Source organism: Triturus cristatus, chromosome 8, assembly GCF_964204655.1.
Source record: "Triturus cristatus chromosome 8, aTriCri1.1, whole genome shotgun sequence".
Classification (NCBI taxonomy): domain Eukaryota; kingdom Metazoa; phylum Chordata; class Amphibia; order Caudata; family Salamandridae; genus Triturus; species Triturus cristatus.
Genome location: NC_140591.1, coordinates 1,468,410,233 through 1,468,554,411, shown reverse-complemented (window position 1 = coordinate 1,468,554,411; position 144,179 = coordinate 1,468,410,233).

Below are 144,179 nucleotides of genomic sequence, written 5' to 3'. Positions count from 1 at the left end.
ATGCGTTTTAATGGTATGCGTTGTAATGGTATGCGTTGTAATGGTAGTTTTTAAAAATGCGTTGTAATGGCATATGTTGTAAAATCATGCGATATAATGGTAGTTGCGATGTAAAAACCGCATTGTAAAAGCATGCGTTGTAATTGTTTGGGTTGTAACATCATATATTCGGCGTGGCCTATGTAATTAAAGGTGTGTCCTAAAAAATGTAGTGTGAAATCCTGTTTATTTATTTATAGAGTTTTGTACAGCGTTAACTTGATCCAAAGGTATCAGAGCACTGTACATAGATGGCAAAGTCACAGTTATGTGAGTTAAACATGGGGTAAATACAAATATGTAGTAGGCACAATATATAGCCACAATATACACTAAAGTATAAGATAAAGAGTAGCAGTTGCATGAGTTACAAGTGGAATAAATGTATAGTCACAGTATTTACAGGAAGTATACGGGAAACGGTAGCAATAGCTCGAGTTACAGATGGAGTAAATGCAGTTATATGGGGTAGGCACAGATAAATGCAACAGACTATATAGGACGTATACGGTGGACATTAGGAAAAGTGGTCTGTAAGGTTCAGCGCTAGGGTGTGTCGACTTGGTAAACAGAGTATGTAACATTGTGCATAGGAGTATACGATAAACAGTAGCAGTTGCACAAGTTACATATAGAGTAGGCGTAGAATGTGCAAAAGAGCATACAGGCCTAAATACTTAGCCCAATGTATACACAAGGAGTATACGGTAAACAGTAACAGTTGCAAGAGTTGCATAAGGAGTATATGTCTTTACATGGGGCAAGCTCAGATACATAGCAACAGAGTAAGTAAGAGGTATACGATGGACAGTAGGAGATGTGGGATATATAGGTTTGAGGTAGTTATGGTAGAGTGTGTCACCTTAGGAAAGAGTGAATGCAGCAGCGTACATGGCAACAGAGTACAGACACATGGTAACAGAGTATATAGAATGTATACGGTGGACAGTAGGAAAAGAGGTCCATATGGTTCTGAGGTAGGTAACCTAGGGTGTGTTGACTTAAGAAACAGTGTATGCAACATTGGCATAGGAGGTATACGATAAACAATAGCAGTTCAACAAGTTACATATAGCGTAGGCATAGAATGTGCAAAAGAGCATATGGGCACAAATATATAGCCGCAGAATACACAAGGAGTATACAGTAAACAGTAGCAGTTGCACAAATTACATAAGAAATATATGTTGTTACATGGGCTGAGCTCAGATACATGGCAACAGAGCAAGTAATAGGTATACGGTGGACAGTAGCAAATGTGTGCTGTGTAGGTTTGGGGTAGTTAAGGTGGGGTATGACAACTTAGTAAACAGTGAAGGCAACAGTGAACACAAGAGGTATATGATAGACAGTAGCAGTTGCATGAGTTACAAGTGGAGTAGGCGTAGAATGAGCAGAAAAAGTGTTAACATAGGATGAGCAAATGAACACTCATAGTCATTAATGTAACTCAAAATTGCACTGAAGTTATGAAAAGGTCACCAACAAGCAATCTGAAACCTTGGCAGCTATGGATGGGGCCGCACGGGTCCAATATGCCACACTCCATCAAGGGATAGAGTGAGGCCGCATATAGACCCAGACAGCAACCATGAGTCTCAGCAGCCGGATCCTGCCCGCAACAGTCCTGCAGGCGAGGCTCGTAGAGAGCAGGCAGAGGTGTCGAGACTGGACTTACTTCTATCCAAGATGTAGTCCAGTGTGTAAGTAGTTTGTGGCAGTCAACAGTGTGCCGCACGACGGCATTGGAGTAGGGAGACTAGAGCATTAGGATTCCCATGGCACCACCTGATTAGTATTTTGGTGCCTTTCTGTGTGCTTTCATCAAAGATATATCACACAGTATCGGACATGCTCCTAAAAAAAGGCAAACCTATTTCCAAATTTTTTTACAGATCCCCAGCACTCGTCCGAACAATAACATTTAGATCAGAAAGAGTACAGAAATAAGCACAGAGTATCTCGAACACAAGTAATGTTTCTTGTTCTTTATTTCCTGTGTGTCTCCATGCTAAAAGATATCTTAACACAGTGGCAGCCGACACGTGTTTCGTCGCACAAGGGTAATATCCCACGACTTTTTCACATCAATGTATCCCCTTACAACATCTGGAGATCATGAGCCAAAGGCAAAAAGTCTGAGAGGCCAATATGCGAAGAAAGAGAATATGAGAGAATAGATAGAAAATGTCTCAAATGGGACTAAAAAGCCCTGAGTAGAGATGGAGAATAAAAAAGGGGAGAAATGTGTCCACACATGACAAGTGATGAACGTGAATTCCAATTGGACTGAGATTATAATCAATATATGTGATTGAACAGAAGGAAAAAAAGGGGGGATTTAGAGAACGGGGGTGAGTGGAGCAACTGAAAGACTTATGTAAAAGATCGGATTAGTGTGAATTTCATTGCTAGAGAACCTGCCATGCATCAGTGTAGATAGGAAGTGTCATACATATGCAAAAACGCACGTGTTCACCCTAAGTGACCCAGATCGTAATTAGCTGGTAAGAATGGTTAAAATAAATACCTCTGTCTTTTTAATAAAGGCTTCTGAAAAAAAAATCACAAGACAAGAATAATGAGTCCCAGAACCTAAACTCATAATGCTCGAAATACAAAAAAGGGGGAGGGGGAGTTCAATACCTACATAGATCGTGGTTTTAATTCCGTCCCACGGGGGATTAAAATCATCTCAATCCTAGTCGTATGGTGTTCAGAGGTCCAGATGCGGAACAATATCACGAATAACGGATCTGGGAGAAAAAATATATCAGAACTAAATGACTAACGCTAGATATGCCAACTTCCACTATGACAAAGATCAAGAAAAGGGCTATCAATGCGTAAAACTAATATATCAAAAGAAAGCGGGCCGAAGGATCTACCACTCAGTAAGCCTCCCAAAGTGTTATTGTTATTTCCAGATAAAAATGCTACGTCTAAGATGGGCACACAGAAGCAACAGTGGAAACGTGCGTCTATTAACATATATTAATGTGTGCGGTTTTAAAAAATACAACTAACGGTTTGTGATCTGACACCTGAATCAATATAAAAATATCCATAGCTATGAACACTTCATGAATAAAGCAAGTCGGCAGGAAAGCATTCCGAATACGCGTTCTCTGATTAGCATAAAACCCACTTGCGTATAGTCCCAAAACTATCAATACCAAAACTTAAATGTAGGCTGATGACCAAAGGCTAAATCTAGAATTGATTGTAGTGCCTTCAGTAATGTTGTGATCATAATTGAACACATCTAAAATAAGTAAACAGAAAACCCAAAGCAGCATTACTCCGAAAGTGTCCAACTCTCATAAAGACAAAAACGAGCGCGTTTAAAATGACCAATCTATATCAGAGAGTAAGGAGCTCCCATATCGCGCTTATTGTGATCGTATTCAAATGAAACTTCAAATGAGTGAAATAGAGAATCCAAAGCAGCATTACTTTGAAAGTATCAAACTTTCATGAACAACAGAAAACGAGCGCGTTTAAAATGACAGACTATATCAATGAGTATAAAGCTCCCATATCACGCTTACCCCGTGTGTGGTGATGGAGTGTCGTAGAAACAACGGACAGTCTACGTCTTCGAAGCCGAGTACGGTACAGCTTGTGCTGTTCACTAAATGGTGCTTATGAAGTGACCAATTCCTTTCAGAAGCGTCATATCCGGGAGACCGGATGGGCAATAAACGAAGGACTTAAAAGTAAAAGACTGTTACGGCGGCCATCTTAAAAGGGGGCTTCTATATAATATATGAAAAAATTCCCTTAATGAAGGTCTGTCTTGGTAGCAAGCTGTTTGTGAGGGCATGCAAATAGATTGAGGTGATCAGATCCACTGGCTAAGGCCAATTAAAAATTTGCAAACATTCGTGACAAGAATTTTCAATTCTATTAAGGACAAGGAGGCGAGGATTATGCTTTCTCATTTCTTTATTAGAAATGCCCAGCAGCCAATCAGAACCGTTTGTGAAACGAAAAAACTACAGTACCCATGAGCACCAGGGTACCACGTGACCAACCATAGAGTCTCTCATATAAAAGATACAATAGGAGAAAGTACGTCCTCTTTCTTTGGTGAGGAACAGTTCACAGGAAAACATGAAGTCCAATGGAAAACGAAGAATGCCAGGTAACAGAGTCCATCAGCCACAGCCGGTGATCATCCTGACGCTAGAAACACAGCAAATGCCGAACAGAGGAGGCAGCAGACCATCCAAGCGGAGTAAGCAGGATAAACAGCAGAGTCACTATTTCGGGTCAGAACCTGAAAAGAAAGTACAGCCGTAATACTCATCCGATAAAGAGAGTGAAGGCAATAAAAGGGAAGGGTAAACAGAGAGAAAATCAATGCATTGTCATAAATCAAATGCAACTGTGACAATGAGAAACATGAGAATCAAACATGACTTTGGGTGGGATAATCCTCGCCTCCTTGTCCTTAATAGAATTGAAAATTCTTGTCACGAATGTTTGCAAATTTTTAATTCTATGTCAGGACAGGAGGCTCCGATTATGCTTGTTCAAAGCTGATCCACCACCACAGAAGCAATATGTTCGATAGGCTTGTAATAAAAGGTCTTGAACATAGAATCAGAAGACCAATCTGCGGTTTTCATGATGTCCAGTAATGAAACACCCATCGAGAACGCTTTAGAGGCCATAGCCCCGCGAGCCGAATGAGCACCAAAAATGGAAACATCAATTCCAGCCTCAGACAAGAGCCATCTAACCCAGCGAGCTAAAGTAGCAGGAGTAACAGGACGAAAAGGTTTCTGCAAGGCAATAAGTAGTTGACCCTGTGTATCAGAATGTAAAGGGGCAGTACATACCTCGTAATCCTTGACACATTGAACAACGCAAAGGTTGGGGTAATGAGGAAAAGAAGGATAGGTAACCGAAGAGGTAGCAGTCTTGGTGCGTTTAGAAATTAGAAAAGTGACACCCTCAGGTGTAAATCTGCGACCTGCTAAGTCTAACGCACGCACATCAGAAACTCGTTTGCAAGAAACGAGACATAACAGCATAGTCAATTTAGCAGAGAGCTGCTTGCGAGAAAGTAATGAATTAGAAGGCCAAGCCTCCAAAAATCTCAAAACAATGGAGACATCCCAAAGCGAGACATATTTAGGGCACGGAGGATTCGCCAAACGAATGCCCTTAAGCAATTTGGAAATTAAGGGATGTTCACCCGCCGGTTTGCCATTGATGGGAACGTGAGCGGCAGAGATAGCGGAACGGAAGTTGTTGACCGTACGATAAGCCAAACCAGAGGAAGCGAGAGAAGCTAGAAAATTAATAATCAGAGCCACATCTGCTGAAGCGGGATCAACTTCCCGCTGAACACACCAGTCACACCAACGTTTCCATGAGGCTCTATATCGTTTGTGAGTACTGGGAGACCAGGCATCACTGATGAATTTGGAAGCGTCGCATGAAAGGCCTGGGAGCGACCAGCGATCCCCGAAACTCGGCACGCCAACAGAAGGAGATTGCCGGATAGAACCAGGGGATGCGGATCGCCTAGGGGATCCAACAACAGATTCCACTTCTGGGGAAGAAGGAACGGGACCGCACAACACATCTCCAGAAGATCTGGGAACCATGCTTGAGCTCTCCACAGCGGAGCAATGAGAATTAGCTCTGTTTGAAAACGTTTCGAGTAGGCCAGAACCCTGGGAATCATCATGAACGGGGGAAAGGCGTAACACAGAGTGGACGGCCAAGTCTGAAGAAATGCATCTGTGGCCAGGGCTTTCGGATCCGGCCTCCAGCTGAAGAATAGAGGGAGTTGAGTATTTAGGCGAGACGCAAACAGATCCAGGTGACATTGACCCCAAGTCCGACGGAGAATGCGAAAAATGCGCGGGTGAAGGCGCCAATCGCTGAAGTCGCGAAGATGGCGAGAGTTCCAGTCCGCAATCTGATTGCGGCAACCGGGAAGATATTCGGCAATAACTGTGATCTTCTGTTGAAGACAGAAGTGCCAAAAATCCTTGGCGATCTCCGCCAAAATCTTGGATCGTGTTCCCCCCAACTTGTTGACATACCGGACCGCTGAAACGTTGTCCATGCGGAGAAGGATACAACAATTGGTCTGATGAGGGGAGAAGCACCGAATCGCAAAGGAACCCGCTAGAAGTTCTAGGCAATTGATGTGAAGAGACAGTTCCTGGGGGGACCAGCGACCCCCGGTGGAGATGGGACCGCACCGGGCTCCCCAACCCCAAAGACTGGCATCGGATTCTATCACCAGATCCGGAGCGGAGCCGAACAGGGCTCGTCCATTCCAGGCCTCCATGTGGTCTAACCACCATTGCATCTCGCTCTTCGCATCCTCGGAAAGAGGAATCAGATCTGAATAACGAAGACCTTTTTGGAGATGACGAATCTTCAACCTCTGAAGTGCTCTGTAGTGCAGAGGACCTGGGAATATCGCCTGAATGGAGGACGCCAATAGACCGACAACACGTGCTAACGATTTCAACGACACAGTCTGTCTGGAAAGAACAGACCTCAATTCCCTCTTGATGTACCGAATCTTTTGGTGTGGTAATAAAAGTTGACAGGATAGGGAATTCACTTGGAAACCCAGAAACTCGATTACCTGAGTAGGGTTCAAGATAGACTTCTGCGGATTGACTAGAAAACCCAGGGATTGTAAAAGGTCGATAGACCATTCCAGGTGTGTTAATACTGTGAGGGGGTTGTCCGCCATGAGAAGAATGTCGTCGAGATATATTATTAGGCGGACACCCCGAGCACGCAGACATTCCACTACGGGCCTCAGAAGTTTCGTGAAGCACCAGGGTGCTGACGAGAGGCCGAAAGGGAGAACCGTGTATTCGTACCAAATCTCCTGCCAACTGAATTGAAGAAAACGACGATGAGGCTCGTAAATGGGAATCGAAAGATACGCATCCTTGAGGTCGAGCCGAACCATCCAGTCCCCTTCGCGAAGAAGATCGCGCAAAAGATGGATCCCTTCCATTTTGAAGTGTCTGTAAACGACACTTCCGTTGAAATCCTTCAAGTTGAGGACCAGACGATTGCCACCCCCTTTTTTCTGAACCAAGAAAACATTGCTGATGAACCCTTGTGGGTGGGGAACAGTTGAAATAATTGCCCCTTTGGCGAGAAGGGATTCTATCTCTGCCGAGATAAACTGTCGGTCCTGAAGAGAAAAATGTAGAGGAGTTGGGGGGAGGGATTGATGTTGGGTCTGATAGAATTCTATTTTGAAACCCTGAACAGTTTGCAGAACCCAAGCATCGTTGGAGATTTGACGCCAGTTCTGGAGAAAAAAACGTATTCTGCCCCCCAGAACCACCTCGGAAAAAGGAATCAAACTCACCTGAGGTGTTAGAGTCTTGATAAGCACCTTGGTTGCCACCGGAACGGCCTTTCCGGAATTGACCTCTCCCTTTGCGGGAAGGATAGAAGTTTGAGCGGGAGTTGTAGCCGGAGTCCTGACCACCGCCTCTCTGGGACTGATAACCCCTCTGGGAGGGGTTATGGGAGCCACGGCCGAACGAGCGTCCCCTATTTCGTCCGGCCCTGGCAAAAACCGGACGAAGTGCACGCTTGATGGAAGCTTGAGCCTTATCCAAACCGCTGAAGGTTGCAACAAACTTAGTGAGTTCCTTAAGAAACGGTTGGCCGAATAAAAGACCTTGTGCCACCGGACCAGATTCGGAAGTAGAGAGTTCCGCCAATTTGGGATCAATTTTTAGAAGAATAGAGCGGCGGCGCTCACTTGAAATTGCACAATTTGCATTGCCTAACTGGCAAATAGCCCTCTGAGCCCATTCTATGAGGTCATCCGGATCCACAAGGGAGGCAGCTTCCTTGGCCTGAAAGCCAAGATCAAGAATCTTGGTGAGGGGTCCAAATAAATCCAGCATTTTATCCTGACAGGAACGCCAGGATCTGTCTAGACCCTTTTTTGGATCCTTTGCAAATTTTTTCAAATAGGAAAGCATTGTGGGGTCGATTTCAGGAGTGTCTGCCAGGTGATCTGCAAGATCCGGGCGAGGGCACTCGGAGCGGAGGCGAGCCCTAACATCCTTTTCAAAGGGTTGACGGATGTGCGCCTGGACATATTCCGCTACCGCAGGAGAAGGAAGCCATGAAGACGAATGGGGGTGATAAAGCTCCGATGGTTCAAAGGTTAGGACCTGAGGGTGAGTAGGAGCGTCCACGTAGTGCTCCTTGCGAGCCTTCTTGCGTGGTGGAGGAACATCCTGGTCAGAAGAGGAAGAAGGAGGACCTTCAGTGTCAGTCTGGCAGCCTGCAGAGGTAGAAGCGCCTACCAATGGAATGGAGGAAGCCTTTTCTGAGGCTAGAGATTTAGCCAAACGTTTAAAATCCGACCTATGCGGATTTACTGGGGACTTAGAAGAACGAGAAGAAGGCAACCAACCCTGTTGCTTGGCATATTGCGTCAAATGACGCTTCAGAGGATTAATAGCGTGGACCAGGGCTTTATTAACGGAGTGCTGAACTCCTTGGTCCAAAGCCTCTACTAAATCCTGCTCTAGGAAACTAGAGCCCTCATCCTCAAAGGAGTAATCATCTTCATCAAAATACTCCTCCATTTTACCTTTCTTCACAGTAAAGTGAAATTAATGCCCACAAAATGACACTCCAATGTCAATATATATCACTATGCCAAAGGCACAATTCAGGGGGAGTGAAAAACCCCACAGCAAGCCACTTATAAGGACAGAAAAAACCTGACCAAAAAATAAATAAATTAATTGTGGAGGGAGGGCTTGCTGACAGTCACTCTAGGCAGTGCCTATGCGTTATTGTACAGCCCCAAGCCTTAAAACAGCAAAGGGCGTCGATGGGGCTGAAGATAAACTGAGGCAGTGGGCAGCGGTGTGAAGAACAACCGATTCTGTCAAGGTCCGTGTGAAAACACGATTTGTAAACAAGCAAAATGGCCGCCGCGCATGCGCGGTAACGGCCGCCTCAGATTCAGTTGAAAACAGAGAAGCACGCGCGCTAGCGCGAGCTTCTCAGCCCCTTAACTCCCACTCCACCAAAACAAGGACACCGACGCTCGAACGAGCGTCACGACCTGGGGAGGTGAGACCACGCTCCCTGAAAGTGCACCGCGCGACAAGCGGAGACAGATAAACCGCGTGAGACAGCGCGCAACAAAGTATCCAAGCAATAAACAATGATTAGCAAGCGAGCGCGTCAAAGCGGTATCGCACAGAGAATAATGCAACAAAGTATCAAGAGTAATGTGAAAAAGGCACTTAACTGGCTGCGGAGCAGCAAAGAAAGAGGACGTACTTTCTCCTATTGTATCTTTTATATGAGAGACTCTATGGTTGGTCACGTGGTACCCTGGTGCTCATGGGTACTGTAGTTTTTTCGTTTCACAAACGGTTCTGATTGGCTGCTGGGCATTTCTAATAAAGAAATGAGAAAGCATAATCGGAGCCTCCTGTCCTGACATAGAATTAGTGTGTGCATGCCTGTTATGTATGTACAGTCATAGTGTGAAACAGCAAAAAGAGTGCTCTGCTTAGTTTACACGGTCATTAAAGGCATATGCTCCATCTCTCCCAATTTTTGTAAGAGAAAGGTGAATATATAAATGAAAGATACATGAATACATTTTCTACATAGGCTATGCAGTATGCAACAAGAAAACCAGGCATAGTGTCTTATTGGCCAAATGGTAATCAGTACAATTCTAGCACAAATATGTTGGTTAACACAATAAAAATGACAGTCATTCAAAATTCTTAGCAGATGTACATGGAGAGTGGCTGCACCATATCTGCTATTTACCCAAGAAGTAATGTATTTCTTGGTCAATGTTTAGCCCTATGTCAGTGCTACGTAAGCGTAGTATCCACATCGCCTCTCTTTTGCGTAGGGCTAGTTCTCTATTACCACCCCTTGGATGTCGTTGTGTTTGTTCAATGCCAAAGAATTCAAAGGATTTGTGGGTCAGTTGGGCAGGGCACTGATTGATGTGTGATGATATAGGATACCTTACATCTCCTTGTTTGACAGCTCGTATGTGTTCATTTATTCTTTTCCTAAGTGTTCTTATTGTGCTGCCTACGTATTTTCTCTTACATTTGCACTCTATGATATAAACAACATACTTCGTCAGGCAGTTGATGTTAGTCTTTATATCATAGGTTCTGTTTCCTGGTCCATCGAAATGGGTCTTTTTCTTGCACGCCCATTTACAGGCTGCACAGTGTCCGCATCCATAGAAGCCTCTAGTGCGTTCTGTGAGCCAATCGTCACTTCTCTCCTCCCTTGGGTAGCTAGGACTCAGTATGTTTCTGAGGGATTTTCCCCGTCTGGTTGTGATGTTGGGTCTGTTAGTTATGTGTTTGCTAAGAGACTTTATAGTGTGGGTGTTTGGTAGCTTTTGCTATGATCACAATGGAGTCTTGTTACCCTATGAAGAATCATGATGATAAGTTTTGCTTGATTTTTGATAAACAGTGTGCTGTTCATTCTTAGTGATGTTTTTTCTTTTGGTGGTTGGTATACTATGTGCACACTTGGGTGTTTCACTCAGTATTTCTCGTTTTTTGATTCCTTTCTTTTTGGTGGAGGTATAATTTAAGATATTATTTAGAGATATGATGGATGGTAATTGGACTACACGTTTGTTTATTACAGCCCTGATGAAGTCTTTATGGAAATTGTAACCATAGACGAAACACGTGTTGGCTGTATGGCTGTATGATCCAAGAATTGAATTTTTGTTCCAACAAGTCCTTGATGGAAAAGCGACAGATATAGAAAATAAAGACTTGGAATGAATATCGGATATCTTCTACCTTCAATGAACTGATGCTTTGAAATATTTTTGCTACTCAGACTTATATTTGTTGTCATTTGCTCAGGGAAATAACTTCTAATTTGCTAAGAGACTTGTCAGCCCTCAGTAAATGCCAGTGTCTGGACTCTGCAGTAATATACTGGACCAGTTGTTATAACCTGTCACCATCCTCAGTTTGTTGTCCAAAGTAATTGGATTGGTACGCTCTTTAAGGGTATCAGTTCTTTTGATTCTGCTTATTCTCTGATCTGCTTTTTTAAGAGTGTTGCTGTCATAACCCCTATGTTGTAATCTAGTCATGACTCCTTTTTTGCATTCGTTGTTCTCAGGTTCAAAGCTGCAGTTGTGTCTAACTCTGACCAGTTCGCCAAAGGGGATAGATTTAATCTGGTGTGAGGGATGGGCACTGGAGGCATGGAGGAGGGCATTGCAAGCTGTTTGTTTTCGATAGAGTCTGCTGTGGATAAGGTTATCCCTGATGTAAAATTGTATATCCAAGAAGGGAATCTCACTCCTGCTGTGTTGGAATGTGAAGGCGATGTTGCAATCGTTACAGTTCAGGTGTTGAATAAAACCCATCAGTTTGTCAGAAGAGCCAGTCCAGATCATGAAGCAATCGTCAATATACCTGCCCCAAACTCCAACTTGTAGCAACGTGACACAAAGCGATGCAAAGCAATGCAGAATTGAATTTGCTTCGACAAAAGGGCACTTTTACAGTGCAAAACACTTTTTTTCTCTGGGTAGTAAAAGCCATGCACTGGTCCGTAGTGTGAAATCCTTTGCTCCATTTCAGAATTCTGAAAACCTTATAATATTTGGTATTGGTCTTTAAAGAATAACAAGTGTTAACCCTATAATCCTCTTTGGATGTAGAATAGAATCATGGAAAACACATGATAGAGACCGAAAAAATGAAGTAAGGTAGTTTGAAGGTAGGTGTTTGTCTTTGTACATCTGTTTCACTATGAGTGTGAGTTTTTCTGGGGCAAAGCTGCCATGATTCCTGTCTTGCGCAAGTCACTGCTTCTCATTGTGTTTCAGATCAGTGGTTTAACTATCCAGGGGCAGCTCCTCCGTTAAGGTGGAGGAGCGTTGCCCTACTAAAAAAAATGCCCACTGGGCTAGAAAAATAAAATGGTAATTAATTACCATTTTATTTTTCACAACTCCAAGCTGAGCGTCAGGACAGGGGGCGGGGCTTTCTGCTGCTGCCAGTCAGGAAGCAGCAGAAAGCAGAGAAGGGCAGGCAGGGCACTTAGGTTTAAAGTGCGCATGTCGTTTTGGCTGGCCGTCTTGGGCCGGCCAGCAAGACATGAGCAGTTTAAACCTCTGTAACTCAACTGTCTTAGCTGGGTGAGAGACAGCAAAGGTCTCCAGTGCCCTCAGCAGCGGTGAGAGAGTCTGCTCCCTCCAATCCTGGCGCTGCGTTCATGCTGCATGAAAGCAGCGCCATGATTGGTTACAGCAGCTTCCTGGTCCCGCATTGGAGCCTGGAGAACAGAAGACCTGAGTGAGGAGGACCGGGATTGAAGGTAAGTAACTTTGGTTTTATCTCTCCACCTCACCATCCTCCTTACATGCCAGCTGCCACTGTAACTGTCACCAGTGCAGCTAATGCAATGGTACTGGGGCCCTGTATTGTGAGGGGCCCAAGGCTGTGAAGAGCCCTCTGCTCCCACATTATGGAAATATTTACCACCCAGCAGGAGAATACGGGGTACAAACTTGCATTAATCAGTGGTTAATTTGTAAAAGAATGAGTGCCGGTGCTCAAAGCTCTGCTTAGAAGCGAACTTCCTTCCTATCTGAGAATCATAGCCAATGCTTAGTTTTAAACACTACGTCCCTCCCATCCCATTATTCCTACCTTGTATTTGCCGCATAATTGTTCTGTGATCTGCTGTAATCTGGTACTGGACTTTGCCCTGCACTGGGACCAACAGCCCTTTTGATACACGATTGCCTCAGTTGTACCAATTGTAATGCACTACTATCTAAAAAAAAAAAAAGACATGCAGGAGTAAAATATTATACGGTTATTTATGGGCAACTCATCCCTATCGTGTGTCGTGACCCTGTTGTGTCCTATTGTGTCTAGAGCACGTCCCTATCGTATCTCGTGCCTGATGTGTTCTAGTGTGTTTAGAAGTCATCCCTATCCTGTCTAGAGCTCTGCAAACTAACACACTGCAGCCTATCAAATAGGAAAAAGCGAAATCCGAAAGGGATTCTTAATAGGATAATTCACTGATGGAATTATGAGGGTAGAGAAAGAGTTAGATCCAATTAAGAGTATAAATCGCTTTACAAAGAGCGGATGATCCCTTTACTTATAGCTCGCAGCCAATCCCGGAGTCTAATGTATGTGACACTGATAGACAAGTGTATTCACCGCAGCACCAGACTGCATCACGACAGTGATTCTGGCGTAACGTGAACAGCAGACGTCAGATGGCGCACAGACGTTGTCCGTTCCATTGCATGCCGAGACGTAGCCGAACGAGTTCAGTGTAGACGGCGCGCGCGTACGCACTGCCAGCTGGAATGAAAATATAGCCAATGCTTGTTGTTGTTCTAGGGCAGCCTGTTCATAGAGGCGCGCTGGTAGGTGGCTTTGTGAGCAGACCTGCGGTACACACAGGTTGTTAGTTCACAGATCTCCTAAGAGGGCTCCCTTCCCATTGGCGGTTCTGTAGTAGCCCCATCCTCCCAAACCTAGAACTTACAAGCACCCTAAAAAGAGACGTTCATCGTATATACCCTGTTCATCACATATGCATCATTTCACAACAGTAGCGATCCTTGAAGAGTTGCGCATGTTTCTAAAAAAAAATACACAGTCTGTGCTCGCCAGCACAACTCATCTATTCCTGCTCTAAGTGACGTAGGTTTTTTTCAAGAAAGCTGTTCATCTCCTTAGACAAAACACGTGTCATTCATTATTTTCTACAAATGCTTCAGCTAATGCGGGGGAGAGAGTCATCACGGGCCCAGTACAAGGCACTTAAAAAAACACAAATGAAGCAAATGGTTGGAAACGCATCTTTCGGAATGAAGCCAGAAACCGCCATCTGGAGAAAGTACAGTAAGTAGGACACAGAGCCGCGCAATGATATGCCGGCTTCAATTTGCTTGATAATGAACAGAATAGGATTAGACCTCACTCCTGCAGCCTCCATGGATGGAATTATGAGTCGAAAAGCGTTTTACCTTAAAGGAACCATTTCAAGTCGTCTGTATACTGACAGGTGCATTGCATGTTTGTACCATTTTGAAAGCAAGGGAGTAGCCAGATAAGTAAAATACCCCCCACTTCGAATTAAAGCTCTTATGGCACCAAACAAACAAAGCAAGTCATCACGACCCTCCTCAGAAGTGCTCTCTAGTCTCTTCCATTCATGCACCTATCCAGTCATCCTTCCATCCACCTGCTGATATCTACAATTTCATGTTTACATTCTTTATGCATTCAATCTTTCATCCATCCTTCAGTCCACTCATCCATCTCCAGACCTTTGCATCCATCTCCAGCTCATTCATCCATCTACCCTTTCACTCATCCATTCATCCATCCATCCAGCCATCCTTCTACGCTCTCACTACATCCATCCGTGATCTCCATTCACCCATCCTTCCTTTCACTCATCCATCGATCCACCTTTTCACTCAGCCATCCAATCGTCCACCCTTTCACCATCCTTTCACCCAACCACTCATTCATCCATTCATTTACCCTTTCACTCATCCATCCATCCATTCACTCATCCATCCATCTATGCTTTTGCTGGAGCAGAGTTTTCTGTTAGAAAATTCTGGGGCTTTTGAAGCTCTGGCATGTCTATGCGTCTTATTAATTAATTAATAATTAACAACTAATTATTTGTCTTGTTCAGGTGCGTTATACTAATCAACCTGTTTGTCCTAATACAAGAGAAGGTTACACGAGGGTTAGCATGTGTGTGCTGTTTTTGTATTTACAATAACGTGCAAATCTTTCATGCTTAAACGTTGCTGTGTGCTATTTATTTTGAGCACAAAACGCTGTCTGAATTAATGCTTTATATGTCGCAAAGCTAGATAAATGCATACACATAAGGGTGTTAGTGGGGTTAACACTGTCTAAACATTATGATGTAGTAATCTTTATTTTGTCTCTTTAATTAAAGATGGTCTATTGTGGCCTATGGAGGCCTTCATGAAATAACTGAGAATAATTTGAAGCCTGGCTGAGCTGTGGTGCCGGCAAAATCTGTGATGTGACAAGGGAGACCCCTGCTGGAGTTCAGTTAACAGAAAAACTGACGGTAGTCCTTATATGGAAATTTCCGGGAGGACATCAGCAAGCTTGGAGGATCTCCAAAAGAAATGTTCGTCCTTGGTGAACAATAGAGCCTTAGAAAGAACTCTGTGAAAAAGCTGGTTTGCCGAGGGAAGTGAACTTTAACAGTTACAAAACTTGATTCCTTTTCCGAGGATTGCGTATTAAGACTTTTCTTGAGCGGAGATTTCAGGATGTTGCAGAGTTACATCCCTTCCTTCTCGTTCTGCTCAGTGATACAGTTTTACTTGTCAAATTCATGTGTGTTTTCATTGTATTTTGCATTATAAAATGTTAGCTTAGGGAGGGCTCTCCACACTTTCTTTCGTCGCCTTGCTGCGTGAACTTGCGTTGCTGAGGACTGATGCTAAGGACCTTATCCTGAAAAGACTTTTATGAGAGACTGGTCCTAACCCGTTCTGACACTAGTTAGAATAGGTAACTATGAGAAATGATTTATTCTGATTTACTCTGACTAATTTTAGATAAAGCAATATAACTTTTAAACATGGTGTTGGTTGTTTCTTTTCTTGTTGTTTATTGAATACTTTATGATTATTGTTTATAGATTGTTTATATTATGTTAGGCAACCACTAAACTGGTCCTATCGCCTAGATATAGATGCAGGGTGCTTTAGGAGTTTTCTTCCCACAGGTTTGCTGCTGGTAGAGTATTGGAGCGTATGTTAGTGAAATGGGCCCTAGCGTATGATGAATGAATGTGCGTGTAACTGTGAAATTACTCTATCTGTGGTAGTGGGCATATTTCTGATACCCTGATCTGTATCAATTTCTCTGGTAGCAGAGGATGGTTTAGATGGTTGTCTTGATCTGATAAGATAAGATTGCTTGTAAATTAGCTTATTGATTATTGATCTATTTTGATGTTTTTGGTATATGTACTAATACTAAATGTTGGAATCGTAATGTTGAGTTATATGTAGTGCTTCTGGAACTTGGAAGCTGTGGAAGCAGTTCCGTAGTAGGGCAGAGGAAGGTGTATATGCTGCTCTCGGGAAAGACGGGATTGTAAGGAATTACGTGTGACAATAGAAGTTGCGCGTTCACATTGTCTGGGTTCGGAATCAGTGACATTGTTGTATGTTACTATTAGAAAACATTTCTGGTATATAAGGAGTGTGTATCATAGTGAAGGTTATCTGTGAAACTCTGGTCTTAAGTCCCAGGGATCCGTAAGGATTGCCGTTAAAGCTTATTGCGGGAGGAGTAATAGGTATTCTCTGAGCTTGTTTGCAGAACTGGGCGGAGGTAAGCTGCTTAGTTGTTGTGAGTTATAATTCTGTACAGAGGCAGATTGTGCGCTGTTCTCAAGAAGCAGGATTTTGTGTGCATGTACTATATTTTTCTCGTATGAATGTGCGTGAATGCATATACATTTATTGATTGTAAGACTCTTTTGGATACGTCCTAGAGGAAACAGTTATGAGATGTATGTAAAATTGTTGACTCTTGAGAAATAGACTCTCTTTTTACTATTCTGTGGTTAGTGAAGCAGACAATGGAGATGTTTTCATGTTGTAACTAATGGATTTTGTAGAAATTTTGACACACGAGGTCTACTGAGAGTTTTTGTAAAGGAGGGGTAGACGAGTGACAGAGACAGGAGACAGAGACTGCAGCGGTTGCTGACGTCAGAAGGTTCGCGCACTGATTGGATAGTGACTCAGAATAGGGTTCGCGCTAGGATTGGTGCGTTAGTGTGAGTCGCGCAGGGATTGGAAGAGCTGCTTAGTGACGTAGACGCTCCAGGACTGGTGCGTTAGCGAGAATTGAGTCTTCAACCTAGAAAAGTAGAGAGTTTAATAAGTGCTTGTTAAGATGTATTATCAAGAAGAGAAAAAGAAAAAGACGTTCTTTGGAAAGGTTAAGAAGTGGTTTAGCAAGGATAAAGAGGTTAAGACAAGAGAGGGTGAGTTGCTACCTCCAGCGAAAACACCTGCATCCTTCATGGTTGCGAAATATGGATTACATACCTGTATATGGTTGCAGAATTGGGTTGGCTATACTAAAGAAGATGGTGTTTTAGCATTCCCAGAACATGGTTCATTTAATCTGGCCGTGTTGAGAAATTTACGGGAAAAGATGGCACATCTGGACCCGAAGCCGAGACCTACACAGTTCGAGGCTTTAGTGGAATGGGAAGAAGAAGTATTAAATCGAGAAAGACAGAGAACTGGAGGTCAGTACAGGTACATGTTTGGGAGGAGACATGATCGTGAGACACATCAAGATAGAATGAAAAGATGGCGTGATGCTACCATGTCAGATGGATTATATCCTATGAGAACAGTTGAAGCTTCGGCTCCTTCAGAAGAAGGGGTTTCTGAGACAGATAGGAGAAGATATGGAGAGTTTGAAGATGAGGTCTTGAATGATATGATGTACAAGAGACCACCTCCATATAGATCAGAATCGGAAGAGAGTACACCAGTTGTTTCTCCGATAAGAGATACAGTTGAGAAAGAAAAAATGACATCTGAATCAAGAAATAATAGTTCTTTCAGAGAGGAAAATGCCAGGAATGCCAGACAATTAGCAAAGACGACAACAGAACTGACTGAGAAAATTAGAGAGTTAACGATGAATATGGAAGCTGTTACAGTGCCTGTTACTATAGGTCCGGTAATTCCTATGTTTGATGGACAGAGAGTAAGTGAAAATGGGCTGGTAGTTCCATATATTGCAAATAATTCAGCTGGTCCTTCAGGAGATTCAGTTAAAGGAACAGGGAGAAATGACCTGAGACAAACAAGACATGAGACGGGTAATGAATTCATGAATGTTAGTGATTCTAGTAGTTTAGGGATGCCAATTTTAGAGCCGCAGAGAAAAATAGTTTCAGCGAGAAAAACTGCGGAAATAACAGTTGACGACCTAAATGACTGGATGAAAGTACTTCAGAAAAAGGATAAAGATTCACAAGTTGTTGATGTGGTTAAATTACGTATAGAATTAGAAGAGCTTGTGACAGGAACGGTTCCAACAGAAATCCTGAAAAGTCATCATGATGGTGAATTATTGTTCATGTGTAAGAGCATAACATGGAGGGCAAGAAGTACACATGATAGACTGAGAGCGATAGCAAATGAGCAAGGAGTTGACATTGATAAAGTAAAGGCTTTACAGAAAACGTACAGGATGGATTTCACAGAGAAGGACATAGAGAATTTGAATAATTCTGGTAGAACAGGACAGATTAAAGAAATGGTGGCATTATTGCGTAGATGGGGTGATGTGGAAAAGTGGAAGGATAGGTGGTATAAGAAAAGGGATGAATCTGAAGATAGAACAACTTACTCAGCATTTCCAGTGAGAGAAAAAGAGAAACCAGTGGAGCAGTTTCCTATGAGAGAAATACCTGGAGGAGGATATGTACATGTTCCATGGACCAGACAGGATATTTTATCATTTACGAATGATTTCCCTCGATTGAGAGAAAAGCCCGTCGAGTGGTATAGGCAGGTAGATAGGTTTGTGAAATTGTCAAAAGTGCTGTGGGTTGACCTGAATAGTCTGTTTGATATAATTGTTCCAGCAGACTTGTGGACTGAGTGTAAAATAGTTGTGAGTTGGCCTAGTGAGGAATATCCAAGAGATCCGAGAACAGGGGCACCAGATCCAGAAGTGATGAGGAAGTACGATCAGGTGATGGTATACCTGAAGAGTAAAGTTCCTCCAAAAGAGACAGACTGGGTTAAAATAGATCGAACACAACAGGAAGCAAAAGAATCAGTTCATGCTTTTTACGAAAGGCTGATACTGGCTTTTAAACAATTCAGTGGAGATGAACACCTGGGTGACAAGGATTTGAGTCATTTTGTATACAGATTTGTATATGGTCTTAGACCTGAAATTGGTGAGAGAATTCGTGAACACACAGTGGATTGGCAGAGTAAAAAAGTAGATGAGATTCTGAGACATGCAAAATATTTCAGTGATGAAATTGAAGCAAAACAAAGAAAGCTAAAAGAAAAAGCAATGTGGGCACAGGTGAAAGTTGCAGAAAGACAAGAAGCACAGTTAGTGGAACAGGCAAATAATCCAGGAAATAATACAGGAAATAGACCAAGATTTGCAGGTAAAGGAAGGGGAAGTCTTGAGGAAGCAAAGAAAAAGTTCCCGTGTCACAACTGTGGCCAACTGGGACACTGGAGGTCGGAATGTCCTAATCCACCATTAAATGAGGGTAAATCCTTAAATCAACAGGTGCAGAATGAAGGGAATAACCAGCAGCAACAGCAACAACAGCAGAAAGTTGTGAGACAGCAGCAGAGTCAAGAGCCAAAACCACCTTTACCGCAGAATAGAGGGGTACAAAAGTACAGTCAGGATTCGGGATTCTTCAATGATGAGCAGGTAAACAAACCAAGACGTACTAACAAGGTACAACAGTACTTGTTAAAGAGTGAAGGGAGTGAGTCTGAAGGTGATTATTGACGGTGCCGAGGAGAGGAAGAAGAGTGCATACTTGGTGCAACTCTAGAAATAGACCAGGCAGGACCATTTGTGGATGGGAAAATAAATGAAGAGAGTGTTACTTTTTTAGTAGACACAGGTGCGACAAGATCAACTGTCAGGTCAACAGATGTTAGAAATCTTCCTCTCTCGGATGAAGCAATCCAAGTAGTTGGTGTAGCCAATACACAAATCAGAACACGTCTTACTGAACCAGTGAAAGTACAGATAGGGAAATTTTCAGACATGCACAGATTTATTGTCTGTGACACAAGCCCAGTGAACCTGTTAGGTAGGGATTTATTATGCAAGATGAACTGCACAATTTTCTGTACACCAGATGGAATAGCTTTTGAGACACCAGATGATGATGTTTTCTACCGGATGACTCTAGAAAATAGAGAAAATGAATTAATTGGTACATTTCCAGTGTTCAATCCGGAGGATCTGCCTCAAGTGCTGAGAGACACAGTGAAAAGAGCAGTTTGGGATTTTACAGGAGAGGATGTGGGATTGATGAATAATGTAGATCCAGTGAAAATTGCAGTGAAAGAGGGAATTGCATATCCTAACATTCCTCAGTACAAAATGACACCAGAGATAATTGAAGGGATAACTCCTATAATTGAGAAAATGATTCAGCAAGGAGTCCTAAGAGAACTACTGAGTAGTCCATGTAATTCACCGATAATGGGACTGAAAAAGCCTAATGGCAAGTTCAGGATTGTACAGGACCTGAGAAAAGTTAATCAGATTGTGGTGGCATGTTGTCCCATCGTGCCAAATCCATCAGTGATTCTGTATCAAATTCCACATGATGCTGAATGGTATACAGTGATTGATTTGTGTCATGCATTCTTTTCAATTCCATTGCATCATGACAGCCAGCCAATTTTTGCATTTAGGTTTGGCCAGCGTATTTTAGCATGGTGTCGTATCCCACAGGGGTATACGGAGAGTCCTTCGATATTCAATCAGTTATTGAAAAGATCGTTGGAAAGTCTGATCATGCCTGAAAGCTCAGTGCTAGTGCAATACATTGATGATCTGCTTGTGGCATCAAAGACACGTGAAGCTTGTGAAGTGGATACCATAGCTTTACTGAATCATCTGGCAGATGGAGGGTTAAAGGTATCCCCGGCGAAATTACAATTTTGAAAGAAAGAGGTGCATTATCTTGGACATAATATTGAGAAAGGTCTGAGAAAAGTGACTACTGACAGGATCAAAATAATCAGAGAAATGAAAGCTCCAAAATCCCAGAGAGAAGTGAGAATGTTCCTGGGTATGGTGGGATATTGTCGTCAGTGGATAATTAATTTTTCCCTGATAGCAAAGCCATTGATTAAATTGACAAAAAGTGACATGACAGATCCATTGGATCTAGATGCCGAACAATTGGCAGCATTTGAAGAGCTCAAAACAAAAATGTGTGAAGCTCCAGCTCTGGGTATGCCAGACTATGAAAAAGAGTTTGAACTGTACTGCAGTGAGAGAAATGGATGTGCACTTTCAGTGTTAATCCAGAAACATGGACAATTGAGAAGGCCTATTGCGTACTTCTCATCGACACTTGATCCTGTAGCTGTGGGTTTACCAGGTTGTCTAAAATCTGTGGCTGCAACATGCAGAAGCCTGGAACAGAGTGAGGGGATCATAATGGGGTATCCTGTAAGGGTATTCGTACCTCACAATGTGGCGATTCTTTTGACAAGAAGCAGAACTCAGCATATGTCAAATAGTCGGTTGACTAAGTATGAGAAAGTGATTTTGGGAGCATCAAATGTAACTCTTGAAAGATGTACGAATGTGAATCCAGCGACACTTTTGCCGGATATTGAGAATGTGGGTATAAAGATGGAAGATGATCATGATTGTTTGGATGTGCTTGAGTACTGTACGAAACCAAGACCAGATATCAAGGGTGTTCCCTTGCCTGAGAATGATCATGTGCTGTTTGTGGATGGATCATGCCTGAGAAATGATAATGGTGTGCTATGTGCAGCATATGCAGTGTGCAAAGTTTCAGAGGTTATGGAAGCATCGCCATTGAAAGGAGTAAAATCTGTGCAAGTTGCTGAATTAGTGGCATTGACGAGAGCTTGTGAGATTGGGAAAGATTTGAGAACAACTGTGTTGACTGATAGTCAGTATGGGTTTGGAGTGGTGCATGATTTTGGCCAACTGTGGCTACAAAGAGGTTTCTTGACATCGGGTGGAACTCCGATAAAGAATGCTGAGCTGATTGGAAAATTGCTTGAGGCGATACAGCTGCCTAAGGAGTTAGCAGTTGTAAAATGTGCAGCACATGTTTCAGGAGAGGATTTTATCACTGTTGGCAATAGATATGCTAACGATGTGGCACAGTATTGTGCGAAGCTAAATCAGTCAATTAACAGGGAAAGAGAAAAAAAAGAAATGTCTTTCCCTTCTGTGATGTTTACTAATGTCCTAGAAACGTGGGATGAAGTGAAACAGTTACAGGATGAGGCAGGAGAAGAAGAGAAACGAGATTGGGTTAAGGCAGGATGTGCTCCAAGAGAAACAGACCATGTTTGGGTCTACAGAGATGGCAGACCAGTGATGCCAAACTCAATTTTGTCGTCAATGGCAAGGATGTATCATGGCCAGGGACATCTGGGGAGGGACGCGATGATTAGGTCCTTTAAACAGACCTGGTACAATGCAAAGTTTAGGACAATTGCGGAAAGCATCTGTCAAAGGTGTTTAATTTGTCAGCAGTTTAACACTGGGAAAAAGACAGTGGTGAGTTTAGGGACAATTGGCAGAGAAGGAGGTCCTTTCACAAGGATGAAAATTGATTTCATTGAAATGCCCCAAGTGAACAGACTGAGGTATGTCCTAGTGGTAGTCTGTTTGTTTTCAAGGTGGGTGGAAGCTTACCCGACAAGGAGGAATGATGGATTAACAGTGGCAAAATTACTGTTGAGGGAGTTGATTCCTAGGTTTGGGTTTCCAGTTACAGTTGAATCTGACAGAGGTAGACACTTTCAAAATGAACTCATTGGTTTGATTTGTGAAGCATTAAAAATACAGCAGAAGCTACATTGTGCCTACCGACCAGAGGCTTCTGGTGTGGTTGAGCAGATTAATGGCACAATAAAAAACAGAATTGGAAAGATGTGCTTAGCCACTGGCATGAAATGGCCAGATGTTCTGCCTCTAGTCTTGATGACTATGAGATCTACTCCAGACAGAACTACAGGATTGAGTCCGCATGAAATCATTATGGGACGTGCAATGCGCCATGCATTTGTGCCTGTGAATAAGTTGATGACAATAACTGATGACATGATTTTGGATTACTGTAAAGGCCTGGCTGACGCAGTTCATTCTGTGTTTCACCAGGTTGGAGAAGAAGCTACCACACTTGAGAAGAAGCAAGCCCATGATCTGAGTCCAGGTGACTGGGTAAGGATTAAGGTGCACAGAAGAAGAAATTGCTTGATTCCAAGGTGGGGAAGGCCAAGACAAGTTATTCTGACTACAACGACTGCAGTAAAGTGTGCTGGAGTGAGACACTGGGTACATGCAAGTCATACTCTGAGAATTCCAAGTCCGAGAGAAGGAACTGGTGAAGAGTATTATGAAGAGTCAGATTCCAGTGATGGTGAAGATCCTGAAGATACAGAATCAGTGAGAAAAGAAGCAGAGAGAGCTTCAGGAGATTCACTGCGAGTATCAGAAGGAAGATCAGATTCTGATTCTATGAAAGAGCCTGAAGTTTCGAATAGCAGTGGAGGAAAAAGAAAAGAAAAGAGAAAACACATTGAGACAACTCCTGAATCAGAAGAGGAGGAGATTGAAGAGCCACTTGAGATTATTCTTGAAGAAACAGGGTCAGAAGAAGATAGAGAGGGACAGATTGCGGAAGACCCCCGAGGAGGTGTAGGGAACATTGATGAGGAGCTAGGTAAAGGGACAAATAGACAGCAAGAAGATTGCGTGTTGGAGACCCGAGGAGGGACAGAAGTAGGGAAGTCTCAAATAGTGGTGAAAGAATCTGTGAAAGAAAAGAAAACTGCTAAAAAACGAAAGCAAAAGGCAATTGAAACAGAATCGGATGATGAGAATGAACAAACAGAAGGTCGAGTTCTGAGAAAGAGAACTTCGATTGGAGAAAGGAGTGTTAAAGAAAAGCCGAAAAAGGTTGTGAAAGGAGATCGTTGGCCTAACAACAGAGTGAAAAGACTGAGATACAAGATAATAAAAGCAAATACATCGGAAGCTGAACAAGTGAATGAGGTATCCAGTCAAACTTCAAAGGCTGAAGAAGAAGAATCAAAGAGAACAAAAGAACCAGTAGAAATAAAAAGAGTTAAGAGACCCAACCAAAAGTACAGATCACCGGAATGGTCTTATGTGACACTGTCTGAAGAAGGAAAAGAAGAAACAGTGACTCAAGATAATCCGGAAGTGGTCTTGAGAAAAGTGGTTGAGGAAGATACTGGTGAAATTCTGAAAGTACTCTTGACTGACATTGGAGAAGAGTCGAGTACTGAGGATTCCGATGTTGGAGATCTGATACAATTTGATGTTGAAGAAATTGGAGTGAAAAATGATGAGTATCCAAACTGAGTAAAAAGGATTCACTTGGACTAAGTGAACGGAAGGATCTTTGAAGAAGCTGAAGAGTTTGGAACAAACGTTGGAGATTTGAAGTTCTAATTACTGTAGTGGAGTAGAAGTTAAAGCAGAATGGCTAACATAGAAAATAACCCAAATAGATGTGCCTTCTTTAGAAGGTGGTGCAAGATGTGCTGCTGTTGTACTGGAATATTAATGCTTCTATGGGGTGTTTTAGTTTTATTAGTTACATTTAAGGTTGAATTTGGGATGGATACAGAAAACATGACTAATATAGAGAAGAATTCCCAAAAAGTAGTTCCAATTAGAAATAGTTACATACACAAGGATAGGTCAATTAATAATTTTTCTAGTAATGTTTTTTCTAAACTGTTATATGAATATGTGAAGACAATGGAAGTGAGGGATTGCTATGTCTGCATGCAATTACCTGCATCTGTTTCAGAAGGTGTTACTTATCACCATTTACCAGCGACATATGGTATTTCTTGTAGTATTTTAAGTAGTGTTTTCTATTTGTTAGGGAAAATAGATTATAACATGTCTAACAGAGATAGTATTTTTGGGCACTTGCCAATGAATAAAGAGCTGAATCTAGCTAAAGAAGCTAACACTTTTGGTGAGATTTTTATTGAAGAAAAAGGACTAACATTAGATTACATTTTTAAGAATAATTTAACTTGCAGTTTGAAAGAAGAGGAGAAAGCTTTCCTGGATATGGTAGAGGAAAGGAGAGTGAACATGCATGAGAAAGCAGGGAAATATGAAGTGAGTGAGACAATTTGGGACATTGAAATGGGAAAAGAGTTGAGAAATGGGGCTAGTCCAACTTTAGCTCTAGATGCACCGCAGAAGGGTAAACTATGCATTACCAGAAGGAAATCCCAATATGATACATACTTTGTAGGGACTAGTGAGTGCCATGATACATACTTCGTTGCGACTGGTTGGGGTTTCAGAGGTGGAGAAGATACTATTTTTCCAGGAGTGTACTATGTGTGTGGGAACAAGGCTTATTACAAGTTGCCTGACCATTGGTATGGCACATGTTATGTGGGTTTGGTTTTTCCTAAGATTTTTCATACAGATAAAATAAGTGATGTAGAAGATATTAACCTATTAAAACGTTTTAAGAGAGAAACTTGGTCTGAAATTGTGGGTGATATTTTTGGGGTTTTGATTCCAGCAGTGGGAATTTCTTTAAATGCTTATGGAATTCGGAAATTGTCCACAGTGGTTGATCGTTTATCGACAAATACCGCAGGAGGATTTCTTTTGGTAAATACGGAGTTAAGTGCCGTACGTGCCATGTCTATGCAAAATCGACTTGCCCTTGATATTCTTTTGGCTAAGGAGGGTGGAGTTTGTGGAATTTTGAAAGTTCAACATTGTTGCACTTACATTCCTGATGAAAGTAGAGACCTGAAGGTCTATATCAAAAATATTACTGATTTGCATGAAGATTTAGTACCACTTGAAACTGGGAGTTTATGGACTAAACTAGCTAATAAGATGATAGCTGTTAAGGATTTTATTGCAAAAATAGGTAGTACTATCGTAGGTAGAATATTGTTTCCCTTGTCTTGTATAATTGTTGCTTTGCTGATACTGAGATTAGTGTGTGTGTGTTATAAAAACAGGAGAGGGAAAGAGAAAATTTTAAAAAATAAGAATTCGAAAAATTCGAAAAGAGAACCAGAAGAGATTGAATTAGAAGAATTGAGGGAGAGTGTTTATTTAGAGACTAAGAGAGATGATGAAAGAGTGACTGGTGTTTAATGTTGTGTAGGGGGAAAAGACATTTCTGATTTCTCCTAAAATGGGACTAAATTTTCACTAATTTTTTTTTTTTTTTTTTGGGTTTATTTGGTGATAAAATCACCAAAGGGGGGATTGCTGGAGCAGAGTTTTCTGTTAGAAAATTCTGGGGCTTTTGAAGCTCTGGCATGTCTATGCGTCTTATTAATTAATTAATAATTAACAACTAATTATTTGTCTTGTTCAGGTGCGTTATACTAATCAACCTGTTTGTCCTAATACAAGAGAAGGTTACACGAGGGTTAGCATGTGTGTGCTGTTTTTGTATTTACAATAACGTGCAAATCTTTCATGCTTAAACGTTGCTGTGTGCTATTTATTTTGAGCACAAAACGCTGTCTGAATTAATGCTTTATATGTCGCAAAGCTAGATAAATGCATACACATAAGGGTGTTAGTGGGGTTAACACTGTCTAAACATTATGATGTAGTAATCTTTATTTTGTCTCTTTAATTAAAGATGGTCTATTGTGGCCTATGGAGGCCTTCATGAAATAACTGAGAATAATTTGAAGCCTGGCTGAGCTGTGGTGCCGGCAAAATCTGTGATGTGACAAGGGAGACCCCTGCTGGAGTTCAGTTAACAGAAAAACTGACGGTAGTCCTTATATGGAAATTTCCGGGAGGACATCAGCAAGCTTGGAGGATCTCCAAAAGAAATGTTCGTCCTTGGTGAACAATAGAGCCTTAGAAAGAACTCTGTGAAAAAGCTGGTTTGCCGAGGGAAGTGAACTTTAACAGTTACAAAACTTGATTCCTTTTCCGAGGATTGCGTATTAAGACTTTTCTTGAGCGGAGATTTCAGGATGTTGCAGAGTTACATCCCTTCCTTCTCGTTCTGCTCAGTGATACAGTTTTACTTGTCAAATTCATGTGTGTTTTCATTGTATTTTGCATTATAAAATGTTAGCTTAGGGAGGGCTCTCCACACTTTCTTTCGTCGCCTTGCTGCGTGAACTTGCGTTGCTGAGGACTGATGCTAAGGACCTTATCCTGAAAAGACTTTTATGAGAGACTGGTCCTAACCCGTTCTGACACTAGTTAGAATAGGTAACTATGAGAAATGATTTATTCTGATTTACTCTGACTAATTTTAGATAAAGCAATATAACTTTTAAACATGGTGTTGGTTGTTTCTTTTCTTGTTGTTTATTGAATACTTTATGATTATTGTTTATAGATTGTTTATATTATGTTAGGCAACCACTAAACTGGTCCTATCGCCTAGATATAGATGCAGGGTGCTTTAGGAGTTTTCTTCCCACAGGTTTGCTGCTGGTAGAGTATTGGAGCGTATGTTAGTGAAATGGGCCCTAGCGTATGATGAATGAATGTGCGTGTAACTGTGAAATTACTCTATCTGTGGTAGTGGGCATATTTCTGATACCCTGATCTGTATCAATTTCACTAATCCATCCATCCACCCTCCTTTTTACTCACCCATCCATTATTTCACTCATCCATCCATCCCTCCACCCTTTAATTCTTCCAACCACTCTCCATTTCACTCATCCATCTGCACTTTAATTAATCCATCCGTTCAATCATCCATCCATCCTTTTGCTCATACACCCACCCTTTCACTCCATCCATCCACCCTTTCACGCCATCCATCTGTCCACCCTCTCTTTCGCTCATCCCATCAATCAATCCATCAGCCCTCGCTTTTACTCAGCCATCCATCCATCCTTTCACTCACTCATCCATCCACCCTTTCACTCATCCATTTATTCATCCATCAATTCATTCCCCCTCCCTTTCACTCATCAATCCATTCTTTCACTCATCCATCCTTTAAGTCATTCATCCATCCATCTACCCATCAACCATCCTTTCACTCATCCATCCATCCTTTCACTCACACATCTATCTTTTCACTCATCCGCTCCCCTTTGTCTGCCAAGTTGCAAACAGAAGAGGCCTATCAAGAACTCTACCCTGCCACAGCTTCCAAAGTTGGGGATTCACGATGCTCCAGCATGTACCCTTTCACCCAACCATCCTTCCTTTTGCTCATCCATCTATCCACCCTTACACTCTACCCATCCATCCATCCGCCCTTTCATGAATCCATCCTTTCTCGTCATCCATCCACCCTTTCACTCATCCATCCATTCACCCTTTCCTCCATTCACATCCCTTTTATTCATTCCTCCATTTCTTTACTTAGCCTTCCACCCTTTCATCCAATCATTCATCCAGCCTCGCTTTCAATCATCCATGCATTCACCCTTTCATCCATCCGCCCACCCCCCTTTTATTCATTCATCCAATCTTTCACTTATCCATCCATCCATCCTTCTAACCCCCTTTCACTGACACACCTATACATCAGTCATTTAAATCACTCAACCACGCATCCATATTTCACGTTAATTAGAGCCTTTTTCCTGCCGAACTGCAGACAGAAGAGGCCTATCACGAACTCCACCCCGCTTTAAAAGCAGGGAGTTTACAACGCCCCTGATCCATACATTCTTTCACTCAGCCATCATCCTTTGACGCATCCTTCCACCCAACCCAACATCCATTCATTTACCCTTTCATTCATCCATCCATCCATTCTCTCATCCATCCATCCATGCTTTCCCTCATCCGTCTGTCCATCCAGCCACCCTCCCTTTCACTCATCCATCCATTCTTTTACTCATCCATCCATCCACCCTTTAATTCTTCCACCCTCCCTCACTTTCACTCCTCCATCTACCCTTTAATTCATCCATCCATTCAATCATTTATCCATACTTTCACTTATCCATCCATCCTTTTGCTCATCCAGCCACCCTTTCACTCCACCCTTTCTCCCCACCCTTTCACGCCATTCATCTGTCCATCCTCCCTTTCACTCATCCCATCCATTAATCCATCGACCCTCTCTTTTAATCATCCAGCCATGCTTTCACTCACTCATCTATCCACCCTCTCACTCAGCCATTCATCCATCCATCCACCCTCCCTTCCACGTATCCATCCATTCTTTCACTACTCCATCCATCCTTTCATCCATCCACCCACCCTTCAATAATGCATCCATTCTTTCACTTATCTATCCTTTCATCCATCCTTCAAGTCATTCATCCATCTATCTACCTATCAACTATCCTTTCACTTACCCATCCATCCATCCTTTCACTCACACATCCATCCTTTCACTCACTCACTCCCCTTTGTCTGCCAAGTTGTAGACAGAAGAGGCCTATCAAGAGCTGCACTCCACCATAACTTCCAAAGTTGGGGGTTCATGACGCCCTAGGATGCACCCTTTCAGCCATCTATCCATCCATCCATCCATTCATCCATCCATCCTTCCTTTTGCTCAATCATCTATCCACCCTTACACTCCACCCACATTTATCTATCCCTCTACCCTTTCACCAATCCATCCATCCTTTCACATCATCCACCCTTTCACTCATCCATCCATTCACCCTTCCATCCATCCATCCACCCCCTTTCATTCATCCATCCTTTTACATAGCCACCCACCCTTTAATCCATCAATTCACCCACCCTCCCTTTCATTCATCCTTGCATTCACCCTTTCAACCATCTGTCCACCCCTTTTCATTCATTCATCCATTCTTTCACTTATCCATCCAGCCACACTTTTATCCATCCATCATTCTAATCCCCTAACACTTACACACCTATACATCGGTCATTTCACTCACTCAACCAACCACCCACCCTTTCACGTTAGAGACAGACAGAAGAGGCCCATCATGAACTCCACCCCTGCTTTAGCTACTAAAGCAGGTCGGTGGAGAGGGGTTCACAACGCCTCTGTTTAAACGTAAAATTAAAGATGTTAAGTTTCATTTTACCGTACCAACATGCTACGGCTCTCATTACGAAGTTGCCGGATTTAGGTGGAGGGGGGCAGGGCAATGTGCTTCTGGGACGTATCAGTGCACCTTAATACAGCAATAACAAGGTTTTGTCCTGTGGAATGGGAAATAACCACACAGGCCCAGGAATAATGGTTCTTTTCAACGTGGTTAGCCACAATACTGGAGTACAATCAGGTCAGATTTACCACCTGACATGGGTTGTCCTTAAATCTGAGCAAGGGCTGCAGTGGTCAGCAGGGCCAAGGACTGTGGGGCCAGATAGGCACCTGGGGTCAGGGCAGTCCTTTCTCCTTCATGGTGGAGCATGCAATGTTTTGCATGGAGTTGGCAGGGGCCAGTCCACAATGACACCAAGGGCTAGCTGGCTGGCCTCCTGTGTGAGCTACAGAGACACAACAACCTCCAGAGAACCTGCAATGTACCTGCCTGCAGCTGCTGGTCCCTACTGGAGAGATGTCCTAGCCCCCAAGTGGTGCCGCTTCCAGTCCTGGACCCTTGGTGTGGTGCTAAAGTAGCCTCCTCCTCCCTATCCATTAAAGCTGGGACTTGGAAACTTTTTCACCAAAAACTGTTCTGAGAACCAACAGAAGACCGAGACCTATCTGACCAAGCCAATCTGACGAAGGTGCATCACCGGTGGGATTGACTTTGCTGCAGCTGTCGCCAGTGGCAAAACAAATCAATGTGTCCTTGTGTCATGTAACTGTAGCCCATGTAAAGCGCTCCAATACCTTTGGGTCGGATTTGAACTATAGAAAACTACAAAAAAATACAAAGAAGATGCTTCCCTCCTTCATTACTTACCAAGGCTGAATACAAAGTGACACTACACACTATATACTATATACAGAACACAAATGAAGACTGTCCTCAGTACACTGCCCAGCTACAAGGTGGCAGCATTATTACAGTGACCAAGACATACTGCCCATTAAAACACCTGTCTTGGTGAGGCAAGAACTGTTCGGACGATTAATGTCGAGCCAGCAGTACAGAAAAGCCCACTTCTTTCCTCTCCTATTCTTGGATGCACTTAGAACATGCTTAGAACATGCCCCAGCTAAAAGGTGAGCAGGGGCGGGGGTTTCTCCATGGATTTGGCAGGTACCTGTCCCAACTGCCGTCGACTTCTCCCCCATATCACGGACCACCCTGCTACTTGTCCTAATGACAGGCTAGGAGGGACTAAAAAGCTAGTAGATCCACCCCCCTTGAGATGTGTATTATTGAATGCTAGATCACTGATTAAACACAGCACAGAGTGCACACTGCTTATTGAGAAACACAATATAAAACTGGCTTTTACAACGGAGTTCTGGTTGGATAAAGCCTCAGAACCCAATCTGGCCAAAGCAACTCCCCCAGGATTTCACTGCTGCACGCAAGACAGACCACACAGGAGGCGGGGGGATTAGCGGTCATACATCATGACTCTCTGGAGCCTACCTTCCATACAGTGTCCAACACGTCGTGCGAGGCTCTCTCATTCAGTCTCCTCACCTCACACCATAGTACATTCAAGGGGATTCTCCTTTATCGACCCCAGGCCCTAGTAGGAACTCTACTAGAGGAAGGATTATGCTCTGACTCCTTTACGGTGCAGGGGGGACTACAATTTCCATCTGGAAGCCCACACGGACCCTGACACCATTACATTGGGTCATGTGAAGGGCGCTGGAGAGCTTAAGCAGTTGGTAGAAGACCCAACCCATGTTATAGGGCATACGCTAGATGGGATTTACTCTAATAACCCCAACCTGGTGTGTACCGCGGTACTTCCATTGTCGTGGACCGATCACAGCGCCATTCAATTCGAACTGAGGGAGCCTGAAGGCCACCGACTCAGACCAGAGCCCACAAAAAAGATAGAAAAAAGAGCCTGGAAAGATGTAAATTGTGCAGAGGTAGGAGAGATACTCAAGGGAACCATTTGCCCTCTTCCCTCAAGAGTGGACAAGGCTACCTTTACCTATACGAAATGGATAGACACAGCTTGTAATAAATTAGCCCCTGTGAAATTATGGACCCCTAAACAGGCCCAACCTTCAGCTCCCTGGTATTCAGAAGAATTAAGAAATCAAAAACAGGCCTGCAAGCAATTAGAATGGGCTTGGAGAAGAGGCTACAATAGCACTGATAAAGAGACATACAAGCATAGTCTTACAACATATAAGGAATTATTGCTGAACACCAAAAAAGCGCTTTTTGCGGAACAAATCTCCCAAGCAAAATCTGCCCCAAAGAACTTTTTAAAACTATTATTAAACTCGCCACTCCTAACATCCCTAAAAGCCCAAGTAACCCAGAACTTTGTGAAAATCTGGCCGCCTTTTTTTCAGCAGAAGGTGGAATCTATTTTTTCCTCATTCACACTTAGCCAAAAGGGGGAAAGGCAATGCCTCCCATAGGGGATTGTACTAGACCCAAAGCTATACCCGCACTAGACACTTTTTCATTACTAGAGACACAAGACTCTATTAAACTTCTGGCCTCCATTCGATCAGGGTCTCCCCTGGACACATGTCCGGCGTTTGTGATAAAAAAAATCCAGAGGTCATAGGGACAGCCCTTACACCCCTGTTGAATGCCATATTTACATAGGGCCAATTTCCGAGAAACTGGAAAAAGGCCTCTATTCTTCCCTTGCTTAAAAAACAGACCCTCGACCCCAAGGACCCGAACAACTATAGAGCAATCTCACGGCTCCCATTACCCGCAAAAATGATTGAAAAAGCCATGAATGCCCGGCTCAGTGCTTTCCTTTAAACCAATAATATACTTGATCCAGCTCAACATGGGTTTAGAACGGAACATAACATGGAGCTGGCCCTGATTAAATCTACAGAGGAAGGGAAAGAGGCTTTGGATTGCGGAGGCAAAGCAATAATGATTATGCTGGATCTGTCAGCGGCTTTTGATATGGTCCATCGTAAAGTTTTGATGAACTGGTTGTCGGAAGCCAGGATACAAGGTAATGCCTGGAATCTCCTGCAATTCTTCCTCTCTGACAGAACCCAAACGGTGGATCTAGACAATAACAGGTCCAACTCATTTTCCCTCCCATGTGGGGTGCCACAGGGCTCGTCTCTCTGCCCAACGCTTTTTAATGTTTACGTGGCAACATTGGCGGCCTTGATAAGATCATTTGGTTTCCAACTTACCCCCTATTCGGATGACACGCAAATAGTGTTGTCTCTTAGGGATGGGGAAGAAAAGGAAACAGGGATAAGATTTCTCGACTGTATGAAAGCCATCTCGGGATGGATGTCCTCTAATTGCCTGAAACTTAATTAGAGCAAAACAGAGTTCATCCTGTCTGGGAATAACCTGCACCTATGGATGCCAGACTGATGGCCGGAAGATTTGGGAACCTGCCCTGCACCGACTAGGAAAGCAAAGAACCTGGGAGCGATAGTGGACAAAAGGCTTACCTTTGGGGAACACATAAGTGGGGTAGTCTCTGCATGTTTCCTGGCTCTCAGAATCATAAGGAAAATAAAGTGCTTTCTTCCTGAAGACAGTCTTAGAACAGTGGTCACTGCACTCATCATGTCACGGCTAGACTATTGTAATAGTCTTTACCTGAACGTTAAAAAAATCACCTCAACAGGCTTCAAATCATGCAGGATGTAGCGGCACGACTGCTGACAGGGATACCGAAATTTGTCTTGGTTAAGAAAGAAGTAAAACAACTTCACTGGCTCCCTGTAAAACAAAGTACGCATTTTAAAGTCTTTAAGGCCCTTAAGGGAGCTGGACCGGACTATTTAAGACGAAAATTTCAGTGGTATATCCCCAGAAGGACCCTTCGGTCCACAGGAGCAAAACAAGTGATAGTTCCCCTGGTCAAAAAAGCTAGGTGGGGAGATGGGAGCTTTATCGCTTGCACCTCCAAGGCCTGGAATGACCTTCCATTCCACCTGAGGAATTCAACAGACCTTTTCTTCAGGAAGGGGCTGAAAACTTGGCTATTTACTTTATATTCTCTCCCAGCCTCGACAGCCGTTTAGGAAATGCTCAGCACCAGGACCCCCTGGGGTAACCATTGCACTTAAGAAGTTTAATTAACATAACATAGCATAACATGGTTGTGGGCAGTGGCAGCTGATGACTTATGAAAGTGGTGAGCCATCAAAGTTGGGTATTACTTTTATGTAGCGAGTGAAGCATGCAAGCTTAATGGACAAACTTGTGGTCTGGGTGGGGAGTTCCGCTACCCGAGAATTGTTTTTAAAAATTTGCAAATTGTGTATTTGAAAGCAAATTAATTTAGTGAGAAAGCAAGGTTTATAAAGCAGTGGAAATGATTAGTCTTGAAATAGTAAACACATTAAAAACTGCCACATATCTTACTGCATTAATATGTTCAATAGTTACTGTAATGTGCAAATTGTATAGCGTGACAACTTCAGGCCCATTAAGTGTGTGCTTGCTCAGTATCTTGTACTGCATGCAGCACCAAATTTGGAAGAAAATGCTCTAACCAGGCTTCGGGAAAAACCCACAGCTGCCGGCTGCAATCAGTCACATAGAAGTATGTGCGGACAGGTTTTTAAGTGGATGTAAAAAGTGTATGTTCTCTGAAAAGAAACATGTAAAATAAATTTCTGTGATTCCCATAGAGTGCCACCCGAACTGTATTTTGGCTTCTCTTTGAGATGTTATTGCATCCAGATATATATAACACAACAACTGACATACATCTAAAACCTGACAGTATTATTAGCTTTGTCAGTGGTTGTTTGCTGGTTAAGACAAATAAGTAACAACAATGATTTTTCATAACCAATCAATATTGGAAATGTTTGAATTCAGAAAGTTTGAGACTGTGCATTAAATATTATTGAGGTCTGTAGAAGGAGTATTGGCCTTCAGTTATGTGCGCTTTATGTTAGATATTTAAGCCCTTTTTCTCTGCACATCTTCAACCTCATCTCTTTCTTCTTCAGCACCCTCTTTTCACTCTCCCACGATTGCACTTCCTCACATCTTCCTTACTTTATCACCCCCGAACATACACTGCACTCACTCACATTTAAGCACTTTATTATTTTTTACTTTAGCCTTGTAAATATTTTGACATCTGTGACCCACGTACACACATTTACACAGAATTTCAATTGCAAATGTAATACATGACAATTGTTCTGTGTGCTCTGCAGAGAGGCCAACCCACAGACAGATACTTTGTTTTGCTTGCTTCAACCTCAGCACCAGAGCTCTCAATCAAAGCCCCTCATAAAGACTTGACACGACTTAAAGTATGCACTAAACAAGAGTATTAAGATGCAAAAAGATACAGTAACACATGATGATGATATAGATAACACTCTTGGGGAATGCAAGATTAGGTAAAACATGAAATGAAAGAGGAACTAAATCGCTGACACGCATTTCTTTATTCTTTAAAAAAATCATTGCTTGTAAATCAATCCATGTTTTTGGCTTTAATGTTAAGGGCATGAAGATAGGGCCAGTTGTAGTGCGATAATACTAATACCACTTAGAAAGTGCCGGGTTACACCTATTGGTGTGTCCCCTCGCTGGAAACCACTATCAGGCCTGCTCAGGGGTTCCCATAGGGACCCCCAGCCCCCAAATTTGTGGGCGGGGTCGTGCCGGTGGGCGAATCCGTCTGAATTTGTTTTAAAAACGAAGTGCGGTCTCCCACGCTTCTTTTTTAAAGCCCCGGGTGGGCCAAGTCCCGGGGGCAGTTTATTTATGTAGTGGGGGCCCGCCACCTCCCCGGGGCTATATGAATTATATGCGAGAGGGCAAGCGGCCCTCCCGCAGCCCCAGGCACCGCCACCCCCGGGGCTTTTCTTAAATATTCGTGCAGGCACATGGCCCCCCCTGCTGCCCCAGGGACCGCCACCTCCCCGTGGCTTGTATTTAAAAAAAAAAAAAAACCTGTGTGGGGGGCTCGAGCCCCCCCCCACACACACCCAGGGGACCGCCACCTCCCCGAGGCACTAAAAATATTAAATGTGGGGTTCCGTTACAGACCACCACCTCCCGGGGCTTCAGACACGTTGGGAGGGGGGCAGCGCAGCGCCCCTCCTGGAGCCTTTGATAGCCCCCGGGACCGCCACCCCCCAGGGCCGGCTCCTGCAGTGTCCCAGGGTGCCCACTCCTGGGACACTGCTGTTTGCTACGACAGGGCAGGAGCCGTGCCGCTCCCGCCCTGTCATAGCAAACACTGCTTTGGATTTTGGAAGCAAGAGCAGGTTTACTGCTCTCGCTTCTAAAATCCAGAGCAGATTGCTTTTCCACAAGCGGAGCTGCAAGTTAACAGTTCCCCGTGTGGGAAAGCAATGCCGGCTCCTGCAGGAGGCGGGGAGCCGGCGGGACCGTGTGGGAATTGGGGCTCCCCCATGGTCCCCAAGAGAGAGGCCAGGCCGTGGGGGATGGGGTCCCCGAGGCCATAATTTGCCTGAGGAGGGGGGCCACGCAGCCCCCCTCTCAACAAAAAAATAATAAATAAACAGGGTGGTCAGGCCCCGGGGGATGGGTTCTCCGGGGCCATAATTGGCCTCTGGAAGGAGGCCACGGGGCCCCCTCCAATCTTTTTTTTAAAAGGGGTTAGGCTCTGGGGGATGGGGTCCGCAGGGTCCCAAAAAAAGAAAAAGAAGGGGGGCCCGCCCCCTCCGAGCAACACTCTACAAACGCGCCCGTGGCGCATTTCAAGTTGGAGAATTAATTCCCCTTCAATCCTAAGGGTTCCTGGCGGCCAACTAGCCCTCCAGGTACTTCCAGTAAGCGCCACAGAGCTGCGTTGCAGAGAGGTGGTTTGAGGCCACGCCCCTTTTTACACCTCTCTGCAACGCAGCTCTGTGGCGCTTACTGGAGGTACCTGGCGGGCTAGTTGGACCCCAGGAATCCTCAGGATTCAAGGGGACTTAATCCCCCAACTCAAAATGTGCCACAGGGCGTGTTTGCACACTTGTCACATCAGGCCCCGCCCCCTCCCAGCACCACTGTTCAAACGCGCCCGTGGCGCAATTTAAATTGGGGGATTAATTCCCCTTTAAACCTGAGGGTCCCTGGGGGCCAACTAGCCCACCAGGTACCTCCAGTAAGCACCAGGGAGCTGCGTTGCAGAGAGGTGGTCCAAGGCCACGCTCCCTTTTTACACCACTCTGCAGCGCAGCTCTGTGGCGCTTACCGGAGGTAGCTGGGGGGCTACTTGGCCCACAAGGACCCTCAGGACTCAAGGGGATTTAATCCCCCAATTTACAAAGCACCAGGGGGCGCGTTTGCACAGTGGTGCAGGGAGGGGGCGTGGCCTGATGTGACAAGCGTGCAAACGTGCCCTGTGTCGCGTTTTAAGTTGGGGGATTAAGGCCCCTGGAATCCTGATGCTTACTGGAGGTAGCTCGTGGGCTAGTTGGCCCTCAGGGACCCTCTGGAATCAAGGGGATTTAATCCCCCAATTTACAACGTACGAGGGGGCGCGTTTGAACAGTGGTGCTGGGAGGGGGCGTGCCCTGCTGTGACAAGTGTGCAAACACGCCCTATGGCGCATTTTAAGTTGGGGGATTAAGTCCCCTTGAATCCTGAGGGTCCCTGGGGGCTAACTAGCCCACCAGGTACCTCCAGTAAGCGCTAGGAAGCTGCGTTGCAGAGAGGTGGTCCAAGACCACGCCCCATTTTTACACCACTCTGCAACGCAGCTCTGTGGTGCTTAATGGAGGTAGCTAGTGGGTTAGTTGGCCCCCTGGGACCCTCAGGACCAGTGGCGGCTGGTGACTTTTGAAAGTGGTGAGGCGTAAAAGTTCACAAGCAAGCGTAGTGAGTGAGCCTGACTGTCACAACAAGGGTTCCAGGGATTCTCCCCGGGGAAAATTTTGTAAAAGGTGTGGGCAAATGGTGCATTTTCAAGCAAATTTTAGAAAGCAAGAAGGGTCATAAAGCAATTGTGAAACTGTAGTTATGACATCAATAAAAATACTTCATATGATAATGTCGCTGGTAACTGCTTATTCTGTATAATCAGAGAACTGCTATGTTAAGTCACAGGCCTGTTCACGAGAACACAGTGCATGATTTCTTTTTCAAATTGCCACTAGTGAGGCACAGGGTTGGAAAGCACTGGAGAGGGAAGGTTAGGGCTCTGGAGCTGGCATGATATTGGCAGCTGTGCTTCCCTGTGCCTCACCCACACCAAGGTCCATTTTACCATCCAGTTTCCAACCTCACTAAACATAAACAACACAAAACAACAGCACAATCCTGCCTAGGTAAGCACTTGGTACAGTGCACACATAAATAAACTGAAAACCGAACATTCACTCAAAAAGATAGACAAAAGGCTTGCTTGCTGCTGAACCGTGTTGTCATAATCATGTGCACATTTTCTTTTCCTGTCCTGAGGTTCGCCCCAAATAAATTAAGTGAGCGATTGTCATGAAATTAGAACTCCAAAATGGTGAGCAGGAGGTAGAACTGGCCTGTACCTGCCTGTGCCTGCCTTTAGGGTGCCCGATTCTGCCCCAGTACCTGCCTTTACACGTGACCCATCCTGCCCTGTCTACCGGGATGCAGACTTCCGGCAGAAGTTCCCTTTGCTGACGGCGGTCACACCCTTAGCAGCTGAGCTGATCTATTACAGCCTATAAGTCAGTAAGTTAGGCCCGGGGTTCCTTTAAGTCCAGCATAGGACTCCAAGCTTTCAATGCAGCACATTTAATATCTGCAATAAATAGATGGGTTTTCATCCGGGCCCTGGGGGCTGGAGGCTATAGATGAGCAATGATTGGTTAAGGCCACAGGGTGCTGGGGATATGAGTCTGCCAGTGCCCAGGACGGTAACACCGCCTACCGCGAGCCGTTGAGTAATGCACAAGATCATAAAATAAACCAAATAGCCCTCCTTTGAAGGAGGAAACGTGTGTACGGGCAGCATTTAATTTCGAAAGAAAGTACTTTTAAATATACAGTTGCACTAAATATTACACAATTCAGTTTGCTATACAAGTTGCAGTCCATGGGTGCACCTTTTCTTTGAGGTGCAACAAATAAATAAACCAAATAGCCCTCCTTTGAAGAAGGAAACGTGTTTACGGAAAGCATTTAATTTGCTTTGCTCTCAGCCGCGGTCGGTAGTAGGAGTAACTGCAGGGCGGTGACGTGGGGAGGGGGAGGGGCAGGGTGGGGGGGTACTAAATAAATTAATAAAACGAATTTCGTTGCGTGCACTGCATCGCATTTGGGGATGCAGTGCACGCAACGAAATTCGTTTTTATTAATTTATATGTTAACTTACCTGTAAACCTCCGTAATCCGTAGTTTACTACCCCCCACCCTGCCCCTCCCCCTCCCCACGTCACCGCCCTGCAGTTACTCCTACTGCCGACCGCGGCTGTTTGCTCTTCTCTTCGAAAAACATCTTGCGCCCCACATACTCATCTGGCTTTTGTGCGGCTCAAACCTATTCAGACTACCTCTCCTGGGGCAGCACTAGGCCTGCTGTGCAAAGCACTGAACCACGCGCCGCTGGTACATACTGCAAGACGCTGCTGCTGTCTCAATCCATGAAGCGCTACTGTCCAACAAACTGAGCAAAGCACTTTTGTCCACCACGAACTAAAGACTTCTGTCCAACACTATTTGCTATACACTGGTGTCTGACTCCAAAATCATAAATCAGGTGCTGCTCTCCAACATCATGAACAAATTCGGTCCAACACCGTGAGCTATGCACTGGGGTCCAAAAACAAACCGCTAACACCATGAATAAGGTGACCATAATTTGAGAACCAAAAACAGTGAAGTAGACATAGAAGTAGGGTTAAACGTTAGTGAGATTCTATACATACCAGAAGCCCGCTCAGAGGCTTTGCTGCAGAGATCAGAGGAGACTGCAGTAAAGTACACCGGACCAAATCGTTACACACACATGTAATACATACTGTCTTAAAGTAAATGTTGCAGAGAGTATTTTATACTTTTAAAATGTCAGTCAGACTGAACTTTCTTTCTGCAGCTTCTATATTGTTCTAACGCATAGTACCCCCAGGGGCACCCCGCTTTCCCCCCTCCCCCAAATTAGGTTACCCAAAGAAGACACAAGAAACAGTTGTAAGTGGGTAACAAATGCTGCAGGTTTATTACATAATTCCAGGATATGTAATAGGTGGGTTATTTTACGGGCGATCCAAGGGCAGGCGGCCAACTACTTCACCTGCCCGCCTGATGAGCCGGGCAGCACGGGAACGACCCACAAGTGCTGCCCCCCAAGTGATTCTTTTACGATCACGTGCCGTTGAAATTCTACTTACACCCCCCCTCTCGGGGCGGAGCGTCGCATAGCAAGCCCCCGGTTGTTCAGGCCCACAACCGCCCGCAGGCCTAGCGGGGCGCCGACCGGCTTCCGGGACCTCTCTGGAGGCTCCTCGTTTTGGCTCAGGCACCACGTGGTGCCGCGCAGAGGTACCCTTTGTACCGGCCTGCTTCCAGATCGCCCTGTAACTCCGCCTGCAACGAAAAAGGAGAACATTACAACGCTCAGAAAAAACCCCCACCCAACCACGCCTACGCCGGGTAAGCGGTAGGGAGGGAAAAAGGCGAGGTGGGCGACAAAGAGGTCGCCAGTGAGGGTGGGGGAAGGCTAAATAGCCTCCCCCTCACACCTGGGCCCGGAAGTGACGCGCATTGCGCGTCACTTCCGGCCCTGACACGGAGGGGGGGCACCAGTCTGAGTCCCTGCCCCCCCCCCCCAAAGGAGAGAGTGGGGAGGGGTGACCGGGGCCCCGGGGACACTAAGGCGCCGACGGCCGAGTGGCCCCCTGCGGGGGCCGCGGTCAGCGGCATAGTACCCCCAGGGGCACCCCGCTTTCCCCCCTCCCCCAAATTAGGTTACCCAAAGAAGACACAAGAAACAGTTGTAAGTGGGTAACAAATGCTGCAGGTTTATTACATAATTTCAGGATATGTAATAGGTGGGTTATCTTACGGGCGATCCAAGGGCAGGCGGCCAACTACTTCACCTGCCCGCCTGATGAGCCGGGCAGCACGGGAACGACCCACAAGTGCTGCCCCCCAAGTGATTCTTTTACGATCACGTGCCGTTGAAATTCTACTCACACCCCCCCTCTCGGGGCGGAGCGTCGCATAGCAAGCCCCTGGTTGTTCAGGCCCACAACCGCCCGCAGGCCTAGCGGGGCGCCGACCGGCTTCCGGGACCTCTCTGGAGGCTCCTCGTTTTGGCTCAGGCACCACGTGGTGCCGCGCAGAGGTACCCTTTGTACCGGCCTGCTTCCAGATCGCCCTGTAACTCCGCCACAGCCCTGGAGGCGGCTAACCGTCGCAGCCAGGGCCCCCCACCAACCCGCTATAGTCTTACCTGCACCTCTCCTATCTAGGGCTTCCTGCAACTAGCTGGAAGGGAACCATCCCTGCAGACAGAAGAGTTTGACATTCTGCCACCTCATGACAGTTTGACAGTGCTCGCGGGACTCAAACCCTGTGAGATCCCTTATAACCACAGGCCCAAGACTTACCAGTGAGCTATAGCTCCTGGAGTTGTAGATGGCCCCATCTATGTCCCCAATCCCTAGACGCTATCCTAATCGGATAGGGTCTGTTGAAATAGAGGGGCCTGTGAAGATGTGCGATAACTATTCGCCCCCCAGCGGGAAGGTTACACCTATTCACAATCCTGGGCCTGCCCGCTTTGACTATTATGACGAGAAGGGTTACTTAACATTTGTACAGTCCCCTCAGATAGTTAACCTGGGGCACGGGAGTGCACCTAACTGCCAGCGCGTGACCATGGGCAAGGGGCGACTCTTGCCCCTGCCCACCATCCCTTATACCTTATAGGAATTATGCCCCCACAGATCCCTCAGTGATGATCCCTTAGGCATACCAGCTTCGGGAATCTGTTTGGCTTAAGCAGTGCGCGCTGTCATAATGTCCCCTTGTGTTTGCCCCGCTGACACCCCAGGTATTGGGACAGCAGCACCCATAGCGCGGTAAAAGTGTCCGTAAACCAGGATCCCAGTCTCCTGCAGCTGCCGTACGCGACCAGTGATTCCGGTGGGGAGTGCCACCAACCGCAATGGTCCTCCAAGCATTATGGAAAGCCCATTTTTACCTGGGCCTCTCTCCAATTGATGGTGATTACACCCAGCTGAAGGCCAGAGGCCCGCCTAAGGAGCCTATTCACTTGTTTTGCTACCCGGCTCCCTTGTGGGAGGGCCACAGAGTTAGGGCAACGCGTGTGCTCCCAGGGCACGGTGCTGCTGGAAAGCAGATATCTGATACTCACACGCTGGTACCTTATCTGTTGCTGAATGCCCTACTGCAGGAAGTTTCCCAAGAACCGTAGACTTCGCGGTCCCACCTAACTTGATCCCATCACCTGGGGGGAACCCAGTGGTGGCAGGACCTGCATGGTAACTCCATCCCGGCGTAGCTATCGCTTATTTGTGCCGCCGAAGCAGGCAATGCCCCCTTAGTCTCAAGTTCTACCCCTAGAGGATAACCTTGGGAGCAGACAAGTCTGTGGGAACCAACCGGAAACTTTGGTGCAAATACCGGCTCTATTCTGAACGTAGCGAATGCTGCACGGTCAATAATGCCCTGATGCCCTGGGGCTCTACGTGGTCTTTACCAAACTTTGAACGACCGCACACTTGCTATATAACAACCATACCACCCACCAGCCGGGTGGAAGGTCTTCATTGAAGCAACCCGAAATCTGTCTTTGGTTGCAGGGGAATGCCCCCCAAAGTACATCTGGACCTATTCCTATATGGTTCCTTCAGCTACTCCTCCTGCAGGCCTAACTCTTGGTTATGGTGCCCAGCTCAGTGTTCTGCAGGCCAATCGGCTTAACCATGAACTATCGGTCGATTTGAGACAGAGGTAAACCACGGGTTGCAATCCGCTCGCGAGCGGCGCACCCGCAACCACTTGGACAATCACGCCGGTAACCTTGTGCCGTGATTTAGGCCCTAGTGATGCGCTATGTGGTGACCACTTATTCTTTTGCCGCTATGTCAGTGCGTCCCCGAATTCAATGCGATTGGGGCGCTGAGCTGCACCCATATCTAACCCATCTAGTGGCTCAATCCAGACTTCCTTTAGCATTAGATAATAACTACCATTCTATCTCGGTTGCGTTGCCCTGCCCGACTAGGCACCCACCCGGGTGTCTAGGTTACAGTTAGATATGTGTGAGTTCCCCATATCAGTGACCGTTGAAGGCGGCCCACATAAGCATGTTGGCGGGGCCAAGTTGCGGGCTTAAGCATACCTCTTTTAGACTGTCGGCAGCGACCCGTGTTTAACTATTACTAACATGGCAATGACAGTTCTACGTTAGGACTATCCCCACACTGGTCCGCCCTGCCCAAGGACTGATGCACCTGGGAGGGCGAGGCCGTAAGCAATGGGGGTGGGTAACGAGACAACAACAATGACAAGCGACCCAAGCCCCCTTTCAGAAAAAGGTTGGAGACGAGCGACACGTGGTCACGTGTGGTCAGGATCGGACTGCGCGACCCTTACTGTAATTAGCACTTATATGTCGCGCGAACTCGACCCGAAGGTAATGGCGCGCTGTTCATGAGCACCGTATATACATACATCATCAGGCACGTGGATAATAATTATCTGGCCAGAGTCACCGCGTGACCCGCCCGAAGGTGTTGGGAGTGCAGAACATGAGCCCCGTATTTACATACCTTATTCGGGCACGGTCGATTAGTGATTAGCTCAAACCGTACTGCGCACCAAATAATTAGAGCGCCGGACACAAGCACCGACCAAATAACCCGTTCAGGTGCAGGAGGAGTCGTAATGCCCGGGATCGCCTAATGCGCGCGAATGTGGGCACGAGCAACTTCTTGTGAGTAATACATGTACCTGTATCATGTGTCTGCATCATAGGAAGCCAGCCACCACATGTTGCCTATTTATCTAGCGCGCGCTCGACCGGAAGGTATTGGTGCAAATTTTGTGAACAATGCCTGCACTTGTATCAAGTATCTGCCTTATAGGAAGCCAGCACATACATGTTGCATATTTGTGTCGCGCAAACTCGACGCCAAAGGTATTGAAGCGCTGTATATGAGCACCGTACTTACACAAGCCGGCACGGGGAGAATAGGGGATTCGTACCATATAACACGATCGCCGTGCCCGGCCACACGAGCACCGCACCAGATTAACCCTTGAGGAGCGGGGGGGATTAGTAATACCCGTAATCGCGTGATGTGGACATTGCATGTCTTGGTATCATGTGTCCGCCTTATAGGAAGCCTGCAATTACATGATGAATAGTTATATCGCGCGAACTTGACCGGAAGGCATTGGAGCACTTTAACATGAGCACCGTATTTATATTACCTCTTCAGGCAGGGGGTGTTTACGACATTCATACCATATTACCCGCTCCCCGACCGAACCGCGCGAGTACCGCACCAGATTCTCCATTGAGGTGCGGGGGGGTTTATTAATGCCCGTAATCGCGTATGTGAAAATTGCATGCACTTGTATTATTTATCTGCCTTATAGGAAGCCAGCAATACATGTTGCATAATTATATAGCGCAAGCTGAAGGTGTTGGAGCGCCTTACCTGAGCACCTTATTTACATTACACATTCAAGCACGGGGAGCTTACAAGATTCGTATCATACTAAACGATCCCCGTGCCAGGTCCATTGCGCCTGCCGCACGCAGCCCACTGCATGCCCCCCCACCCTCAACGGCAGCGTAGCCGACGGGAGGGGGGGCGATAACCTTAACCAGGGAGCGCCACATGTGTTGCACCTCCCGCGATCAGCGGGGACCCAGGCAGCTCCCAGCCGTGCAGTGCTGGTGTTTTGGGGCCGTGAACCCACGCTAGTCTCCTACGTGCTCGAGTATATGGGAGCAAAATCTTGCGAGCAATGCATGCACTGGTATCATGGATCTGCCTATATAGGCAGCCCGCAATTACATGTTGCATATTTATATAGCGCGAGATCGACCTGAAGGTATTGGAGCGCTTTACATGAGTGCCCTATTTACGTTACACATCCAGGCACTGGGCGCTTAATTCAAAATACAATATTACGTGATCGAGTGTACCAGATAACACGAGCACCGCACCCGATTATCCAGTGAGGTGCGGGGGGTATAGTAATGGCCGAATGCGGACGCAACCCCGCGGGCCGGAACTGGTTACCCTAAACCAACAGCCAACTCACAGGTTACAACGCCTACCCCTTGCCCCCGCTCGCCCCATCCGCGTGGAATACCGAAATTCCTTCAAACCTGTACTGTGCGCGAAAAACCCTAAAGCGCCGGGCACTAGCACCGCCCATTCCGGAGCAGGGGGTGTCATACTGGCCGAATTCACCGAGGATGGGGCGCACCACGAATGCAGATGGAGCTGGAGCTCCCCACCGTGTCACACAATTGCCTGCATTGTCACCATCTGTACATTAATCATTCAGGGACGGGGTAACAGGTGCTAGACGCGCCACTATGCTCAACTAGTAATTATTTGCTTTGGTAATCATCACGCGAGGTCGCCCGAGTGTATGGGACACCTTACCAGGGGAAAATAAGTGATTTGCCCCTGATCACAGGATGTGGACGCAGCCACGAAGCTCCCACCTGCGTTCGCGCCCCCTGGGCGGCCGCGCTGCCACCAGTCCGCAATCCACGTTGTGGTTAGTTAGTGACTGCAACGAAGGCGATCCACTTTTAATATTGGGAGCATGCGGGCACCGATCCCGCTACCTGCCGCCTGCTAAGCAGATGTTCTGCCATTGGAGCTACAGTCCCTACACCCGGTGCCAACTCGACTCCCAGGGATAATTAAATGATTTGCCCACGAACACAGGAAGGTGATGCGCCAAATTCTCGTGCCCGACGGCAGCCAGCCACTACAGGCTACCTGATTATACAGCGCGAGACCGACCTGGAGGTGTTGGAGCGCTTTAAATGAGCGCCGTATTCAAAACACGCATTCCGACACTGGGGGCTTAGTCCGCTATCTCCCGCTCGAATGTCCCCGATCCTAATTACCGTTTAAATGACACATCGGGGCACGTGAATAGTCCCCGATCTCGCGAGCCCCGCCCCCGTGTGTAGCATAGCATGCCGCCTGTTATATTTACATAGCGCGACCCCGACCCACAGTTATTGTAGCGCTTTAACATAGCCCGTATTCACATTACACATTCAGGCACGGTGCGCGGTGCGGTTGAGAGAGTTGCCCGAATCACCGGACGCAGACTTATATAGCGCAAACCCGACCCGAAGTTATTGGGGCGTTTTAACATAGCCGTGTTCACATTACACATTCAGGCACGGTGCGGTTGAGACAGTTGCCCAGAATCACAGGATGCGGACGCGTGCTCGAACCCAAGGTTTCCTGCACCAGAGGTGGCAGTGAAGCCGCCGGACCCCGCCCACTCCCGACTTTGCACCTCGGAACCTGCGCAGCCCATCGGTACAGAGGCGTAAGCCCTCCATGCTCATACAACCGTGCCTGGTCCGGTACTTCCCATGACCCTACACAGGAAGACTGGCCAGCCAAAGCAGAGACTTGCATTATATCTAATGCTCTGCCGGCAGAGCTACATCGAGCATAGCGGGCCGCCGGTTGGAATATCGAGCCGGGCGCGGTTCCCCCGGACCAGGGCGCCGGGTGCACGACCCAGTGGTCAGCCGCCGGAGCCCTGAAAGCACCCCAAACATACATCCATCAACCCAGGACTCCGAGGTTCGACCCCGGTTCCAGAAGCTCCAGAGACGGGCGCGGGTCCCCACGGACCAGCCGTGAGCACCAGGTGAGGCGGGGTGTATTGGAGCGCCTTACATAGCACCCCCTCCGCAAGGCGCATTGCCCGCTCAGAGAAGGTCGCACTACCCCTCCCCAGATGGTAAACCCCGCACAATCACGCCATAAAGCCACTGCCCCAGCCGAAGCCGGTCACGCGGCCCCGCATCTAAGGGGGGGACGGCAAGTGGAACGCGACACTCACGCTGGAGACAGACCCGAGCGCCGAAGGGGGGGAGCTAACTGTCCGACCCAAACCCGCGTGGGCCTCCGTGACGCACCCCCCAGTGCCACCGTACGCCAGAGGGGGGCTTGCAGTCACCAGCATGCAGTCACCGGCCTCGCGGGGGCTTTAGAGTCGTCACACGGGGCCGGACCGAGGAGATTACGTGGGTCTAAATTATGTAGCAATTTCAGGGTGGAGAGTGCGGGCATCGACCCCGCTACCTCTCGCGCTCTAGACAAGTGCTGGTACTAATCAGCGCCGCAAATCGGCAGCACTGCAAACGCAGCCTAAGCAAACTATCGCCCAGAGTCAAGGTGCTGGGTTGATCGACAATGCAGCGTATGCGAACCCCCCCTCAGGGCCTATCTCGAGGCGCAGGGAGGGCGAAGAATCGAAACTCCCCCCCCCCCCACCTCGGACCCTAGGTTGATGCGCGAGGGGGAAGACGATTAGCCCGGGCTTGCCAGGAAGCGCGTGGAGGGTGAATGATTGCAGAAGCTTGCGCCCCCGGTTAAATATTAGGAACGGGGGGGGGGGTGCGGGCAGTGATCCCGCTACGATTCCGCCACTGCACTGCTCATAGCCGCCCACTCAAGACGCCAATCGTGACTCCATCTTGCGCCCCCTCCGCCCGTGGCTATCCGTGCCACAAGGCCCCGTCACCTGGTACTGCCCAGGGACAGGGCCGGGGCGGAGTGGGAACAGCAAGACTCACCGTGGATCCGGACGAGACGACGACCGATGCGGCGTGGATCCGGGGGACACAGCAACGAGACGAGACACGACCGATGCTGCGTGGCGATCCCAAAAGGCGAGGTGGGCGACAAAGAGGTCGCCAGTGAGGGTGGGGGAAGGCTAAATAGCCTCCCCCTCACACCTGGGCCCGGAAGTGACGCGCATTGCGCGTCACTTCCGGCCCTGACACGGAGGGGGGGCACCAGTCTGAGTCCCTGCCCCCCCCCCCCCCCTGAAGGAGAGAGTGGGGAGGGGCGACCGGGGCCCCGGGGCCACTAAGGCGCCGACCGCCGAGTGGCCCCCTGTGGGGGCCGCGGTCAGCGGCAAATCACTTACCGGTGCTTTGTGTCAGGGCAGACATTATCAGTTCGTTTTATATAATTACTTAGCTCCACAATAACGGTTCTAGCTCCGGAGGAAAAACGCTGCTCTTTGAGGCACGATCGGTGCGACGCTGCTGTGTGGGGTTAGTGATTCCATGCCACACGTGATTGGAGAGTGTGGGGGTGTGACTTCCCTGATTGACATGCAGCCTCGGAACTTCAGGGATGAAGCCTGAAACGCCCAAGGCTGACTTTAGGAGCGATGTCATTTGGGGAGGCCCTTCACCACTGGAAGTCAGGGCTTTGATGAGCTGATGACCTCACAGGCCCCAGGGCTGAGGGATCATCGGCCCAGCAAAATGTAGCTGAAGAGGCTGGCGCAAGCGCACTGGTGATTCGAATTTGCCTGGCTGACACTGAGCTGTGACCGCTGCCTGACGCACACTCTGAGTGAGGATCACTTTAATAGATACTCAGCAGGCAGTCTAGTATCGGCATCTGTTTTATAGTAACTACAATCAAATTAAAATAGAGGCAGAAACCACAAAGGGCGCCGCCCCTACGCCCTAAGTAAAGAACCGCCACTGCTCAGGACTCAAGGGGACTTTATCCCCCAATTTACAACGCACCAGGGGGTGCATTTACACAGTGCTGCAGAGAGGGGGCGTGGCCTGCAGTGACAAGTGTGCAAACGTGCCCTGTGGCGCATTTTATGTTGGAGGATTAACTCCCTTTGAATCCTGAGGGTCCCTGGGGGCCAATTAGCCCACCAGGTATGTCCAGTAAGCGCCACAGAGTTGTGTTGCAGAGAGGTGCAAAAAGGGGTGTGGCTTCGGACCACCTCTCTGCAACCCAACTCTGTGGCGCTTACTGAAGGTACCTGGTGGGCTAGTTGGCCCCCAGGGCCCCTCAGGATTCAAGGGAAATTAATTCCCCTACTTAAAACCCCCACGGGGCGCATTTGCGCAGTGGTGAAGGGAGGGGATGGGCCTGGCACTTATAAATTCACCCTGAGCGCTACCCATGCAGTCCAGCCATCGCCCTGTCACTACCCATGCACTCCTCCAATCACCCAGCCAGCACCATGTACTTATCCAATCACTACGCCAAAACCCAAGCACTTATAAATTCACTATGCACTCTCCTTGCAGTACTCTAATCATCCAGTCAGTACCCATGTACTTATGCAATGGTCCAGACTCTAACACATGCACTGCTACAATCCCCTGAGCACTACCCATGCAGACCTCTAACCACCTACACACTACTGATTCACTCCTCCAATTAACCAGGTAGTATCCATGCACTCCAGCAATCCTTCTGTCACTACCCATGCACTCCTCCAATCACCCATCCAGCATCATGTACTTATCCAATCACTCCGCCAAAACCCAAGCAGTTATAAAATCACCCTGCACTGTCCTTGCAGCACTCTAATCATTCAGTCACTACCCATGTACTCATGCAATGACCCAGGCACTAACACATGCACTGCTACAATCCCCTGAGCACTACCCATGCAGTCCAGCCATCTCTCTGTCACTGTCTATGCACTCCTACAATCACCCAGTCAGCACCATGTACTTATCCAATCACTCTGCCAAAATCCAAGCACATATAAATTCACCATGCTCTCTCCTTGCAGTACCCTCATCATCCAGTCAATACCCATGAACTTATCCAATCACTCCGCCAAAACCCAAGAACCTATACATTCACCATACACTCTCTTTGCAACACTCTAATCATCCTGTCACTACCCATGCACTCATGCAATGACCTCTGAGCTCTGCGCATGCAGTCCAGCTAGCGCCCTGTCCCTACCTGTGCACTCCTCCAGTCACCCAGCCAGCACCATGTACTTATGCAATGGCCCAGGCACTAACACAGGCACTGCTACAATCCCCTGAGCACTTCCCATGCAGACCTCTAACCACCTACACACTACTGATTCACTCCTCCAATTACCCAGGTAGTACCCATGCACTCTAGAAATCCCATTGTCACAACCCATGCACTCCTCCAATCACCCATCCAGGACTATGTACTTATCCAATCACTCCGCCAAAACCCAAGCACTTATAAAATCACCATGCACTCTCCTTGAGGCACTCTAATCATCCAGTCACTACTCATGTACTCATGCAATGACCCAGGCACTAACTCATGGCAAATACAGAGGAGGTCATGCTAATCACAGGGGTACCCCAACGCACAGTGTTCCGTAGTGTATGTAGGTGTTTTCATGGTATTCTAAGTGTCTTTTAGCATAGCACTGGCTCTAGGCCTGGTTAGTCAGTTACCACCAGTACCCGTCGGAAAAATGTTGGGGACACAGGAGGACTTTCTGCTCCTCTGTTGGTTCTTTCTGCACATCTCTTGCTTCTTCCTGTGTCTTTCTGGACTTCTGTTCTCTCTTTCTGCATTTGTCTAGCTTCTTTCTGCACTTTTCTTCCTATTTCTTCACATGTCCTACCTTTGTAGGCATAGCTGGATATTAGCATGTAAAAAACCTTTGAAATTCCCTGAAAAAACCATAGGTTTCAGGGACGTTATAGTGAGAAATTAGCATTTAAAAAACTTTTGAAATTCATTGAAAAAACCATAGGTTTCAGGGACGTTACAGGTAGAAATTAGCATTTAAAAAACCTTAGAAGTTCACTGAAAAAAAAACAGGTTTCTGGGACGTTCTAGTTAGTTGGACATTTCACATGAGTGACTGTATGGGTGAATGGATGTGTGTGTAGACCTAGGAATTAGTGAGTGGGTATGTACTAACTGGTATTGGTGTGTCTATGGTTTCGAAAATGGTAGTCTTTATTTTAGAGTGGGTATATTAGGGTATGATCACATGGATGGTGTCATCAGTGATGTAATTTGAGATGTCATTAGTGATGTCATCAGTGATGTCACTGACCATGTCATGAATGAAGTAATATCTGACGTCATCAGCAGTGCATTGCGGGGGCGCGAGTTATAGTTAGCTGAACTAACTATAACGGCCGAATTTCTTTGGTTTTGTATGAGTGAAATGTCCAACTAACTATAATGTCCCTGAAACCTGGGTTTTTTTCAGTGAATTTCTAGGATTTTTTAAATGCTAATTTCTAACTATAACATCCCTGAAACCTATGTTTTTTTCAGTGAATATATGTGTGTGTGTATATATATATATATATATATATATATATATATATATATATATATATATATATATATATATATATATATCAGAAATCCCTACAGAGATTCTCACACGCACATTTACATCCATACAGATACTTTCACACCCACTCACATGCCCATACAGAGACTTTCACACCCACTCACACCCATTCTTACACCTATACATACACTGTAACAACACCCATTCACAAACCTATGCAGAGACTCTCACACACACACATACATCCATACAGAGACTTTTACACCAATTTGTCCAAATTGTAGATCTGATTGTATGTTTACGTTGCAAATAGTACAGAGAAGTGGCAAATAAATTATATTGACATTTTAACGATGCCAAGCAGATGGATCAAAAATAGAAACTGAAATTTCAAACTTTAACACAGGACAAATTTCAGTTTCTGGAAGAATGTACACAACACTGGCTATCATCTTTCATGAAGGACTTCGTATAATTTCAGGACACTACACTGTGTACTTAAAAACTATAAGTGGATGGACGGAATGCAACGAAGTAAGCTCATATTTAAACAAAAACTGACTTTCAAACTTTCAAATTCATATCTCGGTTTACTGTTAAAAATGTATTATGTAGTTTTTCGTCTTCATGGATCATTTCTGTTTAAGGTATCATTCGACCTACCAGGGGTGATGTCCAAAATTCAAATACTAACTAATACGAACTAAATTATAAAGAAATATATAAGAAGTTCAACAAAACATTTTTCAAAGTAACAACTGTGTAATCAAGTAATGAAACAGTTATGAAATTAAGTAATTAAAATACAAAATATAGCAAAAAATAAAACTGAACGAATGCTAAATAAATATAGATTTGTTTTATCAGGAACTGATTCTGAAATGTAAATATCATTGTAATACTTTTTCTGAAACAAAATAAATCAAAAATAACATAAACAAAACAAACGAAAGAGTGACGTAATAGTCAAAGAGTAACGTTTAAACTACCATAGAAAAATATTAAAATAAGAAAGGTACAACCAACATTATAGTTGACAGTAAAATTAAAAAAACATTAGAATGATAATGCAAAAAGTACAAAGGTTATTGGGAAGTTAGTAGTAGCTAATAGGATTTGATAAAAATCAGAAATTCCTTGAAAAACAATAAAGGTAACATGTACGTTTGTATTTGGAAAAACAATTTTTAAAAAGTGGATACAAATTTGGATAAAGAGATAAAAAAAACTGTAGAATTGGAGTTTAGCAGTCAAACATAACAAGGATGTTGTACTTAAAGAAGACATAATTTGAAAACAGTTATCAAATCGATAAAAAAAAAAAATTGGCAAAGTCAATAGGTCTCGGCAATCCAAGAGCTATAGGCGTTGAAAATGTTAATGCTTTTATGTATGGCTCTGGTCTGGTTTTCTTTATGTACACAATTCATTAACATTGCCAAGGACTATAGCTCCTGGATTGGCGAAACGTATGGGATCAGCGATTGGCATACTCCTTCCTGATGTGAGCTGGATGGAACCTAACTGTATCTTTGTGGGAGGTTTTAATTTCCTGTCAGGCTTTTTTCTGACTGAAATGTCTCAGCAAGACTGCCTTGGTCATGTCTGCAATTAACTGAGCTGGAAGCATCAGTGGAGTGTTGATACAGCCAATCTGCGCAGTGGAGAGGCTTCAGTTTGAGAATGAAAATGATTACAAGTTTGCTGCTGGGATACGGTGCACTATGCTTCATCAACTCCATGTGAAATACTCCACTGAAATATTGTTCCTAGTGTTGTGACCTGTAAAGGTGTGGGTACAGGATCTCTTATAATCTTCTTTTCCAGTTTGGAGTTTATATAAGGCTATTGTAATTTTAGAAACACAGAAAAAACATCCCCAAGCCTCCAAGTAGATGTGCATGCGAATATGCATTTGCAGGGGGCAAATGCAGTAGCAACCAAGTGGACCCATGTCAGAGGTGGGAGAGTTAGTCCTGGGTTTTTAGACCTTGCATTCTGGGACTTGTAGTTCCACGTTTAACAATTTTGTGATATGCTCGAAAACCAAAACATGAAAAGTGATGCAGGTTTAAAAGCTAGAACTTGCTCACAGTATCACACCTGACATGGGGCCATCTGACAGAGTACATTATTCATTCTTTGGCATGGCTGAGAACCTTGTTAAGACTGAATCAGTAAATCTACCATTCTTCTTTGGGTCTCTGGAGATGAACGACAGGTAAAGATTGTATACATAAATTAACACACACCTAGGGGCATATTAACAAGGGGATTGCGCCACAGGAACGTAAATTTTATCGACGTTCCGGTTGCGCAATGCTCTGGTCAATATTTACAAAATGTTGTTAAGCCACTTTGGGTGGCTTAATGCCGCTTTGTAAATATTGTACACTTTCACACAGTAATCTGCATGATAGAGGCATGCAATGGGTGTTGCTGTGGGCATTCCACCGCAACTCCCATTACTTTTTGACGCTGCCCCAGATTTACAGGGATAGGTAAATCTGAGGCAGCGCCAAAAACTGATGCCATGCAAAAGCAGGCATTAGATTGGTGCAACGAGGAGAAAATATTATTTTTGCTCTTTCTATGTGTGCTTCGTTCTGCAGAAAGGTGTCCCTTCCTGCACATCAACAATCATCCCTGCAACACAGACACCCTTGCACTATGGCGCTGTGTCTGTGTTGGCGCTAGACAGCTTGTTTTAGTGCCAGCAATAGGGAAAAAAACATGGGTGCAACGTATTCTTGTAAATACGGCGCATCCCTACATTTTGGAAATGACACATCGCGGTGCTGCTAAATTGTGTGCAGTATCGTGTTGCACCTTCCTTGCACATATCCCCCTATAGTTGAAAAAAAATGCTAAATAGCTGTAGACACTCAGACATTCAAAGAGGCTTATTGATTGCAATCACCATACTCATGACATACAGCTGAAGAACACGTTGAAAATTACAAATACTTTCATCTGGGTAAAAGGTATGTCAGAGTTCATGTGGATATGTACACATACTGCAGGTACACTGGGCTAAAATGAGACAGTAAAAGTAATGCCCGGTTACTCACTGGTGATCTTCATTTCTCGGAGTACTGGTCTTCATGTTCCACTCCTTAACAATGAGCAGCTTGTCTACTCCACAGAAACCTTATACCTAGCGCAGTTTAAACACTTCCCCCAATATGGCGCTACCTGTCCGATATGCATGAACGGGGAAGCATGTCACCAAAATAATCTGAGAAGACCAAAGAAATCTAGAGAAGAAAAAACACAAAACAATCACCAGAAACAATAGGGAGGAAGGGACGGGCTCAGGAATGGAACAGGAAGAGAAAGAAGGGGAAACAATCAACCAGTCAGCAAGGTAAGGAAAAACCTGAATGCCCCGGGAATGAAGAATACCCACCAGAGGGGCCAAGAGCTTTGTGAAAACCCTTGGCGCTGATGAAAGGCTGAAAGGAATCACCTGTAACTGAAAGTGATGGGCGCCACCGCAAAGCGCAGAAACCTCTCATCTACTGGATGGATGGGAGCTTGGCACGTAGGCGTCCATCAGGTTAAGGGAGGCAAGGATGCACCCCTGGTGCACCAGTTGAAGGATAGACTGCGAAGTCACCATCTTGAAAGGGCGATGAGGAATGTAAAGATCTACTCCCTTCAGATCCAACACAAGGCACAAGTCCATTGTATCCTTCTTGGAGACCAGAAAGATGATGGAATAACAACCCAGCCCCCTTTCCAGGGATGGAACCTCCACTATTGCAGCCTTCTCCATGAGAAGCTGAATGCCTATCAGCAATTTCGCCTGCAACAGAGGATGATGCAGCGGAGGAGTCTCCCGGAACACTGGAGTGGGCCAAGATGAAAACTCGATCTGATAACCAGAGGTTACCATCCGAACCACCCAGGCATCGGAAAGACCCAGCCAGCAATGACAAAAGAAGTGAAGGCGACTCCAACCGGGAAAGGCGGAGAGTCACTACTTTGGAGAAGGAGTGGAGGCAGAACCACTGCACTGGAACCGGGACTTGTCACCTCCAGGGGCCCCCCAGCCATGCCCCTGCCACGAAATGGCTGCTAACCACCACTGGCTGAAGGAAAGGCAAAAGCACGATGATAACCAAACCCACGACCCGAAAAGGAGGTCAAAAGAGAGCCACAAGCTTTCGATTCTTAGCCAACTGCTTGACCAATTCTTCCAGCTGGAGCCTAAACACTTTGGAACCCTCAAACGGCAATTTGAGCAGGACAGACTTCTGAGAGGACTCCGCCTTCCAAGTCTACATCCAGATATGCGGACGTGCAGCAATGGAATCCCGGAAGCAGCTGCCACTGCACATACATTATCAAAGGAAATGACTGAAATGTATTGCAACTGGAGTTCCATGAGAGCCAACAGAGAGGAGGCATCTTCCCCCTCATTCAATCGTAGAGCCAGACTCTGGAAATATTTTTAACAGGGACTGGACCATATAGTTGGAATAGGTCGTAGCCCGAACAGAAAAGTTGGAAGCGGCGTAGGACCACTTCACAGAACCCTCCACCTTCTTATCGGCTGGTTCGGAAGGAAGGGCATCATCTAAGAGAACCATGCTCTGGGAGGAAAGTCCAGCCATTAAATTATCAACCATGACTGATTGAGGGAACTCCACAAAAAAACCATCCAAAGATAACGTTTACCCTAAAAGTGAGGAAAAACCGACTTGTCAACATCCCTCCATTCATGGGTCAGCACTTTGCAAACAGCACCATGCAAAGGCATAGTATCAGGATTGTTGATGATACTGTTGGAAAAAATCATCCTCCAGGCCATCAATCACAGGAGGAGGAAACCACAAATTGCTCCTGACATGGCTAAACAAGTCAGAGAGCTCAACTCCCTGAACAAAGCGACCCCTCACAACATCCTCCTCCTCAGGGTTCACCGCATCAGGCAAGGGAACAGGGCGAGGCACATTTGCAGGAGGACTGTCCGCCTTACGTGCCCTGAAAGCCACCTCCACAGCCTCATTGATAAGGAGGCGGATGGCATCCACCATAGGTACAGCAGAGCAAGAAACATCTTGCTCCACGTCAGCACACAGAACTGTAATGATGTTCAATAATCACTCGAGGCACGTTGTACAGACACCGCTATGTTTATTTATTGATAGTCTAGAATCGTACCGAGGAGCGCCGGCCGGCACTCTCTCCCTGTGGCTGCTTAGCGCGCTAATGCCGCGCGCACACCCCGGCGCCAACATGGCCGCCTACGTCACGTCAACGTGACGTGACCACAACTAGACCGCTACATATCTCCCCCTTTTACCAACCCGAAATAAAGTCACTTACAGTTCGCAGGTTAGTTCAAAGTCTCGGAACCTGGAAGGCCTTACAACTTGCCTTCCACTCCTGGTCACCTTACCAATGTTCCCTCGAGCCCCTTGGCTCTGCGTTTCCTCGATTTCTGTTCCTCCACTCATCGCTCCTCCGCTGTTCATATTGCCACTTGGCCTGTCCATCTCTACCACTGGGGTCTCACCCCTTAACACGCCTTCTTGCTCCTCTCCTGCACCTGCTTCTCCCATTTGTTCACTTCCGCCCCTCTTGTTCTCTTCATCCAGGTCTTCCCTGTCTTCACCTTCCGGATCCCACTGTTCCCATCTCAATATCTTGTTGCACCGGGCCATGCGGTCCTGCGACCACACGTTCCCATCACTGAGCAGGGCCGCTCGATCATAGACTTCCTTAACCTGCATCGGCTTGCTGTACTTGCTGTCTCCCTTCCTTTGTAGGGTCGCCAGCTTTACTCTCACCCATTCTCCTCTCTCTAAATGAGTGTCCTTCACATTCCTCCTCTTGTTATAGTTGTTGGTGTAGGTGGCTTGTGCTCTCTCCAGATTTGCTCTTACTACCGCCGGGGACCATTCGCTGGTCACCACCTTCTCCTTCCAGATTCTGTTGTCGTGCGTGAAGGGTTCACGACCTCTCAATATTTGAAACGGGCTGTACCCCGTGCTTGTGGGCGTTATTCTGTAGGCCCATACCATGTTCTCCAACGCTTTCTTCCAGTCTTTATTACAGGTGATGGCCGCTTATATAGCCCCCATCACCACTCTGTTAAATCGTTCCACCAGGCCGTTGCCTGCCGGATGGTATATGGCCGTGTGCTTTACAGAGATGCCATTTCTACCCATGAATTGTTTCCATCTTTCCGACGTGAACTGTGGTCCATTGTCGCTTAAGATGGACTTGGGAATTCCTTCTCGGGTGAATGTTTCCGATAGAAACTCCAGGATGTTCTCCGTGTCCATGGATTCGCTCACCTTTATTTCTGGCCATTTGGAATAACGGTCGATGAGGACACACACGTATTTCTGTATGCCCTGGTCGTCCAGCACCGGTCCTAGAATGTCTATTGACAACTCTTCCCACGGGTTTGAGGGAGTGTCGAATTTCCCAAGGGCTGGACGTAGTGGTCTCAATGTTTTGTCGGCCCCTTGACATTGGGGACACTCTCTGACATGTCTCTCTGCTCTTACGTCCATACCTGGCCACCAGTAGTTCTGTTTCGATCTGGCCTTGAGTTTTCCTATGCCAAGGTGGCCTTCGTGTAATAAGTCCAGCAGCTTGTTGATGAGCTTCGTGGGGGGGATTACTCTGTCTCCCCGGTAGATGAATATGCCCTTATCTCCTACGGTCAGTTCTTCCTTCACTTCATAAAATGGTTTGAGGTTGGGTTTCACCTTTTTCTTGTCAGGCCACCCTTGTGTGATGAGCGCTTTTGCTTCCACCAGGTCAGAATCTTCTTCATAGGCTTCAGTCCACTCTTGTATGCTGATTATCTTCTCTTGGTCCTCTACGAGGGCTACCATCTCTCCTCTGTCCGCTGGGTCCTCTTCTCCCGGCTCCATGGCCGCCGCTCGACTCAAGTAGTCCGCCACTCGGTTCTTGTTTCCAGGGATGTACTCCACATCATATCTGAATTCCAACAGTTTTAAGGACATCTTCGATATCCGGGGTGTGGCGCTGGCGTGCCCGCCCGATGTTAATACTTTCACTAACGGTTTGTGGTCAGTCTTGAGCCGAAACCGGGTACCCCATAAGAACTGCCGGAACCTCGTCATGGCCCACACTACCGCTAACATCTCCTTCTCGATGACACTGTACTTGCCTTCTGTTTCCGTCAATGCTCTGGAGGCGAAGCTGATTGTCTCCGTGTCCCCTCTTCCTCGGTCTTGCATGAGTACAGCGCCTAATCCCTTGTCACTGGCGTCAGTGATGAGTATGGTGGCGCCTTGTGGGTCGTACCCCTTGAGCGGTATGGCTTCCAGGATTCCCTTTTTGATGACTTCAAATTCCGCTTGGGCTTCTGGTGTCCACTGGAACACCGTGCTCTCCCTGGTCAGCCTCCTCATGTTGTAGGTTTTGGATGCGAAGTGTACCACGAATTTACTATAGTACTCCGCCATCCCCAGGAACGATCTGACCTCCTCCTTGTTCTTGGGGGGTGGTGCTTCAGCGATCGCTTTCACGTTCTCCGTCTTGGGTGTGATCCCCTGTCGCCCAATTTCATGGCCTAAATAGGTTACCGATTGCAGTCCCAACCGACATTTCGACCACTCTGCCGTGAGACCTTTGGCTTCCAGTGTCTGTAGTACTTTGTCTAGTTTTCGGTCATGATCTCTTCTATCTCTCCCCATCACCAAAATATCGTCCTGGAAGTACTGTACATCCTCGCAGTCTCTGAACAATTGGTGCATCATCTTCTGAAAGACGGCTGCCGCTGAGGCTAGCCCGAACGGCATGCGACAGAATCTGTAACACCCAAACGGGGTGATGAACGATGTCAGGCTTTTGCTGTCCGGGTGTAGGGCTACCTGGTGGTAAGCGGATGTGAGGTCAATGGTGGAGTACCACTGAACTCCTCTGGTTTTTGCTAACATCTCCTCTATCTTGGGAAGGGGAAACTTCTCCACCACTATGTTTTTATTGAGTTCTCTCAGGTCCACGCAGAGCCTGACCTTCCCGTTGGGTTTCATCACGACCACCAAGGGCGCCAGCCATTCGGCGCAGGTAATGGGTTCTATAATGCCCTTCTTCTCCAGGTCTTGGAGTTCTATCTGGACGGCTTCCCTTACTGCAATGGGCACATTCCTCACTTTGTGTGCCACTGGCGTGGCTCCATCCTTAAGCACTATTTTATGCTGAAATTTCTCCATTTTCCCTACAGTGCCCCCAAACACTTTTGGGTAGTTCTTCTTCCATCTGTTCATGTCCGGCCATTCCTCCTGTTCTGTGAGCAGTATTTGTTCCTTCCCTCCTGGGTCGAGTTTTATGCCTAGGTCGCCCTGGTCTAACCATCCTAGGACGGAGGGTCCTTTCTCGGCCACATACAGTTTGCACCACGCGGATCGGCCTCTGAACTCGAACAGTAGACGTCGGAAGCCTAGCATGGGAATGCGATCCCCATTGTAGGTAACTGGTCGTATGTCTAGTTTCTCCAGCTCAGGGCCTAACTTGGTTTGGAACTGTCCTTCCCACACCGCTCTCTGTATAATGGTAAATGGGGATCCGGTGTCTGCCACTACTGAAATGGTGATGCCGCCCATGGACATCTCTAGGACTGGTTTGGTAGATCTCTTGTCGTCTACGCTCAATACTTGATCGTATATACATAAGACGGTGACCACTTCATCCTCTGGGGCTTCCTCCAGGTCTTCTGTGCTGTGGTCAACGTATTTCACCACTCCTTTCTGTTGTTTCTTCCGACACACCTTCTCGTAGTGCCCCATGATGCCGCAGTGCAGGCATTTGGCTCGGAACGCCGGGCAGCGTCTGTCGTGGGCTTCGTGGGACCAACTTCCACACCTGTAGCACGTTCTCTTGTTCACGCTGTCCGCTTGTTTCCCTTGCCATCTGCTAATCCCTTTGGCCGTGGGTAGTTTGTTTTTCTGGTCCTTGCGGTGATCTTCCTCCTGTATCCTGTTCACCATGGTTGGAGTGACCGCCTCCTTTTTGGTGGCCTCGGCGCACCTCCTCGAGAGTTCTGCCCTCTTCACTATGACCATTACTTCCTTGAGTGTGGTGTCCCCGCTCGCCCACAGCTTGTCTTGCACGTTTGCACTAGTGGTGTGCATGATCACCTGGTCTTTTATGAATTCATCTTCCCACAGTGCGTACTTACACGGGGCTGCTAGCTTCCTCAGCGCTGCTACATACTCTTCGATGGATTCCCCCACCTGTTGTTTCCTTTGCTGAAAGTTATATCTATCCACTGACACACAGATGGTGGGGCGGTATCGCTCATCTAGGTCTTCCACCGCCTGCGCATACACATCGTCGTCCGTGTCCTCTCTCTTCGTTGGTACCAGACTCTTGTATATTCTCAGTCCTTCTGGGCCCAGATTTAGTAGCAAGATGCGTTTCTTTCTCTGAGGAGTGAACTTCTCTTCATTTTCGTCCTCCAGGACCCCTATGAAGTTGTCTATATATTCCTTCCAGTCCTCCCATTTCATCAGTGGGTCTCCGGGTTTCGTTAGGAATTGCACGGGTGCAATCGCGTACCCTGCCGGGGTACTCATCTTCACTTCCTTGGCGCTCGTTCCGTCGGTGGCTTTGCTCGGGGGGCTGCCTGGGGTGTTGTCGTTGTTCCCTGTGTGCTCGATTCTCTGGGGGCTCTTATTACTAGACCCCACTTCCTCCTCCTTGGTAGCCAGCGCAGCGCTCCCAGTGCGTGGAATGTGTGAAGGTGGCGCGTGTGCTCTTGGCCGTTAGCGGCTTGCTTCGTCCCTGTGGCTTATATGCAGCTCGTGTGCTATGCTGTGGCACTGCCACGCTCCTCGGTTGCTCCGTGACTCGGATCGTCCGACGTTCCCCCCGTGGCTCCACCGCTCCAGGCAGGCCTGTCTGGTGTTCCGTTTTTTTCTTGTGACCTACTTGCGTGTCTTCCTTCGCCTCGTGGGGCCACGTGGAGTGTTGCCTCCTCCTATGTACCCGCGTCGGTCCGGTCTCCATCCCACCCTCGTCGCCACTGTAATGATGTTCAATAATCACTCGAGGCACGTTGTACAGACACCGCTATGTTTATTTATTGATAGTCTAGAATCGTACCGAGGAGCGCCGGCCGGCACTCTCTCCCTGTGGCTGCTTAGCGCGCTAATGCCGCGCGCACACCCCGGCGCCAACATGGCCGCCTACGTCACGTCAACGTGACGTGACCACAACTAGACCGCTACAAGAACCAATATGCAGAAGAGAGGTGCTTCCTGTAATGGACATGTTACTAAGCAACGAAGTCCTGCGGCCCAACCTCTTGTAGGGAGATGACGAGCAGGAAGCGCCATAATCATAAAAAGAAGCCAGGCCGGCTGGTGAACCAAGTAGAGGAGGAGGCAGCCGGGGCACAAAAGGGCAAATGGACGCTCAGCGCCGCCACCTGCAATGATAACACAGCACCGGCTGAAGCAGTGCGTGAACATGAAAGAAACGCGGCCGCTAAAGCAAGCCGCATACGCGTACAGACACAAGTGAGATAAATTTCACTTACCTGACTGTGTCCAAACCTCTGCAAGGCACACGAAGACTGCAAACGTAGAAAAAAGAACAGATATTTTGGTGTCACACTTCCCCCTTTATGCATACCGGATAGGTAGTGCCATATTGGGGCAAGTGCCTAAACTCTGCTAGGTATAAGGTTTCTGCGGATCAGACGAGTTGCTCATTGTTAAGAAATGGGACTGGAAGACGGAAGAGGAGGTAATGCATTCAATGCCCTGCTAGTCTGCTTCTTCTGCAGGGTAATGTTTACCTTCTACAGCCCCACCCCATCCCCGCCCATAAAATAAAGCCCCTCCGTGCTCTAAGTGCACTTGGTGCAGGACAGACGTAAATGCCACTTAGTGTTCATTCCATGTCAAGGCCCGATGCCTGCAAGTCTTATATTATATTGTATGATAAGTATTGCGGTGACTCATACCTGCAACAACTGTCAACTCTCAATAAATCAAGTTGTTAAGCAAGGTCATTTCTCATCTGCCTGATAAGTACGTTTGCTGACTCTTGGCTGTACCTATCTGAAGCTATGAGATTTTAAAATCAAGAGGACTAATTACAAGCCCATTGCGCCGCCGGTAAGTCACTTTTAGCAATGCACTGGCTGTGCATCTTGCGTGGCTTTTCACACCTACTCACACACCCACTTAAACACCCATAGAGCCACTGACACGCCCAACCACTCACCAATACAGCTACTCACACAGCCACTTACTCACCCATACAGCTACTCACGCACTCACTTATTCACCCATAGAGCTACTTACATATCCACTTATTCACCCATACAGCCACTCCCACACCCACTCACACACCCATACAGCCACTCTGACACACGCTCACTCATGAATACATACAGTCACACTGAAATAATCTGCAGTGATTTAGTTTCTAAACAGTGCAGGAAGACAGAACAGTCCCTCTATGTTTAACAAAACAAGACTACATTTAGAGGGACTGCTTGCTCTTCCTGCCCTGTTTAGAAGCCACTGCATTGTAGTGCAAAGCCCTCAGCACCCATACATACTCTATAGTGATTATTGCACTAGCGATGCCCCATAAACACAAATGCTAGCTCTGAATAGTCCTGTATCTAAGCCACATACCCATGCCACTCAACTGGCCCTCCCTGATTAGATGTGTATACTGCATGCATGTGGGTTCTGTACTTTTTATCTGGCTGCTCGAGGGGTAAACTTGTTAGGACTCATTATTGGAAAGTGCACCTCAAAGGTGCTACCTTGCAGTTGGCAATTATGTCCACCGCTATTTACAATTAATCCACATATGATATCAAATTGTGGCTTCACAATGAATCTGTATGCTAATTCAAATTGTTGCTTCTCATTGAATCCTTATGCCAGTTCAAATTGTTGCTTCTCATTGAATCCTTATGCCAGTTCAAATTGTTGCTTCTCATTGAATCCTTATGCCAGTTCAAATTGTTGCTTCTCATTGAATCCTTATGCCATTTCAAATTGTTGCTTCACAATCTTATCAAGAAAATATTCACAGTCACGAAATAGGATTAAGCAGTATGAGAGCGCTACTGCATTGCAGAAATGAGGCCGTAGTAATGACTTTGCCATGGTCAAGCTGACTTGTTTTTCTCTTTATTTCCTTCTTTTTTAGGTCCTGCGAGCGGTCTTTAACGAGACCGGGTGCAGGAGCGACCGGAAGTCCTCAGGGAAGAAGTGCATCATCGTCTTCAGGCAAAAGTGCTCCGTGTGGGCGAGGTGTCCTCTTTCTTGGAGAGTTAGTTAGCCAAGCACTGTCTTCTGCCATGGGCGTGGTTTTAAGCAGCCACCCGAAACCGTCGCTAGTCAGAAACTCTCATGAGATTTCAGGAAGTGGATACCTGGAAAGAAAAAAGCCAACACGGAGCCTTTTACTATCGCTGTGGTAAGTGCCCCTGGGCAATGAGGTACAAAAGGGAATTACAAACGAAAAAAATGATTGGCCTTCCCCAGTGAATGGCTGGACAGATTATTGAGAAATGTATATTGGCCCTGGGAGATGACGTAGTGCTTGAAGGGAACATGGAGTGGTCCTAGGGGATGGTGGGGTGGTCATAGGAAAGGCATGCAGAAGTACAAACCAGGCATGTGAGGCGGGTCATAACAGTTGCCTCAGAAAGACTGACTAATAGGGTGGGGCTTGTCAGGGAAACAAGCATGGAATTGGCGGATCAATCAGGGGCATGAACATGGGCTGTAGGCTCCTAGGATCTGTTCTCAGAAGGGAAACCCTTCCAGTCCAGCAAATAAAAGAGCCTGCCATGAAGCCTTTTGGAATCTAGGACCTTATGTACCTAGTATTCCGTGTGTCCATATGTTAAAAATTGGGTTTCTGGTTGGCAGAGGTATGCACCCTGTCCAAGCATGAACCACAATCCTAGTCAAAGTAAGTCACTAACATATCTTACATTAACCTGTTTTCATTCCCTTGTAGCTTGGTACAGAGCAGTCAGGCTTAACTTAAGAGGCAATGTGTAAACTATTTGTGCAACACTTCAAACATTAAAACAGTGACAAGACCTCACAGAAAGATACCACACCTGGTTAGAAAATAGAGCTTAATTTAATGAACAAAAGAAGACCAAAACAACAAAAATACAATAAGTAGAACCAGAGTTATGTATTTGTAAAGAATAAATTGAAAGGTAGTGCTTAAAAGCATAAAGCTACGACTGAGGATATCTGGTCGTACAAGACTAGGTCAAATCTAAAAGCTCACACGGACGGTGATGGAACGTGGGTTGGATACAGGGCCTTGGCCCCCTGAAAAGTCCCTTGGTTGCATCGTCAGTAAAGTTGAGATGAGGGGTGCAGAAGAGGTGATGTATTGTCGTCGAAGACAAGATGGGAGATGCAGATGAGGCAATGTGACGTCGACCCCTCATGTAGCCGATGCATCAGTCCTGAGCCGCACAGTGACGATGATGCATCGAAAATGAGTAGCTGCGCCATGCAATAGTGGCAATGTGCCCGCAGTGGAGAAGATGCACCAGTTCTGAGTTCTTTTTCATCGCCAGGGATGCATAGATTCTGCTGGAGCAGCACTTTAAACCCACTTTCAAGGGGCCAGGACTGGGTTGGCACCACTTGCCAGAGCAGATGGCAGAGTCCACGTGTAGCAAGTGAGTTGGAAGTCTTTTATGTCCCTGAGACTTCAATAAGGAGGCAAGCCAGCATGCCTTTGCAGTCACTCCGGGTACTGGGTTTGTCGAGACACAGGTCCAGTCCTTCTCACTCCGAGGCAAGAGGGCTGCAGGTCATCACAGCAAAGCAGGAGTCCAGCAGAGAAGCAATCCATCACAGAAGTCCTTCTTCGTGGCAGAGTATCCAAAGGTCCAGAGGTATACTGAAGTGGTGGTGTTTGAGGTCCAACTTATACCCTGTTGAGCCTTTGAAGTGGGGGTAGACTTCAAAGAGATGCCTTTGAAGTGCACAGAATCCCTGCCCTTCCTACCCAGGTTCCAGACTAACTACAGGGGGGTATGCAGCCCTTTCAGTGGAGACAGGACAAAGCCTATACAGGTGTGAGACTTTGTCCAGCTCATCCCTCCCATCCTGCCCAGGACGGTCCATCAGGATGTGGGTGGCCTATCAAGTCACACCTATGCTCCATTTGTGTGACTGTTTAGAGGGAATACACAAAGCCCAGCAGTCACCCACCCCAGACGTGTATTCAGAGATAGGCAGCAGGCACCAAATGGCTAAAGTACGAAAATACATATATAATCCGTGCACTCCCTTGTGTACTCACAGTAAACTGGTTTATAACTAGGCTGGATGCCAATAGGCTGTCACTCAATGATCCTGAGTGTCTTTAATACTTGTCAATGATGCACTGACCAAGGGTGGAACAATATCCTCCTGGCACTCCTTTGGGTCCTCAGTGGGGGTTCAACAATTTCAACTCAAATAATCAAAAGGTAAAGTACTTTTTTTAATATTAATTTTATTCTTTCTTCAAATGGTGATATTCATGGTAAATTAAATGTAAACAATCCATTATTAAGTCAATATCCATAAATCCTCATCGAATCCTCCTTAAATCATTATCAAATCCTCAATACATTTCTGACAAAAATGTCCTTCATCCGGAGGTAAATTTATATTGTGGAACAAAAGAAAACAATTATTCAAGTAGGGTTCATTAACCTGGTTATAGTGTAAATATGTATAGATCAAATAACAATGTAATGTCACATCAAGATCTATTCATGAGCATGCTTAACTTAAAAATCATAACAATCAATTGAAATCCGTTAGACAGGTCAATCCCCCATGGATTCAGGTCCTCCATAGCAGTATAGACAAGATGACCACTTTAGAGGATATATGTAAGATGATGGAAAGTATGCAAAAGGACTTAACAGCAGCTAGGCTTGTGCCGGCATGTTTAGCTAACAGGGTGGTGCAGTTACAATCACAGCTTCCTGGCAGTCATGTTCCTTCCACTTCAGGACCTATTGCACTCAGACCCACAGTAACAGTACCAGCAGCTGTACCTCTGATCCCCCCAGAACTCTTTTTGGGGGATCCTGCAAAGTTTCAAACCTTCTTGACACAGGTACAACTGCACTTCATGGTGAAATCTGCCTCCTTTCCTGAGGTTCAGTCTTGCATAGGGTTCCTTATATCATACCTTAGTGGCGATGCTGCTATGTGGGCAGTACCAGTAGTAAATTCAGATGCGCCTTTGTTGTATAACTGGAGGAATTTTTATCTGGAATTCAAAAGAATTTTTCATAGGTGAACAATTACTGGGTCAGCAGACCGTGAACTCTTGGAACTTAGACAAGGCAATATGGATCTGGTACACAATTTGAATCAGTTTAATCATCTGGTTGAGACCAACTGGCCAGAGGAGATAAGAGCTGCTCTTTTTTTAACCAAAGATTAAGGGATGACCTTAAGGATCTCATAGTACCCATAAATCCACAGCCCCAAAATTGTGCTGAATTAATTGCCTTAACCCTACGGTTGGATCACAGCCTTTCTGACATGAAAAGGTGACAGAAAAAGATAAACTTTAGTTGTTCGACCCAAAGAAAAATGTAGCAACCCTAATCATGACCATGGAGATTGGTGGGTTGCAAAAAGCACCCACTCAGGAAGAAAAGGACTTACTGTGAAAAAACGGATTATGCCTATATTGTGGGAAGAAAGGGCATTTTGTTAAGGAGTGCTCAGTCTGCCCCAAAAATTTGGAAAAAACATCCTCCAGTGAAAGTACCAACAAACAGGGAAACTAACAGGCTCAGGGATCAAACAGAACTCTCCAAGTAACACTGATTCTCCTGACCAATCCATAGCTAATTCCTTGCGGTTCTCTGCCCCTCATTTAGGGCCTCATGTAGGTGGGCTGGCATTTACCACTTCATAAATACCGAATCATACCGATTCGGTATTTATGAAGTGGTAAATGCTATGTAGGTAATTGGTCGGTAAATATTACCGATTCGGAATAATTCGGTAATTACCGAATCGGTATTTACCGAATCGGTAATGAGGCATACCTTCCCATTGATGGGAAGGTATGCCTCATTACCGAATCGGTAAATACCGATTCGGTAATGGGGGAGCACATGCAAGGGTGGCAGGGTGTCACATTGACACCCTGTTGCACCCCTGATTCGGCAATGTGTGCACATGTGGCACACATACATGCCCTGAGGGCATGTGTGTCTGCCACATTGCACACATCTACGGGCAAAATAATGCATTTACACACATATTCGTCATTTACCACCAACTATTAGTTGGTGGTAAATAATGAATCCCCACACACACCACACAGTCCCCCTACATCTGATTTCTGTATTCGGAATTTACCGAATCGGTAAAATTACCGAATCGGTAATTTTACCGATTCGGTAATTTTACCGATTCGGTAAATTCCGAATACAGAAATTCTCCCCCTACATCTCAAAAGCCAAAATACCGGTCGGTAACGGTATAATTACCGAAAATCGGCCGTTACCGACCGGTATTTGGCTACCTACATGAGGCCCTTAGTGCTCAACACCCACTTCATAGTGCTGGGAGCTTTGGATGAAAAAGTAGTGATAATGGTAGACTGCAGGGTTACTCCAGGTAATTTTACTAATTCAGTTTTTTGCTCTAAGTTGATGATTCCCACAAATGGTAAGGAAAGGCCGGACGCAGTTTGAGCAGTCAATGGCACACTACTCACCTCCGGTTTAATTACACATAGCACCATTGACATAATTAGGGTGTGTCAAACACAAGACCAAGCCCATAGAGAAACTCTATGTTTTGATGTAATAGCTGCACCACAGTTTGGGGTTATTCTAGGCATGTCCTGCCCTTCCAAGATCTGAAAAAAGCTTTTATTACAGCACCTGTTGTTCAACATCCTGACATAAATAAATCGTTCATAGTGGAGGCCGATGCCTCCGATATAGCAATAGGTGCCATACTTTCACAAAAAGAGGACACTTCTCACCAACTTCATCCTGTGGCTTATTTATAAACATAGGGCCATATGTAGGTAAAAGTGAAATACCGAATTCTTTATACCGAATTTTACCGAATCGGTATTAAGAATTCAGTATTTCCGATGTAGGGAAAAAATCGGTATTTTTTACCGAATCGGAAAAATTCGGAAAAAACAATACCGAATGCTTAATATTGATCGGTATTACCGATTCTGTATTACTGAATCGGTAAATACCGAATCGGTATTTCAAAATAGCAGCAATTGAGGAATCAGCCAATCCTGTGCATCCACCCCACCTCCCAACCAGGAAGTGGCCACACCCATGCAGGTGCATTGCATCTGAACCTTCTGGAGAGGCAGGGAGTGCAGAGGAGAACACAGGAGCAACAGTGAGAACTTTCCCTTTAAAATACTGCATAATGGCCAACAAGGAGACCGAAAATGAAGCTGCAGAAAGGAAAAGAAAGCTAAAATTTAGCGAAAGGGAGCTGCAGATCCTGATTGAGAAGGTGGTTAAACATCACACAAAGCTGTTTGGGAAACAGTCCTTGCAAGTGCCAGAATCAGAGAAGCAGAAAATATGGCTTGGAATCCATGCACAGGTGAATGCGGTAGGAGTGACCCCCCCGTGAAATTGAAGAACTAAAAAAAAGGTGGAACGATGTCAGGAGTCTCACAAAGAAGAAGATGGCTGCGATAAAAAAACAAGCCAGCCTGACAGGAGGAGGAAGAAACAGGGCACCTGCACTGACTGCACTGGTGCAGCTGGTGGAGTCCACCATAGAGCCTGACAGCGTCAGAGGAATCGGGGATGCAGACAGCTCAGCCAGAGCTGGCAACAAACAAGGTAAGAAGCATGTACACCAAGCAGCCCCCCCCCCCACATTCCCTAACCCCATTCCCCAATGAGGCAGTGTGAATACCACTCCAGTACAGGTTCACTAAACACCAGCAATGCATGATGGGAGATGTAGTCAGTGTAACACCTATCATGACAGTCATCCCACTGAACACAAAGGCATGTGACACACATCAGTGATAAGCAAGCAGAGGACAGAAAGATAGATTGGCAGAAATGTAAATGTATTATTGGTACGTAGTCCAGCCAGACTAGTGAGCTAATGTACTATTTTGTCCACAGGCGAGACATCGCGCAGGGCTGCACTTGACAAGGCAGGAAGGGCACCCCAGAGGGAGAGATCGGAGGAGGCAATTGCAACTGCAGGGCACACCACACCACCACCACTGCCAGCATCACCACCACTGCCAGCATCACCACCACTGCCAGCAACAACACCACTGCCAGCAACAACACCACTGCCAGCATCACCACCACTGCCATCAGCATCCCCACTGCCATCAGCAGCAGCAGCGTCACCACTGGCAGTAACAAGACCCAGGAGGCATGCGGTTGGCAGACTCCAAGAGATGGAGTTGGCCTTGGAAGACAGCAGAGGTGGCGAACAGCCAACAGTGCCAGTGGATGCAGGATCGCAGTCCCCCACAGTGCGATCACACAACGGATGCCAGATGCCGCAGGGCTAGGGAACCCAGTCCCCATTTGCAGGGTGAGGAGCATGGTGTGTTCGCACGGCTGGAGGCGAGCATGGTAAAGGATCAGCGCCTGCAAGGGAAAGCAATACTATCAGTACAGCGGCAGGTGAGACAAGTGAATGCAAACATGCAGAACATAGTGAGGGGCATCAGCTCAATGAAGAAGACGCTCGCTGAGGGCATGAAGGAAAGACAGAGGGCATGAGGGACATGTCCCGGTCAGTGATGCTGCTATGCAGCAAACTTGATGAGGACAGGATGGCACGGCGCAGGGAGAGGCAGAAGACGGAGAATCATACAAAGGCGGTGAGCCGCCTATCCACAGCCACTTCTCTGCTCTGCAGGCGCTCCGTGGCCATGCAGGAAGGGCTGGCACACTGCAGCCGTGATGTTTCAAGGGGGCTTGTGGAAGTTACAACTGCACTTGAAGTGCTCCTAACTGCTCAGGCTGCAAATACTGGTGCAGGTGATGTGGGGGACAGTGCGGAGACGACAAGTCGTAGCAGTATAACGCCCCCTGCAACTGAGATCAGGAGGAGCAGCAGTCGTCATGGGGATGGCACTGGATCGATTCCCAGTGACGACAATCAGCTCGGGGAATCCAGCAGTGTTGTGCGTGGCTGCAGGTGTTAATGCAGGCCACACTTTGACTACTTAACTGGGTGACTTAACCCATGACATCCTCGTAGGGTGGTTACAAATATGACTGGCATGTTGAGCCCTTTGTGTAGTGGCGTAGTGCCAATATATTAAACTACGTCATTCAAATGCAACAACTGGCTGTGTCTCCTTACTTACTCTGAAATAGTTGCGTGTGATCTCAGCCCATCTTTGTCTCCCATCTGGTGCTGGCGCCACTCCTGCTGCATTGGGCTCTGGCTGTGCAAAATCATCATCAGCGTCCTCAGGGTCAGTTAATTCAACCTCTGTACCTTTTGTAGTGGCAGTTTATGCAGCATAGCACAAGTTGCGATGATCTTGCAGCAGATGATGGGTGTGTACTGACGTGCACCTCCGCTTTTGTGGAGGCAGCGGAACCTGCTTTTCAATAATCCAAACGTGCGCTCCACAATGTTGCGTGTTGATTTGTGCGCCACATTGTATCGTCTCTCACTTGGGGTCGATGGGTTTAGGTAAGGTGTGAGGATGCATGACCGCACAGCATAAGAGCTATCACCTAGGTGAAGAAGACAGTGCCATTAATAACAGTCACCAACACATTCATCTGCAGTATACATCAGGGTGTGTCACAGTGATTTACCTAGCAGGTATCCTTCTCCAAATTCTCCTGCAGCCAGGCATGTGTAGATCCCACTGTTCTGGAAAATGTATGCGTCGTGGGTGCTCCCAGGATATTTGGCTACTATGTCGGTGATTAAGTTGGCTGCATCACAGATTACCTGCACATTGATGGAGTGGGTTGATTTTCAGTTTCGGTAGATGTACTCAGTGGTTGCAGGTGGGCAGATTGGAATGTGTGTCCCATCAATGCACCCTATCACATACGGGAACTGTGCCTTTTGGTAAAAGTCTGTCTTGGTTTTCAGCAGTTCCGGCTGTGTGGTTGGGAAGCTTATGTAGTGATTCATTCTCTGCATCATGGCATCCAGGAATTTGTTAAAGAAATGGGACAGGCAACTCTGTGACACCCCACCTACTGCAGCTATCACCCCCTGGGTAACTGCCAGATGCAAGTAGGTGTAGGCTACAGAGCACCTGCACATGTGGTGGTATAGCGTGCGCCCTTGTAGTTGGATGCTCTAGGAGTGGGTGCAGGTCCCTTATCAGGTCCAGGATGGTTTGGGGGAGTAGCCTGTACCTTTCATGGATCTCTGCCTCAGTCAGTTGGAAGAGTGTGATGCGCTGTCTGTAAACACGCTCCTCCCGTCTCCAGATCCTCACTCCTGCTGCCTGTAGCCGTAGCCGCCTTGCTATCATATAGAGGGCTGCCATAGTGATCACACTGTTGCATTTTGGGACTGTTTAAATACACTGCAGCTGATTACCACCTGCTTGCAGTCAGTGGTAATTACCGACTCTTAAATTCCGAATTTTAGGAAATTCGGTATTACCGAATTTCTCAACATCTCTTTTATAGTTTTTACCGTTTCTTATTTACCGATTCGGTATTTGGGTGTTCGGTAAATCCGAATCGGTAAATTAGAAATCGGTAATTAGAAATCGGTATTTACAGATTCCTTATTACCGATTCCTTTCCTACATTGGGGATTGCTATATACCGGTCGGTAATGCTGAAATCTACAGATTTTCGGTATTACCGACCGGTATTTGGGCCACCTACATCGGGCCCAAAAATTCTTACCAGATGAACACCATTATACACCAGCAGAAAAAGAATTGCTGGCTATCAGGTTAGCGTTTAAAGAATGGCGTCTCTATTTGCTAGGTGCTAAGCATTCAATCATGTATACACCGATCCTCGCAATCTACAATTTCTACGATGTGCAAGGGCTCTAACACCTAGGCAGTTGTGATGGAACCTTTTTTCTCTGAATTCGACTTTACCATAACTTTCTGACCTGGGGTCGTCAATAACAAAGCAGACACCTTATCTCGATATAAGGAAACACCAAGAATAACTGATCTGAGGGAACCACCCCCTACGATTCCAGACGATCATATCATTGGTGTCACAGTATCTAATCAATTCCTGGATGTCATCAAACAAACAATGCCCATACAAAAACTAATCACCTGGCAACAAAGAGATAAAAAACATTCCATGATTGAAGGACTTCCATTCCAAGGGAAACAGCTCTATGTTCCTACAAAACAGTTACAAAGACAGGTATTTAACTGGTGTCACAAGCTACCCTTAGCCGGTCACCCAGGTTGTACAAAAACTCTGGAACTAGTAAGTCGTAACTTTTGGTCGCGAAGTTGGAGAAAGGACATTTTTGATTATGTGCCACAGTGCGAGATCTGCATACGCACCAAGAAAGATCATGCACACAAATGAAGTTGTTTACTCTATTTACCACCCCCAACACACATATGGGAAGACATTGCTATAGATTTCATCACTGATTTACCAAAAGATCTGGGTAAGATGGCCATTTTAGTCATTACCCAGATCTTTTGGTAAATCAGTGATGAAATCTATAGCAATGTCTTCCCATATGTGTGTTGGGGGTGGTAAAGAGAGTAAATAATCTCATTTTAGTCATTGTAGATTTACTGTTAAAGATGGCACACTTTGTGGCCTGTGAAGGAATATCATCAACATCTAAACTTGGACACTTATTGTTTCACAATGTAGAATGGCTACACAGTTTACCTCGAACCATTACATCAGATCAGGGTTCGCAATTCACTTCAAAACGATGGAAAGCCTGGTGTACTACATTGCTAATCAAAAGCATTTTATCAACCAGTTTTCATCCGGAGTCAGATGGCCAAACGTACCATGTTAACCAGGTATTAAAACAGTACTTAAGATGTTATTTGTCTATCACACATGGTTCATGTTCATGTTCATGATTTGTTGTGGGAAGCAGAGTTTGTATACAATAATCTCTTACATGCTTCCACTAATATGTCACCATTTTATGCCAATCATGATTGTCATCCACGTTTCCCACCTTTGTTAGAGCTTCAAAGCGATGCTCAGATGCCACATTTACGTCCAGAGTACGTAACATGACTAAATTGATACAACAGTTACTTAAAAATGTGTCCAAAGCAAAGATAACATATAAGAAATTTGAAGACCTAAAAAGAAGACCAGGACCATGTTCTCAACCAGGAGATAAAGTGTGGCTGTCTACAACGGATTTACAGTTAAATAATAAATACAACCGCAATGGACCGCACTCCGCTAGCTCCTCCTCCGGGTCGCCCCAAGGGAAGCTGGTACATGAAGTTCTTGAGTGGTTCACCCCAGTGGGTGCAAGTAAGTACTTGTTGAACTGATGATCTCTGATGGAGTTCTTGAATGGTTCACCCCAGTGGGTGCAAGTAAGTGTTTGTTGAACTGATGATCTCTAGACCCGATACATGTCCCGGGTTTTTTAAAATATCGCCCGAGACATGGCTCGGGTTTCGGGATAACTTCCCTCCTCAGTAGAGAAAATAGTTAGGGGTGGAAGAGAGGGCCGCCAAGCAACCGTCAAGGGCCTCAGTGCCCGCACAGGCACGCAGGTGCGTCGTCCAGGAGCTCGTCAGCTCAAAGCTCGAAGGAGCCATTTTTATAAACAACCGCAATGGACCGCACTCCGCTAGCTCCTCCTCCGGGTCGCCCCAAGGGAAGCTGGTACATGAAGTTCTTGAGTGGTTCACCCCAGTGGGTGCAAGTAAGTACTTGTTGAACTGATGATCTCTGATGGAGTTCTTGAATGGTTCACCCCAGTGGGTGCAAGTAAGTGTTTGTTGAACTGATGATCTCTAGACCCGATACATGTCCCGGGTTTTTTAAAATATCGCCCGAGACATGGCTCGGGTTTCGGGATAACTTCCCTCCTCAGTAGAGAAAATAGTTAGGGGTGGAAGAGAGGGCCGCCAAGCAACCGTCAAGGGCCTCAGTGCCCGCACAGGCACGCAGGTGCGTCGTCCAGGAGCTCGTCAGCTCAAAGCTCGAAGGAGCCATTTTTATAAACAACCGCAATGGACCGCACTCCGCTAGCTCCTCCTCCGGGTCGCCCCAAGGGAAGCTGGTACATGAAGTTCTTGAGTGGTTCACCCCAGTGGGTGCAAGTAAGTACTTGTTGAACTGATGATCTCTGATGGAGTTCTTGAATGGTTCACCCCAGTGGGTGCAAGTAAGTGTTTGTTGAACTGATGATCTCTAGACCCGATACATGTCCCAGGTTTTTTAAAATATCGCCCGAGACATGGCTCGGGTTTCGGGATAACTTCCCTCCTCAGTAGAGAAAATAGTTAGGGGTGGAAGAGAGGGCCGCCAAGCAACCGTCAAGGGCCTCAGTGCCCGCACAGGCACGCAGGTGCGTCGTCCAGGAGCTCGTCAGCTCAAAGCTCGAAGGAGCCATTTTTATAAACAACCGCAATGGACCGCACTCCGCTAGCTCCATCAGAGATCATCAGTTCAACAAGTACTTACTTGCACCCACTGGGGTGAACCACTCAAGAACTTCATGTACCAGCTTCCCTTGGGGTGACCCGGAGGAGGAGCTAGCGGAGTGCGGTCCATTGCGGTTGTAAATAATAAATACAAGCTTCATCCAGATTACATGGGGCCTTTTGAAGTTCTAAAATGTATTAACCCAGTGACCTTTAAGTTACAACTCCCAAAGACAATGAAAATATATCCATTATTTCGCATATCCTTATTAAAGTTAGCAAAAAGGACAACAACAACAAGACCCCCACCAGTTGTGATTGGAGATCACATAGAATATGAAGTAAGAGCCATTAGAGATAGCAAAAGACAACGAGGTAAACTGTGGTATCTGGTATCCTGGAAAGGATATGGATCAGAGGAAGATTCATGGGAACCCAGAGACGCTATCAATGCACCACGGTTGATTCAAAAGTTTCACAGAACTCATCCACAAGCCCCTATGTAGCTAGGTCTGCTATTCTTTTTTTTTTTTGTTTGTTTTGTTGGATTAAACAATTTTATTAAAGTTGAAAGCACAGAGTCATCATTACAGTACAATATCTTACTTAAATTGCAGTGAAATACAGTGCATCAATACTCATAGACTACGTATATTCAGTAGTTTGGGAGGTTACTGTTCCGGTCGTCTCCGCATTGCCATATCCTCTGTCGGTGAGGTACAAATTTCCCCTCTATAGGCATTCCACCTACCCCATTTCTTGTCCCACTTCTTGGGGCAGCCCCGTAGTTTCTAGACCTCCTTCTCTGCTATCATGCATCTATCTATCTCCGCCACCCAGCCAACTGTTAAAGGCTGTTTATTGGAACCCCAGAGCATCGCTATAGCCCGTTTTACTAGCAGGTACCCCAGTGCCACCCATTGTTTCTCGATTTCCGTCAGATCAGTGGCCTCCCATATATTTAGGATCTCCAACCGCGGTGACAATTGGAGCTGCTTACCCAATGTGTCTTTCATTTTCTTAGTTGCATTGTCCCACAGAGGACGTATCTCGAGCCAGTCCCACAAAGTATGATAGAAGGTGCTGTCTTGGCAGCAGCCTCTGAGACACAACGCATCCATATGACTGCCTATTTTGGCCATGAGCACCCCGGGAAGGTAGGACCTGTGTAGAACTTTTAGTTGTATGAGGCGAAAGCGATGGTTTATCGCTGTTTCCCTGGGGGACATTAGTGCTGGCTGCCTGTCGTCGTCATCTATTGGTCCTATGTCCGTCTACCAGCAGTCCCTAAGAGTCTGAAAGGAGTCAGGTAGGTTGTTACAGTGTTTACGATAAGTGCAGGAGATAGCTTTAGTCAAGAGAGGTTCCGAGAGCAAGCGGTCCTCTAAAGGGGAGGAGTCTGGTAGGGAAGTTAGATCTGGAATTTTTGTGAGAAGGGCGTGTCTGATCTGCAAATACCGAAAAACCTCCCCTGGTGCAAGAGCATATTTGATTTGCAATTCTTTGAATGTGAGAAGTTTGCCCCTGCAGATTATGTCGCCTATGTTTGTTATGCCAATGGTGTCCCTTTGTCGAACCCTTTGTGGTGGCAGAGCAATCCCAGCTGTTGAGAGGACCACAGAGATGTAGCTTTTGTGAGTGTATCTACCCAGCCCAGGTGTTTAGTGGCCTTATGCCAAATGGCTACGGTTTGTGACATGGGCCCCAAGTAGCGTCCCCTTTGAACCTTGCTGTAGAGAGCGCCAAAATATCCGTCCCGCCCCGTTTGATAGTTTTCTTGTTGGAAAGACAGATTCGACGGGAAGCCGTGAATCCAGTGGTTGATTGCCACTAGTTGTGAGGCCCAATAATATAGGCGCAGAGCCGGAAGGGCAATCCTCCCATCATACCACCCCTTTGTTAGCTTCTGGAGGGCGATGCGAAGTGCCCCCCATCCCAGAATAAAGTACGTATTTCCCCTTTGATGGTGGTAAAATAATTATCAGCAATTGGGAACGGACAGTTTTGATGTACATACAAGAATCTAGGGAGTGCGAGCATTTTAAATAAGGCTGCCCTTCCCAAGAGGGACAAGGGTAGCGACCTCCAGTGTTTAACGTCTTCTTGTGACTATTCTTGATGGGAAGGACTGTCATGACGTCCAATGCTCCCTCGCTATGTGTTACTCAATTACTTTGTTTGATACTGATGGAGCAAGGACTCGTAGAAAAGAGACTTGCTCGGAAGCAATCCTCTTGTTTAACTCACTAACATGACATTAATTACATACTGTGTAAAACTAATACGCACCACACCAACACGCGGGTTAGTGAAGTTTGCTATGTGTTTGCTAATGCTAACAACACGGGCGAAGGACTAAAATGGCTTCTAACGGGGAAATTTTTACTGCGCATGCGACACTGAATCTACGAAATATGACAGACTAATGCTTGGAGGGAAATTCTTGCGCATGAGCAGAAGGCACTAAAATGGAGTCTTAAAGACTTGGATGCATGGCACCTGCTTAGCTGAATAGAAAACGCGTTATTTTACTAATGCTAATGCGGGGAATGTATTAATAAGTAAAGGGGATTAGAGTAGAGATGGTTGGTATACAGTGAAACCATTTATTTTTTAAAGAAAAATTTGTCTTTCTGAATTTATTATTAGTGCGCATTTGGGCCTCTCGTGTATGACCGAAGTAAGCTGAACCACGTGACAGTTCTGCATGACTATTGAGAGTGAACCCGGAAGGATGATGCAAAGTTTGAATGGAGTCCAGGGGCTCAAAAGTATCCTACCATGAGAACGTTCGGTGAAAACTTCAAGCTGAATGAACCAACATATAAGGAAAAGAACAAATGTTGCAAATGTAATGTGAATGCGGGTGGGAAAATAAAGTTTATGAATAACAATTAAGGGGATGGGTTTATGAACAATGGTTTAATGTAATAAGTTGACATGTAAGCATAGTGTGATGATCTTCCCCCCTTGCCTGACCAATCATATTTCGTAATTTTACGATATTGAAACTTTAGTGGGTGGAACATCCAGAACGAAAGGTATAATTGAGATAGTTTTATTAGTTAGTCAGATGAAGATTTGCTGAATGCTGCAGAGCTCGGGGTGTTGCCAGTGTGGCGAGAGATGCTGATGCTGGAAGAGATGCTGTGAAATGCTGAAGAAGAATCAAATGCAGAACTTTCTATCCTAATTTAATTGGGATTAGATAAGAAGATCGCAGAAGAATCTTGAGGAGGAAGAGAGTGTCAGAGACGGGTGCGGTGCAATTGTCGGTTCTAGAGAGGTCTACTGTCCTGTCCTGAATCCTGTCCTGAAGTCTTTGTCGCCCGAACTATCCCAGGGGACCCTTACCAGCCCTTTGGCCAGGGGTTTAGTCTTCACACCATTCTTGGTAATCATTATTTCGTGTATTTGCAGATGATCTTTTCTCTCTGTCCTCTCCTTTCTGAGCATAAGGCATTGCAAGTGTTCGAAGTATGTGATTGATGATTAATAGATTGGTGACTGTACTGTATTTTTGAAGTGGTTCATATGCTCTAAAATTTAGATAAAGCTTTAAAATCTTAAAGGAGTCTGTGGTTATTTCACAAGAGGAAAGAACTTTTTGATCAGTGAAAGGTTAGTTAAGGATAATGAATAACTAAACCTGATATTTTGATCACGAACAGCATTGTTATTAAAAACTTTAAAACTCCAGCGGTTTACTCAATGTTGTGTGTATATGGGCCCAGGTGAGTATATGGTAGTAGAGTATCTTCTGTTGTTACGCCGCTGGATCAGTTTTCTGGTAGCAGAGTTATGGTTATTATTGACTAGTTTGGTGATACAACTGATAATTGATTATTGATTTATGTTTAACAAAAGAGTTAGCGTCTTGTTTTATGTTGTCTGGAAATTCCCGGGGAATGAATAGCGGGTGGTGACAGAAGCCATACTGCAGTGAGGTTACTCGTCTGTTGGAATTGCACTGAGAAGCTACGCTGGGCTGGCAGTGTTAAATTAAGGACTATATCGTATAAAAGTTGAGTGTGAATGGTAGCAAAAGGTTCTCTGGTGAAACTTTGGTCTTATATTTCCTAGTAAGGGTAACACTGAAGGAGCAACAGGTTCTTTCGAGCTTGAATGAAGGGTAAACAGAGGTTTTTATTCGCAGTAGAAGAGGAGCAATTCTGAGACTCCAAAATAAGTCGAAAAATCTATCCTTTGTTTAGTGGAACAGACAGAGTTGCGAAGGTTTTTATGTTGTTATTAACGAAGAATTTAATGAAAAGTATTAAGAAATAAGTTTTCATATTACCTTGTATAGGGAGGGTCAGTCGCCGGAGTTGCACTGACGTCACAGAGAGCCGTGCTGGGATTGGTTGAAACAGCGGTCATGTGACAGTAGTAGCCTTGAAAAGGAGGGGTCAGTAGTAAGGAGCAGAACTGACGTCAACAAAAAGCTGCACTAGCATTGGTCAGACCACGAGCGTGAGCCTGAGTTTGATTGGATAATTAGTTAGAAGTAGCGCTAGGATTGGTAGAAAGAGAAATTGTATGCAGGATTCTGATTTGACTGCTAGTGTGAGACGCGCAGACAGGAGATTTCAACGGTTTGCGGAATACAATTTTTTATATATATATCGATCATCTAGAATGTATAGAGGAAAGAGAAAAATTTAGCTAATTAAGAGAATTAAGAATTTAAGAAAGATAAGCCTGTATTGACTAGAGAGGGAATTCCTATAACGCCACCAAAAACACCTGCTTTTGTTTATGATGATGGAAAGAAGATATCATACTTGTGTATGGTTGGAGAATTGGATAGAATATACGAAAGGTGGTGGAGTGCTAATTTTTCCAGAAAATGGTACGTTTAATGGGAGAATTCTTCAGAATTTAAGGATGAGAATGAATGATTTGGAAGCAAGACCTAGATTAACTCAGTATGAGGCATTGGAAGAATGGGAGACTGAGGCATATGAACGAGAAAAGTGTTGAAGTGGGAAATATAGAGGATTTTTACCCAGATATTTGCATGAGTCGCGAGAAGGTCAGATGAAGCAATGGAGAAGAGCTATGGTATCAGAGGGCTTATATCCAGTGTTAATAGCAGAGGAACAGTCTGGAGGCAAGTGTAAGGAGAAAACGAAACATATGAATGTGACAGGATATGGTGAATCAGATGATGAATTAATAGAGGATATTTTAACTAGAAATCCTCCCCTGTACCAAGAAGGACCCAGTAGAATCACTCCAAGTGCACCAGTAATGGGAACACCCTTAGTCCCCCAAATTGTACATGGTATATCAGTCAATAGGGTACTTCATGAAAAAGAAAGAGAAGCATTGAATAAAAATATAGAAGAATTAATACAGATAATAAATCAATTGAACTTGAATGCAGAAGCTTTGACAGTACCAGTAACTATAGGTCCTGTTATTCCATTATATGGAGATAAAATGAGTTGCCCAAAACCTCAAGCTGTAACCATTCCTTTGAATAGCACCAGAAAAGAAGTAGTAATGACAGATGGTCAAGCTAGTGAGTGCGATTCAATCATTTCATTAAGGGACCTTCCTATAAGGGAGCCTGTAATTGAAACTCCTAAAAGAGTCACACCTGTAAATTTGAAAGAAAAGGGGTCTATAACTCCTATAGGAACTAGAAGTTCAACAGCAGTCACTCCAGAAGATTTGGAAAGATGAGCACAAGGAATAGAAAGACAAAGCTCAGTACCAAAGATTTTAGACATTTACAAATTGAAAGTGGAGCTGGAAGAGATGATAGCTGGAAATGTGGGAATAGAAAGATTGAGCCTTTACAGTGAGGAAGAGTTGTTGTTTATATGTAGGAGTATAGCTAGAAATGCAAAGGTGTATCATGAGAAATTGACAGAGATGGCTTCAGAGATTGAAGTATATATAGGGAGATCAAAATTATTGCAGAAACCATAGAGTGGAATTTACTGATAAAGATTTGGACAATATGAATGTGTCTGGTAGAAAACTACAGGTAAAAGAGATAATGACCATTTTGCAGAAGTGGGGAGACATTGACAAGTGGAGAACTAGGTGGACAAGGAAGAGGGAGTAGGCACAATCGAAGGAAGTGTCATATTCATTTTTGTTGAAAGAATCAGAAAAGGCAGAAAGATTGTGTCCAATGAGAGAGGTTCCTGGTGGTGGATATGTTCATGTGCCGTGGAACAGACAGGACATTTTGTCATTTACAAATGACTTCCCTAGATTGAGAGAGAAACCAGTTGAATGGTATAAACAGGTTGATAGGTTTGTGAAAGTTTTGAAGGTTCTGCTGAAGGATCTGGATGGTTTGTTTGATATGGTGGTACCTGCTGATTTATGGACAGAGTGTAAGATTACGGATGATTTGCCAAGTGAGGAGTATCCAAGAGATGCTAAAACAGGAGCACCCTCAGATGAGATGATGAAGAAATATCACCCAGTAATTACTTTTCTGAAAGGGAAAATCCCTCCTAAAGAAACAGATTGGGTGAGAATAGATAGAACAACTGAAGAGCCAAATGAGTCTGTACATGCATATTATGAAAGGCTACTACAGGTGTTTAAGCAGTATAGTGGTTTTGAGAACATTGGTGATAAGGATATGGAACATTTTGTGTATCGGTTTGTGTATGGTCTGAAACCGAAGATTAGTCAGATGATTCAGCAGCACATGTTGTGCTGGCAGAGCAAGATGATAGATGACATTTTTAAGTATGCAAAGTATTGTGGGGATGACATAGAAGCAAGGCATAGAAAGCTAAAAGAGAAAATGATGTGGGCACAAGTGAAATTGGCAGAACAGCAGGAAAGTAAATTAAATACCCAGACTGATAGTCAGGGAAAAGAGCAAAATCAGAGTGATCATGTGGCAAATGGTGTTAAATTTAGAGGACGAATGAATAGAGAGGAAGCAAGAAAGAAGTTTCCTTGTCATGGGTGCGGAAAGCTTGGACATTGGAAGAGCGAGTATAAGAGTATTCAAAATAATAATGAGCCAAATCAAAATTTGAATCCACAGACGCAGAATGAAGTGATTATGAGTCAGCCGCAGCAGGTAGTTACTCCAGAGTATCAGGTGCCACCAGCTCCTATGCCAAATTTTGTGAACACACCAAAATACAGTGCGGACACCGGATTTCAAGAAGGAAGTGCTAAGAAAAATTCTGTAGTTTCACAATATCTTTTACAGAATAGTAGTGATGAAGAGGAGTACTTGCAATGGAGGTGCTGGAGGGGGGAGGAAGAGGAGTGCTTGCTTGGCGCATCCTTGCCGATAGATCAGTCAGGTCCATTTATTGATGGGAAAGTGGAAGGAAATGATATCACTTTTCTATTGGATACTGGTGCTACACGGTCTACTGTGAGAACAGCGGACATCCCAAAGCTACCCCTCTCGGGAAAAAGCATCCAAGTAGTTGGAGTGTTGAATCAACAGATGAGAACCCCAATCACAAAGCCTATGGAAGTACATATTGGAAATTTTAAAGACATGCATCGATTTGTGATTCTAGTCCAGTAAATCTGTTAGGACGAGATCTGCTGTGCAAAATGAACTGCACAATCTTTTGTACACCGGATGGTGTCGCTTTCCAAACTCCTGATGAAGACGTCCTGTACAAAATGTTGTTAGCCAAGCAAGGTAGAGGGGTAGATGGAATGTTTTCATTGATGACTGAAAGTGAATTTCCAAAAGAATGGAGAACCACAGTAAATCCCAGTGTATGGGATTTTACAGGAAAAGATATTGGACTCATGTCAAATGTAGATCCAGTAAAAATAACAGTAAGAGAAAGAGCAGTTTATCCAAACACCCGACCGTACAAAATGAGTCCAGAAGTAACAGCAGGAGTTGCTCCAGAAATTGAGCGAATGATTAAACAAGGCATTTTGAAAGAGATAATGAGTTGTCTTTGTAATTCACCAATAATGGGACTTAAAAAGCCTAGCGGGAAATACAGAATAGTGCAGGATCTGAGAAAGATCAACCAAATTGTGGTGCCTTGTTGCCATTTAGTGCCCAATCCAGCAGTATTTCTTTACCAGATACCATGGAATGCAGGCTGGTTTACTGTAATTGACTTATGCCAAGCCATCTTTTCTATTCCTTTGCACCCCGGACAGTCAGTATTTGTTTGCATTTAAGTTTGAAGACCGTATCTTGGTCCCTCGATTTTCAATCAGATCCTGAAAGAGGGTCTAGAGACATTGGTCATGCCCAGAAACTTAGTTCTGGTTCAGTACATTGATGACCTACTGGTGGCATCAAAATCACGAGAAGATTGTGTCACTGATACAATTGCTTAATTGAACCATTTGGCTGAAGGAGGACACAAGGTGTCTCCAGAGAAATTGCAGTTTTGTCAGCAAGAAGTAAAATATTTAGGCCACAAAATAGAAAGAGGAGTGAGAAAAGTTACCCCAGAAAAAATAAAAATAATAAAGCAAATGCAGTTACCAAAGGCACAAAAGGAGATGAGAATGTTTTTCGGAGTAGTGGTGTACTGTAGGCAGTGGATTTTGGGATTTTCCCTGCTAGCAAAACGATTGATTCAATTGACCTGGAAGAGAGTGAAAGATCCGATTGTCTCGAATGATGAGTGCGTAAAAGCGTTTGTAAAGTTGTGAAATAGTCTGTGTGAGGCCCCTGCCTTAGGCATGCCCGATTATACAAAAGAGTTTGCACTGTTCTGTTGTGAGAGAGAAGGTTGTGCACTTTCAGTTTTAACTCAAAGACATGGATTAAGCCGACGTCCAGTAGCATATTTTTCTGCTACTTTGGATCCTGTAGCTTCAGCTTTACCTGGCTGCTTAAAAGCAGTAGCTGCTACTTGTATGAGTCTGGAGCAAAGTGAGTCGATTGTGATGGGACATTCAGTCAAAATATATGTTCCACATTCAGTTGAGAATCTTTTAACAAGAACTCAAACACAGCACCTTACCCCTAGTCGGATGACTAAGTATGAAAGAGTGATACTGGGAGCAGAAAATGTGACAGTAATTATTATTTTTATTTATTTATTTAGTTATTTATTGAGTTTTATATAGCGCTGGCTAGACCCAGAGGTATCAGAGCGCTTTACATGAGGATTAAACAGTGTTACAGCGTTAAATCAGTTACATCAGTTACTTGTGCAATTCAATAGCATAGAAAAAAAACGATGGAGTAAGGAGGGTAGTAGTGGAAAAAGTAAAGGAGTATGAGTGCAGATTAGGGATCAGCAGAAAGGCCATGGGGTAAAGAACAAGTAGGGGACACCAAAAAAAGTCAGAATCAAAACACCGGTGGTTACCTCCCCCTTGAGGCGGGAGAGGGAAGGGAACACAACGGGGGCGACGAGGAAAAACAATGTCCGATGTCCGGCTGGGTAGGTGCCGGCCGAAGGGTGTGAACCCCAGAGCCAAACTCCTCTATAGCTACATATGATAGCTCCACCGGGCATCAGCCAAAGGTGTACAATCCTGAATCCTGCTACCCTATCACCAGACCCGTGTTGTGAGGAAGTGAAAGATGAAGTGGATCATGATTGTCTGGATGTAACTGAGATGTGTACCAAACCCCGTCCCGACATAAAGGAAACACCCTTGAAAGAGCCAGATCATGAACTATTTGTAGATGGGTCTTGTATAAGAACTGAAGAAGGAGGACTCAGTGCAGCTTATGTTGTATGTAAAGTCACAGGGGTCATTGAAGCATCCTGTTTACAGGGAGTCAAGTATGCACAAGTAGCCGAATTGGTGGCCTTACTAAAGGCATGCAAAATTGGGTAAAATTGTAGAATAACCATATTTACTGATAGTCAATATGGTTTCGGGGTTGTGCATGACTTTGGCCAGCTCTGGATACAGAGGGGATTTTTGACTTCTTCAGGATCTCCAATAAGAAATGGCAAACATGTAAAAGAATTATTGGAAGCAATAAAAATGCCAAAAGAAATAGCAGTGGTTAAGTGCGCTGCTCACCAGTCAGGAAATGACTATGTGGTGGCAGGTAAACGATATGCTGACCAAATTGCTCAATATTGTGCAAGAAAAAAAATGGCACTTAACCGAAAGATTGGAACAAGTGAAATCAGCTGCCAACTTATGATTTTCTCAGCACTAGAAACATGGGATGAGGTTAAACAGTTGCAGGTAGAAGTTGAGGCAAAAGAAAAAGAGATCTGGATAAGGTCAGGTTCTGAAAGAAGGACAGGAGATGATGTTTGGGTGTACACTGATGGCAGACCTGTCATGCCAGATTGCTTACTCCCCCAAATGGCAGGAATGTATCATGAGGACACACATGTCAGTAGGAATGCCATGATTAGAAAAATCAGACAAAATTGGTATAATCCAAAGTTTAGGGTAGTCGCAGAAAGTCTTTGCCAGAGATGCTTAATTTGTCAGCAGCTAAATCCAGGTAGGAAGACAGTGGATAGTTGGGGAAAAATTGGAAAGGCAGAAGGCTCATTCACAAGATTGCAATTAGATTTTATTGAGTTACCCCCATATCAAGGATTAAAATATGTACTTGTCATAGTGTGCCTGTTCTCGAAATGGGTAGAGGCATATCCCACCAGAAAAAATGGCAGCCTCACAGTGGCCAAATTACTGTTGAGGGAGCTGATACCTCAGTTCGGTTTCCCAGTGACTTTGGAATCAGATAGAGGACCTCATTTTAATAATGAAATAATTCGATTAATCTTTGAAGCATTCAAAATTGAACACAAACTGTACTGTGCATACCACCCAGAGGCTTCTGGAGTGGTTGAACAATTGAATGGCACAATCAAGTCAAGGTTAGAAAAAGTGTGTGTATCAACATCACTGAAATGGCCAGATGCATTGCCTCTTGTGTTGATGGGACTCTGAAGTATTCCTGACAGAAAGACAGGATTGAGTCCACATGAAATACTTATGGGAAGGGCAATGAGACAAGCATTTGTTCCTCGACATAAATTAATGAATATAACTGATGATTTGGTATTGGACTATTGCAAGTGATTGGCTGACCTAGTGCGTTCTGTCTCTCACCAGGTTGGAGAAGACGCAGTTGCCAGAGAGCCAGCGCAGGCACATGATTTGAATCCTGGAGACTGGGTGGTAGTGAAGAAACACGCCAGAAAGTTGTGTTTAGCACCCAGGTGGGATGAACCACATCAAGTCATACTGATCACTACTACAGCAGTGAAGTGTGCAGGCTTACCCAATTGGATACATGCGAGCCATACCAAAAGAGTTCCAGGCCCCACTGAGGAAGAACAGCAACTGATTGAACCAGTTGAGACTGCTGAAGGTTGTGAAGTTGAAGAATCTAGAGTGATATATTCTGATGTAAAAGACGAAGAACAACCGAGCACAAGTCAGTGGAAATGGATGCCAGTGATTGACGCACCTGAATTTGTTATTCAAACGAGAAGCAGAACCAGATTAGAGAGACAGGAAAGTAGTGAGGACCAGATAGGTGTAGAAGAACAGGCTCAGGTAGAAGAGAACAAAACTACTGGAAACCTTGAGCAGGACCAGACAGGGAGAGAAGAACATTCTCAGGCAGAGCTGAATAGACCTATTCAAAGACCTGAGGAGGGACAGGAGCAGAAGAACACGTTCAGGCAGAAGAAGAACAAATTGTAATAAGACCTGAACAGGACCACTTAGAAGAAGAAGAACAAGTTTGGGTAGAAGAAAAAGAGCAACTTGAACTAAGACCCGAACAGGACCAGATAGAGGAAGAAGAACAGGTTCAGGTGGATGACAAAAGACCTGAACAGGAACAGGCAGAGAGTGATTCAGCAAAAAAAAGAACGGATTGTGCCTAGATACCCTGAAAATAAAAGAACTTTAGAAAAAGACGAAGAGGGTGAAAGTGCAGTTCAAATTAAAAGGGTCAGAAATGGTGACAACTGGCCAGGTGGAGTGAAAAGATTAATATAATATCTGAGGAAAACAAGGGAAAGACCAGAGCAAGTAAATGAGGTTACTAGTCAAACTCAGTCTAAACAGTCAATTGTGAGAAACACTCGAAGAAGGCCAAGACTGAGAAATTTGAACAATAAATACAAGGGTCCTGAGTAGACCTATGTAATATTGGAAGAATTTGAAAATTTAGACTTAAGTGAAGAGTCTAAGGGGCATATCAACAACAACCGGCTATAATTATCTCTAAGCGCACTTAGCGCTAGGATAATTATCGCCGGCTAGCGTGAATTTTTATCGCTGAGATAGCGTGCTATTAGCAACGCTTATCTCAATAGCGATAAAAATCCTCACGCTAACAGGCTAACGTGAGATTATCGCTGGAAACCCAGCGATAATCTCACGTTACCTTGTTGATAGGGACAGGAAAACTTAGCCATGATATCCTCCTTCCATAGGATATCATGGCTAAGTCAGAAAAATACCAGACGTAAAAAAGCAGCGTTAACCGCGGTTAGCGCTGCTTTTTTTGTCTCTAACAGGGTTAGCGACATTCTTGATAATAGGAGAAATGTCGCTTAGCGACAATTCTCCTATTATTTTACTCTGGAACGCCCCCTTTGCATCTCATTAGAGATGCAAGGGGAAGCGTAGAGTAAAAGGGTGCTAACATGCAAATTTGCATGTTAGCACCCTGTTGTTGATAGGGCGCTAGTTTTATCTCTCCTTTTTTGGCTTTTAAAGCCAAAAAAGCAGAGATAAAGCCCTTGTTGATATGCCCCTAAGGAAGTAGATGCTGCACAGATTGATGAAGGGAAAGTGAGGCCACCTTGAAAACAAACATTTGAAATTCCTAGTGAAATAAAGAAAAGAAGAGAAATCTTCTTAGACTAAAATGGCTAAAAATGAAGTCACTGAGCGATCATAAGAAAGTTTTAAACAAAGATGCTGTAGAGCTTGCATATGTAGCATTTTGTTAGTGATCTCAATATGGCTATTACTAACAGCAGCGGTGCCCTATTTGATGATAACAAGTAAGAAGAATGATACAATTACTAATGGAGAAGCAGACACAGTAAAAGAAGATAAAGTAGAATTAGAAGCACCAGATGAGACAGGTATTCATCACACAGTATTAGATAATGATACATCTTTAAATGTTTTCACAAAAGTATTTCAGTATATAGACACAATGGAGATTAGAGATTGTTATCTATGTATGAAATTACCAGCGTCAGTATCAGAAGGTGTTACATGTCACCATTTACCTTTAACATATGGTATTTCATGTAGTGTACTAGCAAGTCTATTCTATAGAGCTAGAAACTTCAGTATTATTATTCAAAATTAGATGTAGTATTCTCAGAACTTCCTATTCGAAAGAATATGAATCTGGTGTTTAGTAGTCAAGATGCACATTTTATGGGTGAATTCTTTTTAACAATGAAAACAATAGATATAGTAACAGCACAAAAGAATAATTTAACATGTATATTACGTGAAGAAGAGAAGGTATTTTTGAATTTAGTAGAAGAAAGGAGACAGGATTTCCAAGAGAAAGATACAGGAACAGAAAACTCATGTACCACCATGGGCTGAGAAAGTGGGAATGTATACAGCTGGAAAGCCTCATGCTGCGATGTTCCTAGACTTTGTGAAGAAAGGAAAAACCTGCCTCCATAGATTAAAGACAGATTATAATAACGTATTTATTGGTTCCAGTGAATGCGAACATAACTTCCTAACTTTGGGAGGTTGGGGACTAAAAGGGGGAACTGATCCAGTATTTCCTGGGGTTTACTACGTGTGTGGGAATAATGCTTATTTCAAGTTGCCTGCACGGTGGTACGGGAGCTGCTACTTTGGGATAGTATTTCCGAAAATCTACCATGTAAAGAGAATCACTGCAAGCAATGAAAACATTAATGGACTAACACGAAGAAAGAGAGCTAGTTTTTCAGAAATAGTAGGTAACATATTTGGTGCATTGATACCTTCAGTGGGAGTCATTTTGAATTCACACAGAATTTGTAAATTTTCGACAGTAGTCTTTCGACTGATACTGCTGGGGGTTTCTTGATGATTAATACCGAAATGGTTGCGATTAGGTCTATGGTTTTACAAAACTGACTTGCACTTGATATCTTATTAGCAAAAGAGAGATTCTGTAAAATGCTGAAAGTGCAATATTGTTGTACTTACATTCCTGATAGGAGTAAGGAAATTAGAGGGTATATTAAGAATATTACAAAACTTCATGAAAATTTGAAACCACTGGAGGTTGACAGTGTATGGGAAAGACTAACTAGAAGTATTAATTCAATAGGGACTTGGTTTTCTGATTTAGGGAAAGGTATTTTAGGTCAAATAATAATCCTTCCTGTATTTGGAATAATAGTAATAGTTCTGACAATAATGATTTCGTGTAAATGTTGCAGAAAAAAAGGAAGAGTAGGAAAATATAAGGGAATGGAAAGGGAAAGAAAGAGAGAATACGAGGAAATCCAAGGAAATGAAAGGCAGAATGTAAAAAAAGATGAGAGATTTAGAAAGTAAAAATGAAAATGAGAAAGCAAAGGAAGAAAACGAGAATGAGAAGCGCTGAAAGTTGGCATCTGACTTGGGATGGGTAATTTTGTGATGGCTCAAAAATGCCATCAGAGAGGGGATTGATGGAGCAAGGACTGGAGAAAAGAGACTTGCTCGGAAGTAATCCTCTCGTTTAACTCACTAACATGATATTAATTACGTACTGTGTAAAACTAATACGCACCACACCAACACATGGGTTTGTGAAGCTTGCCTATGTGTTTGCTAATGCTAACAACACAGGCAAAGGACTAAAATGGCTTCTAGCAGGGAAATTTTTACTGCGCATGCGTCACTGCATCTACGCAATATGACAGACTAATGCTTGGAGGGAAATTCTTGCGCATGAGCAGAAGGCACTAAAATGGAGTCTTAAAGACTTGGATGCATGGCACCTGCTTAGCTGAATAGAAAACGTGTTATTTTACTAATGCTAATGCGGGGAAAGTATTAATAAGTAAAAGGGATTAGAGTAGAGATGGGTGGTATACAGTAAAACCATTTATTTTTTAAAGTAACATTTGCCTTTCTGACTTTATTATTAGTGCGCACTTGGGCCTCTCGTGTATGAACTAAGTAAGCTGAACCACGTGACAGTTGCGCATGACTATTGAGAGTGAACCCGGAAGGATGATGCAAAGTTTGAATGGAGTCCAAGGACGCAAAAGTATCCTACCATGAGAACATTCGGTGAAAAGTTCAAGCGGAATGAACCAACATATAAGGAAAAGAAGAAATGCTGCGAATGTAATGTGAATGCGGGTGGGAAAATAAAGTTTATGAATAAAAATTAAGGGGATGGGTTTATGAACAATGGTTTAATGGAATAAGTTGACATGTAAGCATGGTGTGATGATCTTCCCCCCTTACCTGACCAATCAGATTTCGTATTTTTACGATATTGAAACTTTAGTCGATGGAACATCCAGAACGAAAGGTATAATTGAGATAGTTTTAGTTAGTTAGTCAGATGAAGATTTTCTGAATGCTGCAGAGCTCAAGGTGTTGTCGGTGTGGCGAGAGATGCTGATGCTGGGAGAGATGCTGTGAGATGCTGAAGAAGAATTGAATGCAGAACTTTCTATCCTAATTTAATTTGGGCTAGATAAGAAGATCGCCGAAGAATCTCGAGGAGGAAGAGAGTGTCAGAGAGGGGTGCTGCACAATTGTCGGTTCTACAGAGGTCTACTGTCCTGTCCTGAATCCTGTCCTGAAGTCTTTGTCGAATGATCTATCCCGGGGGACCCTTACCAGCCCTTTGGCCAGGGGTTTATTCTTCACACCATTCTTGGTAATTATTATTTTGTGTATTTGCAGATGATCTTTTCTCTCTGTCCTCTCCTTTCTGAGCATAAGTCATTGCAAGTGTTCGAAGTATGTGTTTGATGATTAATAGATTGAACTTTCTCTCCTAATGAGTAAAGGCGACTGTACTGTATTTTTGAAGTGGTTCACATGCTCTAAAATTTCAATAAAGCTTTAAAATCTTAAAGGAGTCTGTGGTAATTTCATTAAAATTTAGGTAAGTTAGATTTATGTCATTATCACCATCAATTAGTTCAACTAATAGTCCATCGACCAGAGGAAAGAACTTTTTTATCAGTGAGAGGTTAGTTAAGGATAATGAATAACTAAACCTGATATTGTGATCACGAACAGCATCATTATTAAAAACTTTTGTTGGTACGTCGCTGGATCAGTACCGTATCTCATCATTGGTCCTATGCACAAAATAAGCATGTCACATTGCCTGGTACCAGCTGCTAGTTTGTGCTATTAAAAAAGTACATGACATCATTGACATAATGTGTATTTTCTATTCGCTGGCACATTTGACATTGTATAGATAGCATATGGCCTTGTGCGGAGAATCATGTTCTTGTGCTAGTGAACAAGCACAGAAATACTTAAAGAACCTTGTGAGGAAAATGTGCCTAATGTCTTCTTCCTTTTGTTTTATTTGGTTATTGTTTCCCTTTTGTTATTTATGGAGGACTAACATGTGTCCTGTTCTAGTTAAACTCGCGGCCGCTGTTCACGGCTTTGCAAGATGGCACTTCACAGCCGCCGTCCTGATTCTAGCCACAAATAAAAGCGACCACTCTTAACCACATACCATGGATTATTAACGGTTACGATGGAGAGAGGTCGCTACATTCTAGCAGCTCCTGGATCGGCTTCTGACAGCTCGTTAGGCCACATTTTCTGTAACTCACAACTGTCAGGACAAGCATTTGTTCATTTATTTTGGCAGAAAATTGCAAACAGCATTGCCAACACACGGCGGAGTTCATTTCGATTTGGTTTACTAAGAACTCGCTTTTGGAATTGTGCCATGATATATTCTAGGAGATATTTAATCGTGTTATTTTTGGACATGTCTTATATTTGACAATCATATAGTATAGATGATTGAACAAACACCATTAGGTTGGCATTCTTAGGCACATTAGTTGACACTTTAAAGTGCATTGAACTCTCATAGAGTGCACTGAGAGCTGCAAAAGACATTCCATGCCATGAACACTTAATGTGCATTGTCAAGCATTTTCTCTGGAGCACAGTTCCTTGTTGATCATAGAAACCTTGCTGCAGCTCCTAATCTTGCTTTTTTTTTTACAGGTAAACAACGTCTTTTTACAGTTATACATATCTATGAGTCTGTCATTATTTGATGTTTCACATATAAACCTAATAGTAACAAGTTGGCCTCTCTGTTCCAGATCTCCTTCCCCGCAGTACCCTCCCTAATTCCCTTCCCCTCGTCTGGCCAATCGGAACCTCTGTAAAATGATGAGCAGAATCAGAGCTGTCGGAAGGTGGACTTCTTGGAGGTACTGCTCCTGAGGAATCAACGGACCCTGACAAACTACACTCACCTGTATTGTGCATGAAACTGACTAGTAAGGCTAGGGAGGCCACAGCCAGACCCAAGTCAAACCCGTCCTTCAAAAAATTCAAGACATGCACTGGATCCACCTCCAATGCAGACCACCCCCGCCCCGTACACCAAGTCTGAAAAGACACCCAATGCCTGGCATAGGACTTGAGAGTCGAAGGGCGCCTGGATCACTGAATAAATTCATTCACAGAAGGAGAACACCCCAAAGCCACCAGATTGATCCTTTCAACAGCCAACCCGCCAGTCGCAGTCGGACCAGACACCCCCAAGACAGAGGGGGATACGACAAGGGACAAGGGACCACCAGCAACCTCCAGCAAGGCCCCACGGCCAACTTCAATAACAGAGGGAACCAAGGCCTCCTGGACCAATCTGGAGCCACCAGGATCACCGAAGCCCAATCCAGCTTGACCTTCAGTATGACACGGGGAATCAGAGCAATAGGGGAAAAGGCATATCAGGCCCCCCCTCCCACCAGAAGGACAGGGCATCCTCCCTCCAGATAGTGGCAGACTGAACCATAGAACAAAACCTCCTCACCAAGGTGCTCCCCGGGGCCGCAAACAGGTCCACCACCCGGACCCCGAACCGGGCCATCAGGCAACCAAACACCTCCTGCATCAGGCACATGTCCGACAGGGAGGGAAACACCCTCCTCAGGCAATCCGCCTCCGAGTTCAAAACCCTGGCAGATGCAAGGCCCTCAGAGACAACAAGTGAGACTCCGCCTACAGCAGATCCGCTGCGTCAACAAGTTGAGGGAAGCCACTTTTGCACTTCCTTGGCGGTTGACATAACACACCACCACCATGTTTTTCCGACCGCACCACAACATCCCTCTGGAGGACCCAAGGCAGGAAATGAGTCAATGCCAACTGAACCACCTTCAATTCCCTCCAATTAGAGGACATTCCTGACACCAGCACAGACCAAAGATCCTGCGCCGACTCCTGATCCAAGACCGCCCCCCAACCAAGTTCGCTGGCACCTGTTGTCAGGACCAACCTCTCCTGGGACACAAAGGGCGAGCCCTGCAAGAGATTCTGATCCACCAGCCAGCAGGACTACTCTCGGGCGATGTCCACACCCCCTGATATCAACAGCTCGTAATCCAGAGAGGTCGGATCCCAATGCCCCAGAACATGACTCACCAGGGGGTACAGGTGCAAACGGGCCCAAGGTACAACCATCACAGTAGCTGACATCAGCCCCTGAACACGCAACCACTGGCAAGCCGTGGAAGACTGAGCCCCCACCACCTTTCTCAGTTCGTGCATAAGAGTCAGTCTGCGGGGCTCTGACAGTAAGACTTTCCCCAACCTGGTGTTGAAGACCTTCCCCCCCCAATGAACAGCAGTTCCTGAGTGGGGCAAAGGTGGGACTTCTCCAAGTTCAGAATCCATCCGAACTGTTTTAGTAGACTGCAAACCTCTTGAGTATGTGCCTGAGTCTGAAGTAAAGAAGAGGAAGAAATCAACCAATCGTCCAAGTAAGGGAATACCTGTATGCCCAGAGAATGCAACAAACCCACCAAGGGCGCTAACACTTTTGTAAACACCCTAGGAGAGACACGCAGGCCAAACGGAAATACCTGGAACTCGTAATGATCCATCCCCACACAGAAACGCAGGAACCTCTGTGAAGCCGCGTGCACCGAGATCTAGAGAAGCCAGGAAATCCCCCACCGACAGGAAGGGAAGAATCAACTGCAGGGTCACCATTTTGAAGGACCGATGAGGGATACACAAGTTTACATCCTTAGGATCCAGGACAGGATGGAAGTCCCCATTTGGTTTTTGGATCAGAAACAGGATCGAGTGAACCCCTGACCCTGCTGCCTTACAGACACCCTCACCACAGCCCCTTTCGAAACCAAGTCCCGAACCCCGTCCAACAGAGCTCGACACTTCATCCGAGACCTGAGAACAGGGGTAGCTCCGAACAAATCCACCGAAGGAGTTCCAAATTTGATCCGTAGCCCAGCCGTACCACCTGTAGGACCCACTGATACCGAGCGAACTCCTCCCAAACAGGTAAAAAGAGGTGAGGCGACCCCCAACTGGCCCCCCCCTAACGAACTCTGCACATAGTCATGACTTGGAGGGACCTGCAGAAGAGGAAGCCCCCTGTTGACCCCGGGACTTGTGGAAGGAAGGGACACCCCAGCCACGTCGTCTACTCCAAAAGGGCTGGGACGCCATCTTAGACTGAAACGCCTCCCCAAAAGCCATCTTTTAACTCGCTAACTTCCCCTTCTGAGAAGAGCGGACCAGAGCCAACAACTTTTTGTCCTCAGCTGTCTTCTTAATTAAAGCCTCCAACAGCTCCTCAAACAGCTTAGAGCCCATGAAGGGAAGCTTCATCACGGCAGCCTTCTGAGCAGCTTTCGCCTTCTAAGACTGAAGCCACAACTGTCTCCGAGCAGCAACAGAGGCCCCAGCCACCGCCTCCGGTGCACTAAGGGAATCGAAGGACGAATCCGCTATGAAACGTAATTGTTGTTCCAACATGGACAAAGATTCTGAGGGATCCTCATCCCTCAAGAGCTGTCCAGAAATACCCAGACAGTCTTTCAGAAGCGACTGAACCAGATAGCTGGTGTAATCTGCAGACTGAACTGCAAGATTAGTGGCAGTAAAGGACCGTTTCAAGTCCCCTCAACCCGTTTGTCCCCAGGATCAGAAGGAACCACATCCTCGGACACCACCAGGTTCTGAGACGCCATACCAGCCAGCAGGGAATCCACCTTCACATGGTCGGGAATTCCTCAGCGAACACCTGCAAAGGATACCTCTTTGCCAGAAACCGGGAAAAGGCACTCCCCCTCCAGCACATTCCTCACAGACTTATGAATAGCGAGACTTTCAGACTCCTTCCTCAGGTAATTGGCAAAAAAGTCTTCTGACTCTCCACCTTCCATGGGACCAGGGAACCCCAAATTGTCCCGAACATGCTGCAGAACACAGTGAAGGTCTGCCCCCTGGACAAAACGACCCTTCACCTCCTCATCAGAGTCAATGTCCGGATCGACCTCCGCCGAGGCGTCCCATTTCTGTTTCTTAGACCCTTGGGCTCATGAGCCAGAAAGGCCGCCGCCACAACAGCCTCAATCATCTTTTGTACATCCGCCATGGAAGGAGCAGCGGAAGATCCAGTGACCACCACCTCTTCCTCACAGCAGAGCTCACATACGTTCGAACCTCTACCCTCCATGATGTGAACAGGAGAACAGAGAACCAGTCCCCAAGAAATACCCTAGACCAATCAATGAAAAATCCCTACGGGCCAACCAGGGAACGCCACCTGGACCCATAGCCAATCCCAAAACAGGACCGAAGGCTGGCCTCCAAACCGGCCAATCAGAGCCAACACCAATCCCACAAAAGGAAAGACTGAATCAGGCCCCAACTGTAAGGACCTGAAGGAACCCAGAAGCCCCCGCCACAGAAACCAGAGGACACACAGGCAAGGAACTCTTAATCATGTCCCGCAGCTCTGCATGGAGCAGGGGTCTAGAGCCAACAAAAACCCCACGCCTTACACACGTCAGAAACACCGACCAAATGACAGGGAATCCCCCACAAGGGAGCCCCCACCATGTACGGGGAAACTGAAACCCCCAACAGTATTAAACCATAAGCAGCCCTCACAACGAACGGGCCCACATGTCATTAAAGAACCGCGGGGCCCCACGAGGTGCAGACCTCCTCTAATCCAAGCAGAGATTCAGCATACCAAATATAAAAAAACAAAAAGAGGGAAAACACAGGTTCGAAACGAGACGAGCACCGAGCCCTTTAAACATACCTCCGAGGAGGAGCGATTCCGCCACGCCTTCGGCGCGCAGAAAAAGCCAGCCGCGCCCAACACACCTCTCCTCCCTCCCCGTGTGTTCCCGCTAAAGCAGGGAACGAACCCGGAAGAGGGTAAGCCACAGCAGAGAGTCACCACCCTACACCAGGCAGTCCGGACCCCACAACCACACGGTCCCGCTAAAGCAGGGACTCAAACGCACCCGCAAAAGACATGCACTCAGGGGAACAAATGGTCGCTAAGCAGACCGTTCCACACTTACCCGAAAGGAGGCACAGCCAGCACCCCCCACGATGAAGTCTTGTTCCGGAAGTAATCTACGCAGAAAAAACAAACAGGTTGAGGATAGCCGGGTCACATGGTTATATGCCTCAGGGTGTGGGTGTGGGTGTGGCCTGGAAGGAAGGGATGGGTTTTTAGTTGCTTGGGAGTTTCTGGTGGCAGGAGCTATGCTCATGTAGTTAAGACTGGGACAGGGAGCGCTGGCGAGGAGATAATGCACACGTTTGTTAAGGGATTGGTAGTAGTGAAAACACCCTCTTCCTAACAAATAATATGGTCAGTAAAAATAACATCTATTACAATTCTTGATGTTTAACACGGCTTGAAATCAACTTAAATCAAGAGGTTAGGAGGCAAGAATGGTGTGTTGTCGACGTTTCGGTATTTTAAGGCCACCAGGGTCCGCAAGGCCATCCTCAGGACTCAGCGTTGCAAAATAGGGAAAGTCCTGTGGATACTAACAATGCAAATCAAGGAATACACCCTATGTCCTATTGTATAGCCTGCTCACAAGAAGCCAAACACTAGTGTCTGACCGACCAAACCATGCAAAAAAGTGACCAGTTTAAAAACACCATGAGTGTCCAAAACACCCACGTGTAACCAAATGAAACCAATTAAAATACAAAGTACCTTGCTTGAATCTCACTTCCATAAGTTGAATATTCAACCGAAAGTTTTTTTATACCAGACCATCACTTGAAACATTAATCAAAGAAACAAGTGAGTTTAAGATCAAACGTACCAACAATGTGTCTAGAAAAGTGGAAGGATTAAAATTCATCTTACCCACTTGATCAAGGAAACAACTTATCGAGTTTCAGAATGAACGAGCGAGTGGATGTATCCGCCCAGGCTCTGTCCGGGTCTGGTATGCATAATGTTTGTCGTTTTTTACTAAGGGGCAGATTTATGTTTCCTGGCGCATCCCTGCAAATCAGCAGGGATGCACCAGGAAAAATGCGTCACGCAAGTTTACCCTTGCGCCACCACAGATGCGCCGCATTTACAATGCAGCGCATCGTGGCGCAAGGATAAACAGATGCGTGACGCATCTGATGGCGTAAGGGCGGCGCCTTGCTGGAGTCGTGTCGCAAGCATGACGCAACTCCCGCAATGTTTAGGGGCTGCCCATACCTAACATGCTGCGTCATGCCTTACGCCTGCTTCAAGCAGGCGCAAGGTTTTGACGCAGCAGCGTCGGAAAAGTGACTGAGTGAAATCTTGTAGATTTCACTGCGTCACTTTTCCGAGGCTTTTTCCGATGGAACGCCCACCCTGCATACATTAAACCTGACGCAAAGGAGTGAAATCGTGAGAGGGCTATGCGGTATTGTATAACGTAACGCAAATGAAAATATACCCGCAGGCTGGTTAGCGGTTGGGTGCCATGAATGTAACGATACCAGAGGACTCCACAACGTTTGGAATGGAAGTATGAATGTGTAATTATGGAGCCCCATAATTCATTGTTTAAAATGTTCAGTGATAGTAATGAGATCAGAAATTGATGTGCCCATGTTTACTCACAGGTGCAGGCGTTATCTTGATGCCTTACGGCTACATGTGGGATAATCAAATTAAATGTAGAGGTGCACACCTGTTTAGTATTTAGCAACAATTCATCCAAAATTAAACTACTATGTGTGCAGCCTTGCTAGGGGTAGCCTTTCTCCCCCAAAAAACTTTAGTACAATATAAACGAGTGTGGTCGCACTCGACTCCAGGATGCACAGCGTCAACTCTTCAGCCTTTCATCAAAATTTCATCATTATGAAAAAACACAAAACTACCAAATTATGTACGTTAAGAATGTTCATTCCTCATAATATGACATCAGTGATTCTATTCATAATTAGCTCCACATGACACAATGAAATATGCTTGTAAGTACAATGCAAAAAAATCAAATACAAACAAGATTCAAAAAAACATTTCAATGTACAGTCTTCTTTGTTTCATTAGCCCTGCCCAATGCATTTCGGGATTCGCTCAATCCCTTCTTCAGGGACCTCTGCAAAAGTAATAAACAAATTGTAAAACCGACTTTTAAAACCCAAAGTTATGATTTTCAATGCACAGGGATAGAAAAACCATGATATGAATGTCACCATTAATGGTAAAATGAAACTAGCAGGAACCAATGTGTAGAGAAACCAAATATCAAAAAACAGTACGAAATCCTTGGGTCTATACAAGAGCATCAAAGCCATATAATATACTATTCCTGAATCATAATAAGTCTATTAACACAAAATCATAGGCAAAACCTCACAGCAAATGCTGTGGGCAAATCCCTTTACAGGACGAAATCCCTCACTCACCATAGGTGACATGCTTCATCATTTGGGATTCTCCTCCCAAAGGAAACTCCTAGTAAGAAATGTGCAATTAAAACTAGCTAGGGAGTGTCAACAATGTGCTTCAGGCTGAAACATGTTGACCACTATTTCTTATTCCACCTGAGCGGTTTATAACCATACCGCAGGTGCACTGTTTTTTTAACCCTGGCAGTGGGTGCATTAGAATAAAGCACATTGTTGACACTCCCTAGCTAGTTTTAATTGCACATTTCTTACATTTACTTTTCAATGTTTGCGCTGCGCTCTCACTCACACTTTTTTTACTCATCACTTGTGGATTTAGAATATTCCACCGATATTTGAAAACATCCCTGAGCTCCTCCCTCGTAGAGAGGGGGTTGTAGCCCCCAAAGGAACTAGGAGTTTCCTTTGGGAGGAGAATCCCAAATGATGAAGCATGTCACCTATGGTGAGTGAGGGATTTCGTCCTGTAAAGGGATTTGCCCACAGCATTTGCTGTGAGGTTTTGCCTATGATTTTGTGTTAATAGACTTATTATGATTCAGGAACAGTATATTATAGGACTTTGATGCTCTTGTATAGACCCAAGGATTTCATACTGTTTTTTGATATATTGGTTGGGGAATAAATCTTTTTGTGGTCTTTAAACATTCCCTTGGACCCCCTTCTTCGAACTGTTTGGTTTTTTAGACAAACTAAATATGGCATCAAAGAGTGTGTACAAATATTAACAATGCTGAATATAAAAGAAGTCTGTCGTGATCACGCCCATTTGAATGTGTGCATTGTACTTACAAGCATATTTCATTGTGTCATGTGGAGGTAATTATGAACAGAATCACTGATGTCATATTATGAGGAATGAACATTCTTAACATACATAATTTGGTAGTTTTGTGTTTTTTCATCATGATGAAACTTTGATGAAAGGCTGGAGAGTTGACGCTGTGCATCCTGGAGTTGAGTGCCGCAACACATGTTTATATTGTACATGTGGGATAAGCCATCCCTGGTGAACTGCTGGTAGGCGTCCACGTGGTAGCCACCTGGTAATTATGCTCTTTTTAGCATGACACGAAAAATGATGATGGTCAATACATAGAGAATCCACGGGAACCCTAATATGCTGTTAAAAAACTTTTTACTCTTTTGGCATTATTTTTCCTTCTCTTTGTTTTTTCAACCACTGCAGGTGCAGTATAATTGAGGTGGAGATATATCCCTGTGCCCTGATGAAATTGCCGCAAAACTGTAAGGCAATTAAACATGTCGGCCATTCAATTTAAAATGGTCTAAACATGCTGTGGTTTTAATTGGGTGTGAACACTAGACAAAGATTAAATACATATGATAGGTGTTCACAACCTATTTTAATGGAGAGTTCAAGTGACTCTTTGTTACACATTACAGGGGCGTAATGGTAGTTAGCACCATTATATAGGTTTCACACTTTTCTCAATATTCACATTTAGTTGGATTAGGTCACTTATTCTTTTGGTCGCGAAAATGTCGATGATGATAAAGTGAGCACACTGGTGAGTACCTGCCAGCAGCTCTACGGTGGTTGCTTACGTGAGGCACTTTCTGACCCACCTCACATTTTTTCCATATTGTTTTACACTGTGCATGACTAATGTGCCAGTATTATCTGTAATGTTTTTGGGAATAACTTGCTACGGCTGTGGTTGGTTGTTTTATATTTTGTTTTGAATAATCATACACATACTGGGGTACGACTGAAACAGTATAAACATATCCATATATGTATGCATCAAAAACAGGCCTGTGTGTTGAGTAACAGTATAAGTGGAGGGCTGCCTGGTTTTATAACCCTCTTCTACTCCTTATTTAATGAATTGGCCTATCGGATTTATCAAGGGGTGAACATCTTCTTTTCCCCAAATCACCAAAATTTTAATCAAATGTATATTTTAGTAATTCACGCAATGCAATGTTTAAAAACAGTGATTATTTTACAAATGTCTAATAATGTTTTAACTTAAAAAAATAAAATCAACATGCCTGTGAGTCTTTTTTTTAAACATAGTATTTAGGATTGCATTTTGGGGGATGAAAAATGTTAAAAGAAAGACTCAGGGACATTTTAAATTAAACCAACACGTCTGAGTCTTTCTTTTAAAAAGTTTTAGCCCACAGAATGCAATCATAAAAACAACCACAAGACGGCCTTGCACTCCAGCTAAAGAGCATAAAGCTCCAGCTAAGAGTGCTTTAAAATACAGTAACTTCCCCTGGGGTCATGGATCCAATGACCCAGGAGACTTACTTTTTGTTAATGCAGCTGGGGGGTTGCAGCTGTCCCTGCAGCCCCCACAACATATGAAAATGCTTTGTGTTGCCCCTGCCCCTTATCGGGACATCACCAAGCTAAAACAAAATGTATATAGCCCTTGCAGGTCATTACAGGACGCCCCTTCAAGGAGCAGTGAATAATAAATGAGCATCTCCGCCGCACTCATTTATTATTCACTTAAAAAAAAGTTTTTAGAGGTGTCCCAATGTTGACACGGGACACCCACATTATAAATGTTCTTTCCTAGTGGGTACTGGCGGGACCCAGCAAGTTTTTTATTAAGTGGATGCTCTGGCGCCCACCTGGGGCACCAACAGTTCCAATTTTCATTGGGTCTGCGGCAGGCGCTCAGGGCCTACTTTTATTTTAATGTAGGTTAGTGTCCCAGTGCCCAACGGGGACACCCACAATGGAGGGGTAATTGAAGGCTATGGGGGGAACCACAAGGCACCCGGCCCCAGCCAACTCCCCAGTCAGCCCATACAACTAGCAGGAGATGGCACCTTTCCTTTACTCTTGCCCGTACACGAGCAGCATTTTGTAACTGCTCCTGTCGGAAGGGAGCAAAGTTGAGTTACCTGACTGGGAGAGAACAGGAAGGTTAGGCCCACACTTTCCAGGGCATGGAACCACAGTATCCTGGTGGTGAGCTCCTCAATGCTCTTTTGATTATCGGGTCTGGGGGGATGGGGTCCACAGGGCCGATACCGGTAAGGGGAGGAGGTTTGTGGGCCCCTTCCCCTTTGAAAGATATTCGGACCCAGTGGATGGGGTACCAAGGACCCAGGAGTGGCTTTGGGAGAGGGGCCATGCGCAAACCTCCCCTTTTTTTAAAAATGGCCCTGGCGGATGGGGTACCTGGAGCCTAAGAGTGACTTGGGGAGGAGGGCTGTCCCCCCCTCTCCTCTTTGTTTACTATTTGGTCCCATGTAATGGGTTCCCAGATTCTTAATGAGGCACGAGGAGAGGGGCGCATGCCTGCCTCCCCTTCATTTTCTTATCTGCTCCAGGGGATGGGGTCCCGAGGCCTCATAGAGGCTTGGGGAGGGGGACTGCACACCCTCATCCCTTCTATGAATATATGAGGTCCTGGTGAATGGAGTCTTCAAGTTGTAATTGGCTCAGTAAGGGGGTTCCATTCATGCCCTCATCTTCCCCAAATAATTACATACCTTCGTCCAGGGGACCTGACCCACCCTGGGATTCATATTTTTCTTTTTTTTATATGCCAGGCACCATTTTTGCTTTTGCTGCAATGTCGTGTGAGTCTCTATGGGACCCCCCACATGGACTAGGGGGGCAGGGTATCCCTACCCTATCCCTTTATATGTGTTTAGGTCTGGTATTAGCCATGACCTATTGATTGAACTAAAATTATATGTATATTATACTTAAAGGGGCTTTCCACCACCTTTACTAATCCACTGGTCTGTTGTGTCATTCACATTTTGCTTCTGCCTCTCTACAGCATACAGCATGGGGCAGTGGGTAAGCCTACTTAAGTCCCTGGTTGAGTAACTGCATTTTTCTGTTCAACAAGGAGAACATCTGGACTACTATGTAATTCCCTTCAGTGCCATTTTTTTTAGTTTACAATTACTTTAGTGTTGTCTTTATGTTTAGATCCTAGTGTGATAGCAAGATGCTTTTTAAAAAAAAAAAAATTATGATTTTGTGCTCAGAAAAAAACTGGGTAGATGACATTATACAATTTCGAAAGTTTGAGTCATTCTTTGGATACAGACAGGTAAATGAACATGAAGAATAACTGAATGGATAGACAATCACAGTGAATTAAATGGAAATAGCAAGATGCTTTTAACATGATAACAGAGCACATTCCAGGTTTATCAGATCCCATCTGCTGCTAATGCTGTTGTAAATTCCTTGGGAGTGGCCTTGTCTACTTATCCAGCAGATGCTACTTCACATCAGCTCAAAGGAACTCTGAATATAAGCTAATCATTGTGTTCTGTCTATCTTGGTACCCTGTCTTTCTTTCTATGTTTCTTTCTTTCCTGTCTTCCTTTCCGCTTGCCTTCCACCTTTCCTGCCTTCTTTCTTTCTTTCTTTCTTTCTTTCCTGTCTTCTTTGTTTCCTTACATCTTTATCCTTCTTTCCTAATTTCCTTCTTTCTATCCTTTTTCCCTTATTTCTTTCTTTTCTTTCCCTTTTTTCCTCCTCCCTTCTTTCTTTTTTCTTTCTTTCCTTTCTTCTTTTTCCTTCTTACCTTCTTTTTTCCTTCCTTTTACCTTTTACTTGTTTCCTTTTTCCTTCTTTTCCCTTCTTTTTCTGTCCTTACTTTCCTTCTTACTTTCCTTCCATTTTTTCTTCCTCCCCTCAACCTTTCCTTATTTCTTGCTTGCCTTCAGCTAACATGAATTCTGAATATAAGTTAATCAGTGATGTCTATCTTTGCAACCCTGTCTTTCTTTCTTTCTTGCCTTCACATATGATTTCTTTCGTTCTTTGTTGTTAATTTCTATCTTACTTTCTTTCTCAAATGCAAGAGGCTAGAAGGCAATGCCAGCCAATTGGTTTTTTAGCTCTCTGTTAGCCAAGACCTTTTGATTCTACTAAAATTATATGCAGAACATGCATACTTCTAGGAGGTATTCATTCAGACTTCATCTATTAGTTTGTTTTTGCATCATTCACATTTTTCTTTCACCTCCTCCAGCCCGCATTAAGAGGCAATGTGTCAGCCCTTTTCAGCCATTGGCTGACTTCATTATGACTTATGGCATGCTTCCCTTTCACAAGGAGCACATTCACACACAAAGTAGTCCCCTCCAGTGCCATCGAGTAGAAATGGTAATATCTGCTATATTCTGAGACTAAAGCCTTTTTTTACCTTTAGCCTATGTTTTTATTTAGATTGAACAGTGCCCGTCAGCTTCTTGAACAATAAAGTTGTACAAAAACCATGACAAAACAAGAATTGTGTATAGGCTGGCGGCCAATGCCAGACCTTTTGGTCTTGCCAATGCTTGTTTTTAAAACTATTTTTAGGACAGAGGACGAAGTCCCCAGAGTGCTGAAGTGGCTGCTACAACACTTTTGTTCATATTGCGGCCAGCTAATCAGAATGCTGGCTCCTGCAGTAGCAAGGCAAAGAAAAAAAAGTTCCTAGGCCAATCAAAACGCTCTATTTTTTTAATTTGAGCTTGTGGGACTCTTACTAGAGTCCCTCGAACCCAACCATCCGGATATACAAACATTTGTGTACCTTAATTTCTCAAAAACTACCGAACAGAGTTACACCAAATCAAAAAAATGTACACCACATCACAAAAAGCACACTCCTCGGACCAAGATCTAGCTTCTTGCCAAATGTGTGTAGTTTCATTCAGCAGTTTTTGCAGTATCGCGTTCCCAATAAGTCTATGGAAAATGCATGAGGATTTTACATTTGGGACCCACCCTTTTTCACAACCCCTGATTGATGACAAAACTTTCCATGAAGAAACTTGGCAAAGAATAGCACTTTTCTGGATCGTTTCGTAAAGATTTGCCAAACGGTGCCAACATTATTAGCAAACCAAAAAATGCATTTCCTATGGAAACGCAGCTGCCCTAACTATAACCACTGGCCACTGGAATTATGTGATTGTGCAGAAGCAACATTTTTTTGCATAATTATAGCTTTGACGCATTTGCCACATAATCTATCATCTGCTGCATAATCTGTGGATTAAATTTAAAAAATGCTTCTCGCTCAAACCGTTCAAAAGTTGCTAAAAAATAAATACATAATTTATGACATCACTGATGACATCTCAAATTACATCATTGATGAATTCAATGATGACATGTGGAACTGCGGGTATGGAAACAGATCAAAAGTCCGCTCCCAATGGGTGGGGGCATTTTTTAAAAGCTCCTGCATGCTGGGAGTGGATGTGGTGTTTGCTCCTACTTGGCAGGAGCTTTTAAATGTTCCCACCAAGCAAGAGCAAGCACAGATTTCTCTGCCCGTATCGGTGCAGGCAGAGAAACTTCTATGTCCCAAATTTGGCTCGCTAGGACATAGCCCCCTCCCCATATAAACAAATATCGACCCAAGGAGTAGTCTCCCTGGTGCCTCTGGAGGCTCAGGGAGGGGGGCCACACAGCCCTCCTCCCCTTCATAAATACCACCTCGGGGTGGGCTCCCATGAGCTTATAATGCGGCTCTGCCACATTTGTTTTGTCCGATTCCATGATAATCTCAAGGGATCACAGTATTTTTTGCTGATTTCTTTTCTTTTTTGACCCCAGGAGGGGTCCCTCTGGGTCCCCCCCCCCCATGGTACCTAGGGGGTCAGGGTATCCCTATCCTGTTTCCTTATACAATATCTTTTTTTTAATTTCAGGACAGGAGACTAAGTCCCCGAGTCCTGTAATGGCTGTCAGCAGCATTTTTCTCATGGTGCTGGAAGCCAATCGGAGAGCTTGCTGCAGCGTGAGTGTGATTCTTGTGGGAGCGCGGTGGACCAAGGGAAATAAAGCTCCCTGGGCCAAACAGAAGGCTCCATTTTTAAATTGGTATTCCTCCGGGAGTCTCTTGAGGTGTTTGCGGAACCAACTGCCTAAATATACAAATATTATTTATCTTAAATTGCTCCAAAACTACCAAATGGATTTACACCAAATCACATAAGACACAATCTGTGGCCATACATTATCTACTGGCGGTCACCAATAGGTTGTTATAGTTAGGACCATATTTCCATTGGAAAGCGTTTTTTTGACTTCCCTATTTCTTTGGTGCCATTTGATGAATCTTCACTAAATGTTCCAAAAAATTCTTGCTGCCCATGTTAAGATTCTAGGTGATCTGTCAAGTGGGGGCCGAGAAAAAGGGGGATAAAAAAAGTGTGTTTTCCCATGTTAATTCACAAAGTACATGTCAACACGCCAACAGCTACAGCCCGAACTGCTCGACGGAATTACACCAGATGTTACAGTTAGTGATATCTATGACCGCGGATATTTCATTACAAATTTCATGCTCAATCGCAAAAGCACAAACCAACAGGAATGCTGTGATGGGCTGGCCACAACCTGAGCATAAAGTTGCGGCTGCCATTTTATGGTCCCTGGGGCTGAAATTTTAAAAAGAATGTTGTAAAAAGGGTCAGGTTAGAGGTACCCTGACCCTATGTTTGATATATAAGGGTCTTTGAGGGACCTCTAATAGGAAGAAAATCTCATGAAAAGGATATTTGCAGATATGTCACAACTGGCAGCATGGTCCCCGTGTAACATTGCGACATATTTGTGAATACCAGAGATACATGAAAAATATATATATTGTACATGTACACTCACATACACACTCAGACACTGATGCACTCACTCACATACTGACTCAGAGACTTAGATGTCCACTCAAGACCTGCTCAGACACTTATGGACCCATTCACAGGCCCACTCAGAGATTCAGACACCAACTCACAGACCCACTCCGAAACTGACACACCCACTCACAGACCCACTCAGAGACTCAGACACCCACTCACAGACCCACTCAGACACTGATGCACCCACTCACCTACCTACTCAGACACTTACGCACCCACTCACATACCCACTTAGACACTGATGTACCCACTCACAGACCGACTCAGAGACTGAGACACCCACTCACAGGCCCACTTAGATACATGCGCACCCACTCACTAACCCCTTCAGAGACTGAGACACCCACTCGCAGACTCACTCAGATACTGGTGCACCCACTTACTGAGCCACTCAAAGTATCAGACATCCACTCGTACAGCCACTCAAACACTGATGCAGTCAATCATAGGTCCACTCAGACAGTGACGCTCCTAGTCACTCACCTACTCAGACACTGACGCACCCACTCACAGATCCACTGAGGCACCCACCTACAGACCCACTCAGGCACTGGTGCACCCACTCTCAGACACACTTGGAGACCCACACACAGACCAACTCAGAGACTCAGGCACCCACTCACAGACCAAGTCAGACACTGATGCATCCACTGACAGACCTATTCAGAGAACTCAGACACCCACTCACAGACCCACTAAGAGATTCATGCACCCACTCACATGCCCACTCAGACACTAATGCAGCCAGTCACAGACCCACCTAGAGATGGACACACCCACTGACAGACCCACTCAAACACTAATGCACTCACTGACAGACCCACTCAAAGACTCAGACACCCACTCACAGACCCAGTCAGACACTGATGCATCCACTGACAGACCCATTCAGGGACTCAGACACACACTCACAGACCTACTCAGACACTCATGCACCCACTCACATGCTCACTCAGACACTAATGCACCCAGTAACAGGCCCACTTAAAGACTGAGACACCCACTGACAGACCAACTCAGACAATCATGCACCCACTGATATCCACTCAGAGACTCTACACACCCACTCACAGACCCACTCAGACTCTGTTGCATCCACTGACAGACCCATTCAAAGACCCAGACAAACATTCACCGACCCCCTCAGAAACTCATGTACCCACTCACACTCTAACTCAGACACTAATGCACCCAATCACAGACCCACTCAGAGACTGAGACACCCACTGACAGACCCACTCAGACAATCATGCACCCACTGACATCCACTCAGAGACTCAGACACCCACTCACAGATCCACTCAGACACTGATGCATCCATTGGCAGACTCATTCAAAGACTCAGACAACCACTCACAGACCCACTCAGAGATTCATGCACTCACTCACACACTAATGCACCCAGTCACAGACCCACTCAGAGACTGGGACACCCACTGACAGACCCACTCAGACACTGATGCACTCACTAACTGACTCATTCAGAGACTCAGACACCCACTCAGAGATCCACTCAGAGACTCACGCACCCACTCACATGCCCACTCAGACACTAATGCACCCAGTCATAGCTCCACCTAGAGACTGAGGCACCCACTGACAGAACCACTCAGACACTAATGCACTCACTGACAGACCCACTCAGGAGCACGGACACCCACTTACAGACCCAGTCAGACACTGATGCATCCACTGACAGACCCATTCAGGGACTCAGACACACACTCACAGACCCACTCAGGGACTCATGCACCCACTCACCTGCTCACTCAGACACTAATGCACCCACTCACAGACCCACTTAAAGACTGAGACACCCACTCACATGCCCACTCAGACACTAATGCACCCAGTCATAGATCCACCTAGAGACTGAGGCACCCACTGACAGACCCACTCAGACACTAATGCACTCACTGACAGACCCACTCAGGAGCACGGACACCCACTCACAGACCCAGGCAGATATTGATGCATCCACTAACAGACCCCTTCAGAGACTCAGACACTCACTCACAGACCCACTCAGAGACTCATGCACCCACTCACATGCTCACTCAGACATGCAGCAGAAACAAACTACAACAACTAGGATTTCAAAAAAGAAATTGCATTTGTGCTGCTTTGCTTCCTTATGGATAGCTTCAATGCACTGTTCTCCAGCTGTTACTACTGAGTTGGAGTCCATGCAATACATTGCCACGTGGCTTAATTCAGATGCAATCTCCACACAATGGCTCTCTACTTCTGAGGGAACTTTCTGTCCTGGCACAGATGGTGCAGCCAAGGATGTTGATGTTCCTGCAGCTTGTCTCCCCTTCCTTGCTCTCTTTAGTTGGTTTGAATAATAAGTATTCAGATGGTACAACAACAAAAAACAAACAAGAGTATTTTTTGTTGGACCCTCTTGACAGGGCCTTGTCACAGAGAGAGCACTTTACCAATGTTGCCACCATCTTTGACTCTCCAGACGGTATGGTAAAAAAGTCCCAGGCAATGCTTGCCTTTTTTCTGCAGGCCCTTTATCCCCAAAATCTTCATTTTCCACCTCCTGATCCTACTGTCCACTCCTGTTGCCATTTTGCTCTGCCAAAAATACAAAATACAAGCTCTCAAGAGTACTACAGCCACCTGCTGAGAATGATCCTAGAAGCAATGGAAGATTCAGGAAAAGAGATATGGGTGGGGTCTTCCTATTAAGATACTTGATAAGTGTCTTGTCCAACCATATCACTTTCCTTCCACATCACATGATCTTCGCAAACACTGACGTCTTCGCAAAAACTGAAAATACAGTATCAAAGTGGTTTTCACTAAAATTATTACAGAAAGATACGTTTAAACATTGTTAATAAGCACCTATTGTCATAAATTCTATACAATATGTGTATATATGTGTTGTACCCTTGTTTGAAAACATGTGGTCTTTGTGATTACCAACGTCATTGTGACTTCCAGCGTTGCCAGGAAAACAGGAAATACAATTGTAAAGTGGTTTTCTTATAAACATAAATAGAGAAAGACAAGTGTAAACATTATGCTAGTAAACACCTGTACAATATATGGATATATATATTTTAAACTTTTTATAAAACACGCGATCGTCACGTTTACCGATGTTTTTGCAACATCCGTCATGGCTGTGAAAATGTGAAATACAATTCAAAAGTGATTTTCTTAACAAAGAGAAGTTGAAACATTATATTAGTAAACCTCTATTGTCAAACATTCTGTACAATACCTTTATATATGTGTTTTAAACTTTTTTTAAAACACGCCGTCATTGCAATTACTAATGTCATCGCTACGTCTGTCGTGGCCACAAAAACGGCAAATACAATTCAAGATTGATTTTCTTTAAAAAAAAAATACAAAAAGAGAAGTTGAAACATTATGTTAGTAAACCCCTATTGTCAAACATTCTTTACAATACCTGTATATGTGTGTTATTCACTGTTTAGAAAACACGCTGTTGTTGCGGCGTCTCCACGGAAATTGCGTACACGTCATGGCAAAAAAATTAAAAAAGAAACACCCAGTTATTAATTCACTAAAACAAATGAGGAGTCACACAGAGAAATGCATAAATTAGTGGTCCATTTTACACCTCTAATGTATAATATCTAATTGTAGAACAAAAACCCTTAGACATACACTGAAAAAACGAAAGGTTGCATGGTCGTTATAGTTAGAGAAAAGAATATAAAAATCCCTAGAAATTCACTTAACAAACCAAAAGTTACATGGACGTTATGGATAGGAAAAAGAATATATAAAACAATTGACATTCACTGAAAATACCAAAGGTTACAGGGATGTTACAGTTAGGAATTGAATTTAAAAAACCTTAGAAATTCACTTAAAAAACAAAAGGTTACAGGGACGTTATAGTTATAAAAAAGAATTAAAAAAGCCTTGGAAATTCACTGAAAAAAACAAAGGTTACACGGACGTTATAGTTAGGCTCAGATTTTACTCATGCAAAACCAGTAAAATTCAGCAGTTATAGTTACCTGAGCTAACTATAACTTACACCCCCGCAAGGCACTGCTTATGAACTCACATATTACATCACTCAGGACATGGTCAGTGACACATGTATTAACTCACCCATACAGCCACTAATGCATCCACTCACTCACCAAGAGAGCCACTCAACTCATACATCCAGTCATACAGACATACAGGCACTTACACACCCACTCATATCCCCTTACAGCCACTAACACACCCACTCAATCACCCATACAGAAATCACACAGCCACTTACTCACCCATACAGGTACTCACACACCTACCCAGCCACTCACACTGCCACTCACTAACCAATACATTTAGTCACACACCCACTCACTTGCCCATACAGTCACTGACATAGCCACTCACTCATCCATACAGCCACTCACACACCTACAGAACCACTTACATCCCATTCCCACAGCCATGTAACCACTCTCCCATGCACTCACTCACACAGACATTCACTCTCCAATACAGCCACTCACACCTACTCACCTATACACACCCACTCAAACACCCACACCCACACCCTCACCCATACAGCCACTCACCCACCCACTCCCTCACCCATACAGCCACTTGCACACCCACTCACTCTCCACTACAGTCACTCAAATAGCCACTCACTCACCCATACAGCTACTCACATATCCAGTAGCACATCCATACAGCCACTTACACACCCATACAGCCACTCAGACATCCAGCAACACACTGATACAGTCACACAGCCACTAAGATGTGATATGTTAAAAATAGTATAACTAATTACAAGTACAGAGAAAAAATAGTAATTTAATTTATGCTAGCTTAGTACATATCTGTAAGTCTCAGAAATGTGTACGAAACACTTACACTCAGTGGATGATGTCATCAGTGATGTCATTTGAGATGTCGGCATTGAGTCCAATCCTGTTCAACATTTATGTTTGGCCATTGGCCCTGTTGGCTAAAACCTGCAACATTTCTTTGGTATCATATGCGGATGACTCGCAGCTGGTCCTTTCCTGCACCAAGGACCTTAGCCAGGATGCGGCCAAATTCCAGGAGGATTTGTCCGCTATAGCGGGTTGGATGGAGGAGAATTGTCTCCAGCTAAACTCATCTAAAACTGAGATACTCTTACTAGGCAAAGACTCTCATTTTTGGGGCAACAAATGGTGGCCACTGGAGCTGGGTAACCTTCCTGAGCCAAAAACCGTTGTAAAATATCTCGGCATTCGGGTGGACAATGCCCTATCTTTTGAGGAGCACGCCAAGTCTGTGGCAGTGACCTGTTTTGGTATACTGCATGGCCTCAAACCCATTATGGGCTTGTTAGTCCAAGCCACAATTTTGGCCAGGTTGAATTACTGCAATAGTCTACTGCTTGGTTCTAATAAATCTGTGATCAATAGGCTCCAGCACACCATGAATGCGGCAACATGAACTCTACTTGCGTTACCAAAGTACAGTTCTGTTTCAGATGTACTGCGCTGCCTCAACTGGCTGCCCATTGAGCAGAGAATCCGGTTCAAAGCACTTTGTAACACACACAAAATGTTGGCGGGCTCTGGCCCAGCGATTCTCAGCGACCTATTTCATCATTACATTCCATCCTCGGCTCTGCACTCTGCTGATCTCCATTTGATATGGTTGTCGTGATTCCGCAGATGCAGAGCTGGAGGCCGCTCATTTAAGGTACCAGCACCGACTCTTTGGAACTCATTGCCACTCTCTATAAGGAACATCTCCAATCTCTTGGCCTTTAGAAAGGCAGTAAAGCCTTGGCTGTTTCAGTAAGCATTAGCCTCACCTGCAACCTTCCTCTGGTATTAAGCACTGGGACGTCCCTTTGCCAGGACATCCATGCGCTCTACAAATTCCCTAACATAACATGTCATCAGTGATGTCACTGACCATGGGTTAAGTGATGTAATATGTAAGGTCATATGCAGTGCATTAGCTCAGGTGACAATAACTGCTGAATTTTACTGGTTTTGTATGAGTGAATTCTGAGCCTATCTATAACTCCGGTGTTTATGCATATATAAGTTATGTGAGTAGATAGACAGACAACCTGCCAGCCATATAGATAGATAGAAAGATTACTTTTTTCATGACTTAATGTACTATCGCTCTGTGGCCATTGAATATTCCTTGTTTACTGTATAAATCAATCAATAAATCAATCAAGGAATTTGTAAAGCGCACTACTTACCCGTGAGGGTCTCAAGGCGATGAAGGGAGGGGGGAACCGCTACTGCTCGAAGAGCCAGGTCTTGAGATGTCTTCTGAAGGTGAGCAGGTCCTGGGTCTGCCATAGGTAGGTGGGGAGGGTGTTCCAGTTCTTGGCGGCGAGGTAGGAGAATGATCTGCCGCCGGTGGTCTTTCGTTGGATGCAGGGATCGGCCGCGAGGGCGAGGTTTGCTGAGCGGAGCTGGCGGGCGGGGGTATAGAAGTTGAGTCTGTTGTTCAGGTAGGCTGGTCCGGTGTTGTGGAGTGCTTTGTGTGCGTGGGTGAGGAGTTTGAAGGTGATCCTCTTGTCGACGGGGAGCCAGTGCAGGTCTTTCAGTTGGGGGGTAAAGTGGCTGCGTCAGGGTACTTCGAGGATCAGACGTGCGAGGCGTTTTGGATGCATTGTAGTCGATGCAGGTGTTTGGCTGGGATTCCTGCGTAGAGTGCGTTGCCGTAGTCCAGCCTGCTGCTGACGAGGGCCTGTGTACCAGTTCTCCTTGTTTCGGACGGGATCCACTTGTAGATCCTGCAGAGCATGCTGAGGGTGTTGTAGCAGGAGGAGGAGACGGCGTTGATCTGCTTCGACATGGAGAGGGAGGAGTCGAGGACGAATCCGAGATTGCGTGCGTGGTTGGTAGGTGTGGGTGCCGTTCCCAGCGTTGTAGGCCACCACGAGTCGTCCCAGGCCGAGGGGGTGAATCGGAGGATGAGGACCTCCGTCTTGTCCGAGTTCAGTTTCAGACGGCTGCTCTGCATCCATTCGGCGACGGCCTTCATTCCCTCGTGAAGGTTCGTTTTGGCGGTGTGAGGGTCCTTGGTGAGGGAGAGGATGAGCTGGGTGTCGTCGGCGTAGGAGATGATGTTTAGGTTGTGCTGACGGGCTACTTGTACGAGGGGGGGCATGTAGATGTTGAACAGCGGTGGGCTGAGTGATGATCCCTGGGGTACGCCACAGATGATGTCGGTGGCTTCGGATAGGAAGGGTGGGAGTCGGACTCTCTGGGTTCTGCCGGAGAGAAAGGATGTGGTCCAGCTGAGGGCTTTCTCATGGATCCCGGCTTCTTGAAGGCGTGTTTTTAGGGTGCGATGGCAGACCGTGTCGAAGGCGGCCGAAAGGTCCAGGAGGATGAGGGCTGAAGTTTCGCCGTTGTCGAGTTGTCGCCTGATGTTGTCTGTGGCGGCGATGAGGGCTGTTTCAGTGCTGTGGTTCCGTCTGAACCCGGACTGGGACGGGTCCAGGATGTTGTTGTCTTCGAGGTGGTGGATTAGTTGTGCGTTGACGATTTTCTCGATGACCTTCACCGGGAACGGGAGGAGGGAGATGGGTCGGAAGTTCTTGAGGTCCTTGGGGTCCGCCATGGGCTTCATGAGGAGGGCGTTGATTTCGGCGTGCTTCCAGCTGTCCGGGAATGTGGCTGTCTCGAAGGAGGCGTTGATGACCTTCCGTAGTTGGGGTGCGATGGTTGCGTCGGCTTTGTTGAACACGTGGTGAGGGCAAGGGTCTGACAGTGATCCAGAGTGGATGGAGTTCATGACCCTGCGTGTTTCTTTGTCATTGACGTTGGTCCAGGAGGTCAGGTGGTTGGTCCAGGTGGTGTTCACGGGGGAGGAGTCTGGCGTGGTCGGGTTGATCGGGATGTTGAAGCTGTTGTGGATGTCTGCTATCTTCTGGTGGAAGAAGGTTACCAGAGTGTTGCACAGTTCTTGTGAAGGGGGGACGTCGTTGGCGTTGGGGTTAGAGAGTTCCTTCACGATGCTGAAGAGCTCTTTGCTGTCGTGTGCGTTGTTGTCCAGTCTGTTTTTGAAGGAGGATCTTTTGGCCATTCTGATGAGGTGGTGGTGTCTACGAGTGGCGTCGTTGTGGGATGCGTGGCTGTCAGGTGTGCGATCATTTCTTCTCTAGTTTCCGGCAGGCGCGTTTGGAGGTCTGTAGCTTGTCGGTGAACCAGGTGGCTTTCTTGCTGGCGTGGTTGATGGGGGGTTTCCTGAGTGGTGCGAGGGTGTTGGCGCAGTCTTCAATCCACTGTCTGAGGTTGCGGGCTGCTGTGTCTGGGTTGATGGAGGCCGCAGTTGGGTTCTGGGCAAGGGTGGAGGTCAGTTGGTCTTTGGTGACTTTGCTCTAGCAGCGACGTGGGAGTTGTTGGGTGCGGTGGTGCGTGGTTGGCTTCTTGGAGGTGAAATGGATGCAGCAGTGGTCGGTCCAGTGGAGTTCGGTGGTATGGTCAAAGGCGACGTGGGTGCCTGTGGAGAAGATGGGGTCCAGCGTGTGGCCGGCGGCGTGGGTGAGTGTGATGACGAGCTGTCTGAGGCCGAGGTTTGCCAGGTTGTCGATCAGGGTGGTAGAGTTGGCATCATTGTTGTTCTCGAGGTGGAAGTTCAGGTCCCCGAGGAGGATGTAGTCCATGGAGGCGAGTGCGTGGGTGCTGGCGAGGTCAGCGATGGAGTCGCTGAACGGCGCCCTGGGTCCCGGGGATCTGTAGATGAGCGTTCCTCTGAGGGTGGTGTTGGGGTCGGTTTGGATTTGGAAGTGCAGGTGTTCGGCGGTCTTGAGGGTGTCCTCTGCGTGGGTGGAGACCTTGAGGGTGGACTTGTGGATGATGGCTATTCCTCCTCCGATTCCGTTGGTGCGGTCTCTGCGGGTGATCTTGTAGCCGTCAGGGATGGCTATTGTGATGTCGGGCGCCGAGGAGTCGTTCCACCAGGTCTCGGTCAGGAATGCCACGTCGGGGGCAGCGGTGTCGAGCAGGTCCCAGAGCTCGACGGCGTGTCTGATTGCGGAGCGGGTGTTGAGGAGTATGCAGCGGAGGTGGCTGGGTCTGGTCTTTGGAGGTTTGCTGGCTCTGTCGCAGGTGAAGCTGCAGCTGCGGCAGGAGAAAGGTCCATGGGTGCGCTTCGGGGTGGCCTGGAAGCAGCTGTGGTTTCGGCCGGTATTGAGTGCATGGAGGGCGGCGGCATCGTAGCGGTGTCTGGCGTAGTGGCGTTCGTGGGGTCCAGGGGTTCTGGCGCTGGGCGCGGGCCAGGCGTGGACGGGCGCAGACGGGCTCGCCTCTGGTGCGCCTCCGGCACGCCAGCGGCGCAGCCGCGCAGCCGCGCAGCAGCCTGCATTATGAGGGGGGAAGAGGGAGGGAGGAGCAGCTCGGAGGGGTGAGCGGGACGAATCGGGACACAGGGGGGGCCGCAGGGGAGGCAGCGGCGGGAAACGCGGGCGGTGGGGGGGGGGGTGTGGAGGAACAAGCGGACGGCGCACAGAGGGGAGCAACAAACAGGCCAACAGAGCAAGGGGGGCGTAAGGGGCAACAGAGGGGGTACAGTTAGCAACAGTAACAACAAAAAGGAATAAAAACGAGAACAAGTTAAAAAACCGAAAAAAAACGCACGGAGCACAATCAGACACACAGTCAGGGGCAGACAAGGATACTTACAAGCCCACCACTGGGCCACCAGGGATGAGGTGCAGGCGGGAGCCTGCGGGTGGAGGAGGGCCTCAAACTCACGGCAGTAGCGGGGCAATGGACATGACACTAGCAGGGTGAGCTAGCGCGGTGGGGGAGCGGCCTGACCTGAAATCAGGGTCTAGGGGTCACTCCCTGCATCATGTAAAAACATAAATGTTAAACAACACTCAATAGAGTCATTAAGACGACTAAATGATTTTACTAATTCTGCTGCAAAATAAGAGAAACCATTGGTTCAGTTAAGCTACTGATTTAGCGTGCGTTTTTCCATTTTACGATTTAGAACATTGGCAAAAATGGAGGTAACCCCGAAACCTCCCCCACGTCCTTGAGGCAACCACTATCAGCAACCTGCTTTTAAGGTTTGCAGTTTTGACAATTCATGGGTTAAATAAATCTCATTTGCCTGAACCCTTAGGAGCTCTGCTGTCTGTGCCAGTCTCCCGCCTCAGTCTGGTTGCTAGGCGACCTGAACTGGCTGCTCTATGTTTTCCCGTCTGCTCTCCCTACCCTGGAGAAGCAGCCAAACATTATTTTCTCAATGGATCGCAGTTGTAAGCATGTGGTAGTGGGTTGAGCCAGTGGATAAAATCAGAAATAAAACAGTATTTTGCACCTCAGTTTTTTTAAAGATGCAGCAGTGTGAATCACAAAACTGGCAAATTTGAATTATGCAAATGTACTGTAATAACAACGATGAAGAGCTGTTTAGTAAACAAGTACAACAGTGGCAATTCCTTAATTTGTTAGCTGGATCATTAGCTACAAAATAAGCCCTAAGCACCTTTATGCTTTTGTTGTTGATGGTTGTTGCTCAGTCTTTAGAGCCAGGGTGAAGCTCTCAACTGGTTGCCAAACCTCTTTGATAGAAAATGAGAATGGTTTATGACATAGGCCCTAGAGAACATAAGATAAAATAATAGGCCCCAGACTTTATAGTGAAAATCTGGGGTTCCCTCTTAGTGATGACAGTGCAGCTGACCTCAATGTGCATGTTTCTTGAAGCATTCCAAATTGTTGCTCTCTGCTCACATCATGGACAGTAAGGCAACGGCTTATGTTTTTATGGCTCAACTGCAGACAGCTTTGTAGACAGTATAGACTCTGGCCCTGATTATGAGTTTCTTGGAATAGGATGGGGTATTTACTATACCTCCTATTCTGAGTTTTTAAACAGAAAATAGGGCAGAACATGCTGAATAGTTATTTTAACATGAAACACACAAAAGGTGATGGGAGTAATGCTTGGAATTTGTCTAACCACTAGCGATCACTCTGAGTAGCATCCCAACCCATCGTTCTTTTGCTCACCATGGCCCCTCAGTTTAGACCCAGCCATATGCAAATCAGTCTTGACCCTGCTCTATATGGGGAGCAGTCCAGCCCGAACTGCCAGGCCAGGTCCTCCCTGGACCAGAAACAAGCATCCTAGGACCTGTTTCAGGGTATTACCCTTCATCGGTCAGGCTAGCTTGAATCCAGTGACACAGTGAGCATTTAAACAGAAAATGGGGCAGAACATACTGAATGGTTATTTTAACGCACCAAATTTGTATGTTTAGACTTTTTCTATGCCTCCCTCCCCCCCACTTCCCCCTGATAAATTTCCACAAGTTTGACCACCCGGAATTTATCAGGGGATCACTGCGAGTGTGTGATAATTATCACAAAACTTGTAATTCTGAACCCTGAACACAGGGATTGGAATTTAGCCTTTAACTCTCAATGAGGGCATTGTCTCATCTATGGAACATTTGGCCTCTCCATATTTTGAGTAGATGAGGTTTATCCTTCCACTATTGACGTTAGCACCTTACATTGCTGTACATGAATAACTTTTTTCTTTCCGGCTCTGTCTCTCCCTGCCCCCTTTTTTTAACTGCTCTATTTATTAGTAAATTAGCACCCCTAGTGTGTTTGCCCTCCCAGCCCTATCGTGACCATAGTCCTTTGCTGTGTCGGTGTGAGACCATTTTCACAGATTTAAAAAAATTCACAGATGGCAGCCATAAATAAAAAGTCAATGCGATGGCCAGTGAGGAGTGATCTTTGTTAAAGAAAAAGAAAATCATTCCAAGATGGCCACCATGCATGCTTGTATTCATACTGCAGCCATCTTGGTATGATTTTCCTCTAAAAAAATAAAATAAAATGTTTGTTGTGCATTTGTCTTATAAGAACTTGACAAACATCAAACCCAACAATTAACTCCGTTGTTGCGACATGTCCAACATTCGAATCATTACAATTGTCTCTCCAACAGTAGAGAGTTTTATACCATGGTGGGACCTCCCCCAGTTCCCGGGACCCAGTCAATGACTTGCTGCACTGTTTTCCCTCTATGTCTCATCCCCACGTGGATACACCCCCAGACCTACCGGCCACCTTGTTTGTACCTTCACAATAGAATCATTCAATCCTTATCCACCCCCTGCCATGGTCCGCACACTTAGGTAAGCGTATGTGGACACCCCCTTGCTGTGTATATTAGTTCTTCAGTCTGCTGGCATCAATTCATACCATCCACCCATCTTCGTATCGTCAGAACTTCTGCCCTCACCCAGCGGCTTATGATGTCTCATCTGGCAATCGCCAGTGCTGTGTTACACAGTAGGAGGGTTTAGCGATCGAGGGTTAAATCACCAATGTTAATTTGCGTTGTATGCTGCTAAAAGGCTTGAACCTTTGGGCATTTCCAAACTGTGTGTCTAAGTGTAATGAAGGAACCACATCCCCTCAGGCATCTACCTGTTGGGACTCTTCCCATGGCGCACAGCCAGATCCTAGTAAAATAGGTCCTATGGAGATGCTTAAACTGTATCAATTGGAAGCTAGCACAAATTGTGACCTCTCTAGCGTGTCTACAAGCCGTCCGCCAATTGTCATCGCCCAGTATACCCAGATTCCGCTCCTTTTTCTCTATTAAGATAGTTAGCTGGGGCTGACTATTAGTAAGCAATGTGGCTTAGATGTGGAATATGGAGTGTTTCATCAGGGTGTACCCAGGACCCTGAACCCTCCTCTACCTCTAGTGTCGGGCCTAGAATGTTTAACAATTGTGCTCGGAGCTGGAGGTATCTTAGAATCTGACTCCGTGCCATCTGATAGCGCTCCTGGAGTCCTGTAAATGTCATTAGACTTCCTTCCATCCATACGTCCCCCAGCATGTCCCATTGCCTGTGACCGTCCATCTACCCTAGTCCCGTCAATGCTTCCGAGTCCCATAGTGGTGTTTCTAGAGTCAGTGTATCCCTCCTTCCCAGTTAACATATTGCTGCCCTCCAGGTCTCAATCATTATGGCCATCTGGGCCGGGAAGGCCACCAACCATCTTCTATTGAATTGATATGGTGTATGTCTGCACAGCTCCATAGCCTGTCTATTGATCATCAGGGGACAGTTCATGCTGTGCCACAATTGTCCAGTTGTTAACTATTAACAGTTGTGTCATCCAGTATTGTATGATGCCCCCATCAACAGTTTCCGAGTCAATGTGGAAAATGCTAGCTCCATCGTCCCCCGATACCACAGTAACAGACGGATGTCTCCTTTTACTTGTTTAAAAAGGTGTTCCAAATCTGAAAAAAATGTCCGCTGCAGGACTTTGAGAAACTGGGCCAGATATATTATTTTGTAAAGTGCAGCTCTCCCATCAGTTATATTGGTGTGCCAGTGTCCCACATCACTTTTGAATTCAGTCATTATTCACCCTAAACTTTGGCCGTGGAACAATTTTGGGTCTGTGGTAACAATTATCCCCAAGTATTTAAAACCACAGTCTTTCCAGATCAGTGGAAACCTCCAACTCTCTTTGGGCCTCCAGTCTGTGACTAGATACACCATCGATTTTGCCCAGTTTATGTGGCTAACCTAAAAAGTACCCAAAAACTACAAACATTTCCAGGGTACGTGGAAAAGACGTCTTTGGATCTGCAAGATATAACAGGGTGTCATCGGCATACAGAGAAATGAAGTTCTCCCATACCAGGTCCCACCGCAAACCCCAGAGTTAGACATCAACGGGAAACAAGTTGGCCAGAGGCTCCACTGCTAGAGAAAAAAAGGAGGGTGGTTGCCGGCATCTATGTCAGGTCAAATTCCTTTGAGAGCATCCCATTAACACTGACCCACACCATTGGTGTCTAGTAGAGTAGCTGCATCCCGGACAGAAAGGAGGGCTCAACACCCAGCAGCCTGAGCAGTGCCATGAGGTATAGCCACTTTAGCAAATCAAATTCTAGTGCCAAAAGTATTGCAGGTTCTAGCAGCTGTATCCTGTTCTTCAGGCACCCAAAGAAATGGTGGAGGTTACACCTTGTAAATCTATAGGGCATGAATCCCGATTAGTCCCTGGCTATCAAATCATCAATTGCTCCCATCAGGCAGTTAGCCCGAACCATAGCCAGCATTTTCATTTCGATATTCCATAATGAGATCAGTCTTTAAAAGGCACAGTCCTCGGCTGGTTTCCTAGGTTTGTGTAAAAGGACCATGGATGCCTGGTGAAGATTTTGTGGTAACCGCCCTTCAGCTCGCGAGTCATAGAGCAGATCCTGAATCCGCTTCATCACTTGTGACTTCCCAAATTCTTTAAATATGTGAAGCAAACCATTAAGACCTGAGGATTTTCTACTTTTGAACTGAGATAAGGCCTCCGCTATCTCTCCTTCCAGCAATTCCTCATCTAGACTTTTTCTGGTATCCCATTCCAGCGGTGGGATCACAATATTGTTTATGATGTTTTCTTGCTCACTGTGCTTTCGACCTCCCAAACAGGATGGACCTGATTTACAAAGGTGAACTTACACTTTTTTGTAAGTTTATGATTTTTTTCTATTCACAAAGGGATTTATGAGTAGTATCTTAGCAAATGCTGAGTCTCCACACATAAAAACAGACCCCCGCACTTGCAAAGATACTACTCGTCAATCCTTTTGTTAATACCAAACAATCATAAACTTATACAAAAGTATATATTTACCTTTATAAATCAGTACAGTATCCCCAATCATTGCGTGCAGGCACTTGTAAAATCCCCCCCATCTCCAGCACCACTCTGGTACCATCCCTATGCACCCATCTCTGACTCTTTTCCTTCTTAGCCAAGTAGGCAAGTATTTTACGTGCCTTATCTCCTACTTTGTATAGCCATCTCTGTTGTGCCCTACAGAGTTACCTAGCCTCCTGAAATAGGCTGGTCTAAAGTTTGGGTCCTCCACATTTTGTGTCTCCAGAGTCTTGAGTTTTAACTCTAAGTCCGACAGGGTCTTAACCATCTCCCTATTTTTCCTACCACATGTAGCAATCACTTGGCTTCTGACAACTGTTTTTACATCTCCCAGAGAGTCGCCCTTGAGTTCACTGTACCCTCATTGTACTTAAAGTACTGGTCTGTTTCCTCTTGGATGTATTGCCTCGTTGTCCAGTCTGTTCAGTCAGTCAGTCAGTCAGAAAACTTTATTTCGGTAAAAATACCATAAAAGTGCAGACATCACATTTAAAAAGATTCTACATATACACTCAATAATCTTTAAAACCTCTCATAAAACAATAATTTAATTCGTTATGTGTTCATAAAAAATATAAGATGTTTAGCACAGAGATGGAGTAAAAATGGACACGGCTTGCGATATAAAAAGAAGAAGGCGTTACAGTACTAAATGTTTTCTTGTTACCCACATGGAAAAGAGGTATTTCGCAGTAACTGTGACGAATAGGGGGGAGGTATCAGATTTCATTACCCTATGTAGGTCTCTGTAGTTGCTTACCCCAATGTTTTTCGCTAATTGAATGATCCATTTTTTACGTGGGTTTGTGTAGGCCTTGCAAAAGAATAACACGTGGGCCTCTGATTCCTCGTTCGAACTACACCCTGTGCAAGCACGGTTTATTGAGCCTACCCATTTATTCGTCCTAGAAAATAAGGGTAGGGATCCATGCCTGAATTGTATATAAAGTTTCTTGGCAAGCAAAGGTTGGATCAAATCAAGTGCGGGCTCAAAGCTGTAGCTTAGTTTCATTTCAAGGAATGCAGAGGTCATGTTAGTACCCGGGTCTAGACGTAGCATTTGGGTCAATTTATGATCCTCTATCGCTTTTGCCAACTGTTTTTTTGGTAGGGAAACACAAGTCACCTCTGGGTTATGCCATAGGTCCTCCCTACCAATTTCACCTAAAAACTTTTTAATGTATGCAAGCCATGAGATGGAACCAGCCCCTGGGAGTATCATAATTGATTTTAATTCCTCCCTTGTCCAGTCTGTTAGTTCCCAGGGGTCCAAGCACCACCTCTGCTTGTCGTGAGGCAATGCCAACCACAGGCATGTCGCTTACGGGGAGTGGTCTGATATCCCCACGGCAGGTATTCGGCGGAGCTGTACTTTCCACTTTGTGGTATTGGTATAAGGAAATAGGTAAGTCTAGAGAGGGATTGGGCTGCATTTGAGGCAAAGAAGTATTGGTAAGTTCCTGGCTGGGTATCCTGCAATACATTAACCAACCCCAATGCTTCCACGAAGGACCACAGACGCGGGTCTTCTTGTAGCCATCCCCTACAATCCTGTCTATCTTTTTGTATAGAATGAGATTGTGGTCCCCTCCCACTATCAGGAGAAAATACAAGAGCTCCGCTATCCAGTTGCCTAAGGGCTCCAGTCCCACTGCTTGGAGAACTGATGGGAGGTAGCACAATGCCACCACCAAGTCTTTTCTGTTCCATGTTCCCCTCACCACTGTCCAGCAACCTGAGGGTTTGTGTCACCTAGAAAGGCAGGGATGTATGAACCTTTATTGCTGTTTGCCTTGGACCCGCTGAGGAGCCATCGTGGACCAGTTTTTTGTGTCTGACCGTCCCTAGGAACCCACAGTTGCTGCCTCCCAATGCGTTTCTTGTAGGAGTGTCAAACCTCGGATGTGGCTTACCAGGTACCATGTAACCACCCTTTACTTAATCTTATAACCCAGGCCGTTTACATTCCAGGAGAGGAGCCTAATAACGGTGTCTCATATGCTACCATTGGTGCCTCCTTGCATTTTATTTAGGCACTTCCCAGGCAGTCCAGATCGCTCCCTCCCTACCATGGAAGTAGTATACTTCAACAATATTTGTGCTCTTGAACCCTTCACCCTCCCCTGCATGCTGGGGGTTTGCAACTACTACCACCCCAATGCTCGAAGTGCCTGTCGCCCCGTGTATTAACTACACATTACCAACTGTTGTAGTGAGCTGTCACTGACAGGGTTGGGTACCGTTAGGGTCCGCAGTTGGAATCTCTTATGCCTCATTAGTCATCCACAACTGCCCTCCCCGTCCCCAAGTTCATTGGTAGCCAAGACTATCTACCCCAGTGGAAGTCCTCATTGGAGTAACACCTGGCATGACCGACTCATCCACATCGCCTTTTGATGTTTCAGTGCCTTTGTGTGACTCAAATGTGTCTTTCTCCAATGCACTCCACTGATTCTCTGAGGGCCATGGTCATCTTTGTTACAGCTGCTCCACAACTTTTGCTCTGGACATCCTTGTTGCAGCTGCTCCACAACTTTCGTTCTGTCCAGTTCCACTTGATTTTTGCAGGTGCCATCCCGTAGTGCCTATCCATCCATCATTTAGATGTTTGTATGTGCCAATTGGTGGCACCCTCTGCCTCTCTGTCATTTGGCATTGGCTGGTCTCCACTCTCCATCCATTCCCATACACGCTGTCAGTGTCGTGAAAAAGTGTGAGTCCTTCCCAGAAGTGACTACAAGCCATCCAGGGAAGAGCAAGGTGTTCCTCATGTTGAGGTGGTGCAGGTGCTTTTTGACTACAAGGAATGTTTCACGCTTCCGCTGCACTGCATTAGCATAGTAAGGGTAAATGCTTACTGAACTCCCTTTGAATTGCCATGGACCGTGAGAGCATGCAATCTGCAGGATATTGTCCCTGTCTCGAAAAGTGAGCAATCACACCACTATGGGACATGGTGAGCTTCCGATGTAGGAGGGCACCTAGGGGACTCTAAGCCCTCGCTTCACTGTGTACAAATTCAATGCCTTGCTATCCAGAACCACAGACAATAATCAGTGTTCCACAAATAACTTAGTACTGGGCCCCTCCACCTTCTCAAGGACCCCCAAAAGATGGACATTATTGCACCTGGAGCTCACCTCCGCTTCATCTAGTTTGATCGTGAGGAAACAGACTTCTTTTTGCAGCTTAAAGATTGCTGCAGAGTGGTCCTGCACCATAGGGAAGAGTTATGAAACAGCTTAAAGATTGCTGCAGAGTGGTCCTGCACCATATGCAAACGTTGACTTTGTGCTGGCCTAATCTTTCAGCCAGCTTTTTATGATCACCTCACAGCAGCCCAATGTCCTGTGCCACTTGCTCTATTTTATGTTTATGGGATGCCTTGGTATCCCTAATCCCCTTCAGTATTTTGCCTGTATGGGCTTCCAAGGTCATGGCTGTTGTTGTTGTCACCCCTTCCTGGCCACTGCCCTGCCTCTCAGGTCCACCTTGGGATGAGAGTCTCTGCTCTGTTTAGGCCGCACCATCATATCAGCTCCGAAGATCCCACTGGGGATCCTTTTTCTCCCATACCATTGGTAAGTTCCGCCAAGCCCCCTCCATCACCACCAGCTCCATTATGCCACCACAATCACTTGCCTGGAGATCCCTCTGGGCTTCACAGTCTGGAATCTTCACAGTGGGTGTATGTAGCACCAAGTCTTAACAGTCCTGGGGCCTTCGCTTGGTGCATGCAGGTCACGGCTCATCAGTAGAGGCCCTTGGTGTCAGGGTAGGAACTCCAGAGTGGTACCACATGTTGGGGGCAGTCCCTAGTTGCACCCCCCCTCCACACTGCATCCAAAGGTAATGTCTCTGATCCCAGGGGTGGGAGGGCGAGCGTAGCACCTGCATGGTCGATGTGCATCTCTTAGGGACCACCCCTTCTCCTTTGGTCCCCCCTGTATCTGGAGCCACATCCTAGTTCCTCTTTGGGGTCCGCCGTCACCAGCAAGCACACCAGAGCCATGGTCAGTGGCCTCCGATGCAGGCCGCCGCCATCCTGTGCCTCCCTACTGGTCGCAGTCTGGTTTCTGGTCGTGTGACGGGGTCACCCTGTAAACCTGTGTAGCAGTGAGATGCATATGTCTCCTGGCTACCCCTGAAGCTTTGATGGAGCCTGAAGCTTACAGGATCAGGACGCTTGTGGCCTCGACAGCCGCGGCGCTCAGGAGCACACGTCTGACTCCATGGCTGTCTTGGCCATGTCCCTATGATTTTTCTTTTTCATACAGAAAATTAATTACAAAATGACCACCATCCATGAGTGTGCATCCACAGTGGCCATTTTAGATGCATTTTTGATGCAATAGAAAAAGCATCACAAGATGGCCGTCCTTGCATGAGCACACTTGTGCTGCAGCCAATATATTGAAATAATTTTTCTTAAATAAAAATAAAAATCAGACCAAGATGGCTGCCTTAAAGGCAAGTACAACCTTTGCAGCTATCTTGGACAAAGAGACATTGGTAAAACCAGAAAGCCTGCATCACAGTGTCACAGGCAAGACATTGGTTTTGCCAGTGCTTGTTGTTTTAAAATTAAATATTTTCTGATTAGCTTGACTGGCAAGTTGAATGGTGAGAGAAGGCAAGAGGTGGCCACTGGCCCTTTGCATGTCGCTTACATTCAGCCCTCTGGTATTGGCATGTGGCAAGGAGAGATATACGCTCTGCACTGCCACCTCTCTCAGCAGGGCACATTAGGCATCCCCCCTGCATTTCAGACCCATCACCCATCGTGGGCCAAGTACGGATATCAACCACAATAGTGCATGAATTACCTGTTCCTCTTGCTATGTAGTTTTATCTTGGACTGTCTTTGACCCACAGCTCCACCCGAGAAGCTACATTGTATATCCAGGGAATGCAGCAGCATCAGATGAGAATGAGTCACACTGGCCAACTATCAATTATGCGGCTGGTACAGCCCTAAAAGTGCCAAGAGCAGTCAGCATATCGGAGAACACAAGCAATGCAGCCATAGAGGAGATCAGGTAGGCCCAGAACCACTGTGGATGCAGCTCTCAGGTAAAAAAAAAAGTATCCTACTGGGCTTTGATAGAATGGTTTGGAATACATTGCTCAATAATTAAGACAAAAGTGTAAACTGTGCCAACTAGAAATGGAGGCCACAACTTTATTGAAAACTTGAAAAGTGCTGTGCTACCGTTGGTGCAGCAAGTGCAGTAACACCAGGTCCCCAGGGCTCAAGGGGCCACACCCAGGTGTGTGGCCTCACTGTACAAGCTGATTCATGGACTCAGTGCTTTGTCCAAGCAAAGCATGGGCTGAAGCTCTCTACTGGCCCAGAGTCCACAGAAAGGCAGCGAGGTGCCACAGCCTCTGTTCAGTAATATTCCATCACTGTGACCCACCACAAAATCCTATTAAACCAAGCCTACAGAACTCTGGCATGCAGGATTTTTTATTTAAAAAAAAAAAAAAAAAAAAGTTGTCCTCCTTTTGCCAACTCTCTTGTTGGGACTCCTCTTACCTCTCTATACCCAAATGTAAAGACCATACAAGAGAGGAAAAATAAATTCCCCACAAGAAAAGTGCTGTTTACACTTCCATCTCCTATTCACACGGGGCCATGGAAGAAATACTGGAGAGGCCAGGACCGACAGCATGTTTGGCTTAATCATTGGACCCACTTGTCTTCTCTCTCCAGTCTACCGATGAAGTCCAGATCTTATCTCTACTTCTTGGATCACAAGCCATATGCGATTCACTTGTATAGATGACATTCTTTAGACACTCAGTAAAATATGGAGGGCTTTCAGATTTCCACAGCCTACAGATCTCACGTCTCGCCAAGACTAGCACATAGAATATAAACTTGGAACTAGAGGTATTGATCCGGTCTTCTTCTTGAGTAAGTCCGAAAAATATCAAGTGAGGCCTTACCGTGATCTGTTTACCAAGTATTTCTCCCAGGAATTTACAAACCGAGATCCAATAGAGCTTAATTTTTGGACACTCCATAAACAAGTGAAGGTCATCTGCTGCTGTAAGCATACATCCTGGGCAATTACAGGTGTTACCTGTGACCTTTGACAGCTTCGATGGAGACCAATAGACTCTGTGGGCAGTAAATAAGTGATTACGCTTAAGCGATGCAAGTTTTACCACTGTTCGTAACATACCAAATTAGTCAAACCACAATTTCTTTATATCTTCATTGCTAAACTCTTTACCCCATAAGTTTGTAATTTCGGTTTCTATGTTATTGTCTGTTTCCAGGAAGGCTCAGTACCAGAAGGAGATTTCCTTTTTCCACTTGTCTGTTCTCCTCACCTGGTCCAACTTTGAATCCTCCTCCTCCTGCTGTGTCAAATCTTGTCTTGACCACCAGGAGCATAGCTGATAATACTTAAACCTTGTCAATCTTCCCATGATAAGGTTACTAAGTACTTCCCAGCTCACTAAACTAGAATCCTTTCTAAGGTCTGCCCAGTAACATATGCCCCCTGCTTTAAGGGCTGACTATGTTGGTCTCTCAAACATTTCGGGGTGCCCGGGGATTCCCAAATCGGTGCCCGTGATGAATAATATGGAATTCCCAATCTTTTCCGTATGTAAATCAAGGTTCTTAAAGCATATCTTAGGATCTTCAGTTCAGCCTCACCTTTCTAAAAAACTTTGGGTCACCATATTTAAAAAGAAAATAGTGCTGACCTTGGCAGACATCCCCTAGCATAGCTTCAAACAATAAGCCCATTGATGACCTGTCAATCTTGTTTGCCAGCATACGGATATTTTTAAAATAGAAAGCATAACAGGATTCAAGTAAGTCCGGTAAAACCAATCCTCCAGCCTCTAACCTCCTTCTCAGCTTTTTCCAAGCTATTCTTGGACCCTTTGATGCCCAGATAAAACTGCCTATTTTCCCCTGTAGCTTGGCAATATCCTCCTTCTGAAAAGTTAAAGGAATGGAATTATAAAGAAAAGTGATTTTGGGGAGAATAATCATTTTTATGAGGTTTACCCGGCCATAGATATTTAACAGTAAGTTCGCCCATCTTGACTGTAGACTCATTATCTCCTGACTAACTTTCTTCCAGTTCACTCTCGGAATATCCTCTAACTTCTGAGTGATCAATACCCCAAGATAGCGCATTTGGGTTTTGCCCCCCTGACTCTTCAACCTCTGATTCCACTCCATTATGTCGGTTTTATCTGTATTAACCTTGTAGCCTGAAATTGGACCAAAGCTCTCCGCCTTCCTCATTAGATCAGGTATTGCCTCTTGCTGGTTGGTGGTGTAGAGGATCAGATCATCTGCATATAGAGCCATTTTTGCTTCAAACCCACAGGATCTAAAGGGAGAGATTGTAGGGTCCGCCCTGATCAAATTGGCAAAAGACTCTATATACAGGTTAAATAAAAGCAGGGACAGGGGGCACCCTTGCCTTGTACCTCTTTTAATACTGAGCCAATTCGATAATTCTCCATTTACCAACACCTTGGCCCTAGGATTCTGATACAAATGTTGCACCGCCCTCACCATATTTTTCAGAAAGCCAAAGCTATTTAAGGTCTCCCACAAATACGCCCAGTTCGCTTGATCAAAGGCTTTGGCTGTGTCTACTGCCACTATAGTTGAATGAATGAATGGAAACTTGTAATCGCGCTACTTAGCCCGAAGGCATCAAGGCGCCTAAACAAAACAGTTCGAAGAAGAGGCAGATCATATCTAAGCGTAGGCCTTGGCAAAAAGCCAGGTCTTAAGGGCCTTCCTGAAAGCCAGCGCCGAGGGAAGAGATCTTATCTCCAAAGGCAGGGAATTCCACTGCCTAGGAGCGAGAGTTGAGAAAGCTCTACCTCCCCACTTAGCTTTACGTATCCTGGGCACTGAAAGCAGAAACTTATTTGACGACCGGAGAGTTCTAGGGGGAATGTAGGGGACCAGCAAATCCTTCATACCACCAGACCGATTAGTTGCCAAAGCTCTATAAATCAGAGTCAGGGACTTGAAGGATATCCTGGACTCAATGGGGAGCCAATGTAAGGTCATTCTTGCCTGATGAGCCCTTGCCCGTTTGGGCAGGTCCAGGACCAATCTAGCGGCAGCATTCTGCACCATCTGAAGACGGGTCACCAAGCCCTTATTGATGCCCAAATAAAGAGCATTGCAATAATCAAGTCTGGACCCAATCAGTGCCAGGACAGTATGTTTCCTGGCCTGGAAAGACAGATAGTGCCTGATCCTCCGTAAGATGTTTCTCAGTCCCCAACAGGTGGAGATGGTCCTGCTTACCTGTTGATCCATCCTCAAAAGGGGATCGATCAGAACGCCTAAGTTTTTGGCCAGGGTCGACGGTGTAGGGCACACCCCCATAGAGGGCGGCCACCAATCAGCTGACCAGAAATCCTCCTTTCCCCCGAACACCAGAATCTCTGTCTTTTCCCCATTAAATTTCAATGAATTACCCACCATCCATTGAGCAACTGCCTTCAAACAGTTTTTAAAATTGGAGGCAGCCAGGATAGTGGGTTGGGTAAAAGACAGCAGAATCTGTGTGTCGTCAGCATAAGAGATTACCTCCATCCCAAAAGATCTAATAAGCCTGGCCAGTGGGGTAACATAGATGTTAAAAAGGGTCGGACTTAAAGCCGACCCCTGAGGAACCCCACAAAGCACAGGAAGGGATGGAGACAAGAAATCCCCCAGCTTTACCCTCTGTTCCCTCTGATTAAGAAAGGATGTCAGCAGACTGAGTGCTGTGCCCTTGACCCCGATCTCCCTCAGCCTTGATGTTAATACTGAGGGAGACAGGGTATCAAAAGCAGCCGAGAGATCCAAGAGGATGAGGAGAGTAGTCAGTCCCTTATCAACCCTGGTGCGAATGGTGTCAAGCACGCTAGTAAGGGCAGACTCGGTACTGTGTTCTCTCCTAAAGCCGTGCTGCGAGTGGTCCAGCTTATCATGGGCTTCCAGAAAATCAACAAGATGCTTGTTTAGATGGATTTCCAGCATCTTGGCAGGAGCTGGAAGCAACGAGATGGGGCGAAAGTTTTTAAGCACACCCGGGTCAAGAGAGGGTTTTTTTAAGAGAGGCTTGACCACTGCTTTCTTCCACTGAAGGGGGAAGGTCCCTTCCTTAATTGCCCCATTCATCACACCCAATAAGGGTGGAAGAAGACAGTCTTTACACTGTTTGAGGAGTTTAAGGGGGCAGGGGTCTAAGGGGGAACCCGACCTAACCTTGGTCAAGAGGCCTTCAAGATCCAGTAGGGAGAGAGAGGGAAAACTAGACAGACTTCCAGAGGGCACCTCCTCAGATAAAGATGACGGAGCACAGTCTGTGGGGATGGATAGAGTCACCCTTTGTAGCTCCAGTGCTGAATAAATATCAACAATCTTGGTGTTGAAGAATTGTGCAATATCATTACACAGCTGTTGTGAGCTTACCACCGGGTCTGGCATCTTTAGTGAGGTGAGCGTGTCCACGATTTTAAAAAGATCTTTAGGTGAGGAAAGTGAGGCGGTGAGAGAGGTGAAATATTCTTGTTTGGTTTTTATTACCTCCTTCTTATATAACCTCAACAGAGTTTTATGTCTGTCCCTCTCACACACGTACCCACTGGACCGCCAACGACGCTCCTGTCGCCGTAGTCCCTGCCTAAGTAGTCTGAGTGGTTCCGAGAACCAAGGGGCAGAGGGAGTTCTTCTGGCCGAGTAGCACAAGATGGCCGGTGCAAGTTCGTCCAGGGCTATGGTAACCCCGTTCTCCAGCCTTTCCACCGCCGATGTTACCTCCTCCCCCGGGGCGATCAAAAGCCCTGCAAGCTTGGGAGCGAGTAGATTATTAGATAACTTTTTTAAGTTACGTCTTCGTTCAAACTTAGTAGGCATATTACCCCTATTGCTGGGCAGAGAGGTTGTTAGGACCAGAGGAATTGCATAATGGTCTGACCATGAAAGGGGGATAGGCAGTTCAGTGACCAACCGCGTGTCGTTGGAGAAGACCCCATCGAGCGTATGGCCAGCCAAATGTGTGGGTCCTCTGACTAACTGTGTCAACCCGCACCCCGAGAAAGTATCCAAAAGAGACTGGGTTTCGGACGAATCCACCTTCTCTAGATGAAAATTTACATCCCCCAGAACGGTGAGATGGTCACAGCCGAAGTGTGGTTCTAAGACCTCCAGCATTTGACTACAGAAGTCTGCTTTGCTCACTGGGGGTCTGTAGATCAGGAGGCCCTTAAACGGCACTCCATAAGCCCCATTAATAGAAAATTGGAGAGCCTGAAAGGACTCCTGATGATCATCTAGGGGAATGATGTGACAGGACAGATGGTCCCTGTGCAGAATACCAATCCCTCCCCCCATCCGGCCCGTTCTATCCATTCTGACTAAAGTATAGCCATCTGGGACCGCCTCCACAAGATCAGGACCTGAGGAATCTTTTGCCCAGGTTTCAGTTATGAAGACCCAGTCCGGGACTCTGGACAACACGAAATCCTTAAAAGCTAGGTTGTTTTTAACCAAGGACCTCGCATTTAAGAGGAAACCCGTGTTAGTCCTCACCCTAGAGTCGAATTTGGGCCTCTGGGCCGCAGCTGATGGAGATACTCCCAGAACAGGAGGACCGAAACAGGGACAGGTGGGGGATATCAGAAATCCCTCAGGAGCATAACTATGATGACAAGGGAGTGTAGACGGTTTTAATAATGCAAGATCTTGCCTCGTATATACTGACCTCGATTTCACCCGCACGCAGTCATCTACTCCTCCGCCATCCGGCCCGTCCTCAGCGCGGACGGGCGCAGACGGGCTGGACTCTGGCGTGACTCCGGCGGGATTACGGCGAACACGCTGCGCGATCACGCTGCGTGTCAGCATGGCGGGAATATATAGGGCACTGCTCGGGGACCTATCCAAAATGGCGCCTGATAAAAGAACACAATTCCGGGCGCCTAACGCGCTGGGGATAACCCGCTAAGCAGCGGTGAGGGAGCCAATTTATAGTGCGAGGAAGAGGGTAAATAAAATCAGGGAAAAACGGCGCAAATTAACATTAAAGCAAATAGAAAACAGGAAATGTTAAAAATGTAGTCTGACACTACGCTTACACACGAGCAGCCTTGGGATGCTTGGCCGACCTGGAGGGCCCCTTATAAAGGCTTCCTGGGTGATTGCCTGTGCTCGGGGACCACCTGCGAACAGGAGCGCTGGGACGCAGAGATAAACTAGCAGCCTTCCCTATCCAAAATGGCGCCTGATAAAAGAACACAATTCCGGGCGCCTAACGCGCTGGGGATAACCCGCTAAGCAGCGGTGAGGGAGCCAATTTATAGTGCGAGGAAGAGGGTAAATAAAATCAGGGAAAAACGGCGCAAATTAACATTAAAGCAAATAGAAAACAGGAAATGTTAAAAATGTAGTCTGACACTACGCTTACACACGAGCAGCCTTGGGATGCTTGGCCGACCTGGAGGGCCCCTTATAAAGGCTTCCTGGGTGATTGCCTGTGCTCGGGGACCACCTGCGAACAGAAGCGCTGGGACGCAGAGATAAACTAGCAGCCTTCCCTATCCAAAATGGCGCCTGATAAATGAACACAATTCCGGGCGCCTAACGCGCTGGGGATAACCCGCTAAGCAGCGGTGAGGGAGCCAATTTATAGTGCGAGGAAGAGGGTAAATAAAATCAGGGAAAAACGGCGCAAATTAACATTAAAGCAAATAGAAAACAGGAAATGTTAAAAATGTAGTCTGACACTACGCTTACACACGAGCAGCCTTGGGATGCTTGGCCGACCTGGAGGGCCCCTTATAAAGGCTTCCTGGGTGATTGCCTGTGCTCGGGGACCACCTGCGAACAGGAGCGCTGGGACGCAGAGATAAACTAGCAGCCTTCCCTTTCCAAAATGGCGCCTGATAAAAGAACACAATTCCGGGCGCCTAACGCGCTGGGGATAACCCGCTAAGCAGCGGTGAGGGAGCCAATTTATAGTGCGAGGAAGAGGGTAAATTAAATCAGGGAAAAACGGCGCAAATTAACATTAAAGCAAATAGAAAACAGGAAATGTTAAAAATGTAGTCTGACACTACGCTTACACACGAGCAGCCTCCGCCATGTCTATAATCCCCATCATCTGGAATGTTAGCTCATTAAGCTGCCTCCATGGTATAAAACCTCTTTGGTCAGAGTGAATAACCCCTTTTATAACCTTGGCTACTCGTGATGCCACAATTCCTGAAAAAATCTTATAATCTATGTTTAGAAGGGATATGGGTCTATAAGAGTCTACCTTCTGCGGATCCTTGTTCGGTTTTAAAATTAACGTAACCGTGGCCTCTGACCAAGAACTAGTTGGAGTTTCCCCATCCATATATATTTCATTGAATAAGATTTTTAAAACTGGCGCCACTTTATCTATAATGCATGTGTAGACCTCAACTGGAAGACCATCTGGTCCGGCTGCCTTTCCCCTTGCCATTTTTCTACACTGCGCACTGATTTCTTCTTCTGTAATCTCCACTTCCAAAACTTTCTTCTGTTCATTTGTTAATTGTGAGAGTGTCGTCATTTTTAACCAATCCTCTATACCATCTTGGCCCGGTGATATATCCTCACTATAGCGGTCACTCATAAAGCTTCGGGCTTCTCCGCATATATTTATATTAGCTTAGAGCACTTCTCCTGGCTCTCTACTAATTAGGTTTCTTATTGTATTTCTGGCCCTATCTGCTTACGCCTTCCAGGCCAGCAACGAACTACACTTCTCTCCATAAGCGAAATGTTGGATCTTACTCACTCTCTATCTATCAAGTCGTTTTTTGTCTAGCTGCGCCTGGAATTCAGCCTGCAACCTCTCCAGTTCTTTGGCAAGTACGGGCACATTACTAAGGCCTTCCCTCGAAGCTTTCTGTAGCTCCCCTTCTTTTTCCCTAATCTCTCTGATTTTTCTCTCTTATTCCTGCTCCGCAACCCTCCTTTTCCCCCCATTATAGACCATAGTATTCCCCTTAAATATGCATTAAAAGCACCCCAGACTGTTTGGTCCTTTGCGGAGTCTATGTTAATCTGGAAATACTCAGCTGTTCTTTCCCCCCAAGTCACATACCACTTCCTCATCCAATGAGACAGTCCTATCCAGCGTCCACCTCCTCTGCCCTTCTTTTTGATGGAACCTCAGGGTCATGGCCACTGCAGAGTGATCAGATAAAATGGAGGGAATATGATTTACCGCCTCTACATCTGCATATAACTCCTGATCTAGAAGAAAGTAATCTATGCGGGAGTGATGTCTATACTTCTTGCTATAAAAGGTAAAATCCCTAACTTCCCCCATCCTACTACGCCAGATATCCACCAGATTGAATTCCCTTATCATGTTCTTCAATCTGGCAAGTGCTTTTGGCAGACTCGTATATTTTGCTTCCTTATTTAGGACTAAATTAAAATCTCCTCTCAATATTAGCGGGCTGTTGTCCCTAATAGGCAAGTTTCAAGCTTTGTAAGGACTCCGGGTTGTCCTCGTGTGGCCCATAATAAACAGTACACACTAAAGGCCTGTCCTGGATCAATATGGTGACCATTAACCTGAGAAGTCAGACTCATACTTAACTACCCTTATTCTTACGTTAGTTCTTATAATAAGGGCCACTCCTCTAGTACTCCCCCTCCTACAAACTACCTCCTGAACTCATCATAACTTACTAAAACACTGTCTACACTCTTGTTTTTATTCACCACGGCCTTTTTGCATTTTGCTGGACCCTATATTATTACTGGTGTTAGAGGTCAGTGGACTTTAACTCTTCTGACCAGTAATAAATGGTCTGTGCTCCCCCCTATAAACATGGTCAATTTGGCTTGGCAGTTCGGGCCAGACTGTTCCCATGAGGAACAGGGTCAAGACTGATTTGCATATAGCTGGGTCTGAACTGAGGTGACGAAGTGAGGTAAAGAATGATGATGGATTCAACCCAGATCTTTGACTTGGGGTGAGTGTCTGAAAAGTTTCAGTGCTCCGTCCATTATCTCCTTGTGTTTGCTTTGTTCGCCCTAAGTTGGCAGGGTATGCCCAGACGTGGGTCCCTTGCTCACTTTGCCACTGGATTCAAGCTAACCTGGCTGATGCAGGGTGTTACCCAGAAATCGGTCCCAGGATGCCTGTTTCTAGTTCAGAGAAGACCTGGCTTGGCAGTTCGGGGAAACCGGTCTCAGGATGCCTGTTTCCAGTTAAGAGAAGACCTGGCTTGGCAGTTCGGGCTGGACTGTTCCCATGAGTCACAGGGTCAAGACTGATTTGCATATAGCTGGGTCTGAACTGAGGTGGTGAAGTGAGCTAAAGAATGATGATGGATTCAACCCTGATCTGTGACTCGGGGTGAGTGTCTGAAAGGTTTCAGCGCTCCGTCCATTATCTCCTTGTGTTTGCTTTATTTGCCCTATGTTGGCAGGGTATGCCCAGACTTGGGTCCCTTGCTCACTTTGCCACTGGATTCAAGCTAGCCTGGCTGATGAAGGGTGTTACCCAGAGACCAGTCCCAGGATGCTTGATTCTGGTTCAGAGAAGACCTGGCTTGGCAGTTCGAGCTGGACTGTTCCCATGAGGCACAGGGTCAAGACTCATTTGCATATAGCTGGGTCTGAATTGAGGTGGCGAAGTGAGCTAAAGAATGATGATGGATTCAACCCAGATCTGTGACTGGGGGTGAGTGTCTGAAAAGTTTCAGTGCTCCATCCATTATCTCCTTGTGTTTGCTTTGTTCGCCCTAAGTTGGCAGGGTATGCCCAGACGTGGGTCCCTTGCTCACTTTGCCACTGGATTCAAGCTAGCCTGGCTGATGAAGGGTGTTAACCAGAAACTGGTCCCAGGATGCTTGTTTCCGGTTCAGAGAAGACCTGGCTTTGCAGGTCAGGCCAGACTGTTCCCATGAGGCACAGGGTCTAGACTGATTTGCATATAGCTGGCTGAACTGAGGTGGCAAATTGAGCTAAAGAATGATGATGGATTCAACCCAGATCTGTGACTGGGGGGTGAATGTCTGAAAAGTTTCAGCGCTCTGTCCATTATCTCCTTGTGTTTGCTTTGTTCGCCCTAAGTTGGCAGAGTATGACCAGACGTGGGTACCTTGCTCACTTTGCCACTGGATTCAAGCTAGCCTGGCTGATGAAGGGTGTTACCCAGAAACCGGTTCCAGGATACTTGTTTCCGGTTAAGAGAAGACATGGCTTGGCAGTTCGGGCTGGACTGTTCCCATGAGGCACAGGGTCAAGACTGATTTACACATAGCTGGGTCTGAACTGAGGTGGCGAAGTGAGTTAAAGAATGATGATGGATTCAACCCAGATCTGTGACTGGGGGGTGAGTGTCTGAAAAGTTTCAGCGCTCCGTCCAATATCTCCTTTTGTTTGCTTCGTTCACCCTAAGTTGGCAGGGTATGCCCAGAGGTGGGTCACTTGCTCACTTTGCCACTGGATTCAAGCTAACCTGGCTGATGAAGGGTGGTACCCAGAAACCGGTCCCAGGATGCCTGTTTCCAGTTCTCCTTGTGTTCAATTTGGCATATTCCTAATTGGTATATTTAACTTACTATTATGAGATACAAAATGTGTCCAATGACCGTAAGTTAAATGTTACTAGTGGACTGTAGCACATATTGTGCCATTCACTATAGGGACAGTGTAAATATGGCGTCAGGCCTATCAGTATAGCCTGACTGTAGCAGTGTAAAAACTGTAATTTGACCGGAGAAAAGAAATATTTGACAGCTCAAAACCTCTATTTTAAATACAAATGTTCATGTCACCCAATGTAGCTTGTAATGCATAAGGAAGGGTGCATGTTATTTCAAAATAGCACATGTTAGAAATGTAATGTTAACATTTCCTTACAGCTACTAACAAACAAATGGCATTTTTCACTGTGGCAGACCAGCTGTCCTATGTACATAACCAGAGTACAGGTTAAATATCGTAATACTCCATCTTGGGTAAGGGACTAGCTAGAAAAATAATTAAATAACTATTTTTAGTAGCTATTAGAAGTCCAATACAATGGAGAAATCAGATTTGTAATAAATGTTATGAACAATTAACTTTTAGAAAGTTACTTTTTCCCTGCCTGATGTTCCTAGAGGCTAAATTTGCATTTGCTCTCCTCTGCCAGCCAGCAATTAGCATTTTAAGAAGTGGAAAACTTCTCCCAGGGGATACAGTGACTGCTCAAACTGGACTTTAGAGGTAGATGTGATAGAACACTAGAATAACCATAGTAGACTTCCTACACACACACCCAGTCCTCAGAGCCCAGGTTCCACCATCTTGAAAATGCCCAACGTTCATAGGGTTGGCCCCAAGAACTTTTACCCCATAGGTTGGGGCATGGCCAGAAGCTATTCCTACCCACCAGTTCATGCAAGCATAAATGTTGCAACCCCATGCACCCACTTCAGAATACTCCTGGACCAGTGGAGGATCAGAAGAAGACTAAACCTGCAGAGGTGCCATCCATGAGGTGAGTGAAGGTAGTTGAAGTTAGAGAGTATGAGCTTAGTTGGCAAGTTGTGGTTGGGTGGCTAATGGAATGGCTCGGAATTGGGCATTGTTTGTGGGCTTGAGACTTATGCCTGGAGTTTGGACAATGCTGATGGAGATAATCGGAACCAAAATCTTCGGGGACTATGACCATGTGGAGTTTTGTGATGCTCAGGGTGCTGATGAAGAAGGACAGGAGGAGACAGAGAGTCCTACAGACCAACAGAAGACAAATGAGGTTGATAGAATTAATCAATTTAACATGAGGGCAAAGAAAGCAGAAAGACTGACAAGTTGTTTATTTTGAACTTTGTTATACAGGTTGCTTTTATAAATATACCACTTAGGCCCTCATTACGACTTCCAGGGTTGGGAAGGCGATCATTATCACACCTTTTAAAATTATATACGATGGAGGGGGGGCGTCAGAATTTAAAATGTGCTAAAATGATCGCCTTTTACAAGTTATGCCCTTTCAAATCTGGCATAACATATGGAATCGGTATTTAATACAATTAATTCCACATCTTTTGCCTTTCTTATTGGCCTTTTTTTCCCAATAGATTTTTGACCCATGTTGGAGGGAGGCCCACCGGGTAGTCGGGGAGACTATTCCGGGGCACCTTCCTACCGCAAAGTTATAGCCGAGCGCCGCTGAGAAGCCCCCTCGGGGAGGTCTTTCTCCTATGATCGTACTAGGCCCAGTAACACCACCACACAGGACTCAATATCAGTTGCGTGACTTGGTTCGTTATCAGCAGTAATACGTTCAATATTTACAGTGGGATCGAGGGATCCTATAAGAATCTCAATGTCCGTTAGAGGGATAGGGTAGCGGGACAGTCTTAGTACCAACCAGGTACTGGAGGGCTCTGCGCCAAACCTTGTGTGCTGGTCTCAGAGCGGCTCGGACGTGGGGAGCTGCAACGGCGTCTGCAGGGCTCGGGTGGTAGTTCCGCTTAGGTCGAGCCGCGACACAGTCAGCAGGGCTCCGTTGGTAGGTCCGCTTCGGTCGAGCTGCGACGAGGTCAGCTGGGCTCTGATGATAATGTTCAACAAGGTCGGGCCGCGACAGCGTCAGCAGGGCCCCAAAGGTTCGGGAAGGTCTTTAAGCACGGTGGAGCCGTGACGTCGTCAGCAGGGCTCAAGTGGTGGGTTCAGGGTGAGTCTTCTTCCGTAGGGTCAGCCGCGATCCGATCAGCAGGGCTCTTGACTCCGGGATACAACTACTGTCCTGTTGTCGGGTCGCCCCAGATATAGGACGGGAGCCCTTTGATGTCCGGACCCTTGCGCCGGAGGGGGCGGAGAGGCCGGGTAGGGAGCGGCCAGACGCCCAGCAGGAGAGGCGCCAGGCCCCTGAGAGCTGTGGGGCGATCGCACCTAGGTGTGGAAGGACGGTTGGGGGTCCCATCGATACTGCCCTCCGCCGGGAGTGGGAAGGGCTCACGTGGTATCCCCCGGGCCAGGGGTTGGCGTCTCGATGTCGGGCCTCGCTGGGACCGAGGCCGGGTAGAGCAGGGTCATGCAGGTGGTCACGTGGAGTGACGTATAATCCAAAATGGAGGAGCCCCGATGTGCATGGGACCTCGTGCGGCTTAGCGCGGGGAAACAGGACCACGCCACGAGGCCGGCTCCCACACGCGTCCCCCCCAGCTGAAGGCAGGGAGAGTCACCCATCTCCTTGGGGGTTCTCCTCGCCGAGGCGGAAGAATCGGGACAGGCCGTCAGCATTGGCGTGGTCGTTGCCGGGCCGGTGTTCTACAGTGAAGTCCATCCCTTGCAGCGAGATGGACCAGCATAACAGCTTGGGGTTCTCGCCCCGCATTTGCATGAGCCACCGCAAGGGCCGGTGGTCAGTCTGGACCCTGAAGTGGGTGCCGAAAAGGTAGGGCCGGAGCTTCTTGAGAGCCCATACCACAGCGAAGGCCTCCCGCTCGATGGTGCTCCACCTCTGTTCTCGCGGCAGCAGTCGGCGGCTGATAAAGGCCACCGGTCGGTCGAGGCCCTTGGCGTCCAGCTGGGAGAGGACCGCCCCGACCCCGTACTCCGAGGCATCGGTCTGGACTACAAATTCCTTGCTGTAGTCGGGGGCCTGTAGCACAGGGGCAGTGCACATGGCCGCCTTGAGAGCATCAAACGCGGTCTGACAGCGGGGCGTCCAGTGCACCGCCTTGGGCTGTTTCTTTGAAGTGAGTTCCGTAAGGGGGCCCACAATGCTGCCATAATCCTTGATGAATCGTCGGTAGTAGCCTGAGAGGCCTAGGAAGGCCCGGACAGCGGTTTGGGTTGCGGGAGGCTCCCACGCCTGGATGGCGTCGACTTTTAACTGGAGGGGCGCCACCTGGCCACTCCCCACCTGGTGGCCCAGATAGGTCACAGATCCTTGACCGATCTGGCATTTACTGGCCTTAATGGTGAGCCCGGCTCTTTGGAGAGCGGCCAGGACTTCCCCAAGGTGTCCTAGGTGCGCGGCCCAGTGGTCGCTGAAGACAGCAATGTCATCGAGGTAGGCCGCGCTGAAGGTTTCTAGTCCGGCCAGGACCTTGTTTACCAGCCTCTGAAAGGTCGCTGGGGCGTTCTTCATGCCGAAGGGCATTACCCGAAAGTGGTAGTGGCCATCGGGGGTAGAGAAGGCTGATCGTTCTTGGGCGCCGGGAGTGAGCTTGATCTGCCAGTACCCAGCGGTGAGATCAAAGGTGCTTAGGTAGCGGGCGGCCCCTAAGCGATCGATCAGCTCGTCGGCTCGTGGCAAGGGGTGGGCATCGGTCTTGGTGACTGCGTTCAGGCCCCGGTAGTCGACACAAAATCTGAGTTCGGGGGCCGTGCCGGGGGCGGCGGCCTTCGGCACCAAGACTACCGGGCTGGCCCACGGACTGTCAGAAGGCTCGATGACTCCGAGGGCGAGCATCTTGGCGACCTCGGTCTTTATGCAGGCTCGGACTCGGTCAGGCACCCTATAAGCGCGGTGTCGTACAGGGGGGCTGTCCCCCGTGTCCACGTCGTGGACGCACCAGGGGGTCACCCCGGGCGTGAGAGAGAAGAGGGCAGCGAAGGGTTGCAGCAGCTTCTGGCAATCATGGCGCTGTTCTGGTGTCAGGGTGGCGGAGAGGCGGACGCCCTCCAAGGAGCCGTCTTGGCCCGAGGACCCCAGGAGGTCTGGTAGGGGCTCGGAGTCACTTTCACCCCCATCGTCGGTAGCCAGCAGCAGGCTTAGTTCAGTTCGGGCAAAGTGGGGCTTGAGCCGGTTGGCGTGCAGGACCCGGAGGGGGTTCCTCGGGGACTCCATGTCGACTAGGTAGGTAACGGGGCTCTTCCTCTCCACTACCTTGAAGGGCCCGGTCCACTTGTCCTGCAGGGCGCAGGGGTCCACGGGTGACATGACCCAGACTTGTTGGCCCGGCTCGAACCCGATGGCTGAGGCATTTTCGTCATACCAGCGTTTCATGTCTTCTTGACTGGCTTCGAGGTTGGCTTCTGCCAGGGCCCGGAACTTCCGAGTCTGGTTCCGCAGGGTCAGGAGGTACCGGTAGACGTCGGGGGGGGCATTTTGGACGTTCGCCTCCCAGCCCTCCTTGACCAGGCTGAGGGGCCCTCGGACGGGGTGCCCATACAACAGTTCGAAGGGGCTGAAGCCCAGGGACTTCTGTGGTACCTCCCGATAGGCGAACAGGAGGCAGGGCAGCAGGACATCCCATCTCCTCCTCAGGGGCTCTTCCAGGCCCTTGATCATCCCCTTCAAGGTTCTGTTGAACCGCTCGACCAGTCCGTTCCCCTGGGGGTGGTAAGGGGTGGTGAATTTATAGGTGACCCCACATTGTTGCCAGAGGGATCTCATGTACTTCGAGATAAAGTTCGTACCCCTGTCGCTCACCACTTCTCGGGGGAACCCCACCCTGGAGAAGATGCCCATCAGGGCCCGGCCCACCACTGGAGCTGTCACAGTTCGGAGGGGGACGGCCTCCGGGTACCGGGTGGCGTGGTCGACCAGTACCAGGATGGAGCGGTGGCCCAGGGCGGTTCAGGGGGCGAGGGGCCCCACGATGTCGATTCCCACTCGTTCGAACGGGGTGTGGACGGCTGGAAATGGTTGTAGGGAGGCTTTCACTCGTCCCCCAGTCTTCCCGCTAGCTTGGCAGGTCGGGCAGGACCGGCAGTGCTGGTCCACGTCTCTTCTCATTCGGGGCCAATAGAAATGGGTCACGAGGCGGCTGGAAGTCTTGTCCCGCCCGAGATGTCCGGCGAGGGGCACGTCATGTGCCAGGTTCAGGAGGAACTCTCGAAATCGGAGGGGGACCACCAGCACCCGGCCGGCCCCTAGTTCGGCGACTTTCTGCTCGCTATACAATAAGTCATTGTCCCAATAGACCCAGTGGGTTCCCGTGGGGTCCCCCGCAGCCTGGGCGGCCGCTTGCTGTCGGGCCCCCTCGAGGGACGGGCAGACCTTCTGCTCTTGCTGGAATTGTTTGCGGGTGGGGCCCCCGTCGTGGCGCCACTGGGCCAGCTCAGGGATCTCGCTGAGGGGGGCGGCCTCGTTGGGAGAAAGTTCGGATGGCCCGGCCTCCTCGTCAGGTTCCTCCGTGCCGGAGGAGGTGGATAGTTCGGGGCCCGTCGGCTTGTCGGGGGCCGTGGCAGCGGCTGGTTGGGCGGTCATGGACCGAGTGGTGGCGCAGGCCCACTCGGGTAGTCCTAGCATCCCCAGATGCTCTCGGCGTTCCACCTGTGCCCAGGGTGAGCTCTCTAGGTCGTTCCCCAGGAGGCAGTCCACCGGGGCGTCATCGCGGACAGTTACTTTTAGGGTGCCGGACACCCCTCCCCACTCGAAGGGGATTCTGGCCATCCGGCACATGCTCTCGGTGTTGTCTGCGGTCCGGACAGGGCATAGGACATGCGGCAGGATTTGTTCGGGGGTCACCAGATGGCAGCGGACAGCGGTCACACTGGCCCCAGTGTCCCGGAGGGCCTCGGCCCGTCGCCCGTTGATGGTGACCCACTGTTGGTACTTCTGGGTGTTGCTGGGGATGGCGGCTCGGGGCACCATTTCTCGGGAGCCCAGGCATACAAGCGACATGGCAGCTGGTTCCCACTCGGGGGACCCGTCGTCGTGGTTTTCCTCCTCGTCTTCTCTCTCCCCCAAGGCTGCGGCGGCTATTTGTCGGGGAGGGGGCCCAGCGGTCCCGTTCCGTCGGTTCACGGGGCATGCCGGGTCACTAGCATAGTGGCCGGTCTGCTGACAGCCGAAGCAGGTCACTGTCGGTCGTGGTCCAGGCCGCGCGATAGGGGTCCCCCTTCGGCCCTGGGTCAGGGAAGTGTGGTTGGTTGCTTGACCTCGTGGCGGGCTTCTGGGCAGCCCGGCGGGGAATTCTCGGCTGCGGTGGGACCCCCCTCCTCCGCCTCGCTGGTGGGGAGGTCCCGTGGTACTGCGTGTGTAGTCCTCCACGGGGTTCCGGGGGACCCGGGTGTTGACCCATCGGTCCGCTTCGGCGGCGAGCTTCCGGGGCTCGGTCAGTTTACTGTCCAGGAGGTGTTGCCTTAGTTCCACGAAGCAGTTGTTGGCGAGGTGCTCCCAGACAATGAGGTCGAACAGTTCATTATATGAGATGACCTTGCTTCCTTTTATCCATCCTTCCAACGCTCGGCTGAAGAAGTCCACGTATTCGACCCATGTGGTACCGGGGAGCTTCTTGCAGTCCCGGAAGCGTTGCCGGTACATCTCGGCTGATAGTCCATAGCGTGTGAGTAGGGCTTCTTTCATGTGGTCGTATGAGGTCATCACCGCGTCGGGGAGTTGCAGCAGGGTATCCCGGCCCTCGCTGAGGAACCTCCATAGGCAGGCACCCCAATCCTTCCGGGGTACCCGATGGGAGGTCATGGCTACTTCGTACGCTCGGAACCATTGCTGGATGTCGTCATTTTTATAGTACTCCTTGACGACATCCTTGGGGATGTGAACCTTTGGCTCGGTCAGGGGCAGAGCGTCCCGGGCTCCTGGGTTGCTGGTCTCCCCCTTTTTAGCTTTTAGTTCAAGTTCTTTAAGGCTCCTCTCGTGCTCGAGGGTTAGCCGTCTCTCCTCTAGCTCCCGATGCCTTTTCTTTTCCTCGATTTCCTCTTGCAGCCGTAGTTGCTCCAAGGCTATCGTCTTCTCCGCCAGTAGGAGCTCACCGACCAGCCGGAGTCGGGCGAGGTCCATTTCGTGTGTCCGGACCCTTTCCCGTTCTCGTATTTCTTCGTGGGAAAGGCTGGTGTCTGGGACGGTTCGCTCCCCATCTGTCGGGGTCGTGGTCAGCAGGTTTCCGTCCCGGGCCGAGGTCCCTTCGGCTCGGGGTGGAGGGGTCTCGGGTTCTGCCCAGGCTTTCAGGGCTTTCTGCATTTCCTCCTTGGTGCCCAATCCTGTGGTTGGGATCCCTTTGTCCTTGCAGAATTGTTTGAGTTCTTTGTGGGTGTATTCCTCCAGTTTTTCCAACTGGAAGGTTGCGGCCACGGTTGCTTCTTCGCCATCCATGGTTCCCTTTTTCTTTTCCCGTCTGGTTAGGTAGTGGGTGCGTTACTTGCCTGCACAATTGCGTCTGGCTCGGATCCCGTCGCTGGCCACCAAATGTTGGAGGGAGGCCCACCGGGTAGTCGGGGAGACTATTCCGGGGCACCTTCCTACCGCAAAGTTATAGCCGAGCGCTGCTGAGAA